The sequence below is a fragment of the Struthio camelus genome, chromosome W, assembly GCF_040807025.1.
Source record: "Struthio camelus isolate bStrCam1 chromosome W, bStrCam1.hap1, whole genome shotgun sequence".
NCBI classification, from domain to species: domain Eukaryota; kingdom Metazoa; phylum Chordata; class Aves; order Struthioniformes; family Struthionidae; genus Struthio; species Struthio camelus.
Genome location: NC_090981.1, coordinates 41,239,103 through 41,383,281, shown reverse-complemented (window position 1 = coordinate 41,383,281; position 144,179 = coordinate 41,239,103). Strand labels below are relative to the sequence as shown.

The 144,179-nt window shown below is 38.6% G+C and overlaps 3 protein-coding genes across 6 annotated transcripts; all 3 read right to left on the bottom strand.

Annotated features, from left to right (window-relative positions):
- Positions 1 to 7,374: 7,374 nt before the first annotated feature.
- On the bottom strand, positions 7,375 to 12,489 carry LOC138064243 (transmembrane protein 174-like). The gene is made up of 2 exons (XM_068925939.1): positions 11,289 to 12,489; positions 7,375 to 10,340 (listed from the first exon to the last, which is right to left on the bottom strand). Exons 1-2 carry the CDS (start codon positions 11,915 to 11,917, stop codon positions 10,238 to 10,240), a joined length of 732 nt encoding a protein of 243 aa, XP_068782040.1. The 5' UTR covers positions 11,918 to 12,489; the 3' UTR covers positions 7,375 to 10,237.
- A 6,750-nt stretch (positions 12,490 to 19,239) lies between these two features.
- LOC104152924 (transmembrane protein 171) lies at positions 19,240 to 31,726 on the bottom strand. Of its 2 annotated transcripts, XM_068924673.1 has the most exons (5): positions 31,559 to 31,726; positions 29,276 to 29,438; positions 25,084 to 25,784; positions 23,733 to 23,874; positions 19,240 to 19,562 (listed from the first exon to the last, which is right to left on the bottom strand). In XM_068924673.1, exons 3-5 carry the CDS (start codon positions 25,757 to 25,759, stop codon positions 19,337 to 19,339), a joined length of 1,044 nt encoding a protein of 347 aa, XP_068780774.1. In that variant the 5' UTR covers positions 25,760 to 25,784; positions 29,276 to 29,438; positions 31,559 to 31,726; the 3' UTR covers positions 19,240 to 19,336. The 2 variants fall into 2 exon arrangements, with proteins under 2 accessions (XP_068780774.1, XP_068780773.1); XM_068924672.1 differs by lacking the exon at positions 29,276 to 29,438 and having other exon boundaries at positions 31,559 to 31,723.
- Positions 31,727 to 48,474: 16,748 nt separating this feature from the next.
- Positions 48,475 to 137,673, bottom strand: LOC104152923 (FCH and mu domain containing endocytic adaptor 2). Of its 3 annotated transcripts, none has more exons than XM_068924669.1 (26): positions 137,518 to 137,673; positions 126,416 to 126,507; positions 121,784 to 121,858; positions 120,376 to 120,517; positions 120,126 to 120,278; positions 116,519 to 116,623; positions 110,489 to 110,587; positions 108,906 to 109,002; positions 91,047 to 91,091; positions 89,133 to 89,205; positions 84,957 to 84,981; positions 77,446 to 77,500; positions 74,648 to 74,826; positions 74,048 to 74,062; positions 73,000 to 73,024; positions 72,197 to 72,239; positions 71,427 to 71,521; positions 65,775 to 65,878; positions 64,478 to 64,607; positions 59,575 to 59,686; positions 58,796 to 58,951; positions 56,372 to 56,504; positions 54,836 to 55,035; positions 53,706 to 53,770; positions 51,038 to 51,202; positions 48,475 to 50,800 (listed from the first exon to the last, which is right to left on the bottom strand). In XM_068924669.1, exons 1-26 carry the CDS (start codon positions 137,548 to 137,550, stop codon positions 50,778 to 50,780), a joined length of 2,439 nt encoding a protein of 812 aa, XP_068780770.1. In that variant the 5' UTR covers positions 137,551 to 137,673; the 3' UTR covers positions 48,475 to 50,777. The 3 variants fall into 3 exon arrangements, with proteins under 3 accessions (XP_068780770.1, XP_068780771.1, XP_068780772.1); XM_068924670.1 differs by having other exon boundaries at positions 74,048 to 74,059; XM_068924671.1 differs by lacking the exon at positions 74,048 to 74,062.
- Positions 137,674 to 144,179: the final 6,506 nt, after the last annotated feature.

The following is a 144,179-nucleotide window of genomic DNA, read 5'->3' as shown; positions in this document are numbered from 1 at the left end:
TATTTAAGACGATAAAGTTAGAATTACCAAAGTAATGTAATACTGAGTTTGAAGCTTTGCCAGACATTAACTACTAAGACTATTTCTATAAACATAGTGCATTTTCTGAAGGAACGTTCACTTCAGCTTTTAACTGTGATTTCCTGGGGAAAACAGTTGTTGCTGAAAATACAGCATACATTACTTCCCAGTTGTTTATAAAAGCAACAAAGATTTCTGTTTTGGACATTTCCTTGCAGTTATGTGATTAAAAACTGGATTTAAAACGTCTTCATATTATTCAGCTCCTCCAGTTAGTTGATGAAGTGCCAGGAAATACCTGATATGAAGATAATTGCTTTTCAGATGCATTGAGCCAATCTGGCATAACTGAGGGCAACTGCCATTACGTTAAATGGTTGAGTCCAGGAAACCATTGCGGAGTAGTTCATGTAATGAACATACTAGAAGTTTTTATGGAAGCCTTAGAAATGTATCCATGTATGAAACATGGAAGGCAATGAGTAATTTTCCACTTTGGAAACAGACTGATTTCTTTCAGTTTACTGTGCCGGGTTAGGCAAAATTATTCATGCTGTTGAGAGATAAGAGAGCCGGGTAACATAAAATTATGTTGTTGAGTGTCATTAAATTAGGATTGGTTGGCTCTTTGATAAATGGAAGATGGGAAATTTTTATGCTAGATACAAATTTTGAGGCATTATTATTATGCAAGGGATATAACTCCTATTATACCTATTCATTGTTTCTCAAAGTCTAAATTCCTTTAAGCATTCAGTTATAATAACATTGATGTCTGAAAAATGCCAATTGGATAAATTTTGTCTAATATGCTTATTCTTGTTTACCACTCTTCAGCTGCTTAATACAGAAGTGAGTTAATGGGTTAAGACAAGATTTGTGTATTTTATGCATGCCCGTGTGTGCCTATCAACTATACACACTCACACACCCCAAGATACTCTAAATGAGCACATCACAAATCACACACTCCATTTTCTGTCTTCATTGCCCATAGCGCAAATGCATCTTCTCTAATATAAGTCTCAGTGCAGCAGAGAAGCATATGCACAGCTTGCACCAAGGATCCTCTTAATGTCACTACGCCTTCGACAGCAAAGTCTTCAGGACTAGACTATTTCTTTTATACTTTCCAAGTTCATTTTCATACACTGTTGAAACGAAAGTAAAAAATAATAGCCAAGCAAGAATGGTTAGAGTCAGGTCTGTTTGCTAGATGTACAAAAGCACATGATAAATCTGGCAACGATAAAAAAATTTGTTAGTTGTTTTATGGGGTCCAAGAAAATTTCTGATTTATATTGCTCTGTGGCAGTTTAATGCTGTTGCCTGTTATGAAAAATTGAAGGACCTAATACTCCTAACACCAATGTAAGCAACTGAGCGCCAGATAAAATGAGCCTGAATTCATTAAGTTACACCTGCACCAACAGTACTCAGGCTGATACTCATTTTGAGCTGATGATACTAGAAGTGAAATATTATCCAATAAGATCACAAGCCTGGCTCTGATTAGGAAGGCATGTTTATTCACATTAAGGTTTCATTATTTGTTTGGAATCAGGGACAGAGTTTTGCAGCTCATTTGGATTTTTTACTTAACAGATGGAGGAGAGCTTGTTTTTTGTGAAAATAAGGGAAAGGTAACATAAAATACTTGAACACGTAATGTAAAACCAAAATATCTTAGTAATGCTACCCTGCGGGTCACCACCTCCTGTTCTGTATGGCTAAGTAAACATTAAACATTAGCACATTTGCTGCTTAATTTGGATTTACTGTCAATATTAAGTGCAACATACAGAGCACGGCCTAAGAAAGTGGAGGCATTTATAACAGGTTAACAGGTAGCACAATGAGAAAAAGGATTTCTTTTCTTTCCCAAGTTTTTACCTGCTTCTCTCTTTTTTCCCACGTTGGGTCTTATTTTCTCTTCTTGGCTTTCTCTTATCTTCCAGTCGAAGTAGGGACATACCCTCACTAATTTTAATGTGGAGCTTGAACAGTCTACGAAAGGGATTGTGCATTTGCCTACCACAGCAGGAGCCCTGCAAATCTTCTCTACTTAGATGGTCTCAGTGCTGCGCTCTCTCATCAGTTGCTGCATTTGGTTTGGTTCCCACTGACACAGACTTATGGTAGGTGACTTTAAGCAAGTCACTTTACTCCGTATGTGTATTGGAGTTTGTTTGTATGTATGCTTGTGTGTTCTCGTGCTCTGCACATCTGTCTGCTGTTTTTCTCTTAGTATAATAGAACTGATTCAGAAATGGAGTTCTCGGGGGAAATCTCAGATGTGTTTATTTGGAAGAGTTAAAGAAATCATTTTTAATCAAAATTTTGTTTAGAAAAACGGTCACTTACATCATTTCATGGGCGATGGAGAGATCTGCACATTTTTTTCCCTTCCTATCACTGATTTATTATGCTTGTTCATTTTTTCCCACCGTTCTTCCTCATTTCAAGATCGTAAGAATACAAGCCATCGTCCACTGGCATTCCCTTTATGCCCTGTTTCTCCATTTACTAATTTTTCTGCACACTTATGCCTTTGCCCTGTGGCTTTCTTGAAGCTGGGTGGAATTTGATGTTGCTGCAGCTAAGGGAAGGATTTGCAAACGGGATTTACACTGCAGCTTCCTCCTTTGGTTCTTTTCTAGCACCAAGCACATCCTAAAATGGATAGGGTTTAAAGGCTGAAAAAATAAAATTACACAGGAAGCTTTAGACATTTCATAGCACTGCCTTTATTCATTCTAGCGAGCACTCCGGTCACGAGCCTTTACAGATTTGCTATATACTGTGTTTGCACAAATAGAGACCACATTCAAGGATTTTAAAATACCAGAGTAAAGTCCATACTTGGTGTGACTGGGCTGTAATGATAGACTATGTGCATGTTTGCACAGCTTTTACAGATAAAACTGTACTCATTCTGTCCGTGAAAAAAGCCATCTGGTCAAGAACAAGCCCCATGCAAAGGTGCTCTGTGCCCCCTGTGGCCTACCCCGAGTCTACTGTCTTCCTGAGGAGAGCGGTCCACATGCAGCCAGCTTGGAGGGCAGGAGGAGCAAGGACCCATGTGTCTGCAACAGAGCACAAAGGCATACAAGTCTCTATAATAGAGCAGAGTGCTGGTACTTCACAAAAGGCTCAAGAAACGTCTGAGCCTCTGATTTGCACAGCAAAATCTGGGGAAGGGGAATATGTAAGCCTTATTTGAGCAAATATGGTAAAAATAATCTTCTTTTTCCCCTAATGCTTTGTCAGGATTAGTAAAACCACACTGTTCATAGATTACACATGTACAAATTTGGAGCTGTGACTTTACTAGCTATATGACTTCTCTATTTATAATAATGTGTTTGTCCTTGTCAGTCCCTTTCCATGGAAGATGTTGCAGGGAACTGCTGTTTTGCGGCAAAAATCCTATTACACCTTTACCATTCTGCAGAGATAAATTTCTGCCAAAGTCTTAATGGCTTGGGTTATATCTCCTCACCCTTAGGATGGCATAAGCAAAGAGAGGACAACTGATTATTTAAATAATATGTTCTGAAGAAGATAACAAGGCAGTTACCATGATGCTTGTGTTGTGGCACCTGCTGTTTTGCTAATATTTTGCTTACTATCTACATAAATATGAAGTGTTAACATGTTCAATGACGAAAAATAAATGCTGATAAATCAAAATGAGGAAGAGGTGCAAACAGTAGCCTTCTCCAGCAGATAGCCATTGCCAGGTCTCAGAGTGGTGCAGTGCAGTGTGAACTGAATAGCCCTGGGCATCCATTTGCCCGCCTGCACTGGCCTAGTGCTGCAACTCAAGGCTGGGGCAGAGGGGAAGAAAGAAGGGAAAGCCAGAAAAACAGGGAGCAGGGGGATCTATGTGTCATTAGGTATGTCTGTGGGAATGAAGACCCCATCCTGTAATGGTTTTCTCTATGTGCACTTCTAAGTCCCAGCATCCTGCCTGTTTTCTGGTCCAAAACCGTGCAGCTGGCCAAAGGGAAGGGAGAGACTGCCCGAAAAGGCTTGGCCACAGCGAGCCTGGGTAGGTGTCCAGGGACACAGGCTGCAGGAGTACATACATATTTGATGTGGGAGGACAAAGTGCACTCAGCCTGGTCAATGTTGCCCTGAAAGCTGGTGTGGCTGGTTGCTGGCTGGGCTTGGATCGCACAGCAATGCTCATCCAGCTCATCAGGATGGGCATCATGTGTCCTCGCTGTCCCTGGCAGTTAGCAGGCAGGAAAGGGAAGGGTGAGGGACCTTCTGGTGTGATGCATTGCCTGGTGGCTCTCTGCGTGGGGGAGTGCCAGCCCTCACCGCCCGGCGGTGCCCGATGCCCAGGGCTGCCCTCGCTCCCCCCCGGCATGCAGTGTGGGACAAGGTACACACCTGAGCTGTATACCCCTGCGGGGTATGTGTTTGTGACCGGGGGAGCTCCTGCCTGGGGTGTCTCATGTGTGGGGGGGTCCTGCGCCACCTCCTGGGGCACGGGCTGCCCAAGGCCCCCCGCGCTGGGCTTCCCTGGGAGATGGAGAGCCCGCACAAGCCAGGCCACCCCCAGCCCCTCAGCTGGGCTGCATAGCCCCACACCAAAGTGAGGGAGAGGGGGCAGAGGAAAGGGAAAAACAAGAAAGACACTCTGCGCAGCAGATACCATTAGCATTGAAGTTACTGTCAGTTTTTAATTTCATTTGAGTTTTACGGTTGAGTTTAAAATGCACAGCTATTTCTTTTTTGGCAGTCACCTGCTCTGACTGCGTTTTTCTTTAATATTTAAAATATTAAAGAACTTTAATATCTAAAATATTAGCTATGTTTTGAGGCTGACAAAGCCCTGTGTTTACCTTAAAGCTCTTGATACTTACTATCCACTAAATTGTAAGAATACACAAAGCTGCAGCTAAGCAAAATATGAAAATACCGGGCAATCCAGCCAAGGCTATTACATTAGCGTGCCATGTTCCCTAAGTAGCATGCACAGATTTTTACATATAGATTGATGATTCACTTGCAAAAACAAACAAAAAAATCCACTATCTTTTAAATGAGTCTGATACAATATAAACGAAACAGAAGCGCAATAATTTCATCCTAGGATTTTTAAAAGATAGGCAGCAGCTACTCTGCTACAGCATGTCCCATGGTATTTGCTAAATGGCATGTGCAGTTGCAATCAATTGCTCATTACACTTGCCACGCACTGCACAGATGCAAGCAAACATGGCATTACTGATTGCCCTTGACCCTGGGCAACGCTAGTATAGGAGGGCATTTGCTGACTGTTCACATGAACTAAAGAGCCATTTTTGTCTGCTCCCTGTGGAAATACTTGCTCATCAATTTGCAGATGTTGTTCAGGAAGCCACAGCTCTGCTGCATCTCAAAGTTAGATTTCAAGTAGTTTGCGAGGTGGTGATGCCCCGTCCTGAGACCTTTCAAAGGCATCAGTTTCTTGAGAGTAACGGCAATGCCCGTCCGTCCTGGGAGAGGCTCTCTCAGGAGCTGGCGCTGAGCAGCTGAGGCAGTCCTCTTCCGCCGGTGCCCGTGGGTCTGCCTCACCGTACGGGACCCCCGCAGCTGCTGCAAGTCACCTCATGCCAGCAGGGCAATGGATGTTTCTAAATCAGCGTTTTAGCGTGGATCCGGCACTGTTGAAGATAACCACCCTACAGTCCCTACTTACCCTGTATTGCACAGGTGGTTTTGAAGCACGTGAGCTGAATAATTTTGACTGGATGAAACTAAACCAGAAGATACACTCCAGGAGCACAACAGGGCACTGCAGTTGGTACTAGGCATTCAGTCCACAGGGCTAAGTCTGACATAGACCTGTTCAACGCACTGGGAACGTGGACACTGGCCCCCCCTCCCTCCAACTGTTATCTCGCGTTGCAGGTCCCCTCGCACTGAAGAGCACTACTGGGCTAAGGCGGACACAGCCAGCGTGGGCCCCCGGGCTTTGCTGTACGCTCCTCCTGGGAGCGCCGGTGCGCACAGAGCGGCAGCAGTGACCCGCAGCACATCCTGCTGCCGCCTATTCGCTCTGACAGCTGCAGTGCAGCCAATAACGATACTTGCGTTTTACGCGGATTATTCTTGTATACAAACAGCAGCCCCCCCCCGCCCCCCCCAAACCGGTCGTTAGCCCTGCGCGCCCCGCCCCGCCAGCGCGGCCGTTACGGCGCGGCGGCCGCCGCCGCCCCTCCCCCACCGCGGGGCGGGGGCGCTTCCCGCCGCAGCGGCGCCCTCTGCTGGCGGCGCCCGGCTGAGGCGGCGGGGCCGCTCGGCAGCCCGGCGCGGAGGTACCGCGGCAGGGCCGGGGCTGGGGCGGCGGCGGAGGCAGCGGGGCGAGGCGGCGGCGGGTCGGGCCCCGCTCCGCCTCAGCGTGGCGCCGCGCGAAGTGGCGGCCCAGCGGCGGGGCGGCCGGGGAAACGGCTCGTCAGCGTGTGGCTGAGGCCGCCGCGCGGCTGCCGCGCCCCGCAGGGACCTGCCGAGCCGTTACAGCGCTGCGCGCCGTGTGCCTGGAGCACCCCCCGCCCCCCGCCGCCGCCCCGGGAGCGGAACCGGCCCTACTCACTGGTTGGTTATTTTTCTCAGACCTCAATTTTCTAACTCCTGATTCAGTTTAAAAATAACGCTTTTAGGAATGCAGCAAGGCGCCAGGCTGTTTCACCTCCTTTTGGGCACCTGTTTGTAGAGGCTTTCCGCCTTTGCGTGCGTGCACATGCACGGGGGCCTCGCTGGAAGAAAGGCGGGTAGCCGGCGAAGCGGGGGCTTGGCGAGGAAGTCCGAAGGAAACCTTGCCCCGGTTGTTCCCGCGGCTCCTCGCAGCCGCAGCAGCACTGCTGCGGGCAGTAACCACCGGTTTTGCCTGTTAAGAAATGAGCACCCTGCAGCTGCGTTCGGCACACGGCATTTCGCGGTTTGAAACAGCTCCCAGAGCGCAGAATTTTTGCCGTAATAAACAGCCACTGCTCAGCTTTGAATCGATAGGCACGTCCCCACCAAACCTCACAGGTTAACCAGCTGATGGTCAAAATCTTATAAATGGGGTCACTTAAGGCATCATCCCAACAGCCCATGCAAAGATACGTGGTTGAAGAATCACATAAAATGGCTGGAATCACACTACGGCTGAAGTGTAAGGGGCATTTCAATGAAATAAAGCATAGTTTTGCAGGTTAGCAATAGCACCGGCAGTCCAGGAGAAGGAAAATTTGTTTAAATAGTTTATAAAAGCTGTAGTTTAAATGGCAAGTAAAGTTGAGCAAAATCTGAAAGATAATTTTCCAGATGCTCTGAGGATTTAAATCAGTATAATCAATGGAGCTGTGCCAGTTTACCTGGGTTGAAGAGCTGCCTAAATATGTTTATTCTTTCATACATCGTAGGACAAATAAGCGGTCAGAGCGCTCAGAGTTGAATTAATGTGACAGTTACATCACTGAGAATACGGTAATAAAAGCAAAAAAAAAAAAAGCTAATGGAAGAAATGTGTTAAAATGGAAAAAAGATGAAAGTGAAAGGAGGAAGGAAGAGGAGAAAGAAAAGCTTTCATAGACTATTGCCATATTCTTAAAAAACAGCAATCAGAATGGCAAAGAAATGTCATCAGACTGGAACTTTTCAAATAATTCAAATACAGCACTAAAGCACTCCTATAGAATGGGGACAGATTTCATCTGATGGGTCAAGACTATTTTAATATGTAATTATTTAAATTTATTTATTCAACTTTCTCTCTAAAAAGAAACTCAAGGCTCTTTCAATGAACTTAATATCTACAAAAGTAAACTTGAAAACCCATATACAATCTCAAGTGCAACTTTCTGGATTTCTCACATTTACCCTGACAACATGACTTGACATCATAAAAATAAAGCCATGATTACTCCATGAAACATACCTTTCCATGTATTTGCAAAAAAAGCAGCAAAAAAAGTCTCTGGTTTGTGACTGAAGGCATTTTCTTGTTGCAGGGGAGGGAGGTTGGATAAAAATTTTGATCCCACATTTGGCTTCATCAAGCCTAACCTCTCTTCCTGCAGCACTCGTCAGCAAGCTGTGTACTAAGTGCAGGGATCTGTCCACGTGGAGCTAACTGAGGATTTGGGACCTTCCAGTTTCCTGCTGCAGAGGATGAGTTCACCTCTGTGTAAAGTCTGGAAGAGGAGCAAGTGATTCGATAAGAGCACCTTGCATTTCTTTTTAGACCTGCTGTTCTCTTACTTAATCCTGTGGAAATTAGGCTGAACACAAGAGTACCTGCCTTTTCCAAGCTACACATGCTTCCCACTAACAGCAGGCCTATTGATGCTGAATTCTTCATGCCCTATATTTCTCTAGTGAGAAAACCTTGCACTTGGTTAATAGTCACTGTCTGGTAGATGCTGCTACAGTTGCTAGTCCCGCTTTGAGTCAGCTTAAATGCTCTGTCCCAAATATGACCTCTATTGGTGTCATTTCTAGCACTGGAGAGCGCAGCACTTACTCTAGCAGCTTGCTGTCTCTTGTGCCCCTCCAAAAAAGCTTAATTTCTTGGCGTCTTCTAAATAAGCAGGACAGGGAGGTCAGTGTGCATCTGGAGCTTCACGCAACTGGTGCACAGCCTGAATGCATCTCTCCCTCCAGAGCTATGTATCCTGATCGCTAGTGAGGCTGCGTGGGCACTTAGTGCGTTCCAGCTGTGCAGCCAGGTGCATCCTGTATTCATCTGCCTGCTCAGCACCTGGCTCCTCCAGCCCAAAGCACCTGAGCATTCACAGGCTGCATCTGGGTGCACTGGGCTCTGTGGCATGTTAGCTCCTGGGGGCCTCTCTGGATGCGGTTTGTTTCTGAGTGCAGGAAGTCCTCACAGACTAATGACAACTGGCTGGAACTGAAACAGTTGTGTTGGCAAATTGACAGTTCACACATTCAGAAATTGATTGCTGCCTTCGACTGTGCTATTCAAAGCCAGGAGACTGGCCTGAGTGCACACCAGCAGCACAGCTCTCTTGCTTGGACTGTGACCATTGCCCTCTAGCAGCATTTGGTGCGTTGCCTGCCCAACCAGGCATGGGCTGAGAGTGGCTCTGGGCTTGAGCCCTTCAAGGGAGATTGGCGGGAAATACCTGTGGGGCTCCTGCACAGAGTAAGTACTGACTTGTGCAGCTGTGTCAGGGCACTTCTAAGCATACTCAGAAGCTGAACTTTAGGCATGCGTGGAAGTAAAAAATAAAAATGAAAAGACTCATGGTATATTTATTGTCTTGGGGTTTAGAACCCCTTGAGCCAGGCTTTTCAGGACCACTGCTCTGGATTGCAAGGTTTTAGAGCTGATCATACTGATCTTGAAAGCAGAACTTGAGCATAGAAGTTCACTGAAGGATGCAGTTACCTGGATGCTCTAGGAGGACCTACAGCCCTGAGTTGTGTGCCTAGGCCCCACGTGCAGAAAAGAAGGGACCTCAGGAGGGCTTGCACCACAGCTCTCCCTCTGCAGTGAGGCTGCAGCAGACAGGAGCTGCGACTGTTAAAGCCCTCAAGACTGGTAGGACCACAGTCCTCTGTCAAGGCTTCAGGAAGGTGCCATTTTCACTTGGGGCTATTAATTATAAGGAATCTTGATGGGAAACAGGGGGATGAGGATGCCTGCTGACTGGGTCCTGCAGGTAAACCAAGCAGAGGAAGTCTAATCTATGGACTGGGTTTACTCGCGAGCGAGTAGGCTAAGGAATTAGACAGGATTAAGATATTATAGGCACTTTGGTATATCAAACCTTTGGGCATTTCTGAAGTTTCCCACGCAATTAAGAGGCAAAATAGCTCAGGAATAAATCAAGTGGTTTCTAATGATGCGGAAACTGCAGAAGCAGTCATGACCTTCTGCAAAGCCCTTGTACATTCACAGCTCACACTGATTTCAATAGGTCTGATATTCAGGCTCCTTGCTTAGGAACCCTAATATGGATTTTGGTCCCTGAGTATAATAGCTTTGCTGCATAGCAAAGGGCTAGTGAATTCTGAGGGAGAAAAAGAAGTGATTGGTTAAATGCAAGAAGGAGTTGGTTAAATTTCTTCAGTGATACTGAACTCCGTATCAGGATGAAGCTCTTGTTCACACTTGCTTAGCATGCAAGTATTTAGAAGAAAGATACTTGGGAATTGAAAAGCTGGCATCTCTTAGAAGTGCAGTCCATTGTCCATGCTTATTTTATACTTTTCATGAAGACAGTGGGTATATTTCCTCATAACGGGGAGGTGATAGGTCATGGCAGGCATAGTCTTCTAGCAATTCTTCTGGCTCATCAGAACTGTCGTCTGACCTGCAAATAGAAAGAGGAGCTGGAGCAAAAAGAGAACAAACACAAAGCATACCAGTAACCTCACTGCTGTGTCCTGTCACCCTTGTCCAGCCAAAGCACTTCTTGACTTCAGTGAGAGTTTTGCTTGAGAAAATGTTACAAGATGAAGTTTTACTGCAATCCAACCATTTGCTGTATTATTCTTTGTATAAAGTATAATCATGTCAAGATGTGACCTGCATTTGCATACTGCCTGTGTGTCACCCATGGTGCTGAGGACAGTGAGTTAGCCAGCAATTTTTCAAATACACTTTGATACAGGAACTAAATGAATTATATTCTAGGAAGGATGTAAATAAAAATAACTATATAAAATTATTTTATATCTGAATAAAGTAGTTTCACACTGCTCTGTAATATCAGTGATCTGTATATACTTCAAAAGTAAGAACAAAATAAAGGCTGGAAGGTTGCTGCAGTGGCAGAGGAGAGTGCATAATTAGCAGGGAGAACATCTGGTACTGAACTGATCTGTTGTTGTCACAAAAACACTGTTTGTACACCGGCTCTTGTACTGTGATTCTGTTTGGGTGGAATCTTCTATCCATACATATAACCTTCTGGTCAACAGTCATCAAAAGGTAGTAAGATAAGATAAGCATAAAAAAAATCCACAGAGAGGAGCTTATGTAGTAATATCTTTGAAAATAACAAGAGATTTAGTACATTGAAAATTGAGTGGGATTTATAAGTGAATTTAATCTGGATGAAAATGCTTGCCAGGAAAAGTGTGCCTCCATAGTTTTTACTCTAGAAATACTACTAACAAAGCAAAAAAAAAAGTCTGAAGAAGGATAACAAAGAAGGATAACACCCTGCAGTAGCATGTTTCCTTTGAAATCATACTTGGCACTTAAAAATATTCAGAATTTTGTGTCCAAGTATACTAAGGCATTGCAGAAGACTTACCTCTGAGTCCTTGTGTCCTCTGGGGGGTAAGTAGCATAGTCCTCGTCCTCAGTAAAAGCTGGGTTATCGAGAGAGTAAGCAGGGCAGAACTGAGGAGAGTCTGGGGTAGGAATTGGTGTGGCACCAGAGGAACCAGCACCACAGCAGCTGAGCACAGGGTGAAAGTAGGCTGGGTTCACAGCAATGCCTTCCTGAGCTGGGTATGGTGGAGGAATATACTGTACCACTGTAGCACCATGGAAAGTTATAGGCTGGTTAATTCCGGTGAAAACAAAGGACTGTCCACTTGCCATCTGGTCGATGTCTGATGCATTTTCGTCTCTTTCTTTACAGGATTTGCATGTAAGCATGTGGAATTTACAAACAGCAATCAGAATAAAAGTCACCCCAACAGAAAGCAGAATAGGCCCTAGTAACTGAGTCCATTCCAGGTGAGTAATGCCGTCGTACTTTATCCATCCCATTACGGTGAATGTGATCCCTACCAGCCCCAAAAACACACCTGAAAAGAGCAAAGTGGCACCAGCTTTATCACCATCTGACACCAGGACATCAGATCTGTTAGGCTGATAAGGAGCGACAGAAAATACATTCAGGGAGAAATCTTCTACACTGTTGTTCTGCTCCATTACTGAATGTAGCGTCTCTTCTGCCTCAACAGAAAGAGTGTTTGTAAGGCACTCTGCTGAGCATATAAAGTCGAAGGTTCAGGTTAATTATACAAGAACTTTGTGCAGTGTGGTTAACAGAGTCCATCATGTGAAAGAATAAACTTTGCTTAGAGGAATAAAGGTCTGGGAAGTGAGGCTTGAAGTGATCACTTAAGACTTCTTGAATTACCACCAATGCTTCCGAAATGGCTTCACCCTTTCATGGTTACTTGTCCCTTTGTTTATCCTCTTCTTTAATTTGGCACCCGCTGATACTTCCTCACTGTGCCCATGCCAGATGGGAAAGAAAGGAAGCTGCAGACACCACAGCTTTTCCTGGGCCCTCTGCCAGCTGACGCATCCAACATATGGACAGCATACATTTAGTCAATAGCACTGCGATGACTCAGTCACTCACTTTCCTTGGGCAACCACTCTGACCGCCCAGATCTGCAGGAAAATACATGACCATCGTGGTGAGCGCTTTGGTGTTCTGAAGTGTGACATTTATAGCCACGTCTGGCCCTGTATTGCAGCTCTTTCTGCAGTCCAGAACTTCTGCGGTTGAAAAATATCAGAGTAAGCTTTCTGATATTTTGCCAGTAAGGGTTAGTGGGTGAATGGGAGAGTAAGCAGAAACAAGGTGGTGAGTGCTGAACAGCCTGACAGGTTACAGGAGAAAAGTTATTTCAGGCAAGCCAAAGCTTTTCAGCTGTATGAAGGTAGCATAATTACTCTGCAATTTCCCCGTAACTGTGGACATTTTTTGCTGTGGGATCTCCACCCTTTCCTTAGAGTTTAGACTAAACAATGGCTGCATTCCCTGAATGGTGTACAGTTGCAGGAATGAGCAAGTGTATCCTGCAGTGTTAAACCTGGTAAGTAAGGGGTCTCATCCTATAAGGTAAGTTCTGTGTTCATAAGTACCCAGAATATTTCTTTTTTATCACAATGAATTGTTCTGTTGAAATTTCCTTCTGACAAAAATGTATGGCTAATAGATTCCCCATATTCCCTTAATTCCCGGGACTTCATGTTTGAAACCTGCACTGCAATAATGGCAGGATTAATACAGTATCCTGGCAACAGCTAGTTTGTAGTCTACACATACCCAAGCTGTTTGCAGAAGAGTATTTATTCCTATAGGTCTCCTTCTTCTCCTACTGAAATAAATACCACAGACTTCAGTGGGATCAAGCCCTAAGCCAGGATACACTAGGATTGCTTATCCATATCTCATAAACAGTTTCAGAATAAAGTAATTGCTGTCAGAGTGTTCTGATAGAATGTCTTTGTGTAAATCCTTAAGGAGCAAGAATCTTCAACTACTCAATCTGTTTTGATTAGCATAGCAGGGGAGTACAAGCAACATACAGATTATTCCTCAGGTGGAAGGATGTATAATGCTATTTCCTGCTACTAATAGCTCTGTGGAAGCAAGTTTATCCTGAGATTTCAAAAGTAAAAATAGCCCCAGATCTAGAAAACACACCTTTTTTTCAGACTGCTTCTTCAAAATTAGTGAAGGTGCCTTTAGTCTACTGTGCATGCTTATCGCGCAGTGTGATAAGAGTTCAGTTCTGAAGTTGCCTGCTTACAGAATTCAATGTATTCAGAATTGATGCTGAATGTCAGTGCAGATGTATCTTTCTGTTCTCATTTGTCAGCAGATGGACCTTGAGGAATATTAGTGCTGGACTACTTAAAAAAAAATCTGGGAAGTTGCTGAAGACAGTATTATGGCTGTTCCTAAAATTCTTCTGTTACTGAGGGTGCCAACATATTTTCCTACAAACATACTCAAGATCAGGCCTTCCCTCAGAACCAGCTCTAGCCAGGGCTCTGTGCACCACTTGCTCTAAGCATTAGGTCCCACAGTGTAGTGGACATATTACTACAACTAAATGAAAAAGTTCTAAACTGTTAGATAAGCTCTCATTATGGGTAATTATAGCCAAAACTAAGTCACCTTTAACCTTATATTTGGTAAACTAAATGGAATGAATGTCTGTTACTGCTCTCTGGAAGTCACATTTTTCCATACCATGAATCATTCTTGTCTTTGTTCACTGAATCTTCCAAATTTTCCAACATCCTTTTTAAAGCGCTATTATATCATTATAGTAGTCTCACTAATGGCATGTACAGATGTAATATCGCCTTCCTACTCTCATTGATTCAAGAACTGCTCAACCACTATTTGCAGGAGCATTGTCCTGGAGCACTTCTTCAGTCCTATACAATGTTCCCTAGATGCTTGCTGGAGTCAGTGTTTTCCAAGTCATGTGTTGCATTACCCCATGGTTTACGTTCTTTGTCTCTGGCCTAGGACATACCGTGCTGAGGATCAAGCAAGTGCACTGTATAACTGGAGAGTACAAGTGATTTCTTCCAACACTACTTGCCACTTAACTTTGAAAATGGGATGAAAAATATTTCTTTTATTGTTTGGTACAGTCATATCTAAATTAAAATTCCACTTTTCCTTGTAAACTGCACCCCTTTGTCTTTAGGATATAACGTACTCTAACCTTCCCCATGTTTCTCCCTTTACATTACAGTGCCAGTGCTGCATTTAGGTAGCGGTCAAGGTCTAAGAGATTACCAGCTCACATTGATTTTTTAAGGCTGATACTTTGCTTTGCTGAGTAAATGGATATTCTGGGAACTCACTTAAAGATGTTGATTTACTAAATGCATCCCTTTTATCTGGAATAACTGCTAAACAAAATAAAGCAGTTTTGTAAAACCTAACAGATTGAACTGAGTTGGTGAAATCTTTCTGATTTAGTTACAGTAGGATCGTTATGTCCTGCAGAAGATTGCTATCAGTTTTGTCATACAGTCAAAGGGGAGACTGCATCCCCACTATCTTCAAGTGGTTCCTTGATTCATTTTGGGATCCTTTTTCGAAGTGGGTGTTGTTTTCAGGTATCGCTGCAGTTTTGTTCTGGTCTGCTTCAGGGTCCTTACGCCTGAACCCAGACCTCTCAGTCTGACAATGCTCTGCTTTCTGTTCCTCAGCATAATTTTCTGTCACTAATGCAGTCTTCCCCTGCAGTGCTTGCTGTTGGAAGCAGATTTTCTGTAGTGCTGTGCACCTCCTCAATTCTCTAACCTGTTTCAAGAGTCATCCTAATATACACTGACAGGCCTTCACTTAATCCTTTTTTCCTCCTCTTCCGCTATTAATTTTTACATAGTTGTTCACATTATAAGCCTAATTTAGTAAGGTTATATTTTCTTATACGCCTGTAATATAGTCAGGGACAGAGTTATAGAGCATTAAAAAGATGCCATTAAAAAAAAAACTAAGTTATATTATGGTATTGCATACTGATCAGCTTTTAAAAGAATAGGTTCAAATTATCCTCCCCCACCCCATAATCGGATATTGAGTCATAAGGAGATAGAGTAGCCAATGATTCTATTAAGAGGGACTTTTTCCTACAGGAAGTATACTGTATTTGGCATCTGTAGTGAAAAAGATGAATTATGTGTATTAAACTAGTACCTAAAGAACAACCATGAGTGGGCCTCACACTCTGGGCCCTCTACCACTGCAATGCCAGCCTCAAAGAGTGAATATGCTGAAATGGGTAGTTCAGCCAGCAGCCCAGAACCATATCCAGCCTATAAGGTGTTTTTATCTGCTCCTATGGTATGCTACCTTGTAAGCAGGGCAACTAAATTGAAGGTATTTCCGTAAGTAGGTATGTAGATACATGCGTATGATAGAGGAAGGAGCACAAATCTGGATGAAGGTTGACACATTAGCTGCCGAAACATGAAGGTATTGGTAGGAGTATCTGCCTGGACGCAGAAATGACCCATGAGCAAATAGACCATGGCCATCCCTGCTCTAAAAGGTATGATGGAAAAGGGATAGTGGGAGAGACAGAACAGAGCAATGAGTGTGAATAGCAACAGCCCCTTTTCCCATGGATGACTTTAAGGAAACAGCAAAGGACATGGGATTTTATTTAGAAGTTTGACTAATGGGAAAGCAAGAATCAGAAATTCTCTTGTGCTTCACGAATCTTTCAGATCTGCCTCCTAAGGACATATCTACAAACCACAAAGGGCCAGGATGAGTGGGTGCGATCTAACAATGTATATGTGCAGCAGCTATCCTGATAATGCAGGATCATTTTAGAGACCTATGCAATTTCAGTTTTTTAGATGAGTTAGTTCTTATGTTTTCTAAGTGGTAGTGATGCAGGAGGAAAGAGTTATCTTAGGGAAGAGGCATCTATTTATATATTTGTGAATCCTTTTCGTATCCAAATGATGGTAGTGTTCCAAATGGAAGAACAATGTCAGTGCATTCAGCAATGAAGATATAACTTCACTTACAGAGGAAAAGCAGCCCTTACCTCCCACTTTGCCTGTTTAGGTAAGTGGGAATCAGTAACCAACTTGATTTGCTCCCTAGCATTTATATGTCAGGTTAAGCACTTTAGCTAACCTTAGGGCAAAAAGGGGGTTGTAGCACCATTAGTGTGTTAGAAAAGTATGTCACTTCCTCAATAAAAATGCTATTCAGTATTATTTTAAGCTACTTTTATGGTTTTACAAGGTGTTGCTTCCTTTCTAATATGGACATTTCACCTCTGCTCCCCCCGTCAAAAATTCCTCCCATTAATGCTGTTCATACAGTGGTAGACATCAGTGGTGGAGGCAGATCTGCCAGCCTCTTAATCACATTCTCTAACCTTGTACAAATAGAGCTTACTGTGTTTGACAACACAGTAAGCAAATACTGTTGCCCTGGCTGTGTTAGTTCCCGTGTTAAGTTGGTTATGGAGATGCACCCAGCACATCCAGTGAGTTTTAAAGGAATGACCCTCCAGGTGAAAAAGAAAAGATGCTTACACAGCTGTAAGTTGTTACTAAGTGTCCTCTCAAAATGATATACAGGGAAATTCTGTGCTCACGCCTCTTTTTCCAGAAGTAAGTAACACCTACCCCTCCCTGTAAATTCAGATGCATTCAGCAGGCTGAAGAGTCAGGCCAACAGCTTTAAAAAGCATGCATTCCATGGAGGTTGTTTTTTGAGAAATGAAGTGATCCATGCTGGACATTCTGCAATAGAAGGTGAAAACAGTAACACTGAAGAAAAATAGGAAGATTACGTTTCATTTCCAGAGGACTCAGCTCAGAGTCAACATGTTTGACTTGACTTATCTGGTCTCTTGGGTACATCTTGTGAACAACTGAATGAGCAAATTGCAGAAAACACAAAAGGTTAATAACATTACAGACAGGAATCAGACGTGACTGTATTTTTTTTTTCGGAAAAAAGATTATGGTATACTTAAAAGAAATCTATTTCTGTTTTCATTAAGCACTCGTTGCTTTTTTAGCTTTTCAACAAATGAGCGTTCACCAGTAATGCAAACAACAGAACAAAGCCCACGTGGGTCTTTGTCTGCATAGGATTTTTAAGGTAAAATATCCCAGCTTCTGCATATCTTATATAGTAGCATGACAGAACCGGAATCAGAGAAAAGCTCCTTTCACCTGTGCAAACCTTTGTATGCATGACGCATGTAGGGGTCCATTGTAAGAAACCAGGTTAGAAACACAAACATTAAATACAAGAAAAAAAAAAAGCAAACAATAGCTTTGATTCAGAAGGCATTTAAGGAACAGCAGCCTTTAAAAAAATAACTACTTACAAAAACCTGAGGGAAGGAAGAAGGGGCAGAAAGCATGCTGGCTCTTGTGGATCCCCTTCTTCAAATGTCATTCCATGGACATTTTCCATGGCTGAGTCATGCTAGTCTAATCAGCTCCCACATACTAAATCCCTCTCCCTGCTGTGCTTGCTCATTACTCCGCGTGCATCAGCCCCTCAGCTCTATTGCTGGCTAAATATCCCCCTTACCAGCTTGTTTGTTTTTGTGTGGCCCCACAAAGAACCACCCCAGCACAACTGAGGGAGCAGTGCAGACATGGAAATAAATGGTCAAAGGCAGGAGCTCCTAAGCATCTCTCTAAAGAACGGTGCTGCTGAGAGGCACGTTCACAGACGATAACATGAGGTACAGAAGGGAACCTGAGTACTTAATTCAAAGCTTATTCTGTTCCAGTCAACTTCCCCAAAATTCAGCAAGGTAAAACACAAGTCCTGCTGTAGTCGAGGTCCTAGAGCATGCAGGTGTTCAGGGACTTGGTCGAACAAGACAGAGATCGCTCTTGTAAGATGTTTTCACCCTGGTAAATTCACCTTGCTGAACCAAGCCCAAATAGTAGCTCTGCCCACCTTCTGCTTCTGGGCACAAAACCGGGTGAGTTGTTCTCAAATCAGGGGGTTGCAATAGGATTCAGACCAAGTTATAAAGTGTCAAAGGTTAGCAGCAACTCAGTTCCTGCTAATTATCCTTATCTACTAGAAGAAAATCCTTCAATGCAGGAATGGGTGTAAACGTTCACAGAGTGGAACTAGGACCTATTCTCACTACTCATCCTGGAGAAAGGGAGCTGCTGCTAAGTTAGGGGGTTGCACAGAGACAGATGCACTAAAAGAGGGTTGTATTTCTCAAAGGTCTGAGAAGTGCTGTGTCACTTAAAAAACGTGCGTTGTCTGCATTTCCATGAAAGAGCCATTTGCTGATAAATAACCTCCACTCCTGGAAAACACTCTTGTTAAATGGAGCTCACTCTCACAAAATAAATCAGTGCTGCTTGCATAAACCATGAGCAATGATATATAATAATAGTAAAATCCCCGTGAAATCAGTCATGACCACAGTTAAACTGTTAGCTTATTAACTATCCTCAGCTTTGCTTTAGAGCTCTTAACTGATGGCTAAAACTGATTTTCATGGGGATTATACTTACGTAATGACCAGAGAGGGTCTAAATTAAGCTGTTTGTTACTAGGCAGACCAAAAAGTAGCCATTTAAGTTCTCCGTATTTGCTCCCCATCTTACACATCCCTGTTCATGATGATTTCAGACTATAGTCAGTAACTTTGCAAACAAGTATTTTCCAGAAAAGTCATAAAAAAAATAGAAATAACAACACTCCCTTATTATTTTTTTGTAGCTTCAACCAGATTTAATTAAAATAAACTTAAAATAAGGAGAAAATTTGGTCTCTACTTAATGCCTCCATTATATAAAGAACAACTAAAAATAGAAACTAAAGCTGTAACAGAACAAGATGAACATTTAACGTTCTTGCAGTGATCTGAATCTCTTCAAACCATTTGCTCAGAAGCCCAGCGTTATCTAATATTTCTTAAAAACCCAAATTCATCATATATGCTTTCTGATGAAAAATAAGACACAGCCAACATTATTGCTTTTATTATAAAATGTAAATAACATTAAAAATCTTAAATCTGAGTGCACAATTTCATTTAAAAATGAAGTCTAGTTGACAGTTCTCTAGGAGCTGGTGTCAGATGTGGCTAAGGAAATGGATGAAGATGAAGAGGATGGAGAATATTCATTATTTGTTATTGATGCCTCTTTTTCTTCATATTTTGGAGGTGATTCAGAGGAGAGATACAGCACTGGTAAAATATCTGAAGGTGAACTGCTGCCAGAAATTGTATATACGGTTTCATAGTCTCTAATAGCAACTGCTCTTTCATCATCTGCAAGTTGTAATCTATAAAACACAAAATTGCTTATTAGTATAATTCACTTCTCTACAGGGAGCAAAATTCTACTTGACTTATATAAGCATCCATGCACGCACACACTCCGTAATACACCCCTAAGCAAAGAACTTGCTTAAGCATTAGGATTGCATACTATGGGCTCCATTATGACTTGTGTAAAAACTCTATTATTCAGAGGGGAAGGGCAAACAAACTCCCTTCTAACCTCTCACATCACCAACCACAGAATGGCTTAGGGTATTAGTTGCTTCTGGCAGGGCTGTCTCACAATCTCATTAATTTTTCTTGGAATTCTTTGCTCCTAACGTAGCCTCCTTTTTGTCTGTCTACCTGTCTACCACATCCACACTTTCCTCTTCCCTTAGGAAATACTGTTACTAGTGCTAGAACTGCATCACTAAAATCACAGTCCTTTGTACTGTGAGATTTTAAACGAAAGGCAACTTGAATTTTTTATTAAGCTTTCCATCAATCCATGAGAGGCATGGAGTAGCAATCCTGCTCAGAGCTGGAAAAACAGAATCAACTGGACAGCAATGGACTGCTTGAGCTCACAGTGACAGTCAAGGACAGAAGCCAGGTATTCACTGCCTTCCTCTAACGATCGTAATTGGATCCTGATCGGCCCCACTAGCCCTTCTCTAGTACCCTGATCATTTCACCTTGGAGCTGGGCAATAGCTGGACCTCAGTGCCTAAGAGACCTCAGCATATCACCTCAGTTGCTTCCCAAAAAAAGGAAGAAGAAATCCTCTTTTCTCATGACTTGCTCCTAGAGCTGATTCATACTGTTCTGTATACATATGTGTCCCCACAAATACTGCCTGAGGAGCAGGAACGCAGCATAGTCATCTCATCTTTAATGCTGTTATTGGTGTGTATATTTAAGGGAGACAGAACAGAGAGTCCAGTCAGGAAATCTCAAGAGAACATGCTACAGGACACAGTTCTGAGGCACTATGTAAGAGACTGCAGGAAAAAGGGAACCACTGGCAGGATTAGGCCATGGCCCAGCCTCCTGCAAGCTTCAACACAGCCTTCCCTACAGCACTTGCTGACAGTACACAGGGCAATAGACTGAAGAGGTAAATCTCAGTTGCCCAGTAACCACCCAGCTGTGAAACCACCACTCCTCTCCGGAGACTGGCATCTTCAGCCACGGCACCAGGTTAGGAGGAATGAGGCCACTGCTTCTCCTCCCAGAGAGGAGTAGACAGGAGGAAGGAACCAGTTTGCCACAGTTATGATACCTTAGCTGCTACCAGGTGCTGAGCCATGGCAGGGCATGGCTGAGAGGTATACTCAGAGGCAGTATCAAATCACAGGGTGTCTATGAGGACCACAGAGAGCAGAAAAGGGAGACAGCTGGAGCACCCCAGCCACAGACCACCAAAGCAGGAGCTCCAGGGTCTCTGCATCCAAGATTGAAGTGTTTTGTCCCAACTAGAAACGTGTAACCCACTAGAAATTGCCCCAACATGCTGGGCTGCAAACTACCTGCTTGGGTACACGTGTTTATGGTCCAGAGAAGTCCAGACAGGTATGATTGAGTTAATGGGGCCACACATGAGGTTTTGAGCACCAACACAGGACATTCCCACATTGAGGCAATTGATCTAGCCACAGGGGATTACTTAGGAAAAGGAGCGGAGGAAGGGCACCTGGTATGAGCACCAGCAGGAAGACGCTCACAGGAAATCTGACGGCCATAAGACTAGCTTTTTTTGCCTCTTGCCTTTTTTCCCCTCCTTCCTTTGCTTTTCCTTTTTTAGGGCAGGATGTGCTGCATGCATCCTTTTACAGCCTTCAATAACACATTTTACCAAGCACAAGTTCAAATTCTAAGCTGCCTTAAGACCTCTGAGTTTTGTTTACTGTTCTACACACAGGTGGTGCAAGAGACATTCTGTCTCATTCTCAGCTGCCTATAAGACCAGAGCAGAACCCAGTTTTTGTGCATAACCCCAAACTTCTCCAGGTGATCCACTCCAGGCCGGTCTTCTAAATGTATTTAATCTGAACTGCTTTTTTGAGGGACTGCAGACAATGCTAGTAAAGACTCCCTCAGACTTTACCCTGTGTGGAGTTTCAGGGACAGCAGCAATGTAGAGTCACACCTGGGGCACGTCATTCCTCCCCCCCAACCCATTTCCTTTGTATGCATGCCTGGGACATATATGCCAGAAGGGAGCACGGGGCACACTGGAGCTGCAGCACAGACACAGTCTGTGTGGTACCAAACTCGATGACCCACAGCAGCTGGTACAAAACACCTTCCAACTGTGGACTCCAAGACCTGGTCCAATAAGGAAGCTTCTTTTTGGTGCCCCCTCCCCCCCAGCTCAGGTGTCCTTATATTGCAATAATATATGAGCTTTTTACAGCTCAGAGATGACATATTTCAATCACAATCTGAAAACAGGCAAAGGCTTTTGCACTTGACAAGTTTTTTGTTTTTTTTTTTTTTAAATAAACACAACAATTCTTGCCTCATCACAGGAATCATTGGCCTCTGGAAAGTTTTTGCTTGATCAACCCCATTACCCTCACATTCCCATAGCTGCCCTTATCACCCTGAATTAGCATGTGTAGGGCACCAAGGAGAACCAACAGATTCCCATCAGCTTTGGGCAAACAAAATAGTCTCAAAAGCAATTTAAGGAGGAAAACGGTGGACGTGAAGCATATGTGTTGTTAGGGTTTAATCAGACAGCACACCTCTCAGCACAAACCATCAACCTCAAGCTGAACCTCAATCAGTGGGAACCAAGCAGCTGGTGTTTCCCTTCCCTAGATGTTAGGTGTGCGATCTTTTTCTTTCCTGTTTGGGAGCCATCCCAAAACACACTAGGAGAACGTGTCCCCTGGTAGCCAAGAAGTGCACATCATTTTTGATAGAGCATTTTAGTGTGAGTGTGTTTCCCTCCTCCCCTCCCAAATCTCTGTTTTATGTATTAAAGGGGTGTGGGGGGGGGGGGTGGAGAGAAGGGGGATGCTGTGAGAAAGCTATTACAGAAACGTCCCAACTACTAAAAATGCAGATATATCCAAGACTGGAGCTCTTACCCGCAGTGTCCTAAGCGCCATCACTGCAGCATAGTCTTGTAGTCTAAAGTCATCCTAATGACCCAGCCCAACACAACTTACTGAACTATAGACCAAAAAGGAGCCCACACAGGAGCTTCTAAAAGGTAAAGTCTACTCAATCTTGGACCACTTAAGGGCCTGAAAACAGACTGGCTCCTGGCACGTGGTACCTCACTTCTAGCCAGATCTAGTTCTGGCTCCCAGTATGTGGCTCTTGCCGTGACCTCTTTCATCCTGAAGTTAGCAGTTCACTGCTGCTATCTCAGAGGGGAAGATGACCCTCCAAGTTCTTGTGATACAGACAATGTTACAGATAATGTTTGAATCAGCACCTCTCACCACCTGGGTTTGGTGGTGGCAGCCCCTAGCTTGTCACCTATAGTCCATGTATAGAAGAGTGGTTGTACTGCAGCTGCACAGGGCAAGGGCATAAGGTGTATCTTGATATGCCATGGCATTACAACCCCCTTTCTCAAGCACCAAAGAGCCCCCTGCTCTTCTCCACAGTGCAATGTTACCATTTATCACAACACAGCCCCAGCAGGAACAGGGCAGGCCAGCAAGGACCTTTCCCTAAGGCAGTGAGGTACAGGCCCCAGCAAGAACAGGACATGCTGGAATGGCTCTCCAAGGGGTGCAGGGCATGGGCACAGGTGTCATACTTGAGCACTCACTGGCTGGGTTGTGCAGAGGCTTCCTAATATCCAACAGTGTGGACATCATGCTACAGCAGCATGGCTTTCAGAGGCACCTTCTCTTGGGCAGTTCATACAATAAAACTAAGAATATGTAGATAAGGCCACTGATTTAAGGCTTTCTTTTCACTAAAAAAGTTCTTTTCTGTTATAATCTAGTAAGAATTTAACTGCTCCGGGGGCACTTTGGTTTTGATTCTCCTTTTGCACAGAATATTTTAATGTCATTTACAGTAAGGTATCTGAGAAGCCCAGTGATGCACAAGAAAACTTCGTAGTTCCTAGTAGAGAGTTAATTCAGTGATTTAATAACATTGTTTTAGATACCTTGAGAAACATCCTGGATTTCCAGAGATGAACAAGAAAACAGTCTTACCCATCACTGAAGATAGTGTGGTATGGTGGAGGGTTTTCACTTGCAGGCAAACCACTTGACATAAGACAGTGAGTCACAGTTGGTGACAGAGGGTCAGCAAAATAAGGAGGTGGTGGAGGTGGGAATACCATTACAGCATCACCTGGGGGGGAAAAACCCAATCACTAATTACTACCCTTGAAAAAATTCACACCACTGTTTATCCTGACTGTATGCTAGGAGAAAGTTCCCTGTGTTCTGCATTACAGTATCTATACTTACCTATCTTTTAGGATGGGAGCGCAATGATCCCACATACAGAACTGTTATATTCTGCGCTGCAGAAGTACACAGGAAGTGCATTCAGAAACAAAGTTATCCCAAGAGAGATGCATCATATTCATAAATGGAGGATTTAATCTAGAAAATACAACTATAATAAAAAAAATGTTCTATCTAGCTACAGGATGCTAGTCTCCTCACTGTTGGCTGTCTTCAGAAGCTGGATGTGCAAACCACATCATTTCTGTTGGTTTACTTTAAGGATATGCAAGGATTTAGTTTTCCTTGCATACCTAAAATAAGACTCTTATAAATGTTGTCCACATCCATTCCAGTGTTATGACAAAAATATTAATTTTTCCTGAAACTGACATCAAACCTTCATCTTTTCTGCAAATTACCAAGTTACAGGTCTGTACATTGGCTTGACAGGCCAAAAAGGCAAGAACTGTGCATAATGGACTTAGTTCTAGTCAGTCAGATGACTGAACAATGCTATGACTGACTCATTACCCTTTGTGAGTGCTAAAAAGCTATTAGAAAAGTCTATACACAGAATGTGTTTATAGGGTATTCAGCGTATTGTGATATGCAGGGGAGCACGTCCTGCTAACGTAATGAGTTCATTCAGTGTTATGCAAGTAACAGCAGCATCCTGCAATTACATCTGATGGAAGATGTGGCCATTATTCAATAAAACATGGTATACTGCATAGGAATCAGATTCTCCTGTTTAAGGGGTCAGCAGCACTCAAGGCTAAAATTAAGATTAAAATATTAGACCTGCAATTTACAATGTCAACTCACTCTCTGGGAAAGGCAGTAGGAATGGACTCATTTGGGCCAGATTACATGGTTTCATCGGCACAGACGTTCAGATGTTTCTTTTGATGCCAAAGGGGCAGTTTTATCCTTGAGAGAAAGATAACTGAAGTAACCTTTTGAAAAACATGCAAGACAAAACTTTGTTTTGTCTGGTTTGACATGCCAGAATTGAGACATGCAGAGCCAATACGAGTTAAAACTCAGAGGTAAATTCTTAGTGGAAAAAAACACATTCAAATTTAAAGTTCACGCATTATTCACCCACCTACTGTAACTTGAAAAGATTCTGGACTCTGAGGATGTTCTTCGTTTTCACAAGACTCTTCGCTGAGATTTAAGTTTTGTTTCTTTTTAACATGAGCTATCACGAAGAAACATAACCCAGTGAGCACAATCAAAGGGCCCATGATCTGCAGAGACAGGAATCCACAGCCCTTCAGGTCCACCTCAGAGCTGCTGGTGTGGTTGTGCTGTGCACCCTGCCAGCCGGGGCTGCAGCCAGGAACCCAAATGCCCAGGATGCTAATTAGCATTCCACTTGTTAAAAACAGGAATCCAAAGATAAGAAACTGGGCAAACTGACAGCTCCCTTGACAAAAAACAAGGCTGTATACCTGCTCATTTTGCAATTGTCTCTGTCTTATATAGAGCCTGGCCCTTGATCGTGCCAATAAAACACAAACTAGTCCAGTTACAGCCAGCAGAGGCCCAGCAGCCTTAAGGACCCCATTGCAGTCACTGAAGGTTCCAGATGGGCATGACTGTAGGATAAAGACTGAAAGCAGGAATCCAGCACAGAGCAGGACAGCTCCAAAAACAAAAAGGAAAAAAATAAGTTTTCCATGATGTCCATTATTTCCTTCACCTCCTGGAACAGCCCCTGGATACATTACAAGAGACTCAAGTAGATTAGGTTTTTTTTTTTCCCCCTCTGATGGCATTCAGCGACAGAAAACTGCAGAAGATCTGTGAACACAAAAAAACATAAGTCAAAAAGGAGAAAGTAGTGGGACTAACTACTTTATAATATTCACTCCTGTAAGTAGATTACTCAGCATATTAGAATTGGATCTTCTTCGTATATTTTCTGTTTTGCATTATCTCCATTATGGAATAAAGGGCCTAATTAAGTTTGCTGTCATTGAATACAGATGAAGAGACAACACTTGCTTTACAATTAGACTGAAAACAACTGTAATATCTCCACTATTACTGTTGGACAGCTACATTGTTTCTTTAGATAGGAAGTCTTACAGTCAAAGGGGCATTATTTGCAAAGGCTGAATCTTTGCAACAAGGAGAGACTAGCTTTCCTCTTGAAAAGAGGAAGCTAGGAGGAGGTTCTATACTGAATTTCCAGCAAGTAACAGCTGTCACCAAAGGAGAATTGGAAGATAATACACAGTTGAGAGAAAGAACCTTAGTTCAAAGGAGTACTTGATGATTACTGGACTCTAAAGACATCTAATGCAAGATTTATATGCTTTGAAAGGTATGTTTCTCCTTCACCAGGTTAGAGACTTTTCAGCTTCTCTCCCTAGATTCCTGTCCTATATATCCGCAAGAGCAAGGACACAGAAGATTTTTGTTCTGTTCCGAAAAGATAAAAAAAGAAAGCAAGCTATGCTAAATAAAGACTTCATACTTCAAGTCTCACTGGTTTTGAGCTCAGAGCTGGTAAGCATATTGCTGCCACACTTCCTTTTGACTTTCTCTGAACTCCAGGAAAACTTTAAAAAGTTAATATAGCAAAGCTGGTTCCCAGAAGGCTTCTAAGCCTAGAAGCCCATGGGAAGCTAGATTCAGAAGCAAGACAAAAAGAAAACAAACTAGTGCTGATGCCAAAGCAGTTTTCTGTGCAAGGTAACAGGCATGAGGAGTCTGCTGGATGTGGATAAACAAGGGCAGGGAAAGCCTTACTGAATTAGAAGGGCGCGCTCTAGCAAAGACAGCTCTAGCAAAGTTATTTCTGCTGCTACCCATGAGGAAGTCTGTACTTTGACACTCTGGCTTACAGAAATTGGATGGTTACCTCTACCCACAGTGGCTAGCAACCCAGGAGGTATCTTCCCAAGAAGCTACCATCTAGAAAAAGCTAACCAGAAACCCAGGGGAATTCCAGGCTCTGAAAAACAGCACATCTGGCTGGACCATGAGAAAGCTGCCTCCAGTCCACAGTAGAAAGGAAAGTAGTTACAATTGCTTTCATTTAAAAGCCAGCCCATGTTGCAGTATTTAAACCTGTCTTCCTTCCCTTCATCAGGATCTTCCAGGACAGACTTCTTTGCCTGTGACTTGGATAAGTACTTGGATATGTACTGGAGAAGTCTGTCAGAGATGGAAGTAGGCATTTGATTTAATTGCTGCTGTTTGTTAGTTAACTGCTAATTCAGACAACTGAAAGCTAGAAGTCAAGCAAGACTCCTCCTCGCACATGCCTCAACAACAGTCATTCCCTAAGGAAAACAAAGTATTCTGTGATTTCTGGAAGTAAACAGCTGAACATGTGTCAGCCACAACAAGTCCCATGTTATTCCCCAGTAACTGCAGTACCCAACAAGGATGAAAACAAAATACAAACCAAAAAAGCCACTATGCTTTAGTTTCTCAAATACATAAATATCTATCTATATGCAATACAAGGCAATCCATCAAGTCATTCATCTTTAAGAGCAGGGCCCCATTCAAAGAAATGCATAGACAGATACACAAATGTTGAAACCATCAGCTGTTTTACTGCTAAGCATCAAATTGGACCTCTAACAGTATGGGAGGAAGCCGAGAGCAGCATACAGGTAAAACACATATTAAGCACAAGATTGGAAGGGCAAGGAAACAGGCTGCTCCACACAAGAAAGCTGTTGAGGCCACTGCTGGAAAGCACAAAGCATCTCAGCCAACCAGTCTCAGAGAGCAAAAGTAAGGAACCCGCCTTAATGCAGCCCATTATTCTGATCAGTTTATTTGTAAACAGACTAGAGTCTGTTAAGTATTTCCTTCACTGTTCTGAGTGCAATCATTAAAACTGGTTTGAGAAACTGCTAGCTGAAGCTTCCTTGGTGAAATAGTCACAGCTTCACTTTGCCAGGGTGGAGGAGAAGCTACAGAGAGCCCTAGAGAGGACTGCCTGTCAAGAAAGAGAAATTAAAAAGAAATTTTGATAGATTCCAAACTGAAGATCTTTAGCTAAAGTTTACTGTCAATACTGCACAAGTTTGAGCTCATTTGAAGGCTCTGTTTCTGAGCACAGAAAATGGATTATGTTGGTCACTCCTCCTTCCCTGGTTCCACTGGTCTTTCCCAAGTGACCAGAAGCAATTTTATCAAGTATACTGCATACACTCCCTGATGTCTAGAAAGCTCTTGCTATTTTCATAATTGATCTAGTGTGGTTCAAAGTCATTGACCTACCAAGACAGGCGCAAAAGTAAGTATAGGGCCTCTGAAATACAAAAAACCCATTTCAGACACTGCTATCTTAAGATGTTTTTCTGTTGGGGCACATTAACCATTATAACAGCAATACACTATAATTAGAAGTCTGAATCCTTTTCTTTGCAATACCCTCTAGAGAGGAAAACAGGGAAATAAGTAAAAGTTAATTAGGACAAAAGGAAACAACGTGAAGTGAAGAGATATTCAACATTTTAGCCCTTCAAAAAAACCCTAGAGATTTGTTTTCATTGCTTCAACACAGTGTCTGCTTCTCTTCCACTAATCATCTTGTTATGAGATTAAGTTAAAACACACATTAGAAATGAAGCATGTGCATATTTTCTTAATTCTTCCATGCCACAAAAGAAGGAACACTGAGAACAGTCTGCTGTGGCTTTGAAGATGAAAGACACAGATTTTACGCTGCAAAGTCCAAAAGAGGACTAATTTCATTTATGCTACCACCAAATTTTAATAGTAAACCCAAGGAAAGATTAAGCTTTATTTCTTGAGTTTCAAGAAAATATACTTTAAGAAAGATGTGGGCCTTACATTGACCATGCGTTCGAACTACTTCCATTAGATCAGATGTCTCCACTTGCACACATCTTAAGAGAATATTCCCTCCATATTTACATATAGCTTGAGAGCAGGCATGGAAATACCAGGTCAGAAACAGCAAGAACAAAGTTGAGCAGTGTGGAGGCAGTTAAGTATAAGGGATAGGGAACAGGAAGCACAGCTGGTCTGGTTATGAGCTTAACTTGCATGATAGCGTTTTATGCTTTTTTAATTCTGGCCCATGCCAGGTAGATAGAACAGGAAATAACACCTCAGGTTTTTTGTTCTTTGTGTGCATAGAACTTAATACAACTCTCATATTATGGAGAACTGAAGAAATTTAAAAATATATTTTTAATTATGAAACTGGGACTTTTTTGTTTTCTAGTTTGAGCCTTCAGAGCTCATATTTTCCAAGATTTCCTCTGCAACTACCTAGGCTATAAAATTTACTCCCTTACCCATATGAAATTTGAGATCCTCCTGCAGTCATATGAGATCAGGAACTGAGGATTAAAAGAAAAAAGTACTGGAAGAATTAAAACACTGCCGTTCCTCTGTTTTGTTTCACAGACCAGGCCCCATTCTTGCCAGATCATCACTAACAGAAGGATCAGGTCTAGTCTGTGTAGTTATTTCAAAAAAGAAAAAAGTCATGTTTAGTCCACAACAGCAACTCCATTAGAAGCCACAACCCATTCCTTCCCATAGTTTTCTATTAAGATATTTCCACCCTCATACTTCCAATTTTTTTAATTGCTATCGGGAAGTTGCTGCTGCCATTCTGTGATTTTTTTCAAGTTCAAAATTAAACAACGAATACTGACAGGACAAGCTACCTAGAAGGAGAAGTCCTCTTAATTTCATCCAGCTTAGCTGCCATGTCAAAACTCTAAGCTCCTAACTTCCTCCTTTTGCTCCCTGCTACATCTAGTTTCCTTCTCTGCTCACACCTCTGTACCCATTCCATTTTCTGTTATCATATCACAGTTTTTCCCCTGGATCTCACTCTTGGATTTTTGATATCTAAAAGCTTTGCAAAAGGATTCCTAAAGAGCCAGCAGATGTCACAAAAAACTGCTTACATGGGCTGACAAAAATGATTATATTCGCTCAGTATAAGAGGGTAAAACTACTAGTAGTTATAAGTGTAGTGATAACTACTAGTTATACCTAACTGTTACAAATAACAGTTGCAGATGGGACAGGAATGAATGTCTGGAAAAGTGCAGGAAAGCAGCTGCAGTAGGAAGTTCCAGAAAGTGGGATGAATCCTACCAGTCTCCAGACAAACATCTATCAGGGATCCTTCTCACCACAAACCATCAGGGACTCTGAACTGTGCCAGGCACACAACTATGCTCCTTGAAGGAGTTGCCAGCTACTATCCCTACAGGCCAGAAGGGAAAAACGGCTAGAATAAAGGCAGGTCCACAGGTGTTCCCCACTCCCTTCTCCAGTGGGAGAAAGCGTCCTGACCCTGATGCCAGGGTTGGGCACAAGGACCCCAGAAGGGTGCTAGGCTACAAAGAGGAGTTTATAAAGCACAGCCTAGTAACTGGCTGGTTGGATGCCATGTGGACAGCCAGGGCAGGACCAGGATTCAATGATGAGCTCCCCAGGGTTGGGGTGGGGGGGGGGAGAAGGAGGAGGGACCTTTTACATGACATGCTGGCTACATGCAAGTGAGCAGGGGCAAAGCATCTCATTTCCTGGAGTACTTGTAAGGAGACAAGGGAGAAGGTAGATGGAGGTAAGGTCCATGCACATGGTTAAAACCAGAGCCAACTTTCCCTTTCAAACAGGTAATAGAGCAGCTTCTAAGAGGGTCTGTCCCATGGGGCTGAAGTGCATGGAAGTAGCAAAAGGTACAGGCAAAAAGACTGAGATTTTTGAGAGGACACAGGACTTCACATTCCTCAGGGCCTTCCTGTCCAAATTTTTTTGGGCTGGTCTGGGGCATTAAACCACAGCCAGCTCCTGGACAAGTAATTAAGCTCTACCTCATCTGGGAAAAGCACTGTGCAATAGAGGATCCCTTTTCATGCTCCAGCACACCACAGGTGCTCTTTCAAGTCATTGCAAGGACTGCAGAAGAGCAGGTCCTGTGCAGCACACCACGAGCAACACAATGGGGCAGCTCATCCACCACCTGCCCTGGGGACACACGAGCCTGCACAGGGACAGCACATCTCCAGACAGCGTCCAGCCATCGCCACCAGCAGCAGCTGGGGAAATCACACACCAGCCGACTAATCCGCACAGGCCCTTCTGACCCGTCCGGGCTCAGCACAAAGGAGGGATGCACAGAGCCCGCTGCGGGGAGGGGGGGGGCTCGCTCAGGCCCTCCCGGCAGCAAGAAGGGGCTTCTCTTACTCCAAGGCATTTGCGTCCTAGATAAGGAACGCACACAGGCACAGCCGCGGTCTCCGCTTTTCAGCCGCTATTTGGGGAGGACCGGAAACACCGCGAGGACAGCAACAGAGCAGAGGACAGCACGGCGCCGCAGGAGAGGCGGAACACCCCCCGCCGGCCTCCGGCGGGCCGGGGTCACCCGAGCACGAATCCCCCCCCCCCCGCACGCAGCTACCTCCTGGCAGCAACGTTGTTCCCCGCACACGCCCCAGTCTCGCCCCGCTCCCGGCACCGCCCGGGGCGGCCCCGCGCCATGGCGGCGAGCGGCGGCGGCACGCACAGGACCGGGGCCGAGCAGAGCCCACAGCACAGGGCCAAGCACCCCTTACCTGCGCGAGGCGCGGAGCACCGCGGCGGTTCGGCGGCGCCGCTATTTAAGCACCTGCGCCCGGCGGCGCGCACCTGCGACGGGGCAGGGCGGAGCCGAGGCTGGGCCGTGCCGGGGGGCTGCGGCAGCGCCGCCCCCGCCCCGCCCGGCTGCCGTCGCCGCTGCCCGCGCACGCGCACGCCGGGGAAGCTCCGTCGCCTCCTGCGCGCAGGCGCCTTCGCGGGCTGCGGCTGGGCCCCGCCGGCTGCCCCGGCGCGTGGCCAGGTGCGAAGCGGCGCCATGTTGGTGGCGTTGCTCGAGGGCCGAGGTGGCCCGGCGCCCCCGAGGGCTGGGGCCGGCCGCGGGGGTCCTTCCTGGCCGCGCTTGCTGAAACTGGCTGTAACCCACCTCTGAGGCTGCACGCATGTGTTCGTGTCCTGCCTGGGGTGATTTCCTAGCTGAGGAGTCCAGTTCCGGAGACGTGCGTGGCCGAGGCCTGGTGTCTCCCAAGGCGTCGCTGCCTGACAGGTGAGGTAGCTGAGCAGCGCTCTGGGGAAGATGGTACTTCACCTGCTGTGCCAGGGTCCCTTTTTGTTTTAGTTGCTTTAACATTACTGAGGGACTCATGTAAGTGAATTGTCTTGAACTGACTTGCTGGATTTTGCGCTGCATTGAGGTATGTCTGAGGGTGGGGCTAGGTGAAACCACCTTCCCCCCCCCCCCTTTGGGTAGGATTGCTGACCTTTTCTCAGCAGCATTGTGTCACTGTGGCCGCAACAGGGGCTCACGTACCCAGTGCCTTTGAGAACATTGGAAGACTAATGTGAACAAGTTACAGTATAACCCTTTTAAAAAAAAATGCTTCAGTACCCTTGGAGAACTGTTAGATGTTACAGCCAGGCCAAATTTATCTGTTTTGTATTTCCCTCAGTGGAAAGTCAATTCAGCCAGTGGAAGTGGATAAGTAAAGCTGGTTTCTGTGTGCCCAGCCTGCTAGGTGCAGGCAGTGACCAAGAGAACAAGAGCACGGGAGAGAGCAGGAAGCTGAGGTTGAAATGCAAAGAAAAGTGAGAGTAGCTCTGTGAGAAGATGCAGCACTAAGGAAGGAAGGTGGGTATGTGCCTGTTTTAAGTAAATGCAGCTGTGACTGGAACTGAATGATAACAAGGCTGAGGCAGCCCTGCTGCTGAGGCCTGGAGTTGTAATTAGTGTGGTGTGAGGAGGACAGGGAAACCTGGTTTTGTGCAAGTCAAAATGAGGGGAGCCAGAATAGGAGTGAAAGGTGAAGTGGTTTACAGGAAGCTGGCGGTAGAAGGAAAAGGGAGTGGGTTAAAGACTTGTTTGTTAGTGAAGCAGTTTGGCTAAAAGTTGAAGGAAAGAGGGGTATGTAGGTTTTCAGAGGGGATTTGGATTTGGGTGAAGAACTGGAGAAAGATTGAAGCTGCATGAGAAACCAAAAAATGGGGGCTTGTTAATTATGAGAACAGATGTGGGGTGTGGTCAGGAGCTGGTGTGGGAGTTGGAGGGCTTCTAGCTCTCTAGGTTAGAGCTGAAGATTCCTGGATGTTACTAGTTCTCTGCTTTCTTTAGGGTCTTACCTCTAACTCAGCTGCTGCTGGTTCAGAGGTGGGGTACAGATGTGAAACATTCAGGTGCTGTAGTGAAGAGCCCCTCTATAAGGAGAGACTAGAATTACTTGCATGTTCAGTGAAAAGTGAAGTATTTCAGTGGAAAAAAGGAGGGGGGGGGAAGAATGCTTGAATAGAACAAAAGAAAGTAAGGACTGTTTGTTATGAACACCAGCTGAGGCTGACGTCTTGCAAGGGGAGAAAGCATCAAAATGTGTAGTCATGCTATTTTATGATGTGTGAAAACAGTGACACAAGCAGCTTTAATTACACTGTGTTGCCATTTTCTAATATCTGACTCTAGTTCTATTTTCTTCCAACATGCAGTTTTAATAATAAAAAACTTCTGTAGTAAGTATCTTGTGAGACTAGACCATCTTCAGTTGTCTGTTATGATCCTTAAGTGAGAGGACAATTGCTGCGTTATGTTACACTGTGTGTTCTCTCTCTTTTCTTTTTATGTAAAATACTTTTGTACCGCATTAACCTAACATTTCTCAAAAAAAAGTGTGTATAAAATTCTTAAATTTAAAAAAAGGGCAAAAGAAAGTTGTTCCTTTTGTCAAAAGGTAGCAAGTTGTTGTATAGCATCTGCTTGCAAATGATTTCTCTCTCTGGAGTTTGTTGTCAGCCTTTCCTTTTCATCCACCGCTTGAGTTTTTTGTGGTGTTGGGCTTCAGGATTTGACCCCAGTGAAGGGAGAAGTGATTTCAAGAATGTCTTACGGCTCATTCTTCAGTTCATGAGATTCAGCCTCAACCTGGTTTGAGTTCTCAATGGCTTAAGTGGATGCTGATTACAGTCATGTGACTACAGTCATAAAACTTGTGATCTTGAGCCATACCTTGTGATTTAAGACAAGAATTTTTTTTAACTGGGCATTGCTGTGAGTTAATCATATCTTAATTCTAAATCCTAAGTGGCAAAAATGGAGCTAAAGTGATTTCCTCCATACAGGAAGGTAGTGAGGGTGTTATCTTTGGAAGGTCTGGACATAGTTTTAAGAAGGTCATATTTGAATGTTGATGCTGTGTGGAGAAAGTAAGGTATTTCAGACTGGTATGGAAAGCACCCCCAGAGGTGTGGAAAGCTACAGTGCACTCTCAGTTGGAGCATGAAAGGGAACCCAGAACTACCAGAAAGTTGTTGTTCTTGAAATAATTTCTGGCATTGCAATCAGTGACACTTGTGAAGACACCGACAAGACAGATTCCCATCTGGGAGGATAAATGGGAATGTAGTTGTTGATATTTTATTGCGTGGGATTTAGTGGAGACTGTTCTGATGGAAGCCTTAGCTTAAAGCAGCAATGCGATTAAATATAAACTAAAATTACTGAACTAAGTTTGAGTTCCTCATTTAATGATTTTTTTTTTTAATAGCAAACATTTGTAAATGGCTCTGCCATTTATATGGTTTGGATTGTTTGCCTAATGGCGATAGTATCTACAAACTAAGGCATTAGGTAAAGGCAGTAGGTAAGTACTGCCTACTAAGGCAGTAGGTAAAATTAAGAATATTTGATCTCCAGTAGATCAAATGCTGGTTACTTCTAGAATAAAATTGCACAATGTAGAAGAGAAGTAAATTAATCTTGTTATGAGCAATATGAGACTAGTCAAAAAATCACAGCTGCTGGAGTAATTTTTTTCTCTTTTTTGAAATTAGACATGCAAAATACTGGATGTGCCAGATTCTGCTTCAGTTCAAAACACTACCTCTAATCTGCAGAGCCTGTTTACATGTTTGAAAACACAGAGAATCCAGTTTGTCTTAATCTGCCTTGACAAGAACGTAACCACTAAAGAAACATTTAGTGTTTATAATTCACAGCACAACTGGAAACTTTTCAGTTCTGTTTTTTTCTGAAACCATACAAGATCCTTGAGTCAAGGCTGGTACTACTTGCTTTCTTTCAGTGAAAGAGTTGCCCTTTTATTGGTATGCTTTGAAGCAAGAGCTGTTGAAGAACATGTGGTGGTAATGCATAATAAATTGTAATTTGTAAAAATTGTAACCTGCCTACTGTGATGGTGTGGACCAAGTGAGGTGATAGCACAAAACTCGAGAGTGATTCAGTTCCCCAGCTCCCACTGAGATCAGTACAACCAGTACACAGTAAGCGCTTTGTGTGCATAGTAACTGGAAAGCTTAGTTAAATAGCAAGGAACTGTGTGTTTTGGTTTATTTAAGTCCTGGTAGATTCTAAAGAGCTATACTTAGAGATATGAGGATATGAAAATGTTTGTTGTATTAGAATTGTCAGTTCAGAGGCTCAGGAATGACAAAAGCATTGGTGCCAACAGTCAGAAAGCTTTTGAAGCAAAGTTAATTAACTCTGAAATAGTTCTTCTTTTACAATTTTTGGCAGATAGTTACAAAACAACCACAGAAAAGAATGCTACACTAACTACAGTGGAAAGGAGAAGGGACATAAAAAAAAAACCCCCACCAAAACCTAAAAACAGAAGCCAACTGAGTTTGTCACGTTGCCATTGCACTCCTGCAGTGTACCCTCGTGGCTCTTGAAAAACCCTCCTCCTGGAGGAACTGAAGAAGACCCAATAAAGCCAAGATGAGGTTTCTTGAGGGCCTGGGCATGCTAAGAGCGTTCATGGCTTAGCTGACTGTCACTTGCACCTCTTCATAAATCTTCTTCCCAACCTTCCCGCCACCCCTCTAGTGTGCGAAAGTGGTATTCTAATTCAGCATTTCTGTTAGTAAATGAAGATGTTCAGAGAGAAGTGGTCATGTGGTTAAAAATTACTAAAAATCTAAGAGGTTAAATATTAGCCCCAATAAAAGTCAAGTGACTGTTTTAGACCAGTAGAGGCAATCCCTTATCTCACGTCTGGATCTTAATAATTTGTTGGGTTTGCTTATCATACTTGCATTTGATTTTAAGAAAATGGTATGACAGATACTCTGCCTGGTGACTCTGGTAACCCTTTAACCCTCAATTGTCATGGTGCTAGGATCAAGAAACGAAGGTCAGCCTCCTACGAGCGCTCCTGCACTCTGCAGCTGCCCGTATAGGTGTCTGCTGCAGGCTCTTATTCCCTAATTGAAGGTTGTGCTGCCTCGCAGTCAGGAATTGAAGCCTGGAGAATGGCAGCTGCAGGGGCCATGCTGAGTGTAGAAAACAGGGAGATGCACAGATGAAGCTGTATTCTTAATCAGTTCTGTTGATTGCTCTGTGGCTGGAGCATTCAGAACAGATGTGAGAGACCTGGATTCTCTAGTTCGTGTGATTCAGAGCCTAAAAAGCGAATGTTTCACATCCTGTGCAAGTCCCCTGCCATTATAGTACAGAGTTGTTTCTGTTCAGCTTTTCAATTGAACGTTCAGAAAAAGTGGACTAGCCTCACAGATGGTGACATGCGTTACAACAGCCAGTAGCTAGGTGGTGAGTGTGCTTGCCAGTGCACATGCTGGATTCGGATGCCTGAGCTTCTAAATCACTGATGAGTGGGAGACTTTCTTTCTGCTCCCTCTGCCTCTTTCATTTATTCTGACCCGCAGTGCACACAGACACCTAGTCTGGACTTTGGGAAACTTAAGGGAACTTACACTTCCTGGTGTAAGTTGCACACTCCTAAAGCAATCTTAAAAGACCTATAATTTTCTGTTTAAAGAGTTCATGAGGAATATTCTTATTTAAAGGGAATACAAGGCTTACAGGTTTGATATGTGCTTACCCAGGAGGGAATGCAAGTTGTGGATGTGTGATTGACTGTGCTCAATTAACTTTTAAATGCAAATGAATAAGTGGCCCCAGTCTAGGAGAAAGGACTCTGAGGATTGTAACTTTGTTTCTAGGCTACGAGGTCAGACTGCTTGCTTTCTGTCACCTAGAATCTTGTATTTTCAGTTTCCAGAGGTCTGTCTCCGTGTGGTTTTTGTCCTCCCATCCTGTTATATTCTCTAGGGCTGCAGGTACAGGTTGTGTTTTGCCACTCAGAATTACAGTACAGTTTATATAGGAGAGAAATCTTGAAAATTCTCAGACTGAGGGCAGGTCCCAGCTGTGAAGTTGTGTGTAGGTGCTTGTAGGTGAAACTGCGTTTGCAAGTATGTGATGAGATAGGCTGTTTTGACACTTGAACTGCCTAAAGTCTGCTCGAGTTCAGTGCTTAGTGTGGTATCCATTATCTGTCTTTAAAAGTTATGTATTTATAGGGGAGATATGGCAAAGTGTGGTATTGGAGCTAGGGCTGTTATACTTTGGTCCTCTTGGTTTGACACATGTTGAATGGGAAATAACCTTAAAAGATTAAGAGATGTTACAGAGCCAAACCTTGCCAGGTTGTGTGCCAAATATTATTGGCTTGATAAATATTCTGAGCGCTCCTTTAATAAATCTTGCTTGCTTACTGTTAACCGAAGTGACCTTCTGAGTACACTTTTAGAAAACACTTTTTTCATTCGAAAGTTCAAGTGGTGTGTGTCATTGGTGCTATTCCACTTTTTCTCTTCTGTCAGTAGAGCTTTGCGGTTATAACTTTGGACTAGATAAATTCACTTCTGTAACATATGCATGTACAATTTTCTGTCTAGAAGACCATTTGCAAAGGTAAGATTTTGTGTTGTGATATGAAAACTACAGGATTTACTGTTTGCAATGTATTGATAGCTTTCTGTGCATCTGATGCATTTCCTCAGCTAAGACTAAATCATTTTCTGGACATAAACATTAGAAGACTTAATTTGGTGTCGTGATATTGCAACTTCAGAAAAGATAAACCTCCTGGACTGTGGAAATTTTCCTGAAGGAATCACAAGTATTATTGTCTTTATGGATTGTGTGATTAGTCCAGCAGTCTTTTTCCTTAGTACTTGCAATGAAATCTCATTTCTTCTTAGACTTAAGTTACCAGGCTATTAGTTCATCAGCTTTTATTACTTCTGTCATAATTGTCTGTACATTTTCCATTTAGATTCTCACTGTTTTAGTGTCTAAGGAATTCTTTTTAAGCAAGTTTTGTGGTCAGAGCATTCTAGAGGATATACAGCTTTGTTTTGGTACTTTTGTTCCTACAGAAAAAAGTTTATTTGAATTTGATTTAACTTATTTTGAAGACTGAGCCTTATATTTATTTGAAAAGATTAAACTGAATTTGGATGAATGAGGCAATCAGGTTATTACTGCTGTTGAATCAGGTTATTACTGCTTCTCCCCTCTTCCCCGCAGTTAGAGTGAAGTTTCTCTTAGGAACCCAGCTAGCACAGCAGTGGGGGTAATTCAAAGAAAAGGTTGAGCTGCTGCCAGAAATGTAGCATGTGAGCTTATTTGAAAGAGACACCATCTTTTGACTTATCTTTTGAATAAGATTTTCTTGAGTTGTTTTCGTGACTACCCCTTTTTTAATCTAATCCTGAGCATTTTGGAGAGACACTTTTAAGTATGATTAAATAGAAAATTGAATCTTTGGATGCAAGTCACTACAGTTAATGATTATAGAGGGTCTTCGTGCTTCCAGCTGTTAGTACTTAGGAAGTTCTTAAGAATCCTCTTTAAATTAGAATATATATCTTAGAAATTCAGGCAGTCTAAAAAGTCAACTAGCTGGAGAATCCACCATAACCCCTGTTAGTCATACCCAGGCTCATTTCACCTTTCTCTTAAAGTAAGATTCCTGTTGCCACATCATACGTTCTTATCAACTATGATGAAGTCGCTCCTTGGACTCTGATAGTCTAAAACAGACTCGCATCATGGGTATCCTGTTCTAGTGATTTTGGAAATCCAGTGGCTTTTGTTAATACTCTGTGTATTGGCTTTAAAGTTAGTTAAATGGGGTAATATTAAAACATCTTTAATGTCTGCTCCTGTGTATTTTGCCTTTTAGTGCGTGTGGTTTAGAAAAAAACAAAACAGGGAGCATCAGTTTAATCATGGCCAGTACTGTCACACATGATCATAAATGTATGGATTATTATTATTAATTTTTTTTTTAGTGATGGTCCTTGAAAAAGACCCTAAGCTGATATTTTGGGGGGAGGTGGGGGGAGGGGCTGCTTGCTTATAGGTAATGAGAATTTGCTTCTGTGCAGTCTAAAAATTTGTTCTTGTGTACTGGGGAATTCATCATTAGGCTGCTTTCGATCATCTTTGAAAGGTCATGGCAATTAGGAGAGAGGCCTGAGGACTGGAAGAAAGCAAACATCACCCCAGTCTTCAAAAAGGGCAAGAAGAAGGACCCAGGGAACTACAGGCCTGTCAGCCTCACCTCCGTCCCTGGAAAGGTGATGGAGCAGCTTGTTCTGGAGGTCATCTCTAAACATGTGGAGGACAAAGTGATCAGGAGTAGTCAGCATGGATTCACCAAAAGGAAATCATGCTTAACCAACCTCATAGCCTTCTGTGATGGGACAACTGGCTGGATAGATGAGGGGAGAGCAGTGGATGTTGTCTGTCTGGACTCCAGCAAGGCTTTTGACCCTGTCTCCCATCACATCCTCATAGGCAACATCAGGAATGGCGGATTGGGTGAGTGTTTGGTGAGGTGGATTGAGAACTGTCTGGATGGCAGAGCTCAGAGGGTTGCGATCAGTGGCACAGAGCCTAGTTGGAGTCCTGGACCTAGCGATGTCCCCCAGGGGTCAATACTGGGTCCCATGTTGTTCAACTTGTTCGTCACTGACCTGGAGGAAGGCACAGAGTGCCTCCTCAGCAAGTTTGCTGATGATACAAAACTGGGAGGAGTGGCTGACACGTCAGAGGGCTGTGCTGCCATTCAGAGGGACCTGGGCAGGCTGGAGAGATGGTCAGAGAGGAACCTCCTGAAGTTCAACAAAGGCAAGTGCAGGGTCCTGCACCTGGGGAGGAATAACCCCATGCACCAGTACAGGCTGGGGGCTGACCTGCTGGAAGGCAGCTCTGCAGGGAAGGACCTGGGAGTCCTAGTGGATAACAAGTTGACCATGAGCCATGCCCTTGTGGCCAAGAAGGCCAATGGTCTCCTGGGGTGCATTAGGCAGAGTGTTGCCAGTGGATCAAGGGAGGTGATCTTCCCCCTCTCCTCAGCCCTGGTGAGGCCTCACCTGGAGTGCTCTGTCCAATTCTGGGCTCCCCAGGACAAGAGAGACATGGAGCTCCTGGAGTGAGTCTAGCAAAGGGCTGCTAAGATGATTAGGGGATTGGAGCATCTCTCCTATGAGGAAAGGCTGAGGGAGCTGGGCCTGTTCAGCTTGGAGAAGAGAAGACTGAGGGGGGATCTCATCAATGTGTACAAGTATCTGAAGGGGGCATGTCAAGAGGATGGGGCCAGACTGTTTTCAGTGGTGCCCAGTGACAGGACGAGAGGCAACGGGCACAAACTGAAACACAGGCAGTTCGATCTGAACATGAGGAAAAACTTCTTTCCTGGGAGGGTGACAGAGCACTGGAACAGGTTACCCAGAAAGGTTGTGGAGACTCCTTCCCTGGAGAAATTCAAAAGCCGTCTGGACACAGTCCTGGGGCAATGTGCTCTAGGTGGCCCTGCTTAAGCAGGGAGGTTGGACGAGATGATCTCCAGCGGCCCCTTTCAACCTCAACCATTCTGTGATTCGGTGATTATCACAGAAAAAAGGCAGATTACTGATTCTTGTGAGTATCGTATGTGCATGCTTGTGCATGTATGTATTCAGGCACTGAAGCTGAAAGGTTTTCTAACTCTAAAGGTACCTGTGGGATGCTGTTGCCACACAGGTAAGCCACTTGTCTTCCCATGTCACATGTGAGTTAAACTGCTATGCTGTACCACAGGCTGCTCTCTCAAACTCAGGCTTCCCTTGTTTATTCAGGAAGCTTCTAGTCAGAGGTAATTTCTGAGAGAGAAGGGAAGAGGGCTGGGGTATTTGTCATGAAGAAAATCTCTGCACCCTCTGCATACAGGTTGCCCAGAGAGGTTGTGGAGTCTCCTTCCCTGGAGATATTCCAAACCTGTCTGGATGCGATCCTGGGAAATATGCTGTAGACGACCCTGCTTGAGCAGGGAGGTTGGACTAGATGATCTCCAGAGGTCCCTTCCAACCTCAACCATTCTGTGTGATTCTGTGTGATATTGGTGATGTTTTTCTTCTGAGATACATCCTATAGGCCTCTTCACACTGAGGGTGACTCCAAGCAGGGCCTTGGATTATCTGGATAAAGATTGCAGAAACATAAGAAAAACGTAACTAGAAGACTGCTCTGCCAAGGGTTGTATCTTGTCTGCACAGTACTTATGTTTACTGTAGTGTATAGTATTTAGGTCTACTTTGTGGGCATAGCTCTAAGGGATAAGAATGTTTGACTTGGGCCCGCATTATGGGTGTTTGAATCATATCAGATGGCTTCTTTTTCTCTAAGGGACAGGCAGTGTCTGACACAGCCACTAAGACAGCAGGGAAAGTTGAGTGGAGATCACAGGAAGATCCTTGGATAAAGCAAAATAGATAAATAGAAATATATTCTGTCCAAATAAAAAAGTCTAAGCAGGTTAATGTATAGGGTAGACAGTGTTGATTCTGCTGTGGATGAACAAGACTTTGGAAAGGATGTAGGAGAGGCAGTTTGGACTAAGTGAAACTTAGAAATTACCTTTTGGAAGAAACTTGTGGTCAATTTGAAGTAAACCTTGCTTCCAAAACTCTTTTGTATGGGCAAGTCAGTCGCAGTCGCCTAAGTTTTCCCCAGTCATTCTAGCTGAAGCAATAAGATGCCAGAAATTCAATTTCATAGAGGTGGAAAGGGGTAAATGAAAACAAAAGGCTTAAATTGCCATTCCATTTAAGTCAAGAGAGTAAAGTTAAGGTTTCTTCAGGGACTTGGCTCTGTCATTAGAGGAAAAAAATCAAAGGAAGATCCTGAGGAATGGAGCTTCAGTCAGGTGGGTGTGAAGAAAGTGGGGGGAAGGAATAAGGTGAAAATTGTAGTTAAGGGTATGTTCAGTGAACTGATGGAAAGTCTGGAATGCCAATGTATTCTTTAGGAGCTCGTGTGAGAGAGCACTTTTTTGGGCTAGCTGTCCATAAGGAAACTACACATGGCACATCCAAACTTCTGGTAGAGTTTTTCCTATTGTAAGTGAACCCTCCATACTAGGGAAGAGGAAGTGTGTTTCAGCCTTGGGAGCCATGAACAGTCTGTGCCATGAGATAATTGCAGTGTTATGCTGAGAGCTTATGCTCAGCAGATGACTGACCACAATTTTAAGTCCTTCCCAGTTGTAAAGTGTTAGGATGGATTTTTTTCATCTTAAAAAAATAAATCTTATTTTGTGTTTGATTATCTGTCCTTCTGGAAGGAAAAAGAGAGCGAGAAGGCAGTGTGCCCTTAAGTAGGTATTTACTATTTCCTAAGTAGTGAGCATATATATATTTTTTATTTAAATTGAAGTAATTGGACATTTTAAAAAAGGAGGGGGAGGAGATCATGGTAAGGGTAGGTAAACAATGGGCCGAGTTGCCCAGGGAGGTTGTGGAATCTCCATCCTTGGGTGTATTTGTCTCGACTAGACAAGGGCCTGAGCAGTGTGACTTCACTTTGAGACAGACCCTGCTTTGAGTGAAATGAAGTAGAAAGTCTTCTGCTAGTAATGATATAGTTATCCCAAGGCAAGAGGTCATTTTGTTTTTACATTTAATCCTGAAGTCTCTTCCAGACCACTTTGGGTGATGAGCAAATGGTCCAAACTGTTTGTACAGGACATCTAGTTTATTTATTTCTTCTCCAGTTTTTTGTCACCTGCAGACCTTTAGGTTTTTAACTTCCAGGTAATTGCTAAAATAATATTAAACAGTATGAAGCCTGCAGGACTCAATCAGAAATGCACCCCATGCAGTGAGGTTGACTCCCTGTTTAGTTACCTCTTAAGACTCAAGTTTTTAATCTGTCATATTCTTCTATTCTTCTAGTTAAAAACCAAAGTGTTGTGTACTACTAAATTAAGTATCTTACAGAGGTCTTCTTTCCTTTGACCCTATTACTCTTATAATTCAGATTTTTAACCTCATCATAAGTTTGAATTAGTATAAGGCCTATATTCAGTACATCCATGACTGATGTTAATTATCTTAACTGTAAATACTTTTCTTGCCAAGTTCTATATCCTAATTATTTGGATTGTCACCATTATTTTTTTTGTTTGTAATAGTGTAGTCTTAGCTTTCTTTCAATCTTCTACTACCTCCCAGCATTTTAAGACTCACTGAAATAAAAATTAATGGTCTGTACTATGGCTTATCCAACTTTAACTCTTGGATGTTGTTTATCTGATCTGCTGGTTTAAAAATATTTAGCTTTAGTAGATGATGTTTTAATATCTCTCTTAGATAGTGTCGGAATGCAAAGCATTTTTACCATGTGACTACATAATCTAAATGTTCTTTAACAAATGCGAGAAAATATTTATTGAACGCTTTTCCTTTCTTCCTTTTTGTTGTATGATTATTGATTCTGGCATTTCCAACTTGTAGGGGTTCGATAACAGAGTGGAAGTTAGTTTTCTGTTTTGTTTTGCTCCTAACAAACTCCTTTTTATCATGTGCAGTTGTAGCTACCATGGACCTCCTTACCCCCATGTTTATTTGCTTCTCTCATCAATCTTTTACAGTTTATGAGTTAGTTATATAATGAAAGATTTTCTTGAAAAAGACTATAATATGAGCTGGCTGTGGGTGGTTTTTTTTTTTTTTTTTTTTAAATGAAGAGCTGAGCCAGGCTTATGATGTGTTGCTGCCAAAAGGGGGACATCTCATTCCCTAGCCCTTCTCTGCTCTTAGGGAGTTTCGGTGTCTGGTGTTTGCCAGACCTTGCTGCAAGCTGGTGCAGTTGGCTAACCCAGCAAAAATCTTTTTTTTTCCTAGGTTGGATTTATGTCAGGTTGGTGAGTTAAGTTGACTCATAGAAAGATATAGTGCATGGTGGTGCTGGTACGAGGTTAAGGCAGGGTGATGGGGTAAAGAGGAAGAGCATGGCTTTCACCTTTTGGCAATATTGGGCTGTTCAACTGGTCCTTCATGAAGCTATAGCCAAATCCAGATTGATTGTTTTTAATTAGTGTTAGTCCTCTCAATCATGAGATTGTTGCTTTAAAAGCATCCAGAAAATCTAAGAGTTGACCTTTTGAAGAATCAGCTGCCCATATTATTTGCTTGAACCTGGTTATGAACAACAGATGCAATCAAGTAATGGTGACTTGGTTATCGCTGATGCTTAGTTCTGCAGTACAGCCAACAGCTGCTATTCAGAAATCATGCTCTGATAAACCTGAACTCAAGAAACTGACAGATGGAAGGGAGCCTCCAAGATTAGGTATGGCTGAGAACAGAGGACTCAAGTGTTAATGGTATCTAAGTAGAGATTTAAGCAAACTGTAAGCAGCTGGATTATGGTCCTTACCAGCAGCCCTGTGCGTTTCTGATACAAACACAAAACCTGATTGTCCGAGTTCTGGAAAGATGGTAGCTTATTCAGTTTAAACACCAGTTTATTCAGCTCAGAAATATTACCACATCTGTGTTTAACATATTCCTTGCCTTGCCCTTATTGCTACAGTTACCACAGTTGGGTTCCAGAGGTGCCAGTGGAGTGCACACAAGATATTGAGAGTATTCTCTGCAGAATCAGTGAAGTTTGGGAAGAACAGTGAAAGATGTACCGGATGCGCTCTAACATTCATCTGAATCATTATTTGACAACTTATGGTTAGATCTGGTTGTATATCTGTTGTAAACATATGATTCATGCTTAGTCTTTAAATATATCTATCTATCTAATGGCAGCAGTAACAACAAAAATCCTACCTTGTGGGGAGAGAAATGAAGAATGCATTGCTGAAGATTCACAGTGGAAATCCAGAGGCAACTACAGAATCCTTTAGCAAGTCTTAGAGAATAGAAGACCTTTATCTAAGGGAAAATGTTTAGAAGAGCCTTACCAAGAATTTTAATGCAATTGGATAATCTGTCTTTGAACTGGACAGACTGGTGATGGGCAGATACTGCTATACACTATGAACACTAACCAAGTTTCCTAAAATATTGTTCTCTCCGTTCCAGAAAAAAGAAATAGAAGCCAGCACTAGGGTTTGAATATTGCAACAGAAAACTACAAATTGTTTCCAGTTAGGTTTTACAAGACTGATGTAGAAATCTGTCTTGTGGTCAAACAAGCTAAACATGTATATTGCATTGGCTCAGCTTCTGTTAAGAGGACATAATTGGCCAGCTATTGGTACTGCTAGACATAGGGACAGGGCCTTAAGATTAGATCCAGACCCTGAAATAATGGCTGGTAGACTACAGCGCATAATAGTGAAGTAGTGAACACGTCTTCTGGAAACTACTGCTATTTTTTGGTACAACTGTGTATTTACCTTTACTGATGACTTGAATAGGAGGTATATCTGAGTTTGTGTTTGCTTGGGTTGGGAATGACTCCTTGAGGGTAAAACTCTGTATGGTTTTTGTTCAAAATTGCAGCCAAGGTTAGAGTCATCACATTAAGAAAGATGTGACATTTTTGGAAAGCTTATTTGTAACTTGTGACAACTAAGAGACTGAATGGTTGCTGACTGAACAGCATGTAAACAAACTGCTTCCTGAGACTTCTTGACAAAAAACATGTCATAGGATAGTTGGGGTTGGAAAGCACCTCTGGGGATCATCTGATCCTACAGTGTCATTGAAAGCCTATTTTAAGTTGGATGCTCCTTTAGGAGGAAAGGCTGGAGGTGCTATTTGCCAAATGCATGATCTGAATTCTAGTACATCTCTGTGTGGCATCTGCTGGGGATCAGCAGATCCCCAGCTGGAGGAGCTGCAACCTTGAGCAATCCAGAAATGTTAAATGTTAACTGATCAGGGAAATGGGGATACAGGTTCCCTGCTTTTCCCTTGAGGAAACTCATTGTTGCTTGGTAGCAAAGAAGGATGCTTAGGTGAACTGTGCACCCCCACACTCAATCAGCACAGCTCATGCAGTAATGCTAAGGCCCAGCTCACAACCGCATGGACAGAGCAGCAATTCCTGCAAGTGAAGATACACTGCTTCTCCCACAGTTTAATAAAGAAAGATGTTGATTTTTAGCTATTGGGAACAAAAGAATAGCTTTAGTGTCTCATCACCTTGTTTGTGTGGTTTTCTTTTTTTTTTTTTTAACTTCTAAGTCATTTATGGGAGAGTTGAGTGTTAAATACTTACAGAAGCACACCTTTCCTGAGTCATGTTTTCTAGAAGGTAGATTCAAAGGGAGATTGGGGGATGCTAAGAGAAAAAAGTTGGATGGTGAGGTTGCCATGACTTATGGCATGACTTATGTGGGAGGGATCTTGCTCTTATTAACCTGGTTTTCAAATGAATGTTTTAGGAATGAAAATAAGTTTGAGTCACAGAACACAATAAACACAACTAGGCCAATGACAAATAAAAATAATGTTTTAGGTTATTATAATTAAAATAGCCATCCCAGATTTAAAAATGGAAAGAAACAAATATGCATGGATTCAAAATGAAGTGACAGTAGAGAGAGCGAAGGCAGACTTTATGTATTAAGTAAGTGTTTAATAAGGAATCCAGAAGAGACACCTTGTGTTTCTAAGATTATTCTTTAAAGACTGTGGTTTCTATTGGTATTGACTAAGGGAGAACTTCATCAGTACGTCAGTAAACATGGAGGTCAGATTGTGTTTGAGAAGAAATCAGTGAAATAACATGTAAAGAGTTGAGGATAAGCTTCGAGTTTTCAATTAAGACACCCACCCCACCCCACCCCCCCCCAGTAATCAGTGCAGTCAAGAGCATCACACAGTTTAATTGCTTATTTGCTGCTTTAGTATCTTGACTTGTTTTTGGCTTAGTCTAGCCTTGGAGGATTCCCGAGTTACCTTTTTCTTGCATGCTCTAAAGTAAAATTGCCCTTTCATGATTGATAGCTGAAATGGAAACCAATTAGCTAAGCAATTCCAAGAAAACAAAAAGTACACACAGATATTGAGATGCCTATCTTAAGCCTCTCAGACATGCAAGACTTGAAATGCAATGCTTTCTGGGATGCTGCACGACCTTTCTTTCTAGTCAGATGACAAAACGCACCACATTTGTTACTCCCACGCTGTTCAAGTTGATAATCAAATATTTTAGCTCCTTCAAATACCCTACATAAGTAAGTATTATTTGGCAGTGGTAGAGGTAGTTGATTATCCCTGAAAAGCTAACTGATAATCTACTCAGATAATGACAGACCTGCTGGAGCAGTATGAATCCAGTTTATAGTAGCTGCAAGTAAGTGGTGCATGGGCACTGGCTTTCAGTAACAAAGGTCAAGTGTTCCTTGGGTGCCTGAGCTGTGATCTCTGGGTTAGTATGACCAAAATATGCACAGCAGGCTCTAAGTTAAGGCCTGAGCAGAGCCCTACCCTCTTACATCCCCAACCAATAACCAAGGATGCTGGGTGAGGGGAGGGAAAATGGACTACGGCCGGTGATGAGGTGAGCTCCTCTTGCGGGGTCTTCTGCCATTGCTGAGATAGTGTCCTGAGCTAGGGGCAGTCTTTGGTCAGACGCAGTTGGGCACTTCTCATGTTCTTCATTCCTGCCATACAGTTGAAGACAATACTCAAAGCCTTGGACTATTACTTTCTAGCATGACAAGAATGGTACTTAGTGAAATGATACTCAGCCAGCTGAGAAAATCAGTTTAATAAGTTATGACTTACTTATTAAACTGTAGAGTCTGTGGGGTTAGTGGGAAGTGAACTGGTTCAATTACGTATTTGTCCAATTTCAACTTTTGTTTCTGTGCCTGCAGCTTGGAAGGCATACTCTAGGCTGACACTTTTAGCATGGACTGTCAAAGTAGTACTTCAATAATTCACTCTTTTTGGACTGATGGAACATAAGGAATAAGAAAGAATTTAATCTTGCTAATAATTTTTTCCTGTTTGTAAAACAGATATGCACTTATAAAGTTAGTTAGGGAATATATAGCATTTCATAGCACTATGAAATTTAGAGAAAGCAGATAGAAGCTAACTTATGTCTACAAAGTCAAGATTTTTCTGATAAACGAATCTGCAGGTTTGTCTAATTTAACTTACTAGTTAGGCATACTAGTTTAGTCAAGATGCAAGTCTTTCTTTGCAGAAATTGTCTTCCCACTGATCTTCTGTGGTACTTTTAAAATATATGAAACAATTCATCTTATCTCTACCACCACTTTTCATTTGCAAATCAATGAGCGCTTAAAAAAATATTCAATACAGGAATAGTTTTGTGCTATTATCTTATTGCTTGGAAGTTCTGTGGCACTGATTTCAAAAGTATAAGCAGTATAAATCAGAATTTAAATTATATATTACATGTTTATTATGGGTGCAAAATTCTTTAAAATTTACATTTTATGAAAAATCAGAAGTATTTACAATTTTTGTAAGATAAACTTGAATGTTCTCATTTACAGTCTGACGTAGTAACAATCCATAAAAATTCAGATCCTTTAGAGTTGTGTTTACAAATTAATGTTCTTAAGAGGAGGCAGCTACAAAGGATTTTGCTGTATACACAAGCAAGAACCAGCTTGCTACATACGTTTTTTTCATCGGATAGCTACATGTACTTTTTACATTTTTTTGAGTTTCTTTACAAAAAGTCTATATAAACTTGTATGGCTTCAAAATTGTAACCTGCACCCAATGCAAATGTATGTTTAATCACCTGAATGAAGGCTAGTTTAAAAGTGCTGAAACATAACTACTTCATTTAACTTAGAAATGAAAGTAATACTTGATTAGAAACAATAATATAGTTTTGAGTTTTCAGTAATAAAATGTTGTCATGTTAAACACAGTTTGATTGCAAAGCAGATTACAATTAAGATTCCACTAAAGACTGTACCATTTTATATGAGTTAGAAACGTTATTTTCACCATTCAAAAAGATTAGCAAATTAAGAGCCGTACGTACTCTTCCAATCAGATCTACAGTACAGCACGTGCTTAGTGCTAACAATGGAAATCTCATCTGCAAAAGTGTATAGTATACATTAGAATGTACATAGCCTCTACAAAGCTTATTTTTTGTAAAGCTTCAACAGCCCGATTCGTTACTGGGTTTGTATGAATTAGTTCAAGCAAGTTTTGTTGTTTTAATAGAGAATTTGAAATAAAAACTGGTGCTCTGAATGGTAATATAAAATTCCCATTTGCAGGTTATTAAATTGTTTTGCCCCAGTACTTTTGATTTCTGCATTGAGAAAACACTTAATAATAGTACAAACACATAGCAGATTTTCTAAATTAGTGATTTGCTTTAAAAAATGTTGCCAATGTGTCACTTCCCTGTGCTTAGGCTATGGAAAGCAGATAGATGACAATACAAATATTAAAATTGATGGTTAGAGATAAAATTAAGTTAATCCAAATGGCAGTACTTGTCATCCTGCTGCCATAAAATACTTTTCTAAAATGCTGTTCCTCCCAAAGCACTACATTCACATTCATATCACACAACCCCCAAAGCACTTAAACTCCAAAGACTGACTTACAGTCAAAGTGAAGGGAAATGCTATTTGCCTTTAAAAGTTTGGTTTTTACTATTCTTCAGTGATTTTTCAGGATTCTCATCTTTGGTGACATTAAAGTTACTATACTGAAGTTTCAAAGTCTTGTATGATGCGTCTCCCTTTACTATGGCTGCATTTATTGCAATTACCCCAAGAGGAAGTAACTCAGTTTTTTAAACCTCTTTTGAAACAATCTCCAGTTATCGTAAAGTTCCCTTCTAAATCCCAGTCAAAGGACTTTCTGTAAAAGTTGTATGTGGTATACAAGCACCATACTTGCTTTATGGAAAAGCTAAACTTTGAAAGAGGAAGTGAGGCACATGAATAACAAATTGGATAGGCATAGTTTTTTTTTTTTTTAAAGGCACAAATGTTATGCAATTCATATAAAAATAAATTAAGTCTACAGCATTAATTCAAACAATCACAACGCCCATAAAGTTTACTAACTGCAGAAGTAAATCTGTCTTTTGCAATTTTGTAACACATTGCACTTAGGAAAAAAAAACCCTACCTAAAACAACTTACATGTTATTAATATATGATACACGGGCATCAAATTACTTTTTTTTTTTTTTAATACATCTCTAACTCAACCAGTTTTATGGCACATTGAGTAGATGGAAGAATTATGTGAGACTGCCTCTGTTTTTTTTTAAACATTGGCAATTAAAGAATCTGAAAGATGACTGAGTATTACTTATGGAAAGCTCAAATATTTCTTGCTTGCTCTTCTGCATTTTTAAGTTTAATGTTTACAGTATAACATACAATTTCATACTTTCCTTAGAACTAATGATTATTATTTTGATTTCATCTATATAAATTTACTAAAATTTTAACAAATTTTCCCAAATATTGCAGTTGATCATTTACAGACAGTGTTGAAGTTCACTTCAGTGCTATTATAAAGTAATAAAAAGTTTGCAAAATGACTTTAAAAAGTGCATTTTCTGTTCTGTAGTCAGCCTCAAAGTAAGTAAAAAATTTAAAAAACTAATGCATGTTAAAATAGTGTTTGAAAAGTAGAGAGGGCAGAGTGAGCTACTTGCACTCCTTTGATCCAATGACTTTCACAGGTTCATCAGCAGTCTGCCATATACCGTCCTGAAAAACAAAGGTAGTATTTTGGCAGTTAGTAGATAAACGAGACTTTTGTCAGTATTTTCCTGGAAACAGTTTCATTAATTATGGAAAAAGAACAAACTGTGAAACGGTTTTCAGCCATAATTGAAGGAAGAGTAGCTATTTGTGTGTCACTTATTTAGCATTTTCCTATTTTATAATCTAGTGCTATAGAATAAATCATAGTCATTTGACTCTATAAGCATGTCAGTGTCTTACCAGTGGCAAATCTCTTCTTGAGTAGGGAAAGCCGATAGCCGGTGCCTACTAGCTCTACGTCTACTCCTGAAAGGGTGCTTCCTTCACTAATGAATTGCACTGCAAGTGTTGCTGGTTTACTGGGTCCTTCTGAAAGTTCAAATTTTGCCCTGAGGGATCCAGAACCTATAAAAATAACAAAACTGAAAGGTTGGTTGTTTTGCAAAACAGTCTCTTAACATTTAAGTAGTGAGAAGTAAAACTAACATGATATCTTTAATATGTAGGCTGCTACAGGCAGGCCTGAATAAATTTCCATACGAGATGAGAGCACAAATATCTTTTTCAACACTCCGCCAAAGACAAGGACTTAACGAAAGATTTAGTGGGAAGTAGTATACACTTCTACAAGATGATACTCCTAGAAGAATCAGCCTGGTAATCTCTTATTTTATTACATGAAATACTTGATTGGTCCCTATAATTATTGTTTATGCTTGCTGCTCTATAAGTATTTAATGCCACTTATCGCTTACGTTGTACTTTTTATTAGTGGATCTGAAAGCACGTTAGAGTATTTAAATGTTGTTATGATCAGTCTGGATGACTCTACATGAACTAAACCAGCTCCATTGGAAGAAATGCATCCAAACAGTAATGCAGCCAGTAGACAGAAATTCTTATTTATTTTTCTGATAAAGACAAGCTTGATTAAATACATTTTCCCAAAACCTTCAGTTGATCTTTTATAAACTGGCAAAGTGCACTTCAGCGCCATCATAAAGTGGCAACAACTGAAAATTACTTTAAATACACTTCTAGAGTTAAAAAAAAAAAGGCAAGTCTAAATTAAAAAAAAAGTTACTGCTCCCTTTTTCTAGATCTAAACAAGTGTCTTGCACTATAAGGTGTGGAAAAAAAAATACAGGATTTAAATAATTAGTAATGGAATAGTGAAAGGCAAGTATTTTTACTTCCTTAAAACAACCTGCTATTACCAGTTGATAGGAACTATTGAATGATTAGGAAACGTGGTAACTGAAATGTTACTGGGGGGAAATGCAGGAATTAGCAGATTAAAATGTTTTATGCGGTAGCTTGTTCTTGATAAATTTGGCTTAAGAGCAATTTCATTTCTCCCAAAACATGTATCAGTTTGGGTAAATTGGAGCTTTTTTGTTTTTGCACTGTAGGTATGGAATCGTGTTGGTTCTGTGTTTTATCCTTGACTGCAATGACAGCTCACATAGTGTATTTGACCGTAAGAAAAATATTTTACCACCCTGTAGACTAGAATAAAGAGGACTTCAAGATATATATCTTTACATTAACAGTCTTTCTATAACTTGCCCTTTGTTTCCACAACTGTTAAGACTGGCATAGCATTACTTTCTCTAAACATCGGGTCTTGAGTACTAAACATTTATGCTCAAAGAAAATGTTGGCAGGAAGAGAAGGGAATACAGCAGAAGCAGTGGGATATATGCAAGTCTGCTGGCACATACCTGCCTGCACACAAGATGTGAGCTGCATCACTGGCAGCCTAGTTTATGCAGCTCTGCAGGTGTGCAGCAGTTCTTCATCTGGCTGCGTTCATGTTTTAGTATGATTTAAAAAAAATAAAAAAGCTCCAGTTTGGAAAAGGAAAAAAGAAAAGGATCTGCTTACACAGTAATAATGGAAGACAGAGGGTAAAGAACTGTGAGTTCAGTGACTGATAAAATACACCAGACTACAGTCATAACCTGCCAAATCAAATTCCCCATGATTTTGTTGGAATGACTAAGTGACTCTCTACCCCTTTTCCTTACTTGCCTGATAGTTTCTCTAGGCTCTGCCGCAGGGGGGCCCTTTGCAGCACTGGAAGAGGTTTTTTTCCATTCCAGGCTTGTGGTTCCTATATGAAACCCATCATATTTACAAGCAAACCTTTGCTTTTATAGTTTCTTTCACTAAAGTCACAACAGGACTAAAGGCCTTTCCTTTACACCGCAAGCCCTTTTCTCTACAGAGGATTTGTGGAGGAGGTGCCGCCTTTTTAGTCTGCTTTTCTACTTTAGAAAAGCATTGCATCTGCTAAGGATAGAAGGGCTATGACATCAGCTGGACCTCAGGGAAGTCAGAAAATGCTAGGAATTACCACTCTGAGCAGATGTACAGAGATCCATTTTTTTGGGAGTAGTGTATGGTCAAAACAAAGACCCTCAAAACGTTGGTCAGGCATCATCTACAGCTGAGCCTATCTCAGCACAGAGTTTCTGGAGTGTTTTGTTTTGTTTTGTTTTTTGCACTTCTTCTGCTCACCTCTCTCTCCTTTATCTATCTCAATTGTCAGAGTGTGTGGAAAAACAGGTATTAAATGTATTTTTCTCTGAATAACTGCACATTTCCAAATGGCATTGATGCAGTAATTTCCTTACCCAGTCTAAGTCCTATTTTACAGCTACTAAACAGCTTTCAAGTAGTTTCACTATTTTTCCTTTTACAATTAATTAATGATTTTTTTTTGATGTCTCACTGTTAATGGACTCTCTTAGGAGGAATTTCATTGAGAAGATGGTGACCTGGCAAACAGGATAGCGCAGGAGAAAAATGTGAACAAGCTTGAGAGAGTGGAAGGCCAAAATGATTACATTTTTAGTGTTACCATTTTTCTGTATAAAAAAACAAAACAAAGAAGGTAACTTGCCCCCATTCTCGGACTTCTCCGAAATGCTAGATATTTTCCAATAAGCTTTCATCTGTTCTGCATTCCTGTAAGAGAAAGATAGGTTAGTTGTAAGTCCCAGTGTTTAGAGTATTATTTCCCTAGATTTACCCCAGTACCTTACAGACCATGTATGTATAAGTTACATCTCTAAATGGAAGTTTATAAAAATACTTTATCGTTTTAATTTTTTAAACAATTTAACTAGTGTGTGGAAAACTAAACAAAGCAAACAGGAGAACGTAAGGGTGTGTCTGCATTGCACCTGAGCTTGGAGCAGAGTTCAGACGTACTCACCACACCTCTTTATAGAGCTAACACCACCGTCCTAAGCCCAAGTTAGTTCTCCACAACTCAAAAACCTCTATGGTCTCACAGGGTAAGGATGCACTAATACCCCAGAAACAGGCTGAAGGCTGTGTCTTCATGAAGGTGGCATGAGGAGGAGCAATGGTGATTGCTCTCATCCATGTGAGTCTCCTGGCTGTATCTCTGAGACCTGTGTCTTACTTTCAAGTGCTGTTTTAAGTGGCCTGCAGGCTTAGAAGGTGGCGGGAGGGAGCTGTGAGTCAGTCAGCACGACTCTTGGTTCACGTGCCAATGCTACCGGGTTTATGAAGAGCTCTTCAGTTACTCAGTTTTCTTATAAAAGCTAGTACATTCTGTTTCTTAGAGGCTAGTATTTAAGTTAGAATGATCAAGAAATGTTCTTAAGAATTGCATTTCTTCTGCTTTTTCTGACACTCCATACACACACACACACACACACACACACACACACGTTTTTAACTGTTAAGAGATTTTGATTTCAAATCACGTTATTAAAAATACCTACCCTGTCTATTGGCACAAAGAAAACAAACCTTGAAAATTTCATAAGGGCTTGTATTGTTATACAGGTTGGAATGGGTGCATATAGACTTATTTTAGTTTATATAAATAGTCTCCATGTGATCTGTTTTGGACCAAAACAATGTCCCAAACATCTGATACTATGTATTTTCTCAGGAGAAAAAAATACTAGCTCTTTCTTCTAGTGAGATTTTTCAGACTATCTAATAAATATACTAACATGAGTTTGAAGTAATAAAAATAAAGAAGGTTGATAATACCATTTTGCAGGTGGAAGCGATTGCATGTTTGTTACTCCTCCATCTACTGGTACCACAACTTGTACGTTAGACAGCATACTAGGCACAGTCATAGACTCTGGGTTGTATTTATAATCCACTCTGACATCAGTAGTGCTAGCATTACATTTCCAGTAAGTTGCAAGATTCAACGGAGTGGACTGGATGCCATTTGAAGATACCTGTAAAAGAGTAAACCATTTAAAGCAGTTTAAAATATCTCTACTTTTGGGCAGAATTATGGAATGATGGTAACGAGCATAATCCTAAATACTGACACAAGATCAAGAGAACAATTGGCTTCTGAGCCTTTAAGCTCAGAATTCTAAACATTGCTGTAGGCTAAAATACTTCCTGATTTGGTTTGTTTTTAATTTTGAATCAAAAAAAGATTAACCTCCCCCTGGCCCATGAGGCTTCTTCCTGTCCTGGAAGTCAAGGTAGCTTTGTCTTTGTCTTATGTTCTGCCTCACACAAGAAACATGCCTGGGGCAAAATGACTTTATCCTTAGCCGTTGTGTGCCGCAACAATTCAGCTGCCCAAACAGCAGAGGGCAATGCCTGTCGTTTGATAGGAAGCTAGCAAAACAATTCTTACCTATTAAAATAGGTAAGGTTTTAATAGGTAACTTTACCTATAGGTAACTTTAACCTACCTAATAGGTAACTTTACCTGCTGAAGGAAGGTTGGGTGCTCCTACTTCTGTAGCTAAGGTCATGTTACTGCCTCCTGCACCTCTGCAGTCCTGCTAATTTACCTGAGGAACCTCCTGCAGCTCAGGGCCCCCTTCCTCGCCAGGCCAGAACTGCTTTCATCTGCCAGGGCTTCTGCATGCCAATACCTCGTTCTCTCCTACCACTGACGTTCCCAAAATTCATCTCATTCACTCACAGTACTCATTTGTGCAATCCAAAGAAACGTCCCCTGTTCCTTCCACCTTCCTCAGGAATTCTCTGTGTACCTAATACTCTTTTATATATTCAGTATGCCAAGATTTTATGCTATATTGGGAGGATGTGGAAAGCTGTGATGGTATTAACAGCTCCATTGTCTAGGTTCTTTTGTTTTTTTGATTTAGAGAGAGTGGATTCAGCAGTTGAACCATCTCAAAGCAGGCCTAGCAGGCCCTGTCTTCCCTGGGGCGAGTCTGTCATTTTCTTCAAAATCTTACACAAGGACAAACTCAAATAAATGCCTTTAAATTAAGTGTAAAGCTTCACTTTGCTAACAGATACCTAAAGAAGCAATGTTAGAAGCTTGCACACATTAATTGGATTGAAGTGTGAGCAAGCTGAAACAAGTCATGACTCCAAGGGAGTGATGAGACGGCATAACAGGAATATACACAAAGCCCGGGCAGAGCCTGCGGGTTGGAAACTGACGTATCCAGAATCACCCAGCTGCAGAATGGCAGTTCATCTTCATGCTAGCAAGTAAAGAACAATTTTTATAATTCGTGTATAGAAATGAAATAGATAAGAGTTCTTAAAAAGTTCCAAAGAGGAAAAAGTATTTACCTGATACTTTAAAACATCCACATTATAATAGGATGCAGATGGATTCTGCTCTGATAATTTCTTGAGGTAGACAGTTATAGCTTGCATGTTCATCCAGAAATCCTTAGTACTGGAGTCACTTTGTGACGGATCACTACATAGAAAAAAGAAAGATAGGACTCAGGTTGCAACAGTGAGTTTTATTATTTTGGATGCTTAAAATTATCTTTTCCAGTTCTTCAGAATTTCAAACAAGAATTTGTTCTAATGCTCTATAACACATAACTAGACCTGCCTAAATATTAAGGCAAATTAACTGCTTATTGTGTGTGGTAGAAATTTCCTTCCAGGTCATGGAACAGTCAGCTTCCTCCAGTGATGATCTGCATCACCAGATACAGTTAATGCTGAATTTGGATTTTACATACAATAAAACAAATTCTTAATACAAACAGGTGTCATGAGGATGTGTGGGAGAAGAGGATGAAACAAGTCTTTGAAAAGGAATATTGTCCAATTTGGAATAAGCTGTAAAATCATGATCAGTTTTGGTTATGGCATAACATTATTAATGCACTGAATTAAGATCTGTGCTGTATGTGTGTTTCCCTACCTTCAGATATTTGTAAAGACTAAGCTTTCTGCATTTTTTTCAACTGAAAGCAATTTTCAAATTACTGTAAACAACTGGGTCTCAAATTAGTGATAGTTACATTCAATGTTAGTTACAGCTTATCGTAACATTTCTGTATGTCTTTAAGAGTGCACATGAAGATTCCTGTTTTGAGCTACTGGAGCATGAAAGGATGTTTTGCAGATGGAGAATGTTTTCAGGACTGGTTGCATCAGGCTTATTGTACGGGTAAAGCTTTTAAGAAAACTGTTTCAGAAACAAAGTTCAAATCACTTAAGAATCAAAAAGCTCCACTGAACATCCGTGGATACAGCGAAGACCTGCATCCCTAAGGAGGCCTGCAGAGCACGCGTGCAGAGGGAAGCTGACAACTAGCACCTGGAATACAATAAATCCAGTGTCAGTGGTGTGAACGCCCTAGAACAGTGACTTGCATGCTAGTAGCCTGTGCAATTTACTTAGAGTTTGGTTCTCAGTACTACCTTGTGATTCACGCTGTTTCTATTTGTAGTAAAATAGATAGGCGAACACTTACTTATCACTAAGGCGGTTTTTCCACAACTTAAATAAATGAAACGAGCAGTAAAATCCTTCTGCTGCTCTGCATTAAAGTTCAATCCAAAACAGAAATTCTGTCATCTCCACACGTATCACTCCCATTAAAACCTCTCATCTCTACGTATGCTAAGCAAATGATAGCCTTTGCAGTATTTGATGAGAAGTCAGATTACCACCATATGGGTTTAACTACTTAAATATCCATTACATGCATCCTTTCTAATTAAAGGTGAAACATTACAAACAGGCAAGAATACTAGATGTTTTCACATGTTTCCAAAATACCCCTTTTCAGTATAATTGACATGGATAAGGCTCTGCTAGCATTTCAGTTATCAACTGTTTTGTCAAAAAGTGATAAATGATTTTGCATGCTGAAACATTAAGTATGAATGATCAAAATGAAATTAAATATAGAAGATCAAATGCATATGCTTCAGTCATTTCAGTATTTTAAAAATGCAGCACCCAGAAGTTTAACTGGTTTTCAAATGATTTCTCCACTAAATGCAGTCGAACCTGCTCAGCTGAAATGGATCTCTGCTAATAATTACTACTTCATTTTATTGCTTTCATTTTTTTGAAAAGATGTCCAAATGTTGCAATTTAAACAGTTACTCTACCAAACCCACATCTTTGTTTCTTATGAATTCTTCAAAGCCTGCTGCTATACACTGGAGATATATAGTTACACCATGGATCTGATCTACTGTAAAAATGATATGGCTTAAAAAAAACCCACTAGTAAGTGACAAATGAGATTAGGCCTAGCTCTTATTACTTGTCTTCCATTTAAGGCTGCTGTTTCATCATTTAATCTTACTATCATTACTCCTATATAAAGAAATCCATATGACAAGGCAAGAGTTTTTGTTTTGACATGTAGTTTTTCTCCCTATTTGTAATTAGTTATGTTGTTGCTATAGTTTGTTTGATTAGAAAAAATGACTGTAACAAGTTGTTTATAAAACCATTTCATTTATGAAACGCATGTAAAAAACACAGCTACATTTGCCAACTATTTTTGTGCCTCCTCTTATATGCAGTACTAGTTTCAAGTCCAGGCATCACTGAGATTTTTAAAAAATTCAGCAATGGAGAAGAATTCAGCTAAAAAAGATAAGTTCATGGAATCAAGTTCATAGTTACATATAAGCAATTCGACAAGACTGTAGAGAATTCTGATTGAAGTATATTACAATTCACATTGTACAACTCATGTGGTTTACAATTATATTAAAAAAATACAAAACCTGTATACAAGTTGTGCATTTGGAAGAATCTGCTCTAGTTTGCTTGTGTTTTTTACCCTGAAGCACAGTACAGCTGGAGATGGGTTGCTGGTGAAGACTTTAATAATTCCACTTGGGAATGATACTGTCATATCACCAGTGATCTTCACAATGCATCTAGAAGAGAACGAGAACATCAGTTTTACTGCAAGGCCTTAACTGCCTATTTTTAATACGAATTTTAAAGCAAGTCACTGTACTTTCAGAGTCTGAGCTGAATTTAAAACACAAAATTAACTTTAAATGAGGGTCATGTGGCACTGTGACAATGTACTATCACTTTCAACTTGGAAGTTAGATGAAATTATATGTAAAGAAAAAAGTTTAGTGGATTAAGCATACAGTAGTTTTGGTGGATATTTTTCAGGCTTTGAGAACATGGCACAGCTATGCTTAGGCAAGGCCTAATTTGCATAGCAAAGGATGTGAGAGAGCATGAATGAGGCGCTTTCAGATGCCTTAACGTACATATAGCACCTACCTGAACAATGATAAAATCCCTTCTCATTTTCATCAGCAGTTTATTTCTACAAATTGACTATATTCTTGTACAGCAGGGCTATATTGGGAGGCCAATAGAGAGCTATGAGCTACAGCTGTCACTGACACGAGGAGGGGCAAAAAACCTGTGAATCCCCCTTCTAATATATGTACATATTCCCCCCAAATATTTGAAGTATAAACAATGTATTTTCTAATTATAACTTGTTACATTCAAAACAATGCACTATTTAACTAACTTTGTGGGATCTGCTCCTTTAAAGTAGGCGTTAACAGATTCAGTAAGGGCTACTGCAACAGGCAAGGTGTCCTGGTTTCCAAGGCTGACAGGGCTGGGACCACGTGAAACACCTAGAATACATACAGTTTATAGGTTTAATTTAAAAAAAGCTTAGCAATAGATTTCAAAATGGTTCACTACATCTGTCATCTTCACAAGAGGTTACTACCGTCAAGTAGAGTCTGAAGCATTACTTGAAAAGTGTGTACAAAAGTATAAACATAGAACAGCACAATCACACCATGGAAATACTGCTCAGCAGCCTAAGAAAACAGGACTATCAGTATGACATTTTGTAAATGGACAGACACAAGAAAATACAGATGAGGGAGAGGAACACGGCATTAAAACGGCCACTGATGAAACTGAAGCCAACAGATCCAAAGGAAATTAGGCAGTAATTGTAATAAATAAAAACAAAGTCCCTACTGTATGCTTGTTGCATGGACAAACATATGATAAAATGGTCAGGGAAACGCCAAGAATTCACTTGGTGTATGGTATGCATGAACTTAAATGCAAATACATTAATATTACTCCGTGTAAGTGAACTGTTGAGCATTCTTTAACAATTGCAGCCAACAACAAAGATAAAAATCTCCAAGCAGAAATTGTTGGAAAAATATTTTACAAAGTTTTCTAATGTTGACCTAGTAAAGACTCTGGGTATCCCTCAGAGGTACCTGGGAAATATGCAGCAGTTTACAAGGAAAACAATTGCCAGGCCTGTGTCAGCCTTCCTAGGTGCCTGCGCGTACGCAACAGAGTTACAACTCAAAGCTTAAAATCAATTCTGACCTCACGTTAAGGCTTTTAAGTTTGTGTGTACAACTGACAAAACTGCTAAGTCATGGGACTTTACCTTTCAGCAGTGTTTTATATGTGCAGCTAACTTCTGAATATAAAACTATACTGGCAGTTTCCTCTTTTTATTAGCAGAGCAGCACAGTGGAGAGCATTACATTAACTTCTTGTACTGCTGCTGAACTGGCCTGTGTCATGTAGTTTATTTATCCCAAAGGAGGCAGTTTTTCTCATTCCATGAGCAAAATGAGAGAAATTATTCTTTCATACCATAAAGCAGAAACACAATGCTTCCATAAAATATTGTCAGTGTCAAACTACTCCTGTTTACTTTAAAATAGTGGCTGAGCTCTTTCAGAAGCACAGAGGAAGCTGAGACCTTGTTCTTCAGTGTCCAATATGAGATTTTATGATTAGATTCAGGGTAGGTGGAAGAAGTAGTAACAAAAGGAGAGTAAAAGGAGGGAGCTGGTCTCATTCTGCTACTATCTATCATACCTTACTCTCCCTCCTCATTTCTTGCCTAAGCTAGTAAAATGTTCTGAACACTTCAGCACCATGAAAAACATCCCTTAGTATAACATTTAGGCCTTCTTAGATCCACAGGACTGCTCTAGGCACAAGTGTTCAAAATGAGAAAATCTTAGATGGAAGAGATGATTAAAAAACTGGCTACAAAACACTGACTTTAAGTATGAACAGTAGGTTATTTTTATGTGTTCTTTCAGAGTGCACAGGGGTCACGTTTCCAAAGTTTTCCCTCTTACCCTGAAAACTAGCACTAAAAGCTGTGAGTCTCAGTTGTCTTAGAAATCCAGAAATCAGGATTTCAAAAAACAAAGATGTGATAAAATCATGAGTTAATAACAATCAGACCTATTCATTAGATTCTGTTTAGTGAAACACTGAACTGCAGAAGTACTCTGCACCGAAGTCAAAGTGTGCATGCAAACAATGTTGGTGGCACCACAGCTGCCCGAGTGTTTTACTGTCTTTTCCCCTCAGCTTACTAAAGGAGCAACAAACAACTGCAGAGCAGATAGGAGGTGATCTTACAGAGTTATAAATTATTTTTAAATCCTTTTTCTTCTTATATTCTTGTAGATAAATTTATATTGATATTTGAAAACCATGCGGAGTAACGCAAATGTATAAATTATATTCCTATCTGTAAGAGACAAATACCGATGTCTTGACTGCCTGAGGAGTGCTGTTGAGCAGGGATAAGGCTACTTGCATGTTCCTCTGAGAACGCCAAAGCAAATAACGTAGGCGTGATATTGTATAAGCATTTCTCTGAGCTGTATCCGAGGGACTACAAATGGAGACCGCTTCTTCTCTTATTTGCCCTGCCCCTACTCTTCCTTGCCCTTTGCGTTTCATAAAAATCTAAGTGTTCTTCTAAAAAGCAACAGCTTGAAACAAACATAATTATGTTTAAACTAACTCTGGAAGTCACCATTTTGTTGTCTTGCTGCTGCAAATACAAGCCTAACAATGCAGTGCAGCGATGTACTGCTTCAGGGCACTCCATTGCTGCTGCGAGTTCTCGGGGGACAGACGTCAGCAGATCACACGGAGACGGATTCGCTCCGTCTCGAGGTACAGCCCAGCTGCAGGTTCCAGACCTAGGATGTGTCGTCAGCGCCAGCAAAGCTGCCTTCGATTCCCTCCCGCCCCAGCCTCGACCACAGGTAGCATCCCGCCAGCTGTGCTGACACAAGAGTTGATGGCACAAGCACATGAAACAGTTGCACTGACACATATGAAGAGGTAGCAAAACTGCGGAATAAAAGACTATCCTTCGTCATATGAAGGGGAAATAACGCAGCAAGATTAACTGAATAAATCTGATCAAATGGTTTGAGTTCAGTTGAGGAGCAAAGATTCACATAGTTTTAATAATAGCAAAATTGTGCTGAAAAAAGCATAAAAAATATTGTCTGCATCTTCAACTCCGCTTTGTATTAGGTGTACATATAAAAAAGGTTTTATCTACTTGTCTTTGTGAGAATAAAGATGGTCACAACCACCTCAATATAGTCCCCTTTTCTTGAATGAAACAAGTGATAGAAAACTGAGGACACAAGACCAAGTTTCATATTGTTTTGAGGGGATAGATGGAAGATTATGTTGCGTAAGAGTGGTTATATCAACTTTTGATGATTACAGCAACATATAAATTGTTAAGTAGTTGAGCTTTAAAGCTACTTATATCTGTCAGACACCAGAAATAGCTGGAATAACTTGTGCCAAAAGAATACAAATTTATTAGGTGTAGTGCATTAGGATGATTAGTTAACATGTAAGTCTGCTTCTAGTACGATACCTGGTGATGTCTCACAAAGCTTTTCAATTGTAGGAAGTGTTCCAATCAAAAGATCATCCTCTATTATATTTAAATGAAACAAAACATTGCAAGAAAACAAAATATTGCAAGCAATAATAGATGTTAAACAATGTAATATATATAGAAATATTATGCAAATGAAAATAAGAGTAAAGCATAAAGAAATAGATGCTCTAAGAAATAAAATCATACATGTCAAGAAGTTCCCTTGGAACAAGATAATTATAGTCAGCTCTCCAGTATTCAGAACTAATGGAGTAAGGGAAACACTGGATTGTGCAAACCCCTCCAAGTAATACAGACAACAGTGCAGAGTATATCCTCACACCCCCAAGTCATTCAGCCATCTGCACTGCCCTTCCCAGCCTGCTAGGATCAACTCATACATTCACTGCAGACAGAACTTGCCCTGCATATTTGTGCTAGGCCACGTTAGCAACCTTTTCACACCGTGCTAGCAGCACACACTTCCCTCTTGCCTCCTTCCTCCCTTCACCATTTCCCCCTATGATTGTTCCCCTCTTAGCCTCTCCTCCCATCCCACCTCCGGACAAGCTGCTACCACAGCTGCCTGGCTCCTCTTATGGTCTTGCGCATGTGCACAGACGCACACACAGAGCTGCCTGTCACACACAGACAGACAGAGCTAGAGCTGCTGCCACTGACTTCTGGTCATCAGTGCTGAGACCTGAGGAAATGAGCCTGGATGGACTGAAGCTGACTGCATCTAAAAATCAGTTATCTGGATTCTCAGCTTTGGGAAACCGGTCGATACAGAACTGTGGCAGCTAAGGCTGGGCAGAGCTTACCTGCTTACCGGCTCAGGCCCAGCAGAGCACGGAAGCAGCTGCACGGCTGTCAATGCTCAACGGCCTCTGGGAGCCGTGCAGCCGCTTTCCTGAGGTGCTGAGCCCAGGCATGGCATTAATAATGTATTTACAGCTAAGTGACTGTTAACTTCATCTGATTTAACTTAGGACTGAAGTACTAGTGTTCAAGAATAAAACACTGCCTTTCTTTCAGTTCTGCTAAAGAAACAAGTTAAAAAGTCTCCTTGAGATTTGATACAGCCAACAGTGGTTATCAAAACCAAAAGACTTTAATTAAAGTTCTGATTCTGTAAATACAGAGCAAACATTCTGAATAAGTGGCAGCACATGAAGACTGACTTGCTTTTCATCTCTTCCATGTTTTTGCTTTTACTAACCTCTGTTTAGCTCATATACATCACTATTGAAGAAAAAGATGTATCAGTTTCATTTTTTGGAAAGAGCAATAACAGAATAACAAACAAAATAACATAAAAATAACTCATTTTTGTAAACAAGTATATTCATTCAAACTTATCAGTATCCAAAAACGTTTCTAAATCTGTACAATAACATCTTCCAGACAAATACAGAATAACAGGTTGTGCTTGATGAACGGGTATATAGCACACTAAATATGAATTCACACGGTACTTTAATTCGGAAAATGTTTCACTAAAGAACATGCTATAATTAGATCAACAGATTAATCTACTCAAATCCGCTGTCCTGTCTCTCAGGGTCATTTAGAAGCAGATATTTCCAGGGATGCTTGAAGTACCTAAATTGGACTCACAAATGGAACAACTTACTCCAAGAGAATGGTTTTCTAACAGGTGGAAACTAGTGGTGGATTCATGCCCTTTCAAAAATAAGTTAAAATGGTTAATATAACTTACCAACTGTAGGTGTGTTTGCTGCACTCAGGGAAGCCGAAGAGGATATTGAGGAAACGCTCTCTGCACGTGCCAAGGGAGCTGCAGGTGGTGGACTTGAGTTAGAGGTCAGTGGAGGGCTGAACGGCCTAGGCTTAACACAAGACATCACAAGAGTATTAGGTAGGCAGGAAGCGATTTTAAAAGGATGAAAACAGACTGTAAGTAAAAAAAAAAAAAGACTTAATTTTGTTCTCCAATAAATATCACAGTATTTCTGTAGCGTATTTCTTCTAGTGCTTTATCTATCCTAGTTTTCAGTGTAAACCAGGGAACGTACATTTTCCCTGGAAATCAATTCCACAGTTACATAGATAATTATTATCTTTTTCCTAGTAAAGTCTACTGTGTTTGAGTCCGTAACAGCCTGTCAGTGGTTGAGCTACATCACAGTGGCAGAATCTAAGCCTACAGCCCTGCGTGTGAGAGCAGCAAATGTGGTTTGTCACAGGTAAAGGAGAGCTGCTAACAAACTGCAAGTGAGGCTGGCAGAGGACAACTGAGATAGCAGGCTGGAAGACATGAGAGCTGGGCAGAGGTGGAGAGACTTGGGTTTGTTCAGCCTGGAGATGAGAAGCCTCAGGGGGGATCTACCAGCAGTCTTCCACTACCTAAAAGGGGGCTGCAGAGAAGATGGACTCAGGCTTTTCTCAGAGGTGCAAGAGCTATAGCAAAGGAAATCTCAATGGAACATAATGAAAAGAATTCTCATCACATGAGTGGTTAAGCACTGCGGCAGGCTGCCCAAAGAGGTCGTGAGATTTCCCTCTCCATATACGATTTTCAAAATTCAGCATGTCTCCGAGCAATCAGATCCAATTTTGAAGTCAGCCCTCCTTTGAGCAGAAAGTTGGACTAGAGACCTGCATAAGTCCCTTCCACCCTAAATCTTTTGATGATTTTATGATTCACTTAACTGTTAGGGTATTAATTTAAACTTTTCAAGATTCAGCTAACTACAAGGTACTGAAATTCCTGAAGCATCTATTTTGGTTAGGTAATTATTTTTTTATTTTGTTTTTATCGTACTTATCACTGAGTATCTGCCTTTTATACAGATTGTGGGAACTGGAGAGTGAGCTGACATAAAACAAAGACAACTCAAAATCTTCTTGAACAACCTCCATGCCCATTCTGCCATGTTGAAAATCTAAGTATGCCATCCCTTGAATACGGCTGGAAAGTGACTCCACTGTAACAGCGTAAGTGAATGGCCATATGTGAAATTGAGTTACAATGGAGAATTAAAATCAATACATACTATTTCATTAATTCCACTAAGTTTCCCTGTAGCCAACTTTGGTCTTGAAGCAGGCCTTGGAGGAGGTACAATTGTGCCTACAGAAAGAGGAGTTGTGGGCCTTGCTGAAAGAAAGCAAATTTAAGGAAATCAACATTAGAAAAGTCACACTGAACATAAACATATACTTACTTGAACAGCATCACTGGAAGTTGCGCTTCTATGAAAGCTCCTATTTTGCAAGCCGCATTTTGTAAGATTCACCACTAATCAAAACTGTTTTTAAAATGGGGCCCTGTGATACCCTGAAAAGTGACTCTAAAAGTGGCACCGTAGGCTTTCTCGTTGCTCTCAAATGATTTTGTACGAACTATCCTCAGAGGTTTGTATGTAAAAAGACGGTTTTACCTCGCTCCCTTTTCTGTATAACCTGTATGGATTCAGAATGTAGGATAGTCTTTCGTGTCTCACCAGAAATGGAAAATTCAGCGGACTATATTTGGTCCTAGCTGACAATGGTTTACATCAAATTATGCTTCCTGAAATCCCATCACCTTCGATAGGTAAGCACTACTGTAACAGAGAGAACTTAATAAATGATTCTGTTGATTGCAAGAACACAGTATCTCCTTATTATCTCTTAGCTAAGCTATCAGAGGTAAAAGTGTTTAAAAACAAAGAAAATACTGCCCCCACGTCCTTCTAAACCTAACAGAAACAACTAATAGATGCTGAGGTGAGCAGCAGTACAAAGATGCCACTTTTACATAGTCACTTTTCTGAATAGAACTGTACTTCAAAATAAATGTTAGATGCCATCCAATGAGTATGCCAGATCTAAAATTAACTTCAAAATAGACTTAAACCCTAATATTGCATATATATAATTACAGCATATCTCCCTCAAATTATTTTGGATTTTTTTTTTAAATGACATCAGTTAAAGTTATTTTAAAGGCAGCTGTCAAGCACAGAATTTTCTCAGCCATTCAGCATAACCCTGCTCTCATTGAAGTAAGGGAGTTTCATCACTGATTGGGGAAGAAAGAAATCTGGTCAGTACCGACCACATCTCACCTTAGAGTTCCAAACACTATTGCTAAAAATAAATTCAGTTCTGAGATATCAGCCATTCCTTTAAAATTCATCTTGTTATGTCCAAGGTAGACAGTGCATGCTAAACACTGGGTGGAGTATGCTGCAGTATCACAGGTATATAGAAAAACCACGGCACACTCGCCCAAATGTACTTTTCCTTTGCTTTATTAGTATGTGGCATTACTACAGTATCATCCACATTTCAAAATACTGGATGTTAAAAGGCACAGTTTTTAATCCAAATTATTTCATTATATTTAATCTGAAAATATCTGTACAAAGCCATTTCAGGATGCAATTATTTTTGCATGTTCAGTCATTTGATCCTTGAGATCGCTCACTGCTCTGACATCCCACAAAAATATATTCTATTTCTAGAAAAATAAAGCTCCATATTGTTAAGAAAAAGCAATGCCTTTAGCCGAATACATTTTCCTTCTTCTTTCAGGCTTAATATTTATTTCAATGTCCTAACTTGCAAGAAAGCCAGTGCTAATAAGCAGTTTAGTACAGTATAAATGAGAAGATGAGTTAATTTTAACATCAGGTGAGCGATAATAAGGAAGAGAAAAATCACCAAAGCTTGCTTTTTAGAGTCAGTTATTAGCAAAGAGCAGTACACAATACATGCTGGCCATACCCTTATTTGTATGAACACAAGAAGACACTAAGCTATAGTCCAGGAGCGCTGAAGATGATGTGGAAGAAATTTCAGCAGCAGTGCCAGTTTCTTCAATGAATAATTTTTCATGGCATATAGTATTATTGAAAAGGTCACTTTGATCCTCAGAAGCACAGCTGTTGGAAGAATTCCCAAGCAAAGCAGAAGAGGCAAGGCAGGCATTTTCAGTTTTTAAATGCAATCTTTGGGGCTCCTTCTTGTCTGCATTTGGGTGTCTAATTTTAAGAAGTTCATCAGCAAAAGAAATCCACTGACTCTGAGACCATGAAACAGAAGACAAAGTATTGGTACTCCCTGATGGTGCTGCTGTAACACCAGATCTGCACAAAGTGCTAGTGGTAAAGTCTGGTGATGACGGGCTTCTAGACCCAGACTCTGTCTGGTGTCCAAGCAAACACTGAGACACTCTACACCCAGGCAAATCAATGGTAGGTGAGGAGGAGCTCCTATCGTGCTCTTTTAGTGTAGCTGAAGGAAAAGGGAGAAATTGAAACTAGGAGCAGCACTGAAATGACAAAAATTCCAATACAAATCCAGACTTCAAAGATGTGTATTCAATATCCACTGCATGATGCCCACTAGCCATCATGAAGAATAACTGCTCTACTAGGCTGAAATCCCACCACTTGCAATTGAAAGAAGAACACCCAGCCACATTTCACATGTGCTTCATTCAAACTGTCAGCTATGAAACTTTCCATTTCTTAAGTCAAAAAATAACTTACTATACTTCTTCCCTTAAAGCCCTACTTTGTCTAACTTTGCTTATTCCTTTAATTTCTTGCCTATCATGGTTTAGCGTTTTCTCTTTTCCTTCTCCTGTCCTATTCCATTTTGTGTGGCCTCTCCATAGATTTCTGCTTTTCATCTCTTTCAAAATTAAGTTATTTAATCAAACCTACTCTTCTCTGTTCCTTCCAAATACTTTTATCCTCTTACCCTTAGTATTTAGTAATGGAAAGATCCAACATAAACAGCTTTCCACTGAATCAAAGAGGACAATACAGTCCTGAGATCCTGTTTGATATATCTGCTGTTTGTATCAACTTGAATCTAGTGAGTGACTATACATTTGAAGTATCATCTGCCTCAGTTTATTTTCTCTCTCATCCCAAAATCTCCTGGCTGCTGTGAAGACAGCAGTTTCCCACAGGTATTCCCTGCACTTGTCTGTTTGCTTGTTGCAGTAGATGACAACAGAAGCAGCAAACGCAAGGTTAGTCAACTTTCAACATCTTGCAGATTGGCAAAGCTAGGAGCAACAGGGCTGTGGAGTGGCACGGAGAATTAAAAAGGGAGCAACACTGATTTAAAAATTCAGATCAGAAGTGTAGGTGCCCTCTCTACAGCTGTTTTTTTGTCATGAACAAGTAGATTCGCTAAGCTTCAAAACCAGAGATTTAACACTGCTTTCCCTTATCAACAGATAATTTGCATATTATTCAAAGGGCTTGCACTGCTACAGATCTGAAACAAAAGCAATGCAGAAATGTGCATTTTAAAATACATAAAGACACACTGATGAAAATGAGGAAGTTAAAAAGAAGTATGCTTACAATATCAATAGCTAGCTAAAAATTTTCTGTTGTGTTTGTTCAAGATAATAAAGTTAGCTTAAAGTTCTAATACGGTAGGATTATTCACAGATGACCAAAGTTTACTCCTATGTTGCAGAAAAACCACTGCTCAAATACCACTGTAGTTTAGGTGTTCAATGATTAAACGCAGAGTTACAAAACAATATCTGAAGAAATGCTTTAGTCAATAGTAAAATGGTAAAGAGTATCTATGGGACATGCTAGACCATGATATGTATATTCTGTACACAAGGGAAGTAATTTATTATTGGCATAAATATTTTTTTTTTTTAAATAAAAGCTTTTTCAAAAGCTTTAAGCAGTTTACCTATATTCACCTTCAAGCTGAAGATAAAATACTGATTTCAAAGAAAATAGCACTGAACTACTTCTGATTTAGTATATATTTTTCCAAAACCTGTGTTATTAATTTGTTACACCTTAGAACGCTCACTTTCTACTCAGCTTCATGGACCATTTTACAAATGTAGATGGCTTAGTTAAGTCCTAGAACAACAATCCTTTAAATTATTATTTAGCAGATACAGCCTACAAAGGCACAGATGTCTCATATCCAAAACCACTATATTCCACTACTTTCAATGAAATATGGGGTTCTATGGGCATAAGCCACTTCCAGCTACGAGGCACAGGCCATGGACAGATGACTCCCCCTAGTTCTGACTACAGAGCATGTTACTGATCCCAATTACCTGTCACTGCTCATCAGCTGGACGCTACTCTCTCCACAGTTCTCCTGACAGGAGGGACTGTATGAGCATTTCCTCATCTGCTTTAGCCTCCTATCCAGGGGTAGCAACAGATAACTGAATATAGCAACAATCACCAAGTGCAAGAAACTTCTAAGTACCCTCTGCCTTCCTCTACAGGCTCCAACACCAGACCAAACCAAGAATACAACTAGCAAAACACAGATTATTTTGGGAATGCACAACTTTTTCTTTTCAGCATATTCCATTAATACATATCTAAATGAGTTACAAATTTAGACCCACCAGCCAATAATCCGACTGGCTACCAAAGGGAGGAAGAGACAATCTGTTGATTTCAGTAAGCTAGATCTGTTGTTATAAAACACAGCTTTTAAGGAATACGAATTTGTAATGGAAGAATAACTTCCACTTTAAACCCTGATGATTGTGTAGCAACACTGTCTGCTGCTAAAAAGATATTACTATGCCTGAGAAGAATTAATATTTCTTGTGCAGAATTCCCCTATTTTTATGTGTACTTTCTTACTGTTCCGCAATCTTTAAGCTTATTGTTCTTCAGTCTTTAAGATCAACTACAGAGGAAAGGAGTTGGAAAGCCATGATCATTAACAAAGAAGTGAGGTTGAATTACTTTTTTGCCACAGGAATATTTAGCTAAAAGAATTTGCAAATACTTCCTTTCTCAGGCCTATGGGAGAAGTAAAAGTCTCCACATTAAGACTGCAGGACTTGGAAAATAGAGTTGCAGCAGGTTGGTTGAAAGGAACTATAGAAGTGGCATACCTGCTACTGTTAGTAAATAGTGTAGTCTACCTTAAATCTCCTGAGATAATCAATGCAAATAATTTCAGTATATACTTCTAGTAAACGAGTGCTAACATAGCAGTAAGATGTGTTTTTGTTTCAGTTCCCCCTTCCTTTTTCCTAACTAATTTCTCAACCTCTCGTACTCTCAGCCTCTTCCAACATACACACCCCCACCCATATGCCTCCCTTTCCCTTGCTGGCTTTGGAGTGTAACAATCAATATTGCTTAGTCCCTCAATTTTTATATTTTTATATATATATATATATATATATATATATATGAAAAAAAAAGAAAAAAAAAAAAGGAAATAGGTTCCAGGAAAGCCTGCCAGTGTCCTGCCCACACTAATATCCTACAAAATCCTGCAGCCAAGCTTCCCATACAGCATATTCCTGGCCCCCGCCCCCCCCAACCCATTCTTGTATACCCCCCCCAAGCCAGAAACTTCCCCTTAATTTCAGGTTTTCTCCCACTTCCCTAGATTCTGCCCACACATTTCCCAACAGAATCATGTTCTCCTACAGGAAACAACAGCTGCTCCAGGGCAGCTTTGTACTAGACAGCTCATAGCTCAATTGGCTTTCCTGGGAAAAGGAAACACATCCATCCCTGTTCACGGTGTATGCTCATCTCATCTCACAGTTGCCAAGAGAAGCTCCATTTTAACTCTCAACCCTCCTAATCAAAGCACATCCCCTTGCAATGGCTAAAAAAGCAACAACAGAGTGTTCCAAAGAATATGCAGAATACATTTTCTGCTATCAAATATTTTACCTGAGGAGGATGAGGACGCCAAGGAGGCTGAAGAAGAAGACTCAAGAGAACTGCTAAAGAGTGGATCCCATGCCAGTAGGTCACTGTTCCCCTTTCTATAGTAAGAGTTGCAATTGGAATATAAATGGAAGACATACATCTTCACAATAAGCAAATTATAACTTTGGTAATTCATCTTCTGTGTTAGTTAGCTTTTGTATCTAAAAATAAAAACTACTCACATTGCAGGTCAAGGAACTGATTTACACATAAATAAACTATCTGAATTTATACCTTCTATTACCTTGGTGTAAGTTCATTTCTAGACATACTTCATAATGTCTCTTTTCATATCAACAAAACATATTATTCAAATGGATTTGTTCTAGCATATATATTTATAAACCTGTACACAGACCTGTCCAAATTTCGGGCTTGTTATCTTAAGAAACACTATACAATTGTTGATAGAAACTATATCTTTTTTATTTAAAAGCTCAGATTTTAAAATTAAACCGATATTTAGTAATCATGTAATTATGAATATCAATTGAGATAGATGACAATGAAGGAATTACATAAGAAGGGGAAAATGAGTACACAGGAAAAAAAAGGTTGAAGAATAGAATTCTCCATTGTTATATAATTACTCATTAACTCTTACAAGGCAATAGATACACAACTACCCAATAAGTACCCAACCCAGTCTTCTGATATTTGAGTTTCTGAGTCTTGGATTAAAATAATTCCCCCCAAACTGCATTTGATATAATTTTAGAAGTTGAACTCACTCATTAGTCGGAGCAGAAAGCTTTGATTTCGTTAGCTCTTCACCTAAGCAAAACGTACAGAATTATGACCAAAGCTGAAACATTTAATTAATAAAAACATTTAGCTTCATTATAAAATGATATTAAAAGTTAACAGTTGCCGATTAAAATTAATCATGAATTACTAAAATGGAAAGGAGAAAATGTGTTATTTGTGATGATACAAATTCAGGTGCTCCTGAAATGCCTTCTAAAAGGTGAGGGCTACACAGAACAACACATTTTGGCACGAAACATTGATCACCTAAAGGTTCTTTCTGAAGTTATATAGCTTACATCCAATCTACTCTTCCTCGGGGGTCGGGGGGGGACGGGACACACTAATGCTCTATCTCCATGGCAATGTTACCAGCAGGGTTTGACAGGGAGGGGGGCAGCGGGAGCTTTGCCGTTTGTGGATCATACTAAGCTTGAGAGGGCTAACACAAGACTCATTTCGACGAGGTCTCCCCTTGGGGCCTGGAACTTGTTCCTCACCACGGCGGCAGAACAGGGAACAGCTGAGTGTACAGAAAATGAAGAGATCTGTGGGTGGCTTCTAACAGCTAATTTGAAATTTTGACCAAATAACTTAATTTTTTCCTTTGAATTTACTGTGGGTAGTTCAAAGGCAGGTATCAATAAGGTATCTAGAACTGACACAAGAGAAATCTTTTTTCTATTTAAAATACTAACGCTTAATAATATTATTCTTTAACAGTAAAAAAATATATATATTTTTAGGCTGAGTTAAAATAGACTAACAGTTAAAGATTCACACTTACTGGATGAATTTCGATTCATTTGTGCCTGAAACAGACCAAAAAAAAAGTAGAAATAAATTTTTACAAGCTGTCAATTAAAACACTTAGCAGTTCCAGGGTTCATGTTTCCACTTTAATTTCCCATCAGCTATTTTGCTTTTCTTGCCAGGGAGACGCTCTGGAGCTGGCAGAAGCACGACCAGAACGTCAGCCAGGGCAGAGCAAGCAGCCCACCCCGCCACACAGGCGGGAAAAGGCAGCATCGAAGACTGCGCACTAGACAACGAAAATTTGAGGGAAGCAAATACAAAAACAGCATATAAAATTGGAAGTGAGTTAGCAGGTAACAGCTGAAAAAAATGAAGAGTTGAAAACTGGCTGAGAAGTAACTTCTAGAAAATTAATCCGTTTTTAAGTATAACATATCTGTTACAAAATGGTAACTGCAGGTTTGTTCAGGTCACTTTTCAGCCATTACCCTTGGGCGTCTGTGCTTTCATACAACATTGAGCTCCGCAGGCCTAGCAGCACGTGCGGCTACGCTCCACTGTCGGAGGCATTTTGGACTTTTTTTTTTCCTGTTGAACCCAAACCGATTGGCCAAATTTACAAGTATCCTGCACTAATTTTTATATGCATCTTAAGTTCTGCAGATAAGTGGGAGCTGACTAACTATACTTGTATATCTGAGATACCGCTACGGATACAAAGCAACTTAGATACAGAAAAGAGAGACAGAAATGCCCTTCTGCACTTAGAATTTGACACAATTCCATGCACATGTGTTTCAAAACATAATGCAACTCTGCAGCTCTCTACGGTGCCGTCTTGCTGGAATTTGCACCTTCTTCAGAAAGATTAACGTAAAATTGTAGAGCCAAGGCTTCAGTAAGTATTGCTAAATCCCTTTACGGGATAGGTCACTAAAACTAAACAGCTTTCATACCACATAGCATGTCTGACAGATAGGAATAGAAATATTCCTAAGTTTTTCCCAGTAACTCCCTCACAAACTGCACTTACTCAATTTTAATTTACAAATAACAATGAAAAATCATTCTGTACTTACAGGACTGTGTCTCTGCTTTCAAAGTATGGGGAAAAATGGAAAAAAAATCATCATTAATGCTTAATATCTTATGTATATTTTCCTTAAAAACACAGTCATCCTTATTCTGATCTGAATATTGATATCCTGATCTGAACCAACATAATTTAAAACTATTTATTTGTAATATTACTGCTTGATATAAAAGATCATTCTATGTTTTGGCAGAAGTACATACAATAAAAATGGGCTGTAAAAATATATGTATCTGCATATGATCTCTTTTACAGGTTTGCATATTACTTAATACTAATTAGTAAACTATGTTAAAAGCCATGCTCAGCTAACTCCACATGTGTTCAAATCTACTGCAGTGGCAACAGCAAAAATACAAGGACTGAGCGCTCCAAAGTCTCAAAAGGAAAGCTAAAATCTGAGAAGGGAGAATTATTTAACCTTACATTGCACAAGTATATTGAGGACAGCCTACTGCACAAGAAAAATAATCATCAAACTTGAGCCTAGAATAAATTCTGAACGGTAAAACGTATGCTTACACTAAAGATTCCTTACCACATTTCTTCTTTACTAATTAAAAATACAAGAAACAAAATTACTTACAGATACTGCTGGAGAAAGAGCGATGTTCCCTATAGATACTTTTAATTCATCCAAGGAAGCCATTGTGCACTGAGAGCTATGATTTGGCTGTACAGGTTTTATTTCTACATGGAACCTCCTGGGTTCATCATCTTCAGAGTCAGAATCACTGGATGAATAGAAATGGTTCTCTTTGGTATGTTTTTCTCAGTTAAGGTGGAAGTATTTCAAATTCATCTCCTTAATCCATTTCTTACATGCTCTCTACAAAATCCACATATGAAGTAACCATCACAGATAAATACTGCTGACCAAGCTCCTTGTGTATTGATATAGACATTTCATATACATCCACTGGTCAATATTTATATCTCAAAGTTAAACTCTGGCCTTTATGTTCCACTCATCTTCATAATGGCATTCTGTTATGGAAGGCACTATGCTATACAACCAAAGGACTGCATATTTGAAGGCAACAGGACAAATGAAAGAATATACAGTAACAATAATTCTATATTTTAAATTTCTGATTTGTGACATTCAGCTAAGGATTCTAATGCACTTACGGAAAAGGCACGCATCGTAGAAGCGTTTCAAATCAAGTGAGGGGAAGTACTGACCCTTTTAAGTAACAGTGCAATACCCATTGCAGTTAACAAGCATACAGTAGAGGAAGCAGCAGCAACAGCCACCATTATTGGCCCAGCACGGCACTGAAAGTTTCACAACAAAAGATGCTAACTACACAGAAGGCAGCAGAGTAAACACTATCAGCAGCTTAGAAAGCACTGTCATCCTTGACTAAAAAAGGAATGACAACGAGAACAACTCAGCGCTCAAAATAAGCAAAATCTACAGATGAAATTAGCCTTCGTTCTTTATATGCACAGGAATTGCACTGAACAAAGCTCTGAAAGGCCCTATGCCAACGGTCTTTGAAGATACATTTGTTTTAACAAAAAACAAGTTGAAAATTTTCCTCTATCCAAAAGCATAGAAGTTTCCTGTTATCCAGGTGAAGCAGATATCTTCTGTACCTCACTTCTGTTATTTTCACTCGGCATTATGATAGCCATCTGAATGAAACCTCTTCAATATATCCCCTGACAAAATTTAACCCTGAACCATAAGATATTTAAAATCCAATTCAACTGAAAGACTCCATGAGATATGGGGAATAAAACTTCAAACACCTTCCTGTTACAGGCTACTTGCAAACAGCTCACATGTGAAAAAGACAGTTTTAAAGATAAGTGATTTTAATTTCACTAAAAGATCTCTTACCTTGGAAGTTGTCACTGAGTTTCAAGATAAATTTCTTACAAATCATGCTGTTATATGCATCCCTTCTAAAGTAGCATGAGCTGATCATTGCCATACGAGGTCTATTAAATTGTTACTGGCAAAGATTAATTTAGATCATGTACTGAAAGGTCAATTAGTAATTTTTAGGATCAGTGTTCTTCAAACACTGACGACTGGCCTTCATAAGACTGACTGCAATTATAGCACTTATAAAATCGTGTTCTCCAACAAATCATCTTAAGAGTTCCCATCAGCAGAATAAAAATCTTGTCTTGGAGGCTACAGGTATGTGGTGGCAGAGGGGCGGGGAGAGGAAGGGAACTGATGACTTCTGAATCCGGTCAAGATTTTCAGAAGCCAACAGGGATTGCAAATCACTGAGCTTCTTCACTAGATGTATTTCTTTCTTCAGCTTTTCTATTGCTTCCTGACAAAAAGGATGATGGAAATAAGGATGCCTGCATGAATCATTCACAGTGCAGGAACGTATTCACTCCTGCCTCCATTTCATAAACACATACAAAACATGAAATAATGCACCTCATGAAGCTGGATAAGAGTCTTTTATATTGATTTTGTAAATAAGAGATAACATGATTTTTCTTTTTTGTTTAAATCAGCACAGGAATCTTTGCTGGGAGGAATAGAAGCACACACTTTAAAGCTGATGAAAACAGAGAAGCTGTGATGATGGACTGACTTCCACTTTTGACTGGTTAAAAAAATTAGCAATTTAAGATTATTGCAAAGTATAGGTTTACCTTTTATTTTACCTGTAGTCCCCCAAAAATAAGGGAGTACATTTCCAACAAGTAGTTATCTTTCTAACATTGTAGGCTTGCTTAGATCTGTAGTAACTATTCCTAACTCTTGAGTAGAGCTCCCCTCTGTTTCTGATGGGAGAAAAGAAGAGGACAAGAATCTTTTCCTTCAAAGGAAGGACAGTAAAAACCACGAGCCTCCATCAAAAAAGACTCATAGCAAAAGCTTATTCTACATATCAAATCTATTATTAAAAAATACAATCAAAGCATCAATTAGAAACAGCACGTGGTGCCATGACTTCATTAAATAACAGAAATCCTGCTTCTGGAGGGTGCAGGCATACAACAGATAAGCCTTCAGCATGCTTAAAAGAGAATTCTATTTTGCAAACTCTGTGAAAGCTTTTCAAGGAGGATGATCTGCATGGTCACCTTAAATTTTTTGTTCAGGCTTTTTTTCTTTCTTTCTTTTTTTTTTTTTAAACCTCAGGTTACAAATTCCTGTTAAAGTTCCTGAGATGTTTAGTCTAATATTCTTCTCAAAATATTCCTCCAGATTTACACACAAAAACTCACAACATATAGGCTAGACAAAACTTTGTACTTTTTCTGGAAGCTACAAACATACAGACAGAAAGTGGCAACATAAGCATGGACATCATCTTCCTCAACACTTCAATGAGTACTTCACCTCTTCAAAGAATTGTAAAAACATCAAATAACTAAACAAAATAAAAATGGAAAGGATATTCTGTGTTGCTTCTGGTTTAATGCTGTATCCTTCATCATCTACATCAGGAATATTCTAAAAACAACAACAAAATCATGGTATTGACAAATAACTTAAAAATATGCTGTTCTTGAATCAAACAATTTTATATCATGGACAAATTATCATTTGATACGACAGTTCATTAAAGCCATTGTTATTCGCTATTAACTTTAACACAGTTTTCTCAAGCAACGCTCTACAGTTCAAAAGTTGTGTGTGTCAGATAAGACCCCTGAGGACAAATGCGACAAAACAACCCCCAAATTTCCACGAAGAACTGACAAGTTCTGACGAGTCTGCATATGACATATAATGTCATATTTTAAATTATACAATATAAAATATAAATATCATTTAATATTTTAAAATGTTACATTTTATATTTTAAATATTTAAGCTTTATTTCTGAGTGTTAATTAAACCTATAATTCTCTTGGCCCCAAATATTTTCCTAATTCTGACTTCTAATTCTTTCAGCTAAACCAGTGGAGGCTTTGATGGTGCAGGAGCATAACCTTTATGAAGTACTAGTCAATACTTTAATATGTGAGCAAAAGCATTCCAAGTTATACAGGATGCAGCTTGCTCTCTGCCCCTTTGAAAAGGCAGCAAAGCTTGCACTGTTGCTTTAGCAAAGAACATTCAAATTAGTTAAAAAAGTACTGATGAAATTTAGAATCTTACAAAAGGAGCGCTCAAAATCAAGTTCCCAAGTTTTAATTCACACATGCCCCGCACTGTCCTTGATTTTTAAAGCTAATAAAGGTCCCGGAATTTCCATCTAGTTCAGCTGTTCCGTTCTTGCAGGCAATTAAAGGTAGATTGAAGATAATTACATTAGAAATCATTTAGAGATGTTAGCTAAGTACTTAGTTTCCTAAAGGTGCTTTGGGAGAAAGAAAAATAGTCTCTAACATAAGCTAATTCTCTAATATGATCATCTAAAAATTAAAAATATGCAAAAAAAAAAAATCACATACACTACACATAGAGGGACAAACACAAATATATAGATAGTTTCCCCCATCCGAAATGGAGGAATAAAAGAATAAAAGCCCCGTAATGACTCTGCATCCATAGTCAGTCTATGCAAACTGCTGAGACGCGATAATAAGGTTATTACAAAAAACACAAACCAGATCTCTTCAAAATGTAGTAATTTTACCAGCTATAAATTTCTCACTAAAAATGACAGGATTTATGTACAAAGTGATTTATTCTAACATATCAATCAGTTTATCCTTACTCTATTAGAAAGTAAGTACTGGGAGGCAGTTTGACTGAAAGAGAAAAATATTTAACAGCCAAAAGACAGTAAGATAACAGAAAATGACTCATACTAGAGACTTCAGCTAGCAAGCAACCCCTTAACCTCACCTAAAATTTGAAACAAAATTTAAAGAAATGTTCAACTTGACTAGCTTTTGAATTACTGACGAAGATAACGTATAGTGTACTTGTCCCTCTCTTTCTTTTATAGGTATCACAAATGGGATGTCTGCCATTTTACTGAGAAAGATTTTCCTTTGTACAGCTCTCTAAAGGTAGCACTTCTGAATTAAATGGAAAGAATTTAAATATGGATCAAACCTTCTGCTAAAAGGAGCACAAAATATAATACTGTATAAGAGATGTAATTAACACGGTACCTAATTAAATTGTGCATCAAACTACGTCATCAAAACAAATCTTTAGATGCAAACCTTAAAATATGGAACATCTAGATTCAATTTATCTTCTGAAAAAAAAAAAAACTGGAAGACCTGGTCTTCATCACTATGTGCTTAAAAAAAAAGGGATCACACAAAAAAGTAATAAGAGTAGGATCACACGGTTCAGTACCTTAGCTCCACTTGCTCAGATCACGGCTCTTATCTACGCTCGACCTCAGGCTGACCTTGTTTATATACCAAAAAATACTAATGAAACTTGACATCAAAGTAAACAGAACAAAAACATATAGCTAGAGGGTAGGTACACATTCCTACAATACTACAGTTTCTGAATTCTGAACCAATTCTAGTTGTCACAATAGGAAATTTTCAATACATCAGGATCATTCATCGTTAAGAGGAACTGAAAAAACAACAAAAATCTTTAAATATACAACATTTACTTTTCCTTCTAGCCAGGCCAAATATGTAAAGGATATTATTACTGAGGACATGCAGGAAAAATGACAGTAGCTGGCAAATCTGCCTATTTTGGGATAAAACTATGAACAAATTTAGGTTGTAGAAATTATTTTCACTGCATTATTTCCAATTTACTGAATGATCTTTAGGATAAATTAAATCTGTAGAAAGTACTAAAATCTTAAAATTCTTAAAAAGTTAGATTTTATTTTTAATTCTTTCTTCTTAACCTACCATCTCGTAAAGGTACTTTCAACGTCTATTCCTTAGCAATCTCACTTTAGCATGTATTCTGTATTTACAGCTTCACACAAAAAGGCACAAGTTAAGACGGAAGCTTTACAGCTCAAGTACTGAACGTATGAACTGAAAAATTGTTCCTATCCTTGTTCCTATCTTAGCAGGCCTACATGACTTCTTTTTCCTAATACTTTCTTTCTTGGTGAACAGTTCTCCTTGCTTCCTGAAGCATTAGAATTGTATTTACTAATTCATTATGTGACAGCAGCAGAAGACAGCCATTTGGGCGAGATATACGTTCACAAATCTGTACGAAGCCATTTATTTTTACTTGTCTAAGTCTTCCTCCCTTCTCCACACAACTGCAAAGATAGAACAACATGTAACGTGGTGGATCATGGTGCATCTTTTAAGTACCAGGCACACAATAGTCAAGACGTGATTTGTCTAGCATGCCAAACTGAGTAAAAAGCATAACCTCCATGTATACAGGTGTCATTTTTGAACTTCAGCACGGAGGAAGAAGGCTGAAGATTTTTATAAACTTTGGCTTTCTATTAGTATAAGTTATTGATATGATTTTGGGATGAAGGTCTAGTCCCCCACCCAAACGCTTTATTTGTACTTTTTGGAGTGAGAGAAAAGCTCAACAGGAATGTGACTTGAACTCTGTGGAAGTCCTTGGAGAGGTGGACTTCCTTGCGTTACTGACAAGGCCTCACGTTCTCAGACATTCTGCTGAACAATCAAACTTACCGCTATAAAAATACAGTTTTCCCCATAGCTTTAAAAATACATTTAAAAAATGGGGCTTTATAATTCAGTCTTTGCACCCATATGTTCTAAAAACCTTCTGGGGTGAATAATTTTTTAAAGAAATATAACATAAAGACAAAATAGGTGACAAAATAAAATTGCGCATACAAAAAGCATAAGGACTAGACATTCTATTCCCAAAACTTATTTTTAGAATTCCAGTCAATACTTTGGGTCAGATTCTTTGCTCTGTCCACTCTGACATCCAAAATCAATGGAAGCCACGCCATTACAACATTACTGATTCCTCTGAAGTACATATAAAGGACAAGAGATGAACATTCGGAGTATATTACAGTCTAGCTACTTCATTTGGTCCTTTATTAGCAATGTTAGCACAGCTCCCAGGTTGGTCACAGGGTCAAGAAGAAAGAAACCTTAACTGGACTTCAGCTTGACTTTTGCCCATTTTCTCTTCTCCTGGGATATCTACAGTGGTTACAAGACGACTTTTATGAAGTTTTCCTGAGGGCACGCTTCAAGACACTGCTGAGCTGAACAGCTCACTATTTCTTTTTTTGCAAGTTTAACTTTCTACCGTTTTACTGAACTGGATTAGACTTCCTGTGCAACCAGAGGAGGACCAAAGGCACCTCAAAGAAAACAGATGAAGCTCGGGAGCTGGAACAGGAGAAGAGGGGCCACTCCACTTTTGACATCTTTGGGATGCAAGTTTAGCTCAGTATATCCTTAGGCTGAGACAGAGATGTCATATATTCTTATGACCTCCTCTCTTTAGGCTGCATAAACCCAAAAGGCACAGAAGAGAGGAGCCAGTCACTTTCTTCCGTTGCCTGGGAGGCAGAAAGAAAGGAAAACAGGTATTCAAAATGCTCCTGTCTTGTACTGTCACTACAAAGCTTTATACCTTGTACCAACAACAGCTATTCAAAATATGCCAGAATTAAACATTATAAAATGCAAATAAAGAAAAACACATGAATTTCACTAAGTTTACACTTGCATCCTGCAAGTTAAGAGTATGATAATTCCAAATTCAATCAATCATTCCCTAGCAATAAAAAGGTGTCTAATTCTGTAATTATGTTATAAATATTAATTATGCTGTACTTAATTATGTTACAAATGTAAATATGTTAATGAAAAGATTTGGATGCCTCAGTGTATTTGTTTGCATTCCAGTTTTCTACGGAAAAAGTATCAGCATCACACGTCATGCGTCAGTGGCTCCCTTAATTACTTTTGAACTTACTGGACAATTTCAAATGAATTTGACAGACAGAAGAGAGGACTCAAAGATAATTACATTACTATAGTCTTCCTGAAAATAGGTAGCCAAGTAGAAGAGAGAGACTCTGCAAGTATCCCAACCAAGGGAAAGTCTGCAGTCCAAACTCGGATCTTACTGGACGATAAGAGAAACGCTGTAAATGCCCTCACCAGAGGAAAAACTAGAGCTCATATCCTCCTACAGACAGAAGGTGGCCAGTCCCTAGAGGATTTTCCCTAGGAAATCAATGAGAAACAAGACAATTAGTTCTGCTTACAGAACTACTCGCGAGGTAATAAATGCACACCAAGCCAAACTTCAATTTCTACCTCTTTCCAGCGTACAGGCAGTTACCTTTGTATTTTTCTTAATTATCAAGGCTTAATTTAATGGAACAGTTGGATGTGTAGATTGATATATAACAGAGCAGAAGCTTTAAATCTCCTGCCCTACTGTAATCTATATTTAAACAGAGATTGCTTATTGAAATAGTCAACCTTTTCAATAGATACCAGTTCTCAGATCACAGCTGCCTTCCTACCCATAATCATATAAAAACCTCCTATAGTAGTTACAAAATGTCCAGAAAGGAATTAATAATTTACTCATTTGCATTAAAATTATCTTTTCCCATACATATAACCTGGCAGCTACAAATAAGGATGAGTACAAGCAGATCTTGTCTGCTTCCCACAGATAAATTCAAGAACTTCCACAGTTACACAAAGCACAGCTTAGGACTACCTCCCTGTTTTGTTTGTGGAAACAGAGAAGTAATGTAAGCTGGCACACACTGCACTGTACATTTTGAACTAGTGAGAAGGGCTCTAATGGAACTGGCTACATACTATATATTCAATGACCCACAATATCACCTAGGACTGGCTGATAAAAGTATTGAATTCAGTTCTTACTGGAGCCTTATTTTTAAAGTTTCAAGGCATTTATCTCAGTCCTCATAACTATAAATAATTGTAGAGTGATTCTCTCTTACACAAGAGAACAATGATTAAGATTCCTGACAAATAAACAAAAGCCAAAACCCCTGACCTTTGGGAAAAGGTCAAGTTAATAATATAAAAGAGACACTGAGATTTTCAGTGAGTGACCAAAGTTAAACAAAACGATAACTGGGACACCTTAAAGAAGCTGAGTTTTCCAAGGGCCAGTCCTTTTTATTTTTCTATCAGTCAAACAAAAAATGAAAACAGCTTTTATGTTATATTGTTTTGCTTTTCCAGGTTCAAACACTTTTCCTAGTTCAAATTCCTGAAATGTATAATTACTACAAAGAGGTATACAAAGCAAATCATCATAGAGATGCCAACACAGATAGCAATAACCATTTAGATCAAGTTCGAAAAATGAAACAGAAAGGAAGTCTTCCAGTAAAAGACAAGGAAAACAAAAAGTATCTGAAACAGGACCTTCCAGAGAAGGCTGCCAGCCTTAGAATATAAGAGCACCCTGGGGACGAGCTGATCATAAGGGGTGAATGAATCTCAGCTACGGTACTCTGCACCATTTTTCTTAGGAGTGACTTTAACGGCTTCTGTTATTAAAGGATTCTGCCATTCAAAACAATACTGTTGCTTGTGGAAAGCAAGAAGAAATGGCAAACTATATTTTGAAGTGCAAATGCACTCATAAAATGTTAGGCACAAAACAAAAGAGAATACAATCCAAGTATTACTTTTGTTGTTAGGCACTGTGCAAGTTAGATTTTTTACCGTGCATAAATTATATCTAGACAAAACAATTCACTTGTATGTTCATACAGTTTGCCTCATGCAGCCGGAAACAGCGCCAGACATGTTTACAGTTGAATCTGCTGAATTAATCATTTTCAAAAAAAGAAAAATAAGGATCAAAACAAGCAAGTAAGAAAATAAATACCAAAAGTCAAAGCCAGTTTTGTTTCACCCCAGTGGTTCAACCTGAACTGTCAAAAGACATTATTTCCATTAAGGGCCTGATAATTCTAGGGATAATTCTAAGGCACTTTTACTTTAAATGCACTAAGAAAAGAAATCTGCTTTGAAATTAAGATGACTCTGTATGGGACCAAAAAGCCTGTCTTGATTTATGTTTGCAAGGCCGTTCATACATATATACTTGTTTATTCAGTAAAATTTACTCCTCCTTATTTAGAAGAGCAGTTCTACTATATTTTTTTAAATCAAGTTTCTAACAAAATTTTTAATATAAGGTACTAACACTCACAGATACTGAATGCCAAGGAGAAAATTCACATAACAGATGAACTTAGAAAATTAAACTGTTTAATATAAGTGACATCTAGATAAGCCAAATGAAAATCAAATCAGTCTACAGAAAATTACTTCGATCATTCTGTAAACGTTTCCCTGCTGTGGCCATATGGAGCTGCACTCTCTGTTACATATAATTCAAGATGACATCTATATTTAAATAAACACAAAAGGCTCAATTAGGAAATAAAAAAGCATTAACATATCAATTTCCTTTGTAACTGCCTCCTCTTTGGCGTTAATAAATAAAATTGTAAAACGTACCACAGATTAAAAATAGCAGTGAAAAACAGACTATCAGTAAAGTGTATTTAGAGATTCTTCATTTACAGCAATATTTAAGGATGTATATTCCTACACTCTATTGGCAGCAATCAAGCAGAGTGCCACTAACATTAGAAGAATATTCCAAAGAGACAGTAATAAGGAGAGGAAAATGAGGAGGCAAAGTTAGATCCACCAGAAAGTAGTGTGAAAGATTAATGCGCTTAGAACCTATTAGTCAACTAATTTAAACTCTATGAACCTTCAAAATAAAGTAGCAAATAATTGCAGTAATAATATGTTCTCTAAAACATAAAACTATTAGGAAATATAAATGCATTCCTAACACACTTATGCATGCTGCCTCAGACTATGTTCTGAGCAAAATTAACACTTCAACTATGTCATCAAAATATTAAAACCTCTATCACAACAATAATAATTCACGGGACCTGGATATAAGCCAAGTTTGGTTAGACTTAATGGTTGACAATGTTAGCTTATGTATTTGTGTTGAAAATAAGCCTACTTACAACTGAGTCTGCATCTGGACATTCTCTATTTAAAAAAGAAAGAAAGAAAGAAAATGTACAATTATAAAATGCACAAATTATTTCATTCAAACAGTTCTGGTACTTTCTTTAATAATTTCAATCAATTGGAAACATCACATTTGACCCATTTGCCTCTCAAACTCTTAAAATTTACAGTATACATCTGCATTCAACAGCATGAAATTTAAATAAAAGAAGCTGAAAACACTGTAGAAGAAAAATGCACAATAAATACTGAAAATCAAAAGCTGCAAGGTGGCCCTAACTCACATCGGGGGGGAGGGGGGAGCAAGGGGAGACAGAATCTAGGGAAGACAGCAATACAAGGCTGTATTTAAAATTACCTTTGTGAATATGCACCATATTTTGCTTTTTAGGCAAATATAATCAACAATTTTGTGTGGATGAACATAATTTAAGAGTCAAGTCCCTGGATGATGTGTATAACAAATCACAGTCACCAATCAAATGAAATTGTCCACATGCAACTGCAAATCGTTTTGTACATCAACCAGTTCTTAAAGCCATTACGACTACTCTTACGGTAAATTCAGAGCTTCTCTCTTTAGAATGTTCTTCATGTTTGTCAAGGATGGTTGCAGTATAGAAATGAACAACAATAACCACCAGAAGATGTTGGAAAAATAATAGAGTGTCCTTTTTAGAATTGTTTTAAAGTGGTTGGCAGAAAGACAATGCTTGCAAATATGTTACTCATGTGTTAAACTGTTTCCAGCATAACTTTGGGATTCAAACAGTAGTATTTCCAAAAATGAACGACATGGATTCTCTCTCACTGATGTACGCTGATAGTAGAGGCAATTACACTTAAAGTATGTGGCAATACTTGTGTAAGATACAGGCCTTTGTAATCTACACCCTAACATAAAACCACAAGCATAACTGAATAACAGTCTTTATACATAGTCTAGCAGAACATGCTAAAGATGTGCTTACCAAAAAGAGAAAGAACATTAGAATTTGTAAGAAACGAAACTATCTTCTCTGAAAGGCTAAGTAGGTTAAATGTACAAACTGCAGTGTCTTTAAAAACAGGTATGAAAACTTGCAAACATGGAAACATTAATATGAAATTCAGTACAGCCTGTTAAGGATCTGGCAGTGAAACGAAGGATCCTGCCTCCTCGGAAAGGCACCACACAGAAGAAAGTGTGCGCTCTATTTATCTGAGGTCTTACCTCCCCCTGCCGGCGAAGAAAAATTCATAGCAAGAGAAACTGCTACTTTAAAAGAGAAAAAGCTACTTTAACAGCTACTTTTACAGCTTAAAGAGACCAAGTGTTAGACTTCTCTCAGGAGATGTAAGAAACACATTTTATGACATCTGGCTTTAAAAAGCATCCGTACAACTCAAACAAGACAGCCTAAAGTCCATAAAAGCTACGAAATGTGAGAACATGATGCAAGACAAACTACAATGAAAGCAATATAGCTCATACTGAATATTTTCAAAACTAACTAGCTGATAGATCTCAAAAAGTAACTGTAAGTACAGTAGCATTCAGAGGAGCACTGACAGCATCTGCCAGGATCCATTCTCAAGATACAAAGGAAAACTAACTGCTGGTGAAGTTTGCAAGTGACGAAGGCTGGAGAAGTGGGAAATGAGGACATCGAGTTTTAGGGGGGTTTGCTTTTGCATAGCTAGCTGCATCATCTTCCTTTCTTTCAAGCTGAAAGAACGAGGTCAGACTTCCAGTATAAGGTAACATATCCAGAAAGTGGGGATTCTCTAAGGGAATTTAAGGATTATAGCTAACAACTAAAACAGAAGTGTGGTCCCCCCGCCCCGTGGAGGTTTCTGATAATACCGAGTTCTGTGATGTAAAGCCTGTAACAAGATCATTGACTGGAAGATGAAATCAGAAAAAAAAGAGACTAGCAATAAAACTTTTTAAAGTGATGATAAATAACTACTAGACTATTTTACTTAGACATATAATGGGTCATCTATTATTTGAAAACCCAATATTAAAATGTGATGTTCTTGTTCAGTTAGAAGGATTAATGTGAGAATCTGTAAAAACTTACAGCATGTGTTATATAGGTCAGTATCATTGCAGTTCTTTCTGACATTAGTAGCTATTCAATTCTGTGTTGAATGTATATATAGATACAAATAATATAACATAAATCAAGTTTTAGTCCAAGTCATAGAAAGTAAGGCAACTTTTTTCCCAATTCAGAGTGGCTGCATTGATTTATATTGCCTGACAACATCACTGTGCCACGCAAAACAATTTCTCCTAGAAAGAGACACCCATATTTCCTTTCTCCATTAGATAAGATGTCTTTGGGAAAAAGTAGCTTTTGGAAAAGTATCCAGATTCAATGGATCAGCACACACAGGTATGAAGTGTTTGACAGTGTAGAGAAGCCAGTCTTCAGCCCCCAGCACCCAAGAAAATTGTTCTGTTACAGCTCAAGGAAACACAATCTCTGAGTCAAGACACGCTAACTGTTTTACCTGAAAAGAGTCAGTTTGGAAACTTCCTGGCCTCTATTGGCTCCAGAAAAATGATATTAACAGCCCTAAATCTTTTCTGGAGCCAGATAAAATTTCATCATCTGACAAAGAACGGATGGAAGGAGATGCTTGGTTTGCAAACAAACTAATAAATGACACGAAATTAGTTTGAGTAATAACTCACATGGAGGCCAAAATAATTTTTTTGTTGGACAAGAAAAGCAGATAGCTTCTTTTTTTAATTATGTATCAGTACTCAATGCTACCAAAATGACTAATTTCCAGGAAAGGATAGCAATTGAACAACACATTTTTTGGCTGCTATTGGATACTGCAACAGTTGTGCAGTATAAAGAAAATTTCTTCACTAAATCAGTTTCCAGGGAGAAGGGATTACTATAAAGAAGTGCACTAAAAGTATTTAAGACATCAAAATCCTCAAATCTTTATACCATTCAAATGTAAATATTTTAACTAAATCATAATCACAAGAAATAAGTCCTTATAACAGAACAGTATTCTCAGATTACTGCTGACTAAAACCACACTATCTACATTTCTGTCTCCATCTACTTGGGCATAGTAAAGTATGGTGCAAGGGAAGATTAAATCACAGAAAGAACAGAAATATAATGGAATGATGTAAAAAAAAAAAAAGAAAGAAAGAAAGAAGAAAAAAGTACCACCTTGGAGTCCTAATGGCATCAAAATAGAGAGGAAAAAAGTATTGTTTAGAAACGTGTCACTGTTATAATCAAATAACAAAAGAAAAATAGCCATAAGGCTTTCGCACTTTGTACGTGTAAACACGCACCATCTGTAGTTCTTAGGTCATGAATTCCTAAACATGTTATTTAAAAACTAAGACTGCTAAAATAAAAAAATTTAAAATAAAGAGAATGTTTTAAAATATTGCCATTTTGAAAATATTTCTAAATTTCTAAGTTTCTTTTAAATAAGCTATTTCCTGTTAAATCAAACTCTTCTGTTGAGAAAATGCTTCTAGAAATTATGAACAAAATACACTGAAATATAGTAACCCTAATTACTAATACACAGAATACTACCAATTCACCTAAAACTTTTATTCAAATTCACTTTCTGGAATATCTTAATTCCTGAGACAGAGAGAGCACAGGCAATGAATATGACAAAGGGTATAGTGGGAATATCAATCATGAGTTAAAATAATGCTCTTTCAGAAATGAATGGGCATATGATTTCTAGTAAAACATTCAAAGATATTTCTGTCCTTCTACTGCACATAAGAGTTTTTCCAACAAATAATTAAAACCTCAATTCTGCAAACACACACTTAGATATACAGCACCTTTTTCACTTCCAAAGGTCTTATTTGGGTAGGAGCACACGTGAGAATAACATTATCTACAGTGTTTAAATGTCTGCACAAGGGAGAACTACTTATCTATGCAGAGGAAACAGTGAAACATATGAGTAAACTAGTAAGAGTGCATTTATATTGTTTACTTAACATCTTTAAATGCAAAAATCTTAAATGTCTATAATGTGTTCATATTGATAGTGTTCCTTTGAACTTTCATTATAAAAATCACTGTTTTTGTTAATCATCAGCTAATGCTTATCTCCACATTTTTAGTAGTTTACATAACACAACTGAAAGCTTGAAAAGCTGGAAATACACTTACACAGATTCAGTATCTTTTTCTTTTTTCATTATTCCTGATAAACCAAAAGGCTTTCTCTTCCGTGGTTTTATCCCTATGGAACAAACATTTTTTTATTTAAAGATCAGAGATGAGCATATATTTACCAAAGTCCAACACTGGTGTATACCAATGTCAGTACTTTCTAAATGCTGCCATAATGAGTGACACAAAAATCTAACATTGGGCATGGAGCCCAACGAAAGCAATACAAGATCTCTGCAACATTATTCCAATACGTTGTAAGTAACATACCAATCAAAGAATTAAATTAAGAAAAAAGGTTAAAGTAACCTTTAACCTAAAGTGTTGATTTGCATTGTACATGCAACTCTCTAAGTAGGGTATGCTGGACTGCCACTTATTTTATGGAAGGTGGGTGCATTGCCAGTTTTGAGGGAAGAGACTCTGCTCTGAGAAACTCAGCAGGAACTATTGCTCCTGCTGAGCTTGAACAGCCAACACACACGGCTCAGGGACTGGACCCTGCCCCGCTCAGTCACTGCAGTTCAACACGCTGTTCTTCTTTCCCTGAATAGTCCTGAAAGTTGTGAGCCCCAGCCTCTCTCAGCAAGTAGGATCTTGGTCCTGTGAAACAGAGAACGTCTCTAAGGCTTTCCAGTTGATGCCGAGCTCATTATATCCCAGCGCTGTAGCTGGCTCTAAGGCTGGCTCCTGTTGAATCTGGAACCATGCCTTCCCTTTTTTTTTTCTTCCTCATTTTTAACACTGGATACATATAGCTATAATACAGAAAAAAAGTTTTCTTTCATATTCATTTAATGTACTCAAACTAAAATACACTTAAAGTCTCCATCAGGCTTACTGTCTTTTCTGCTTCTCTCCCCAAGTTTTGCTGAAGCAAGTACACTGCCAAGCTTTATACAAAAGGACCAAACGCAAGCATCTGATCCAAACAGTCTACAACTTTGACTTGATACAATAAACCTCCTGCAGCAAGTCATGTTTTGAGCAGAACAGTGGAAATCATTTGGATTCCAAAATTTAACAACTCATAACTTGGAGCACATTGTTTAAAAAAATAGTAGTTGTTATATTCCCCATTACAGAATTTAATTACATAGCACATATAAGCGAGGAACCTTTCTACTCTTAGAAATTTTCTGGATGAAATAACTAAGAACTTCATATTTCACGTAGCTGTAAACTCAGTCACATTTTATATTTTAACAGAGACAGAAATCATTGCTCCAAAATTATTTTTAAATGCAGAGTCTGGGATTTATTTCCTTTCTGTGGTTTATCCAGCCAAAACCAGCGACAAACGGAGATAGGAGTAGTTCTGAAGATGGAGCTTCTCTGTTTCAGTCAAATAAGATTTTAAGCCTCTCAGCTGCAATCTGGGCAACTTTAAGAGCTGTCGGCTGCCATAGCTACACTGTCAACTCCTTTGCCCCAAAGTAAATACATAGCTTATACAAATAAAACAGTTCTTAACTGCTTAAAACAATCCCCTAAGCAAAATAAGCTATATCAATAAAGGAAGGTTTTGTGACCATAACTCTGCGTTAGAATTGGTATAACTAACATGGCAACAACGGAAAGAGCTTGAGGCTTATTTTGACGCTTGTAAATTAAATTCACAGTCATAAGTGAACCAGATCCAAACCTCTGCAATGAGAGGGTGTTAGCCAAAGTATATTTATAAAAAAACATTAAAATTTTCTGAAAATCATGCATTAGACTAATAAAGTATTGTAAATCTTATTTTCGTAGAAGTTTGGTAGAAGTACATATTTCAAAGGAACAGTTACTTATTAGCTTATCAGAATACTTCAAATTCATACAGTTTCATGTGCCAAATACCATTCATTCCTCAGCTTCAGATTCTATCCACAGCATTTTGATGTAAATAACTATACCACAATAACTTACCTTCAACTGCACTAGATGTGTTACATTCCTCAAATTCAATAGGACCTTAAAGAAATGAAGATAAACATCAGGTTAAATTTAATCTCAAATGCAGGTCAATTGCTAAGATGTTTTAAACACTATTTCCTGAAAAGACTAGATAATCTAATTAAAAATTTAGATAACTGTGAAACCATAATTGCCCTGTAAGTGGTCAGCTTGCGAAATCACACATGTACAGTAAATTATCAAATGTTTCCATACTTTCATAACAAAAAAATTAAAATACCAGTACACACTGTTCAAATACAATTTAATTGCCTATGTTATTTCAACTTCATAAAGCATACCTAATTTGTTTCCTCTTCTCATTCAAAAATTGCATCTATAATACAGTATTAGTATGAAGTTTTAGATTTATCTTCATTTATGGAAAGAAGAGCTATGTAAAGAAAAATCAAAAAGGAAAAGAGCACAGCTACAGGTCTTATTTTGAAGTTCACACTTTTGCTAACTGTTTTGTTAGTTCCTCTGTTTCTCACCATAGCCAGTTATTTGGACAATTAAAAATTATGTGCAGAATCTTATATACAGTAATAAAGAAGATAAAAAAAAAAAAACTTAAAAAATTGTTAAGACTATAAACATGACAAAACAGCAGCGGACACTGCGTTAAGTGTAGTATCTAAATAAAGCCACCACTGTGGCTTCCCATTACAGCTAACACAAGGTAGGAGTCAGCTGTCATTGCGAAGACCCAACCCCCATTTCTCAATCTTGTTTAACCTCACTGTGAGCCATTTTAGGGAGCTAAAGCTGCAGGGGAAAAAAAAAAAACCCACACACCAGTGATTTTCCATAAGACCTTCTTCAGGGAGCTAAGATAGCAGACTCACAGGAGCGCTTGTGCCGGTGCAAAGCAAGCAGAGGGAAGGGGCAGTGCGGAGCCCTCCTTCCACTCCCTACTAACAACTGGCCACTTGGCCACTGCTTCAAACAGCAGCTTGCAACAGTATCTATCAGCACTGGGGCAAAGGCGTTATTACTTAACCTTAAGTAACCATTTTGAGGGCATAAACACAAGTTTACACACATTGCAGTTAAGACAGAAGGAAAAAAAGGTTATCAATGTTATACTCTAAGGCAGCCAAACCTTCTCTTCATCAGACTTCAGCAACTACTTTGAGTGAAAGATTCGCATCTGGAAATGTCAATTACAACCAACTGAAAGCAAAGCAACTGTGTAAACCTCAAATACAGAAATTACTTTCATTCCTGCCCTCAAACACATTTGCCCATAAGTAATCTCTCTTTTTTTTATTTTGAAATTATGATTATCGTAATACGATAAATACAAGAGCTGAACAATGTGCAGGGTGTTTCCACATAAAACAAAATAAAGTGTACTTGAAAGCATTTTCCAGTGTTTTCACTCATGTTCTTCTCAAAATGAGTGTGCCATTGTCTCAGTCTTAAAATAATTAACATATAGAATCAGATCCTAACTACAAGAAACACAGAGACTGCAAGTTTCCGTTTGTTTTTAATAGTACAACATAACAAATCATTATGCTGTAATTAGCAATGTTACGACGCAGCTAAAAATAATTTAGCTGTGAATTAGCATTGTGAATTATACACCTGGAATTAATTCACATTTAACTCAGAGTTAAGGACCTCAAACAGTTATATTTACAATGTAACCCCTAACATGCATATTTAACTCTTGCAGCCTGAAACTGTGTATGATCAGGTATAAACACCGCATTCTGGTGGATTTTTCCAAACCGCAAATGAAAAATTATGCTGATGTCAAAAAGACAACCACGAAACTGACAATATAACTGCATGCTCACTAATGTTAAACAAATTATTTTCATCATAATGTTATATAAAATCTGCACATACTTTCGGTGAAATTTTGCAGATGTCTAATGAATTAAAAAGAACGTGCTCAAAGTAAAATTTGTATTTATTGCAATTAAGATATTGAGTCTGCAAAATCTTCCCTGCTAGCAAAAAAACCTGAGTGCTTGTAAAACCATCAGCAGGATGAGAATCCAGGACTAGAAACCACTGATATCCTTAGAATAATTTTTCTGCAATTCCTTATGGGAAGTTAATAGTTCTGATTCTCATCAAAATATATCATAAAATAATTGTTTGGCTCTGGAGAGCAGAATATCACAATGACTTCAACATTCAAACACTAGATAATTTCAAATGTCAGTCGAATTATTCAAAATGGCAAGACCAAATACAAATTCCAAACAGTTCTCTCAGTCTACTATATATTGTAAATTCACCGACATTTTAGGCAGCCCTTCCAATTTCTTCTCCTTTGCACTCCATTAAATTCATAGTAAAACAAAAGTCAATGTGCTCCACAAGTGAGCAAATCTGGTCATCTCATAAAACAAAAACACAACAGAAAAAAAAAAACATCAGAAAACTGCAGACATCTGCATTCCTACACTGATTTCATCAATATTTTGTTTCAGGTATCTAAACTCTTATTACTCAAAATGCATTGAGCAAGAAATTCAAAAGAATACCATAACACAGAAGCTGAAGGACAAACTCATTACTTCTTCAGCATTTCACTTCAGACGATATACACTTTTCATCATTTTGCTAACGATTCAACTACTTCTGTTTCTTGCTCCTATACATATTTCCATTTGGCCAGGAAGAAAAACAAAAACCAAATCAGCCACAAATGCTCACCCCAAAACAAAAACAGAAGGAGAAAAAACCTGTAAACAACATACAGATTTAAACATATTTTTAGAGAAATACAACACGCAAGCTTTCTCAGAATATCATCTTTTTCTTCTCCCTTCGCAGCTACTACGAGTGATCCCTAGACTTTTAAGTCTTTTACACTCCTCATTGAAACATACAAATATTCACGATTCAGATCAAACTCATGGTAGTCCTTATTTCAGACCAATATCTAACTTTCACTTCTAACACAAGTGGAAAAAGATTTTTCTTTAACAAGACATCAAGGTTTCTACATTTTTCCCATTACGCTTGCCTAACACTCATCTTTGAAGGTATTTTTTTTACCACTTAATAAGTTGTTTAGTTCAAGAGACAAACATCCACGCTAAGTACTGAATCAATCAAAACGCACAATGCATTCATATGAAATTCATATGAAGATCAGGTTAGCATTTCCGATTAGATTTAAGACAAGCCTGCTTACTCATCCCACCCAAATTTATCTCATTCTTAAAACTGAAAGGCTGAAAAACTTGTAGTTAGTTGTGAATTGTGAGAGATAGTAATGTGATAGAAGTTGTGCCACAGATTTCAGTAGGAAGTCCCGTTTTTCACAGATATCTGTGTCAGTTTACCTTGGAAATTTTAAACATACATTCTTCCTAATGACACCTATTAGCTTATTTTATGCTCCTCCAAGACAGGCAGAGTTAATACAGAAGTCACTTCTCTAAAGCATATTTCTATCCTAACCTGTTTTTTTTCTAGTTAATTCAAATTTTCATACAGGCCTTCAGACTTTGGAATCTCAGAAGTTTAAGACACTAACAGCTGTCACTAATGAGTCCATGAAAATAAATGAATTTTATCATTTTCTTCCAACTCCCAAAGATAAGTTTACTGCTTTTCTAAATTTGTATTTAACACCCTCAGCCCTGCCCCAATACTATGTGTTGCATTATTTGCTTGTACTAGCAAAGCAAAGGTAAATTCCTACATCTTGCCCTTTTGAGCACGATGAAATCTGTAGCAGTTCTACATTTTTGGAGTATTTTTTTCCGCAATTTCAGAACAGATCTCCCAAGAGCTCTGTTTCCTATAATGCTTGCTGTGAAGAGTACCACATTTTGCCTGAGGAGCAGTATTTTTAAATCAAAACAACATTTCAAAAATAGATGTTTTATGTGGCACTTTATGGTGAACCAACTTAGAAAACAGGATTGCTTTGATGAGTTTTTGGTAGCCCACATAATAGCTAGAGTTTCCTAAAGGCAAATGGCTTTGCGCCCAAAGAGGTTACTGTTATGTCCAGCCAGAAGTGTCTTCGGAGACCACATCATCTCCCACCAGAACCAAATGCAGTCCCCATGCCAGCCCAAAGGCCTGAAGCACAGATATTGTTACAGAAGCAGAGCATCCATGAGTAACCCAGCAGCATTCTTAAAAAGTTCCCCTGCACTGTCCTTGTGCATCTGGAAATAAAAGTGTCTGCACTATCACTGCAAAACTGCTTCAAAGTGCTTTCTCCCCTGAACAAGCATAACATCCATCTTTTGGATTGCTGCTTCCTCAATCATTAGATGATCTACTCAAAAACACCTAGCAGGTTGGCAGCATTACTGGAGACTGCCAGATAGAGGTAATATACAGATGTATGTCCATGTGTTAGAACTCATGGGCTGCTATCACAGTATCACAATAACTTTCACAGCAACTGCATGGAGATTTTAATGTGGATGTACTGTCTATTCACTACGAGGCAAACGGGTTTTCTTAACAAGTCACAGACTCACGCAGTGACTAAAGCGTAGGCAAAGGGTTAACCCCAATGAGGATTTCAGTCCAAAATCTGGAAGATTATCATCTCAACTGCACTGATAATTTTGTTTATAGAATCTAATGCTGCACAGGCTGACCTCTGAAATTTCTGAAGCGAGTACTAACCACCACAGATTTACTGTCCATTGCAACATCCAAAGAAGAGCAGTTGTGGCACATTTAAAATGTACTGCTGATGACAGAGACTGAAGTAGACACTCTTGCAAAAGTTGTCAAAGCCTTTGTGACATGGTAGCCCTAAACACTGAAAAGGACCACCTAGATATTGCCACACTGTAATAATAATCATCATCATCATCACCTGCAGTACTACAGGCAAAGTAGTTTTGAGATTTCCTTTGTTCTTCCTCCCATAAAAAGACAAGGAAATGTGAACCAAGAAGGAAATCTATTCACAAGCATTCATATGAACATAAAATACATTTTAAAAATGTACTAAAACTAAAGCAGGATTGTGAAAATCAAAAAATATATTTTTAAAACACCTTTACAAGAGTAAGCAAAAACTAATAACTGAGAGTTAGTCCAATCCTTGCAAAAGTCTCTGAGTTAATATTCTGTCAAATTAAAAATGGACAGTTTCAGGTTCAAGACAATGTTTTTTACAATTTGCTTGCCTGTTTTTATTTTGAACTATAAAATGGCAATACAATGGCTTAAACACCTTAAATATCTGTATGTAAACTTGAAAGTACTATATAACACTCTGCACACACAGAATAGCAAAAATACAATGTAGCACATAAGTGAAAGTTAATCTTTACAACAGAAGGCAGTAAGAAGATCTAGATTTCTGTCACTGAAGGACATGTATCCCACCTATCAGGATGTTAGTGAGAATTTGGTTAAGTATTCTACAGCAGGAGAGGGTCTCAAAATCAGTAAGCTCTTCTAATCGTATATAAACATTTCCACCAAGCAACACCCTAAAACACCTTTCCAAGACAACCTGCTGTAGCTTACAGCATTCCACCAGCAGGGATAGATACGGATTATGGCACAAAAGGCAAAGGGATGAAGCTACAGACACATGGAAACAGGCAGCTGCTATCTGCCTGCAGACTAAAGCAAACAATCCAGGAGCGGGTCAGTTCTGAAGATTTTGAAACTCAGGAAACTTTAACTTGCTAGAATAGCAAAGGGGAAAAATAATTTGAATAAATGGACAACTCTGACTTTAATCTAACCATTTCCAAAAAGTGGCACTGGCATAAGTTAAACAACAGGGTATCTGCAACTCCTGAGCTATCTCCTACAATGGTCAGAAGATATATGTACTGGGTTTTTTTTTGTTACAGGAGGTATGTTAATATGTGGACCTCTATGACGCTAGAAGACAAAGTGGGTGACTAACAATAAGGAGATACTGATCTTACTCAAAGATTAATGAAAAAAGAACGTAATTACACTGATATAATGGTGCCGTTAAATATAATACAATATCCACTAGATTATTCACCGCTATCTACGGTAAGAGTATTTTTAGAGTACACACAGAGAATGAAAAAAGCGGGTTATAAATAACAACCTTACATATGCTACTTAATTCATCTACAAAGTGACAGTAAGTGTCTTGAAGACTGTCAAGTGCTTTGTCAAAAACCTTAAAAACAGTTACAAAACCAACTTCTAGAGTTTACTGTGAGGGAGAGAATCTGAAAACAATTTTAGCTAACATTAGAAGAATAAAATCATTTGCACTTCTCTTAATAGATAGTAAAAAAAGGTTTATTGTTTGGATTTTTAAATAAAGAAGGAAGGCAAATGCAAAAGCCAGTTACTATTACTAGGAAGGAAAACATAATATTATGTCATACCCTGAAAAACAACCCCCATTAAGTCTATCAATGAACTGGAAAATCCTGCCTAGTTAAAAAAGCAAACAAATCAACCAGCCAACAAATTAACTTCATACTAAAAACTGTTTTACATTTGTATTTGCTATATATACAGAAACTGTCTCCTGTCTAGTTTAAGGGGAGTATGCATGACACACAAAGAAATTTTATCCTTCCCAAGCGTAGATTTTTATTAACTATGCTTCACTCTCAGTAACTGGAAATACTCAGGCACTCAAAAAAAAAAAAAAAAAAAAAGAAAGTCTGCTCTTCTCCCCCTATTGCAAGGAATCAGCTTACACACATGCATGCACACATATAAACATTAACATATCTGTTTCAACCAAAAGCTTCAAAACCAAAAAAAGTAAATATGTACTTGCAGTTACAAATAAGATAACAAACAATATTCTTGTTTTTAATAAAACAAAAGTTTTTCTCTTTGATAGTAAGTCATCCATGAAAGGAGGACAATTTTTTAAAACTGTATGTGCTTCACATGCTGCTTCAAATGGCAAAGCCTTGCGTGCCTGGCTCAGTGCCAGTTGACAGCTCAGCTGGATATCAATGCACATTCTGACCCCCCTTGCAGCGTGTCACTTCTGAATTGTTTCCGCAGTAGAAAGTTTATTCAACCTCTCTCTCAAACGCAGTGGACCGACCATCATCTGCCATTTAATCATAGCAGAACAGGTTATTTTTCTGACAGCACTAAAGCCAGAGAGCAATTCCTAATGAACAGCTTGATAGAAGTGGAATTTCGACTGTTTTAGCCTCAATTAATTCTGCTGTCATAACAAATGACTGCTCTTAGTGTTTAGATGTTAAGCTGCATCGCAAAGGTCAATTTTGTGCGTACACAAACATATAAGCAACCTTTTTCTTGCTATCATATGATCCTGCTTCATGTTTATCAAAAAATTTCAAGTTTTCAAATTCAGAAACCAGGAAATCAAAATGAATTTTTTCAACATTATTACCTCAAACAGCAACTTCTCATTTTTATTGCTTTTCCAATAAAGAAGAGTATTTTTTCAAAAGATATCGGAAAAAATTTCTTCTAGAAAAATTCTTACTCTAGAATAAATTAAAAAAAAGCAAATCTCCAAATCCATAGCTTATTTGCAGGAATGCAGTATAAAGATGAACGGCTGTTACCATCTTAGAGGTAAATAACATTTATTTGAAATCTACTTATCATGCTAGTACCAGATTGCCTCAAGCAAATGTTAATTTGTGGATTCATTCAGCTCTACTTCACCACAAAGAGGATGAAGGAGAGGAAATACTACAAAATTAGCCTGATAACAGGCCAATCTGAGGGAACATATTGAAATAATACTGATTAAACAGCATCCTTAAATCTAATTCTATAAAAACAACTTTTACCTGGTTCCACTATAATAATCAGTGAATTCGACCACTCTTTGTTTCATCCTCACGCTTATATATGCGGCCGACTTTTCCAGAGATGCTTAAGGCTTAACTGAATCCTTTTTTTTTCAATTTATATTGAAAAACAGTAACTACAGTATTGTGACAGTGCCCCTCTTCTTTCCAAAAAGAAAAGATAGAGGAGATAATGGTAGCATAAATAATTACAGTTATCAGTAACAACATGTGCAGCACTTCAGAGAGTCTTTTTTAGATGAAGAAATTAACATATAAGGAGATTATACTTTGCCTGCATCCACTAAAGAAGTCATAAAATCTAACTCTGACTTTGTTACTAAGCTCCCAGCCTTGTGCTTAGCTGGCCGGATAACGGAAACATTACTCATCTCAAGCTTCTTCAGGTACTGTAGATCCGAGTGCCATGACCGCAGTAAGCGCGCTACTCTCTAGGGGCAGCACTTCCCTATGGCTTGCAGAGCAACAACAAAGCAGGAAAGAATAATCACGTGAGTAGTTTGAATCTAAATATTGAATTATGATCTATCAGGATGTTTGCCAGCAGCACAGACACAGCAGATTCATTTCTCTAAACTAAAGGGAAAAGGTGACAAGCCTCTTCAGTTACAATGAGGACCATTTTATTGCTCAAATAAGAAAATTTTCAATGGTACCTTAAACATATACTCGAGGCAAAGTTTAAAAGACAGAGATCCAACTATCCTGCAACATATGACTATACAGCAAATAGGGGGAATTTCAGCAGTAATTTATGAAAGTATGAGATCCATGGACAGCAAAATTAATGTAAACTATGGCAGTCTGCAGAAAACCATGCTCCCCAAGTCCCTCTCTCCACAGCACTCCCAGCCACTTTCAGTGCTCCTCATCCCTTTTTCTTCTGCTTTACACTTAAACTTCATCCTATATTCCCTTTGTGGCTGGATACACAACAGGATGTGAGATATAGCTGGTTTTAAACTGTCCACAGGCTGAGCAGCTGGCCAAATACACACATATATACACGCACTCAGCTGTTTGCTGACTACGCATAACTTGCAGCTGCCTTAATCCTAAAGGGCAGGACGAATTTGTGTCCCTCTTCTCTACCTATCTCATTTTTAATAAAAACTTTGCAATCTGTACTTCTCCATCAAATTGGGTTGCAAGCGTGAAAGCTATCTGGGAAGATGGGGAAAGTGAAACACCGAGAAATGGCAGGACTGTATAAACCTCGTCTATAAATAAAAGTATCTGTAACGGTTCTGCCCAGCTCCATGACTCAGCTGTGAAGGCAGAACATGAAAGAATCTAGTGACAAAAGAAATACATAGACACATCCAGACACTTTTCTTCTTAAAGAATACTCAGCAAAGGTTTTGGAAAGCTACATTGTAATTACATTAAACTATGTCCCTGTATGGAAACACATCTTTGCAACAATCACACATTGCTACTGTAAAAGGATACAGTTTACTATTGAAGCCTTGAATAAAAAACCATGAAATCTTAGGAGGTTAAAAGGTTAAAACCTTCAATGGGACCCATTCCCAACAGAGACATCAAAAAAAAAAAAAAAAGGTATTCAGAACTTTTTTTTTTTTTAAGGTAGACATTAAGCCCTCTTTATAAATAATATAATATGATTCCTTTAGGGGAATTTTATATTTTCCTGCTTTGTGTAGCACTTTAAAAGTGCTTTCCTATTTACCTGCACAGAAGAGTTCATTTGTGGAGAAAGGAAGAGAAGAATACATGGTTAGCTAACTCTTCACCCCAACTACAAAACAGTAAGTATTGGTTAGCATATGACAATTTTCAAATATGCATCATCAATAAGCAATAAAAAAGTCAAAGTACAATTCTTCCTAGCATACTACTTCTGCAGCTTCTTGCTGTACTTTTTTTTCTGCAGCACGGAGCACATGGGAAACTTCTTCTGACAAAAAGCTGAACCCACAGGAATAGCAATGAGTAAAATACGTATTCTGGAGTTCTACAAAATCTCCCTCTCCTCCTCCATTCATGACCAAAAAGAGGTACTTAGAGTCCAAGGCAATATAGAGTTGATCTTGAAATAAATCCTACTATTTAAAGACTTATAAGAAATACATATAATGTTAGGTTTTTTGATCCTTGCATTGGACTTTGAAAATGTCTAAACGATACCAGGCAAATGCGTCAGTGGCTGTAAAAAGGATAAGTATATGGAACAAGATCCAGTTTTTCCATTTTGTCTCATCTTCCTGAACCAAGCAAAAGCTATCAAAAATGATACAGAATTTAACTGCGCAGTCCTCTGAAGGACGGTACCAGCTAGGACATGAAAACAGAGAGAGAGGCACTCAAACTAAATTCTCGTGGCCTGGGAAGAAGTTTAATGCTAGTAACAACCATTTCAAGAACACGTAGAGCCACCATCACTGTATTATCATACAAAGGGCATTTCAAGAACTCACAATGTTCAATGCATCGAAATTCAATAAATCTGCAGATTAAACTTGGAAGAATTTTGGTTTAAAATGTACCAAGTTTTCCCAAAGAGTATTTACAGTTTAAAACCAAAGGTATTCTTGAAATGCAGGAGGGGATAAAGTCTTTCAGTACTCAAGAATCTCTTATACTGTTATGCTAAAACCTTCCCCCTCCCAAAAGACGACCAACTAGAAAAAAAATTCTTCAAAACTCATCAAATGCAACATTCAATAAAGAACTAAAATTACAAGTACTATTAATAAAAGGTAGGAACTTGAAATTTCATTGTTATGTTTAAACACGGACTTAAGAGAGACAATAAAGGTAAGTTTAAAAATCATTTAAGCCAAGCTCCAGATGCGAGAGTACGTTTGTTAAACACACAGACCTGTAAGCAAGCATCAAGAAATTTTCATTCTAGGCATTTTTGTAATATGTAACATTTAATTTCTGACAAAAATTAGCTTGATAGCTAAACAAGAGGGAAAACGTCTATGCAGCTAGCTCATTCTGCTACTGCTTAGATAGTTCCTTCTTTTCCTGCCCTCATACTACTGAAGCAATAGGTCAAGGGGTACCCCACTGTACCTTCACTTCCAAAAGGCTGAAAAAAAAAAAAAATCAATATCCATCATTAAAAATGGAATTACTGATGCAGAAGGCCACTGCATGCAGAAGGCCACCCAGCTGATCTATGACAATTAAGATGACAATAAAAAGAGACTGAAGACAAAGCTGATGAGATTCTGCACTTTGAGAACTATCATGGATGCACAAGGTCAAATTAAGTCCAGTGAGAATTCATTTTCAAACGTCAGAGTAGATATTCTTGTTCAAGAGAAAGGGGAGAAAACCAAACAACAACAACAGAGAATGACACACAGAGTTGGTTTTACCCAGTGTTCAATTCACTGCAGAAATTGTCCAATGGTAGTTTGTCCTGGTATAAAGTATTACCATATTGTGCTATCACAGTCAATGAAATTATGAGTTAATTAGAAGTGCAACCCAGTGCAGCACAACTTACTGACACAGTTCAGAATTTATTTCAATTTTACTAGAAAGTTAGAATATACTACAAGATAGAGCGTTTGGAGTATAAGCTCCCTAGTTTAAAGCCACATTTTTCCTTAAAAAGCTTTCATGTTAAAAGAGTCAAGCTGTTGCCCTACTCTACTGACTCCAACACTGCAAGTCTACTAAGAAAGAACAGTACACGTTAAAAAATAGGTTTTCAAATCTTTCCAGATGGACTGCTATAGAAAATATTTCTCTGAATCCCTTGGGCACTGCCAGTGTTGACAAACTAAACACGATTCCTCGGCCAGCCTTCCACACACAACATTCATTAGGCGTGGAAATGGGCCTTGAGAAACTGAGGCAATTCTGGCTATTTAAGTACCTATTCACAAGTGATGGTAGCATTAAGATATTCAAAATATTTATAGAAAATATACAGAAAATTATTTATAAGAACACAAAATAAATACTTGCTTTGTTATACTTCCTTGAGGAAAAGAAGCTCAAGGATGTCATGCAGAGCTGTTCAAAAATTAGTACTAACTGTTTTTAGTGTTTATTTCTAACTGCTTTGTTGCTGTTTAGCTTCCTAGAAAAGCGTTTTCATAAACCCTATAAACTATTATGTTATCAAACTAACTCATGGAAAAAACAAACACCACACCCAGCTCTGTTTCAAGTCTTTCTCTCAAAGCACAGTTTATTATTCAAGCACATAAAAAGCTAGCAGCTTTAATCAAAGCAAGTTTCAGTATTCCATGGCCCTTATTTTGTTTCTCAAGCCCTGGGAAAAGGACAAACCTGCTTCTAAATTTCCTTATGAGTAACAATGGTTCTTAACCCTTTTTTGTTTCTTTTATCTTGTTCAAGTCATCTGGTAAGTTTCTTCATTAGACAGAAGATACAGAGTTTAACACAATACACTAATTTAAATAGGGACATGAACATCGAGTAAGTACATCTGTGAATTTACTGTGTGCCGGATACTTTGCTCTAGCTTCCCAGCAGTGGCACAGCTCACTTCACTGCTCTTGCATTCACTCTGGAAAAATGCATAAGCAGTCCTCCACAGGCATTCAGGACAGACTAAAACGCTCATGTGAACAGCTTGACAATGCCTGGTCACATGCCATAAATTCACACCTGAACTTTGCACTAACATCCCCCATAACAGACAAGCATATAAAACATTATCCTCATGGAATTAATAATAATTCAGTTGAGCTAAATGAATGCAGAAATCAGTTGCATATTAAAGCCTAGATAGAATTTGTTTTTTTAAATGCTTACTAAACTGAAGGTTTGACGCTTTATGACTTTGGCTACAGGCAATGCTGGCAGCATTAACGAACTTGTAAATGAATCTAGATTAGATAGTTTTGATTGTCATCCAAATGGTAAACATAATGGTTTATCAACAGTTTTGAGGCCTGTAAAAAGTGGACATTGCTTTCAGCATGAGTGCCGTGACTAAATAAACCACTATTTTTTAAGACCTGACAATATAAACTGTGCTAGCACTCCAGAAACAGAGCTCCCAGATGTGTTCCCTCAGAACAAAAAAGGATCATCGGCACAGTGACAAAGATGCCACGATATATTTTTCTGATATGACCTCTTTTGTGAGGCACTGAAGAACTTGACATTAGCTGTCCTAAGTCACAGATTAATTTCTCAACCCTAGAACACTAAATAGTCTTCCCTAAGAGAAGAATTTCAAAATGATTTTAAAAAATATTTTTTCTGAGTCAGTATCTCCATTTGACACCCATGACCTTAAACTTTCCCATGACTGGAGTTACAGGAGCCTCGAGCCAATTTTTCTGCATGGGCAAATAAAGCAAATAGGTTTCAGCAGTTGCAAAGAGCCACAGACCAAACATTCATTTACCAGCACTGCTGGTCAATTACTGACCAAATTACCAATTACTGGCTTTGGCAGAGGGTGGAAAAGGAGTAGAGACAATTAAACCGGTCCTATTCTGAGTCCTGCCTGTTATCTGTGGAAGGATACAAGCATCTTGGCACCACTTGATTAAGAGGACTTGTACTGTTACTTCTAGTATCTGAAAGGATAAGGGGGACAAAAGTCAAATGTTTTACTATATGCAAGAGCCAGTGATGGCTGATCAACAGCAGTCATAAACGACACACATTGTCAACTACTTCTATTATCATTTAATCCAAAGAACTGATGGGTCGTAGGCATTAATTTTACAATGCTTCAACAATCCTAAACAACTTCTTTCTCCTCCATAAAGTTCAAGTTTATTCGATGGAGAGCAAAATGAGACAAAGTAGCATTTTCACAGGCTTGCATCTTAATCTCCTATCCTGCATAATGTCTTTGTCTTCTCCTTCAGGACTCTCTGGATTCTACCCACAGTCCAAATTCTAGATGCTTGTAGTAGAGAACTTGCATGCAGCTGATTTCTCTTTGCCAGATTTTCTCTGCCTACTTGTTGATGGAGACAGAGCTGCAGTGCAAAACATGCCCTGGATGATTCTGATTATGGAAGATAGATCCTGCTAGCACAAAATCAATGAAAAAGTATATTTTATATATAGTGAAGAGACGACCCAGGCATCTCTTACGCTGAATAATGGCACAACATATGTAATAATTAGCATCTGCAGATAACTGTTTTATTGGAAAGTTAAGGACCCACCAAGGAATTTGGTTTTCCATTGTTGTCTGTACTACAATAAAGTTTTTGTTTTCCCCTTTCTTTATTAAATTTTTAAGAAAAAAAGCAAAAATAAGAGCAACAATTTAATAAATTACCAACAACCACTAACAATGACATCAGAACAAACTAACGAAAACAAATCCTCTAGATGTGGCTTTTGCTCTTGTTTTTTTTTTTTTTTTTTATATTTTTTTAGACAACAGGAATAATGTAGCACAGCTGAGGTTTCTCATTTGGCCTTCAAAGATAGCTTCTGGGTAAGCTGTAGTGGGCAAAAGCTAATATAGGAACAAACAAGCACAATTGATTCACACATGAGAGAAGAGAGCACAGTAACCCAGCAGCTGAAAATGGAAAATCATTCATGACTACACCACAGCTATATGGGTATTTGAGAATACCATTAAACGCGTGATATAATATATCCTGCCAACTTCAGACAGACAACCTTGGAAGAACATGAGATTACACTTCCTAGCAGTTTCTGTTTTATGCAGTATCACCTTTTCATACTGGAACAAAGGGGAAACCAAATTCTTCATGGATGATTAGAAGGTTAAGTAAATAAAGCTAGAAGACACCAATATGTCACTAATCTGAAATACTCATCATCTCTGCCATTGATCTAACACACCTGTTGTGTGGAAGAAACAGACATTTTGTGCCATACCACAGGTGAACGTTCCAAGGAACATGCACCAGTAACCTGACACACACAGAAAATTGATTCATCTGAAATAGGTCAATATAAATGTGTGGCTAATTGGTTTGCTGGCAACTCTGCAGCACCCTATCAGTGATAACAAGATCTTTCAACTGATGGCATCAAACCTGCTAACAGACTAAAAAGCAGAAATACGTAGACTTTACAAACTGTTCAGAAAACATATTAAATTCTGACCTGATGCCTGACTTGAAGGTCTAACATACTAATAGATTAAAGGTAAAGGCACTACTTTTTCAATAATCATCTTAGGCCTTGCAATCTCTCTTTCATTTTTTCAAATACACTGTTTTACACTTGCAAGTGATTTTTTAAAGTTAAAATTAAAATATTTGCAACTGGATGTATGTTGCTATTCTTTATGCTGAATATAGCTGCGAAAATAAGTGAATACAACTTCTTCAAATACTGTATTAATACTAAAAAAATTAAAGAACATACAAAGTAAAAGTTGGAGGAATTAGCTGATAAAACTAACTAGACAAGTAATTTGGGTAGCAGTTAGAAAAGAAGTCCATGCATGAACTTTAAAAACTTGCAAAGCATTAGTGGTTAAAAGAAACTTTATTTGTGCTAGAAAAAATAGTGCAGTAAACTCTAAAAACCCCCGTTTACTAGGAGTTGTCAGGTAACAAACTAGCCACCAGAGGGAGCCCATATAATCTTGTATAACGGACAAAGAACACAGAGCATAAAGATACACAGAGAGAGAGAGAGAGAGAGAATCCTGTTTCAAATACGCAGATGAGAGCTTAAGAGATGAGAGCTGCCTATATCCAGAAAGCTTTGCTGTTAATTGTTCCTAACCCACACAATGAAACAGCCTTCCTACAGTACTTTCTCTCAGATTCCTTCTTATTTTTACAGATGTAAATAAAAGTAACTGAATTCTGGTTTAAAGTATGATAAATATAGCTAAAATAAACAGAAACCAAAATATACCGTGATGTGCTTTATTCTTTTAGTCTATGAAGTTGTTCTCTGAATTCAGTATTTCAGAATGTCACCCACCAATTGATTTAGTATTTTAACCCACAAATAATATGGTAGGAAAAAAAAAAAAAGAGGTCTAAGAAGCTGAAGGAAGAATGCTTGTATAGTCCTAGGAATTTTTAAAGTATTTCCTTCGAAAAGATTCAGGGCTGGAATTTTAAGTTACTGGGATGGCCACGAGACATGTTTTCTACTTTTTTCCCCCCTACAACAAGTCAGCTACACTTTATCATTTTTACACACTGAATACTTCAAGATTTAACAGAGAAGCCACTTCCTTCTCTGTCCTAATGAGCTAATTCACATCCCGGAAAGTCTTCTAGGCTGTTTGCTTCATGACTTAGCATAACTTGCTATTAAGAACAGTTGTCAACTGCAGAATACTATTTGTTGAATCAAAACAAGACAATCTCTCCCACACCACGTGTTCCTGTTTCGTTCTTAGAGGACCAGTATCTCACTTTGCCTTCCAATTCTTTGTAACTGTCAAAGCTGTAGATCCGATTTTAAGTTAATAAAGTGAATACAAAAGAAGTGGCAACTATAATTAACATCACAGTGTTTCTACCTCCTATCTTTGACCTTCACAACTTCTTGTGAATTCATGTTCTTCTACTGCAGAATTTGCCCATATTTTCCCTCTATACCATGGCTACTTTACAATGTTTATATAATACAATAACGCCACTCTATAGAAAAAATTTCAAAGTGCATACTTTCCACACTAAAAATGCAATTTTTCCGTAAAATTCTTTGCAGTCAAAATAGTTGTAGGATCGAAGAAATTAAATTTACTATGGGAAAAGTTTTAATTTGACCCCAGAGAATACAAACGGGTTTTGATGAACACTGTGAAGTAGCAAATAAGTACACAGTGTGTACAACTTCTCTCACTAGCTTAAAAAGTTACGCATTACTTTTCTTAGGCTTGCTATGCTGTCTAACAAAAAATACACTAAAAATGTGGATGATCTGAAGTGCACAGTGCTCCAGGACACATTAGTACAGCCCCCATGTTACTCTGCAGTCTAGGGACCTAGGATTCTACCTGCAAGATGAAGGTCCATAGCCATGACATCTTGGCAACAGCTAGTCAAATAGGTGTGAATTTTGAATTTTCACATGTTTTTGTCTGGTCTTTGGTCCAATTTAGCCTGAGTCCCTGAAACCCTGAAGGATTTTTCCTTCTTATTCTTCCTTGAAAAATTACAAAATTTACAGGAAATATTAAAAAATAGTTCCACATACAATCTTACCTCAGCCCACTACTGCATCGGCATTATCGGATCACAGAGAGAATAAAAATAATGCTGGATTAAAGAATCTAACAGAGGCATAATAGGATACCCCCTAACCATATTTAACAACTTGGTATTAATGCTCAAAATCTACATTGTTATGTTATTCTTGCTCTGAAAAAACTATGAGCTTCTATATTAGAAGGCAGAGATGCTAGCCAGGACTCCCAACCCAATTCTGTAATCGTATACCTAAGAGACTATATATTCATGTCTAAATATTAAAGTGAATCATACATTTTTCCTGTAATGATACATATATGTACTATTACATTCTCTTCTTACGCTAATCCAGGAAAGTCTTATACACCATTCCAGCAAGTAGTACTTTCAGAAAGTACTATAAATTTGCTTCGTAGTGAAGAGAAAACAAATAATCTGTATATGCGCTACTAAAATGGATGATTTTGTATAGTAACCAAATAAACTGATGCAACTGTTACAACAGTTCTGCAAGCAGCTTTATAGTCATCTGTTCTGAATATATCTATAAACTTCTTACATGAAATTTGGAGATAAGTTTTATGTATAAACACATAGCAGAATAAGTTTGTGGAAGGAACTTAAGTTTATTGACAAATTTCACGGATGAACTAAGCAACGCTACAGTTTTAACAGTTTCCTTGAAAGTCTATATACAGCGACCCAGATCTATACACCACTACTCTTAATGAACATATACGACACACACACAATAAATTACGTGTTGTTACATTTTTATGAATTATTTAATATCAAAACTAACAAATTATGGGAACTCCAGCTTGTAAATACATTGCAAATATAACACACATTAACAAATAGAGTTTGACCTTGTATTAGGAGGGGACATTGATACAGTTTTAAAATTAACATTTCCTACTCTCTTATGTTTAATCTCTTACCAGGTCGTTCCTTGCCAGTTCCTTTTGACTCAGCAAATTTCTGTATTAAACTCTCAACTGTAGTATTTGTCATGTTATTAATAAACTCTTCATGCACCTTCAAAAAAAACCAAACAAACAAAGGAAGGTAAAACCCAGCAATTGAAAGAATGTGATTAACTTTAAAAAGTGGTTTTCTTTAGGGTTAATCTTCAAAATACCACCCTCTAAAATATATTAAAGGGCTTACAGAAATCAACAGGCATTTTATCAAGAAAATCCCTTCATCACTTTAACGTTAATAACTGTATGTACCAGGACACATACAAACGAGGAACGAAACAATACATCTTGATGACTGGTCTAGGACTTACTTCAGTTTCTTCTCTCTAAACCACTTTTGCATATATTGTTTTCTGAATTTCTGACAGTAGCATGTCCCACTACAATGTTAGAAAGACAGGCAGTCTCTTAAGCCAGCACCAGTAAGGGTGTGAACGTTTACCACTGCATTATCACAGTTCCCACCTGCTTGATAAAAGCATTACTGTTGTAATGTTTTTGATCTGGCAAAGAAGAAAACATATGCTACTACTAAAAGGTCTTTCCAACAGTGTGGTATAGATATGCTTTAGAAATAAACAGCATGACCCTTGTGATCATCACACACTAGCAGAAAACCTCAAAATTAAGTGAAGAGTACAATGACTCAAATTTTAAGCATTCACAAATAAAACTACATTTCAACACAACAAAAAATTAAAGGCTATTTATAAGGATTATTACTTAAAAAAAAAAAACTTGCATCTAAAGAAACGATACTCTAAAAGCGTTTTAAATTACTGTTACTGAAGAACTTTTCCTCACAAAAAAACAAAGTTTATTAAAAATTCTGAAACTTTTCAGACTGGTATGATTTTAAGTATTCGTTAAAGAAAAGCACAGGTATCCCAGCTGTGTCTGAAATGAGTGCTAATTTAACATATAGAGAACAGATTTGCAAATAACCTAAAAACTCTTTAAACTATCAAAACATTATTTTCTTTTTAACACAAAGTTTAATGATTACTCAACCTTACTTACTCAGTAACATTTGTGATATGAAACTTATCAACGTAACAGGAAGCAGTAAAAATTTCAGCTCATGTTGAATTTAGATATTGAAAAAAAATTTCCACTACAACAATCAAAATCAGACGATGATTCATTTAATGATAATTTTCAGAAACTGGTTTGAATAGCAAAAGAGAATTAATAGACATACAAGCATCATTATTAATATGCTATTTAATCAAAAGATTAAAATGGAAATTTAGCAGACATTCAAAGCCCCTTCAAATATCTGATAAACAGGTTCAGTACTCATAACATTTTCTATTTGTGGTGAAAAGACCAAAATCTGCTTGAAAATTTTTCTTGAATCCCTGGACCATTTCTGTTTATCTCCTCCTACTTCCTCTGGCTTAAAAAGTTACTATCATTTGAAAGATGTGATCTTGTAATTATCACTAAGATAGTAAGAAATGTCCCATTTCTGAACATGTCCCATGTTCAGAAAAATACATATTATAGTCCAAATAAACAAATATTCATATAAACATTACCTCTCCTATTTGTAAATGAATTTCTTTTACGGTATTTGACAATGATTCTATAATTTCTTTCATATGAAGGAGGTGTGTTTCTTCAATGTCTTGAAATTTCTGCAAACCAGATACAAGTAATTACTCATAATGAAAATAATTCTTGAAATATTAAATCTTAAATTTTAATTATTAAATATACTAAGCAAAAAATTCAATTACTTTTTGAGATCTTGATCATGGTAAGTAGTGTTTAAGAAAGGAAGGTTTGGAATTCACAAAGTCACTAAATAAGGTACTTATAAACATGACATCCATTTAGACTATTGAGGTTTTAAAGAATAATTCAAATTCTGGTGTTCTTAAAAATCATAAATATCAGCAAATAGCTAATTCAATACTATTAAAAAAAGGGATTTCTAATGCCTCACATATACAATGTTGTGCTATAGAACATTTCATTTCCAAGAAAAAGTGTTTCTGTTTGCGTGTAGCAGAGGATACTATAAACAATCATAGCTGTATTTTTACCACTTGACCTGCTCTTTACACTTTCACCTATCTTGTTTTTTCTCCATATACATAATCTCACCTATCTCTTCCAGGAGAAAATAGGGATGGAGGGTGTTTACATATCTCCTTTCCCCATTTATGAAGATTTTCATCTTTTCTCATCTAATCCCCAAAAACCTATTTCTAGATCTCCCTTGCACCTTCTCGTGAAGACTTCCCCCTCCCACTCACAACGCACACATGCTTTCTCTTGTTCTAGTCATCCACATCACTTGCATCTTTAAATATGATTCATCTGTTTGATCTCTAAACTTGCTGTAAACAGTCTTTGCAGTTACTGCCTGGAATTTGTCCTCCTGGTCCATCTTACCCAGGCTTCCATTTGACATCCATTTTAAAATCGCTTCCAGAGTCTCTGATGACCCCATAATCTTCTTGAAATCTTGCTCTATGTTTATTCCTGCCCTCTCCTAGTTTTCTTCCTACTTCAGTAAATGCCCTTCAAACGTGTCCTTCAAAGCACCACTTAATCCTCTCTCCAATTTTTATAAGGTTCTCTGAGGATTTTCTCTCTACATTTTTCACCTCCTGGTACTCTGATCCACAAGCACAAGAACAACTCCATACAAACAAGTCCAATGCCTCTGTCTCATGTCTATCTCCTAAACTTTTTTCTTGCCATACTTGCATGCCTCTCTAGCCATCAATCAAGCAGATCAAAATTCTTCTCTAGCAGCCTTTTCTTCATTACCGAGCTTATGATGGTCCTCAATTTTGTAGCCTCTTATTTGACCTTCCTGCTTTTACTGGTTACCTGATTGTATAAACTACATTATTTTGCTTTCAAAGCTATCTATGGTCCGTCTCCATAAAATCTGCTCTACTTCAATGCGTCAACACCTGTATGCAAGTGACCTTGCAGACTGTTTGCATTACCTAATTTTTAAACCCCAGGTGAATTTCTGAGATCATGACAATGCTGCTTCCCTTACATTTGGTGCATGCTCCCTGTAAAAGCCTGCAAAATTGAGGTACCATCCTCCTTCAAGCTCTTCTCTATAATGCATATTGAAACAGCTAAGCAGCTCTGTCCATTCAGAGATTTTTGTCTAATATGTCAGTGGATCTCACCTCCCCCCATTATTTCCTTATTTCTTGTTTTATGATTTATATTCAAAGTCTTTGAAGTAGAAGTCATCTAGCCTCGTACAGTGCATAACACAAAAGGGTTGTGATCAAAGACTAAGGCTACCTAGAAGATGTACTACAAACAGTATTCATACCACAGATATAATCATTAAATGAATTGTTTATTTGCATATATGAGCAGCATACTTGAGATTAAATTCTTGAAAGATCAGTCCATGCTGAAAAGATTTACTGAAATGAATCTTGATATTAATGACCCAACACAAATGCAAATCACTTCTTAGCATTGTAAGCTACAATCAGAATGAAAAAATTGTCATCAACAGTATCCTTAACTGTCCAACTCAGCACATGCAATTAAAGCAAGCATGCTATTTTTTAAAACATGTTTTCCTGTAAGTTTTAAAATGTATACTGTGAAGAGTTCTTACTTTCTTAAACCTTTATTTATATGCAGACTACTCAACAGCAAAGACTTCCAGTCGACTCTCCTCAGTTCCAGTTAACACAGAAGACTTTCAAAGGATATTTTAATATTTTCAGCTATTTGATCCTTTCCAGTGACTGACTGTACTATGTGATTAAAAAAAGCTTCTAGCCCAGTGGGATAATTGGCATAATGAGGTCTTATATAACCACTGCATAAAAGAACTATAACTTTTCTCAGAAAATCTTTCAGCATGAAGAATGTTACATCCATTTCTGAACAACAGAAAACGAACTACGTTTTTACACTTTACCAAACCAAAACATTCCATGTTTATTGCAGCATAAGCTACAATTCTTGCAACTCAAGATTAGCAAGATCACACTTCACAATTCAACTTCTCAAGTTCACACATCACAAGTCACTTCCCTCTCGATAACTGCAAGCAAGATAGTTAATGAAAAAAAAAGAAAAAATAAGTGAAAGTAATGCAAAGAGCAGCTGAAGAGTTAAACTAAGCAAAGAGGACAGCTAAGAGAGGACATTACTACATGTTTACTCAGAATATAGCCACAGCAGCTCAAGATGTTAGTATCCTCAGAACAATTTTATCTGAACAGCCTAATATAGATTTAAGTTAAGCCAACTAATTTTGCCCTGAAACAGCTAAGAATGCTCATATTCATTTATTTTGTTTTCAGAGCTACTAATTTAAAGTGAAATATATCCTAAATTAAGATAATCTACAGTAGGTTCGATTTAAAAAGGGAGGGAGGGAAGTGGGCTTCCACATTTTCATGGGTTTTGCTATTTTTCCTAGGACATCATACATACAGCAGCAATCCTTCCACCAAACTGTAAATGCAGCTACACCCTTGTAATGCAAAAAAACCCCATAGATAGGGCTTTCACTGGCATAATTCCAACTTTATTTTTCACTATGAGTAGCTGTGGAAGATACTAAAGTCTCCAGTTGTCAGTTAACTTGTTAAGTGAAAATTTAAAATTTAGAGTAAAAAGGTTGTTGCAGCTAAGGAACTAAGCGTATAAGACAAACGTGGTTTGTAATGAGAGGTAATTCTGCACTGTTTTTGTAAATAATAATTAAAAAAAAAAAGCCTAAAAGAATGGTCAGGTTTTCCCAGCCATAACACATTTGGTATAGTAAAAAGATACTGTCTTTCTCTCTACATCTCAAGTCAAGTTTATATAACTAATATCTAATACCTACCTAATAACACAAATGAGAAAACTGAGCAAAAAGCATTTTCATAGTCTGATACACAAAATAAGCTAAATCACTTCTCATTCTTTTGTTGCAGGAGATTGTTCAAATGGACAAAATGAAAAGCCCAGCTAGCCTGCTTGCTGAAAGCTCCTGTATTTTCCTTCAGTAATTCATTGACAATGAAACCTGTTTCAAATACTCTTCATGTTTATCTTGCATCAGTTCTAAACAAGAACTCCTTTTCACATTACTCACAGCTTTCTTACTCACTGGAGACAAGTTTACAGTGCAGTTTAGCAAGGCCAGTTTACTAAAGTTGTATTAGTTATACATTTTCTTATTGTTTCAGAGAGCAATAAATCAACTGCTACAAAGAGTCGCTTTCTTGCAATGCAGGGAACAGACAGCAGACAGCTTTTGTGAGACTAAAAGATTAAAGCAACCTGACTGAGTTGCACTGAAATGGATCAGAAGCCTTTACAGGATCTCTTTCAATGGGGATTTGGTAGCTTCTAGAACAAGCAAAATAACAAACAGGGCAAGAACTTAAATTATTCTAGCTAGATCCACAAGAGCGCAGCTGTATACGATCTAAAAAAATCATCAGAACAGCTCAGTAGTTTTCTGGTTCTACTTTATTTCTTAGTGTTAAAAGGGGGGCCAAGAGCACAAGCCAGGCTGCACTGTAATTTACACCTACTACACAGTGATGCAGTTACTGGAATGGTTATTGAGCAATTACAATAGTTATGCTATCAGGAACACTACAAAAAAGTTACCATTCTGGATAACAGCAGTACGTGTTCACATGTCAGTGTGCTTCTACCTATTCTTATTGAGGAAACTTTCTGGGAGGAACGTTACACTTCAGTGGTAGAGACTCTTTTGTTAACATAATATTATACTTGTTTCCAACAATTAAGATTTTAAAATACATTCAACTATTTTTAGTTGTTTACAAACGCAGTCTAGTCTCAGAATTCTCAAATGATCGTAATCACACTTGCCAACACCAAGCCCTACCAAATTGGCTAGGGATAACTGATCCACAAATATTTCACGTTACACACACAATCCTAAGGCAACAGATGTAAACGAATAATGTTGACACCTATTTAAGTGAGTACAGGACACAATGTCACATACTTTAGCTAGCACTAACGCTTCAAGATGCAAGCCCCCACCCTTGGCTCCACAATGCTACCTCCTTTGTGTCACCAAAAATGCTTGCGTGATCTTTTAATAAACCAGATCCAGGAACTGTTCTGGGTTAAAGCCAACTTTTCTTACTACGTCAGGTTTATCTGGACTAGTTCACCAAGGCAACTCCTCATATTTGACAAAGGCAGAGGCATGGCAGGAGGTCAACTGCTGCTTTTGACAGTAATACTGGCTTAAAATACATATTGAAAAAAAAAGCCTCACACATCAGAGATGAGAGAGAAGTACAAGAAGCCATATAACCTAGCCCACCATAGTACCTACAAACTTTTCTTGGTGCATTTTTCTCTATAAAGCCTTCCTATACCAGTGAAGAACTGCAATCAACATCGTCTTATCCAAAGAAGGCACAGTTACATACTACACACACACATAAATTTTTTAAAACAGGATTTAAAATGACAAATATTTTTAAAACTAGAGAAAAATAATGTACCTAAGTTGAACTCAAACAGAAAATGGAAGCATGGGGGAGGTCCTATGTCTGGACCAAACTGTATGGTGTGGTTGGAAGACTCTTCCTACCAGAACCTAGTCAGAATACTGGAAAAAAGATGCCTATTGACATCCTTTCATTAAAACGTTTACAAGACTCCTAACATAAGTCATTTAAAGGAAGAATTTTGCAGTAGTATGTTTGAGCTCTTTTTCAGCACAAATGCCTAGGGTGGGGGTTTGGTATGTGATACATTTGGTATCCTTTCTGTAACAGCTGTGTTGAAGGTCTATTCAGAGATGAACTAGATCTAATTCTAGTCAGATTTGGAGGTAGAAAAGCAGTTTATAGTTTAGGACAGGGTAGCTTTTTACATGTCAGTATACACAATCCCTGAGCTGTAAAATCTTCATTTCCACAGAGGTATGAAAAACTGAAATGCTTTTCCACTTTTTTTCCACTTTTTTTTTTTGAAAAAAAAAGCTTTAACATACACAAAGCAGCAGCATATACAATCACACAAAGAACGTGACATCCTCTGGAATACAGACTAAAACATCTTTTAAAAAAAAATTGGAAAAAAATACACAGAAATCTGAACAGATATAAGGGCTTTCGACCACCTCAGACAAACCTTGAGAAGGCACTTTAACAAACTGTTACTGAAGTGTTTTGCTGGAATAATAGTGAAAAAGCACGACGGATCCCAATACTAAAACTCTTATCTGAACTCTGCCCACCAGCAAGCCATATGATTTCCCCACGTGATCACAACACACCTGTAACACTTTCAGAAGTTCATTTTGCTTTCTTCCTAAAAATTTCTTCAAAAAGACTTTCTAGAGTGCTAATACCTGTGTATTACATAGCAACACCATCATTACAAAATACATGGTCAGTCAATGTTTGCCTTTCAAGTCCCTACTACTTTTGACGCTATAGTTCACATCGGTTTTCAAGGGACATTCTATCTTGAACTGATTTTCCAAAAGCTTTGCTTTCAGATCAAACCTGAATGAGAGACAATAAAATATGCTGATCTACTTTAAAAGCTAACTCATTTAATATAACACTTACCTGTGCAGTTTCTGTCATTTTCTGTTCAAAATCAGATTTAACTGCAGCATATTTCTCCACATACAGTTTGTAGGTATCTGTAGCTTTTTTCAATTTAACTGCTGCCTATAGAAATTTAAAAAAGCTGTCAAATGTTACATATCCAGTCTGTTCCAATGCTTTCAGTCATTAGTAGTAGTCAGCCTATGACGAATTATAAAAAAATTCAGGTGCATATCAACACAGTGAATTGTCATAACAAAATTTTACAACCAAATAACTGATTCAAGCCTTTAGAGATATCTATTCAAAGTTGTATATAAACCATATAACCATTTTAAAAGAGAACAAAGATACGCATACTAAAGTTGTTACCCCATTTAAATCCCTTCTGCTTTTCAGAAATGACTAATTTTAAAGTACTTCTTTTGATATCAAATTTTTAAAATTGTAGATCTGAAGTTAATGATTAGCTCTTTTGTCAAAGATACAGAAAAAATAGGAAGAAAGCAGGGTGGGAATACAGTGCAAACAGAGCTTTAGTACAATTTGGAAAGAGGTAACAGTAAAAAAGAGGCACTTTTTTTTCTTTAGAAGTGGAAGAAAAATAAGGAAAAAGATATCCAAGGAAAAAGCACAGGCCTTACATCAATGAAAACTAAGAGAAGATATTTGAAACAAAAGATTATGAAGAACACGCTGATGACCACATTTACGCAGCTCAGACTTGTTCACCAACAGTCCTTTTTGGCTTTATAATTTATTAATCTGTTTCATTATTTGTTGCCATTAAACCGAAATTATCTTTTTGTGAGCTTAACATTCTTAAAAGATAAAGAGAAATACAGGAGAATCCCAAAATTAGATCAAAAGCAAAATTGAATTAAGTGATTATTTTTAGTGGAAAAAAAACTATTTTCAAAGTTTACAGTATGACACACAGGATATGAAGTTTTTGGAATCTTTGATAATATTGCTATCTCATCTCCAAGTTAAAAATCAGTTAAAATAGATTTTATTCCTCTTGAACATCAGCTTTTTATAGCTTCTTTGCTCAACATGCCTAGTTTATCTCCTTCAAATCTTCCATCAGTTAAAATTGAAAAACATTGCTGAATTATTAATGACATCAGTAAAGACAGTTGTATAATATATGTTTTCCATTTGTTTTATTTCTAAACAGCTCTCCTCCCTTCTTTCAAATGAAGGCCATCAGTTTCATAGTAAAAATGGCAACTACTTCTTATTTGCAATGAGTAAACTACTACTTGGAAAGCTGACCACTATCTATGACTTTCAAAGAAATTAAAATCAAGACGCCCTCTGGAAAGAGGTCGTTATATTTTGGGCTTTAAAGAAAAATATAACTGAAAATCATGAATAGTAGTATAGTGTTAACACACATTCAGCTACAAAAACAGCAATCAGGACTTCCAAGGAAGAGAAATTGAAGCTGAAGTTCCACAAGCACTTTTCCAGTTACAGAGACAGCCTAAGCAGATCTTGCTCACATAGTCCTTTAAATCCAGCACGACAGAGGCAACTTGAAAATATCACACTATATAAAGAACATGGATACTGATCCTTTAGGCATTTTAGGATGGCATGACAGGATGTATCAAACATCAGTCACTTCCCTTAAACTTTACTTCATTATTCTCACTCTTGTACCTCCACATAGGGGAATTCCCAGGAAGAAAACAGTCCAGTCTTGTTTCCCAAATACAACTTACTATACCAAAAGTACAAAGTGCTTTATGAACACTTAGTTTTAATAAAGTTAAGGTGGGTTTGGAGTAAGATGGTGCCAAATTTAATCACTGAAAAGAAAGGAAATGCAAAGTTGCAAGACTTTTAAAATCAGATTTTTTGTGAAGTGTTAGGTAGCTGAAACCACATATGCATGGGATTTTGACACAAAACTAAAACATTCTCTGCCTCTTGTAACCATGTCTAACTATGAGCAGAACTATCGGTGTATGTGCTGAAGAGCATTTATGGAAAGTGCTTATTCAGTAAGACCGACAAAATGGTCAAACAGGCGAACGCTACATGATTAACCAATAATCTGTTCTGAAAACAGGATGTGTGTATTCTCAGGTGTAGCAATTGCTAGAACTCTATTTAGCAGACTTAGTAACTGAAAGCACGAGGATCAGTCAACACTTTTTTGGCAAGTCATTATAAATAGAGAAGTTGACATGTCAGGGAACAACAGGAAATTATTACGCAAGTTAACACTAACTTTCAGCTTCAGTTAGTTTAATGAAATTACATATCTCACTATAAGATTCCTCCTCAGATTCTTCAGTAGAGTATTTCTCCAAATATTTGGCTCTACAATAAGCTCTTATCAGACATTTGCTACTTTATCGTGTGGGCGCTTATTCCATGCTTTGTGATAAAGTAGCTGTCCTGTGATTTTGATACAAATGTTTTTCATGTTTTGCTAAAAGTAATAAACCTGTTCTTTGCCAAAGGAAAAAATTAATGAATATAATCGTTGCTACCAGGTTTCTGAAATGGCAAGCGTGAATCTGAATAAAGACATAACTGGAGAGAATGCGGGGTCAACAGTCCCCATTGGGAACATTATTTTTGAAGTATTAGCTGGGCATTCAACTACAGCCTAATTGTTCTGAGAAAAGTATTGAGGGAAGATGCACAAAATAATAGAAAAAAGCCTTCATGTGTGTCATCCTATGGAGCTTCCTCTTTCTTCCTTCAGCAGGTAAACAGTCCAGACTGATCATTTTTTGTTTTCTGCTGGACAAGGGATTACAATATTATATCTTAAAAGCAAGCCTTCCATGAATTCAACCTTTCCTACTGAAAAGTTTTAATCTATTTACAAAAATTCTGAAAAATTATATTTTGAATAGTCTACCAGGAAATAACCTGTTATCCTACACATTTCTGATTCATTCCTAGAAGCCAACAGTGACTGTCAGTTGAGACAGAAGGTAGGAGAAAAGCTAGGTTTACATCACAGACAAAACAATTAGAACAAACTCAGAGGGATCACTTTTGATAATGAGTGAAAAGATGATAATCAGCTCTCCTATCTGTTTATCCAACATGACAGTAAAAAAGGCACTAAACCATTCAAACAAGGGCAGAGTCCCAGACCAGATAAATCAAACAGAAATAGGCAGAGGTACCAAGTTTTAAAAAGATACGGCATAGTCAGAGACAGGGACGCATGACTGCTTTCCTCTACTACCTATGTTTCTTCAATGGATCAAACTCACCCAATGAACCAAGGACAATACTAAATACAGCATCAGAATACTCACCCTTTGGGATTTTGGTCCATGTAATTGGAACCTCTTAAATTAGTACAGAAAGTAACATTCACTTGTTTTTCTTTTCAATGGAACAGGCTTCAAACAGTCCTGTAATTAGCTACTTTGTCTCAGCTGAAGGGACAGAACAAAACTTCCTACTCCTTAATTCAAAAACAAGGGCACTGAGTGTTTGTGTATTTACCTACAGAAAATTTATCCAAAAACATAATAGACGCTGAAACAATTATAGACAGTATTTGTAAAAGTCAAACAGAATTATTGCATGATGCAGATAATTACAAAAAAACCTACCTTAAACAAAACAGAACAAACAAAACTACCTTATCAACCTCTCTCTGTGTTGCTCCTTCCTTTTTCAATCGTTCTTGTTCGACACACTTTGTGTTGTAGTTTTCCTTTGACTTCTGTAAGGCCTGAGTGATACTTTGAATATTTTGCACTGCTTCCAATGTTCCTGAAACCTCTTCTTTAGTCTGTCAAATATCACATAGTTGTCAAAACCAAATAATTTTAATGGTAATAATTTTAATGGTAATAAGTGACTGAACATGCATATGAAGAATTAATAACCTTTTTATAAGCTTTGATTTGTTCATCTCCATACTTGTGAACTTCTTTTATTAGCTCTTGTAATCTTCGTACAAGATCCAAGTGACAGCTTGCTAGTTTTTCTGTTGAGGTTTTGAAAACATCCCAAACAGGTGCAAACGTCCTAGAGGAAAAAAATATATATTTAATGCTGATCTGGATTTTCTCCCTTTGATTAGCTACAATATTTTTTATAGTGCTACAGTATTAGTGATACGTTTACAGAAATTCAGCTCTGTTCCTAAAACTGAAACAAACAAAATACCTCAAAACTGCTATAAGTTATATTCTTATTAAATACGTTCCAACTGTTCTAGGAATAGTATCTGCTAAGTTTTCAGTGTGTGCTGTTTTTCACTCATTAGTCATGTAGAGTCAATACAAGTGAAACACAGAAGTTCACTCAATCTCTCCTGTCTTCAATACATATGAATGGCAAGTGATATTCCTAAAGATGATGCAAGATCAGCTCAAAAAAAAAAAAAAAAAGAAAAATCTAAAAAACTTTTAACATGGAAAAATATTTCCATGTAAATACGTGAATAGCACAAAGAAAAAAAATATTTGGCTAGTTGATTTTCCAGTTGTTTTACATCACCACAGCACCAAGATGTAGAAAAAAATGTTGGCCAAGATGGTCTGTGTCTAAAAGTGATTTACTGATTAACAGAGATTAACCATATGGTGAAGGATAGTGGGGTCAGGTCACGCCTCAGATCTGAATTTCTATACTGAATGGACTACTTCAGCTATTCTACAGATATGGCCCTGCCACAGTTTCTTGATCAATGCTGCTGAAAAAGCAATACCATGGATAGCTTTTAAAGCACTGATGTTCAAGCTTACATGCAGATAATGAACTTTTGAAGAGAAGCAACAACTGGTATCAAATTACCCGCTGACGAAAGCTCTTCGTATTTCCAGCTGGGATTATCACAAATAAAAACATCTTTAGCATCATCTAAGAAGTCTGAGCTGTTGGCAGTATCTTTCTAATGAAAAAACATCCATTAATCATTCTAATATTTAAATTCATATCCTGCATATAAAATTTTAATTAAACTATAGAATAAGTCTGTTATTGAAAAGTCTCTTTCTTAAGACCCCTGAGAACAGCACCAACATTTGGAAAAATAGAAATAATGGAAATAAATTTATTGCCACATTTGCAGACCATATGTTCTCTCCTTATAGGCTTGGGCACACAGACTAAAAAGTCATGTCCTTTATCATGTCCGAAATGACCTTTTTTTTTTTTGTTATAGCTGCATGATAAAGTGGCAAAGTTATAGCACCCTCTGATCCTTCAACATCATCAATAAAACAGTCAGAACCAAACTCGACTCCTAACACTTACGTAATTAATTATTTCACTTTTGTACACACTTACCCAAGTTGCGTGTAATTGCTTGCCGATTTGGCTAGTTTTGTCATTGACCTTGAATACGCCTCCTCTATCGTAGCCCTGTCAAAGAAAGCAATCAAAAGCAAAATCAACGCAGTTTTGAAGACAGATGAATATGCATGCTAAAAGCGCAATGCAGAGGACTTTTACTTCAGCTGAAAACAGCTACATATTAATGACCCCTCAAAAGCTATATGCAAAGCACGGAAGTATGCTAAAAATCTGACTGAGAACACTGTGGCAGAATATTGCTTGGAAATATAAACAAGCAGCTCAAGATTTTAATAAATGATTCCTCTCTTCCCTGCTATTTTCCCTCTATCTTTAACAGACCTTAGCAACAATTAGTACAAAGGGATATCACGATCATCTGCCTAACATTGTCTAAATACTACAGATTTAGAGAGCTGCAACATCAAATATATTTGTAACAAAAACATTGAAATAAAAAGCTAAACACTTATGAAGCAAGCACATTTGTTCACATCAAACAAAATGGGATTTTGTCTTGCCTTTTTGTAGATGTAGGTGAGGGGGGTTAGTACTGTATTTTTTAGAGCATTCCGATATTTGAGTTTGGAAAGCACTATAGTACATTGTTCTGTTGTTTGTATTTATTTTTAACGAAGATTCTCTCTGTACACACTGATTTCTCTTAGATGTCCTTTTGCCTAAAAAAAGTTTAATTACACTTTCCTGAATTCAAAACCACATGTTTACTTGTCTTTTGGAGAGTCAAAATCCAAGGGTCACCATAGATTTCCTTATTAGAGCCTGTGCTGGGGCAACTGCCATGAAACAACAGACACCCACAACATATCAGACCAGTGACTCCCTGCAAGTCCTTCCTCTACCATAAGTGAGATGCATCTTCTTCCTCTCCTTTTACGAAGCTAATGATACACGCTACTTTAACTTTCTGCCCTAAATCAATACTTAGTATGTAGCATCAGCTTAGATTTGGAATCATCTTGGATTTCAGCAAATACTGCAATTGCCCCTTCTTGAAATTGCAAAAGCTTGAAGTAATTTTCCTAGTTATAACACCTTTATTTGTGAGGAGTAGAACAAAAAAAAAAAAAAAAAGGAAGACTGAGAATTCACTTCTTTCTCAATTTACCATGCCTGTAACCACTTATTGCTGAGATAGATGTCTTTATTCCTCCTTCACAGCAATATTTCTCAAGCACAAAGAATTTTCTTTTGGAAATATGAAACAAAGTCGTATTTGCCATCTGAAACTTTGACAGAGGAGCACTTATCTAAATCTACCAAACTTCCAACGTAACAAGACAGTCAGTTGGACTGTCAACTTAGAAATAGGTATTAAGTATGTTATTTTTAAATGTTTACCAAAGAAAGTTGTATAATACAGTAACTCAGTTACATTTTAAATCTCACAAACAATTTATAAAGTTCTTCACCATGTGCAAATACCTTTCTCCCCGTCTCCCATGTGCAAGCATTCTTAGTGATCTAAAAAAAGTTTAGAAATTTCCAAGGCTGGGAATTCCTGCCCACTGGGCAGCAACAAACGCAGAGATGGAAGACACCCTGATGCATCTTTAATTTATAAGTTGAATATAGTATTTTGATCAATTATCAATAGTTTACATCAAAGTTTTCTTGATTTAATAGTTCAGTGCCTTTCTTGTAATATGTCTGACTAAAATCCACACCTCTTCTTCAGAGCACGTTAGAAACACTAACACTCAAAAGATGCTGTCAATGAGCACTTGAGCAAGTGTATCTCCTTCATTTGTTATACCAACTGACTTCCTGGAGCAATCTGATGTTCAGGTAACATACTATAAACACTTGACTAAATGAGTGTTGATTTATTTGAAAATCTGTCTTTCCTTAGAATTTGCTATATATTTCAATTGAGATGGGAACACGTGCATTGACAGTTTCTTCTGATCAAGGAGTTTCTTTTTACAGCACTTAAAGACAAATAGTGCAAACAAAAAAAAAAAAAAAAAAAAGGTTTGAAAGACTTCTGGAATCAAGCCAGCACAATACCTATCCAGTTCCAAGACTCAGTTCACTGTTTTCTTACATATAACCATTTTAGTTGCTAAATACATGCAAAACCAAATCCTACAGTTTGCTTATAACATTTTCCCACTATTTAAAATCAGTATTTTTAAAAAGATAAAACAACCTCTGAGGGCAGCTCACTTTTTTTTTTTCACCCCTTTAAAAATAAAATATGTAGAAATTTTGTCAACAGTAGAACTGAGACACACATCTTTTAACAGAAAGGTATCCCACCTCACCAAGATTTACTAACACTGAGCAGACTGTCAGCACTACATTCGCTCTCTCTGGAGACTTATTTCTGAATGTTCGAGAAATCAGTAACGACCAACTGAACAAGGCTTTCCCATTTATTGTAGCAGAACTTCTGGTCAGAAAGCAGTAAAGAACCATAGCTCCGCTTGTCCTTCCGTTCTTTTACTACTCAACCATTAACAACTACTCAAGGACAAAAATAAAAAAGTAAAATAACATTGTTGAAAATTGAATTGGCATTGAATCACTGAACATAGCCCAGAAAAATTATCTGTCACTAACGAGCTTATAAAGTTGTATCTGTAAGGAAGACTGGAGGGCCCACAAGGATAAGCAGCTAAAGGTAATAGTCCAAGGGCCAGACAAGTCTTGGTAACGTTCAAAACATCCCAGATCCAGTCAAGGAGGAAACCTTCTGCTAATTCTAGGAATATTCAGTCGTAAGAGGAGATACAGTAGGAAAACATGGCATGGAGGGAACAATTACACAATTTCAGAAGGTTCATAGTTTAGAAAGAGAGAAAATCTTGACAAAAAATGCTTAAGCGGACAATAATAATAATAATAAACAATTCCAGCACTCTAAACAATCTTCTTTTTTTTTGCTATTTTTATTATTTCTAAGGCTGAAGAAAGGGGAAGAACAGATTCTCCACTGATTAGGCTGCACACAACCAAACACCGTGCTGTGAACAATGCAATAAAGCAAAGAATCCAAGTCAGATATAGCATCAAGTTATTTTTACTTATTTAAATAGGACATTTTACCTTAGGAGCAATATGAGTAGACGGAATATGCTCAAAGAATATGAATGACATAACTGTTAATGACAATGTTGAGCGAAGTGAGTGAGCTTCTCATTTAAGAATGGAGGTAAATCAAAATGCCACAGATTTAAAACTAACAACATTAAATACTATTCCAGATGATGAACAGCATAGATCTATAACTTATTACTATAAAAATTCACTGAAAGCAGGTTTTAAAACAAAAGATCCAAGTACTCGCAAAGGTAACACAAAGCACTCAATTAAAATTCTAAATATTAAAAGCAACTAAGCACTTCTGAAATTAAAAAAAAAAAAAACACTTTTGAGTAGCTTAAATCAAACTGAAAATGTTTTGATTGAACTAAAGGTGTCAGAAATTGCCAACTTGTGAAGTCTTAAACATTTCAAATATCAATAGTAGGATATCCCTGCACTAAATCCAAAGCAGGATTTTACTGGAACTTTGTATGGATTCATAATGTATTTTCCAAAAATCACAGAGTCTCGAAACATAAGATTCATAGGTTTGCGCAGTCCCTCTTGTGGGAGTCTGCTCATCACATAGGGACTCCAGAATTCCCGTCTCTACTCAGTGGAAAGGTTTTGTCATTTTCACCACTTCAATTCACTTTGAAACTGATACAAATGTCAGTGTCACTGAGTACCCACCACACCCAGGGTGGTTACATTTACTGGGAAATTCTTGAAAATTTTTTGTCAAGGTGAATTTCAAGCCAAACTTGAAATTTTGATGAAAGTCTGTTTTTTTGGACTGTTCTTTCTAGAAAAAATCACTGAAGGAAGCTCTTAATAGTCTTTTCTATGCGTCATCTGGTGTCAGCAACTGAGTAAAACTAAATTCTGAAGCAGACATATCATTAATCTGGTCCAGAATGGGAATTCTTATGTTCCAAAGAAACAACACTGTTTCTAACAATCCCTTAAAAGCTAAAAAATAGCACTAGGTAATCTGTTTAGGAAGTTGTCAACGTTTACAGATTCCAGTTCTCTCCCTTCCACTCTATAAAGAGGAACTTGTTTTTCTTCCTATGGATGAATTTCTTTTCCCTATGCATCACTCCTTTTTCCTCAAACAACCTAATTTCTCAGCCTTTTAATCTGAAGGTATCATTTTTTAAGATTTTACTGGCAGTTGTTAATATCCTAACTCTGTATCTCTGGTCAAAAACATTATATCAAAGACTGATACAATTTTTACTACTTAAGAAATTATTCCTTTTTTTCCAAACACGAAGAGAAACTGGGATCAATTTAAAATAAACAGCTCAACACTTAACCTGACATTTCTAGCTTTCTACTCTTATTATTTAAATCAACCTTCAAATTAGAAGCTTGTTATTAATTGATGGTTAACAGTCACTATTCAATTTTAAGCGAATGGAACAACCCTAGATATTCTTGTAGGGTATGGGATATTTTATCCTGCTCTTTTTATTATATGTATTTTGCATGTTACTACAAAACATAAAGTTCTAAATAGAAACCACAAACAATATGTCAGAGCCAGTATTAACAAAGATAAATTCTTACCTTTCTCTAATAAAGTCTGCTAATTCTTTTGTTGACAAATGTCCATGTTTCATGTTGTGATATAGGACATCAAAGCCATTGTTCCTTTCCCCCTAAAGATTAATAAAAAGAAAGGAGAACCATCAAACACAACATGTTAAAGCAATTACAGAACAAAGTATAACCTGTATGCCTTTTAACAACCGATCAAGTTTCATGCTTCATGAGCGGAATGGTTATTTCTAACTCCTCAGCCTTCCCCCCCCCCCCACCGCCCATCCCCAATTGCTCTGTTAGTCCCTGCAATCCCATATACAACAACACCGGAACCAAAATTACCTCAGCAGCCATTACTACCCTGCTTGCGAAACCTAATGCAACTCTTCTGTTATATATTTCGAGGCTATAATCAAAAGCATTTATTTTATGGATTTCTTCAGCTCTTGTATTGTTTTACTCCCTGTCTTATTGAAAACATTTAATATTGCCTTCCCCTTCCATTCTTTCACATCTTTCATTATTTCCCATGAAGTGAAATTCAAATTTTGGGATCATCCGATACCCCACCTCCCCAAGTCTTCAGATACTCTATTTTTTTCTAAAATTGGTAAAACCACAAAGCTCTTCCTTTCCACAGGTAACTTCCCTTTGTTCTTAAATTTGGAATTAAAACTTAAAAATACTTTCCAATCAGTAAGACAAATCTCACCATTAAAAGTGAGACAGTGTCCTACACACCAGTTAATAAGCTCAGCCAGCTTATCACTTTGGCACTGTGTTGAATTCCCCCAGACAGGAGAAAGCAACAATGGGAATTAAAGGAAGGTGAGGCAAGACACGGCATGGCATAATAGCACTGCTACTACAAGTGAGAGTTTTCCTGTTGATCTATCCATTCCTCACCTCCCTTAGAAAATCTTCAGATCCACAATGTCATTGCTACAAACGACACAGTAGTACTGCTCTCAGGAAAACTGCACGTATGTTCAGAGTGAAACGGAAGGAAAGATGGGAAGTAGGATACTGAACTTCTCACAATGGCAGCTCTACATTTCCAGTGAGAGGGGCCTGAGGATATGGTCATAACATCCCGCCAATCCTTTCTGTCCCTTTTGTTCTGCAACAGCTTGTTTGTGCAGCAACAAGGTACACATGATCAGGGAACTTACACAGCTGAAAAATAAAGCTAGTAAATAAAGTTCAGTGATCCAGATCATTATGAGGACGCAAACACCTGTACTGCTACTGCAGAAGAGGTGGGAGCGGAAAGCTTGGGGCAGGTAGGGATCTGCCAACCTAAGTAAGTGGAAGTAGCCACAGATGAATGGAAGAACCTTTCAGCAGCCACAGTAGTAGCTCCACATACATTAAATGTGAATATTAGGTAATACGACAGTCTTTTATCATGAACATAAGAAGCTCCCTTAAAGGATACCACACGAATAGACAAAAAAATTCACAAGTAACAGATGAATGAAGGCAATTGGACTCAGATTGCTAACCAGAATTATTAGATTTACTTGTTCCAAGCATCAACAGAAAAAAAGTAAAATAAATGGTCCTAAGGTTGCAGTAAGTTGTAAGCTGAAAAAGTTCATCAAAATGCAGATCAGTTTAGCATAAGTGCACTTACAGAAAGGTCTGTAAAAACTAGTAGCAGAGCTAAACTGAATATACTAAAATACAGCAAAGAGAACTATCTACAGAATATGGATTTTACAAGTTTGACAAAAAAGGATAAGAACACAAACTAGTACAAAATATATAAATTGTGCTTTTATTGTTATGTAGTCTTACTATTTCAAGAACAAGTCTAACTGTAAAAGTTCAATAAACTGTTTGGAGCAATTAATGATACTAAATATAGTGCTCTACAAACAAGTTTTTAAATACTCTGCACGTGGGGAATACAACTAAGAACTAATAACTAACAAATTAGGTTTGAGGAAGCCAGAACTAATTTTATTATGAGTAAGATCTCTGCAAAAAGTAAATAGTTTCAGCACCCTTTCCCTGATACCTAACTACCTTTCCTTGCAGTATGAGGCACAAAATAATTTTCATTACTGCTGCAGTAATAGGTACCTTATTAACTTTCTGTATTTACTCTACAGAAATGCTGATGAATGCCACCACATTACTGAAATGCCACAATGACTCTATGAGACCTCACTGATATTTTCAATCATGATACAAAATTAAATCATTCTTTAGCCACTCTGAAGTCATTGTTGTGCCTAAATCTGGAGATAAACATTTACCAGTAAGTGTCATGCATTTCTTCCAGAAAAATTACTAAAATGCTCCTTTATGAACTGTTCTCTCTTTCTTTCCCTGTTTTAACGTGTTACTAAGCTGATACATTGCATGCAATGTGCTGAATACAGACTGCTTAAAAACTTCTAAAGTGACTTTTCATAACGGGGTAGCTTTTAATCTTTTCTATACTGGAGCTCCATAAATTTCCTGCCTGTTTAGAATACAGGAAGGGTAGCACAGCCATGACCCAGTGTCTAGCTGCTGTCTTCCTGAGGACTGATAACGTATCACAAACGTAACTTTGCAAAGCCTTACAAAACGGCACGATTCGGAAAAACCAATTCCCAACATCATCTTGTTCCCTAACTGCAGTGAAAATTTCTGCAAAGAAACTAATTTTTCCACTTAACTTTTTTGGTCAGTTCTACCCATTCTTGACCTCATGTCAACAGCAGAAAGCACAGCAGAGAAACAGAACAGATATTTTGCAAATTAAAAAAAATTAATTGAAAATCACATCTTTTATCACATCTTTTATATGTTAACAATAGTTATTAATCCAAGAAATTATGTGAAAGATACATTAAAGTTTAAACAATGCAGCAAGTCCAAAGCAGAATCCCAGAACTGAGAGACTAGGCGCTTTAAATTTGGCATAGCTATAGAACCTGTTTTCACTTACTAATAACAATGCCAAGCGTCAGGCTGTCTTATCCATATCAAGCTCTACCTGTAAACACACACATCTAGACTTCAAAACTGCACATTCAAAACTGTTCAATTATTTACATGCTACATGATCAAGAGTACTGATGATTAACCAGATAACAATTCTATAAATTACGCATTTTCCACTCATCTCTGGAGACATACACCTATGTCAAATACGGTATGATATCTCACTGCAGAGGGCAAACATTTTTCTGCAGAGGAAAAGCTATGCAGCCCATCCACAACTGCTTTATTTAGCAGTCATTTTCATGAAGACTGATTCAAATATTCATACACTGATCAGAGTTAAGGTTTTGTATTCAGGATAAAGACAGACATATATGCTGTGGCTAAACAGAAAAAAGGTGGCTGAACTTAAGAAAAACAAGTATATATACTGTATATCCATATATATGACAAATCTGCTCTTTTTTTGGATGTTTTTTCTCAGCATCCCCCCAATACCTTGTACAAAATTCTGCAGATGGAAGCTGTATATTAAGCCACTTTTCTTCATTCAGTATTTTTATTCCCTAATGCCTGATTCCAACAGCAATATCTGGGGTCACTGAAAGTCCAGCACTAGCAACAGACTTCCAGATCAGTGTGAAAGATCACTCTGTGAATATCATTTTGGAGGTAAAATGCCATCTGTTGAGGATGATGCTGTCTCTGCAAAAAACAACTGTAAGACTGTGTATGAGAAAGTACAATTGAAGTGGTTCCCTCTCCATGTAGTCTCCATTTCATTAGAATTTTATTAAGAGTTTTCTCCTTTTTCCCTAGAGCTAACAAAACTCTTTTCAGAAGCTGGTGTACTTGTTGAGGTTTCCCATTTGGCAACACCATAAAAGAGTAGGTGTAATGTAGATGCCTTCTGACAGCAAGCCATAAGAGGAAAGACTTCTAATATAAGTAAACACCTCATTTAAATAAGCCTACAATGAGATACCACTGACCAGCTTTGCATACAAAGTAAATTGGAATCACAGAAAGTGAGAGGAGAGAATCCTTCCATTACTCTTCATCAAAAAATAACTGCTATGCTTTTCTCATGGAAATGAAAGTAACCCTGTCAGCAATTGTCAAGTCAGAATTCAGTATTTCCATGACTTGTGCATAACAGGAAACAGATTACAGGAACTCCTTGTTTTGCTAAACTATTTTTATTAGACTTTAAAAAAATTTTTAAATAAGTTTGTGTTCCTACATATAAAGATAATTCTGAATTTAAAACCTGCATTTGGTACAGTAAACAAATTTAGGGGAATTTGTAGCAATATTTATTTCCTATGTTTCTGATCAAGTTGTATAAGGACAGGCTCTGTCTACTTTGGACTAAAACCTTAAAATATTAATGTGTATTGGTGCAAAAAGCTAACACTCTCTGTATAACACCCTCTTTTTACCTAATGCAAACAAATGTTCCTTAATTATTAAGGTCACTCTAAAGTTTCCATGATCGGTCAGATATTTACTACTCATTTAGTCAGTGGGAGAAGCAAGAAGAGGACAGCTGCAAATAGTGTTTTGATAGCAAAACTTAGCAGGTGAGACATTAAAAGGCACATGTACTTAAACACTTTGATTTTGTCAAACTTTAGAAGACTGATCAGAGAAGTTCAGATAAAGACAGTTCTTTTCCTAACCAAGTTCAACAAAGTAAGAACCACTGGACAATAGCTGAATGACTATCACTTTAACCTATGCTTTTATAACTTACACTAGTAGCGGCTGAGTGTGCATGATCATCCTTCACCACTGTTCAGCCTTCCAGACATGATCACATTACCACATTACATTGAAGGAACGGAACAGAATGAGAAAACTATACTCGTTATTATAAATCACTTCAGTCATAGCCTTTAGTCCTTTTTCAAAATAGCCTCCAAAGCCCACAACTTATTCTCTAGGAAACAGGCAAGCAAACACTTGAGCTGCAACATTTGGAAATGCTGTTTCAACTTAATTACAAGGATTTCTTTCTAACCATAAAAAGTTTAGGTCTTTATCAAGTTCTCATTTTATGAGCATTTGAAGTAAATTAATCTCTAAAATTTAATTTTCAGATCCTAGTTTTGATGTACCATTATAGACTTACTGAACAGGAGACTAATAAAAAAAATTGAAGTAGTAAGCAAAACAAAACTAATCTTCTAGGAGGCATGCATATTTTAGTGAATTCTTGTTCTTATGATTTTGGTCATTACTGCATTTATTAAAAACAACAATCCCATACAGATCAGGAGAATTCCAGCCAGGCTGCCCTAAAAGAGCTTTCTACACTTGTGTTGAAAGCACAACAATAAAGTATCTTTTTTTATCCATAGAGGAGCCTAGCACTCAAATTATTCATTCGTATTTCCCTATATTCCACCAGAATGAATGAATACACAGCATCCAATGGTTTGTCCAGTGCAAACTAATTCTTAAAACTTCTTGCTAGGTTCTGGGTCACAGATAGCTATTGGTCATACTAAAAACCCACCGGGTAATTCTGAATATCTTTTCAAGCTGGGTAAAATTGCTGAACCCAAAACATTAAATGCTATCACTTGAGTTAAACAAAGCAGATTTAGCCTCTGTCATTCATGTTTTCAACCTTACAACTGCATATGGCAAACATGACATATTAGTGAAATATGACCAAAAAAAGAGCCCCTCTTGTTTGATGAACGCTAAACATTACACGTACACAAAAAGGAAAAGCCTAGAAGAGAAAGAATATGGGCAATAAAGTTACTTGCTTCAAGAACAGAAAAATTTCTATCCTTTGCCTCTTGTTTGGCTCAGCTCCAGAGTGTCCAGCTGTCCTACAGCTAGTTTTATTCTTAAAAGTACAGCCCACACTACAATGACAGTTAGGGATATGAAAAAAACACGCCCCTCATCAACACACTATGCATGTGAGAATCCTAATAAAGATAATCCTTCTAACAAAAAGGTCTTTTCAATAGAAAAATTTTGTCCGTTTCAAGAAAGTTCCAGAGCTGAACCAATATGCCAACTAATAACTGTAGACAATCCACGCATTAATGTGGAAAAAACAAATCACAACCCCTTTCTATTAGCAAGGCACAAGATTAAACACTTCACAACAAAACCAGAAGATTCTGAAAGTTAAAAGAGCCATGCAGTAGTGGGTTGTATTGCAAAGCAACATTTAACAGCAGTGTATTCTACACAACATAAAATATGAAAGGAAAAGAAAATGACTAAATGACCTCCCTGGAGAAAAAAAAAGACTGCAAGAATTGCATTCAAAACTAAAAGTGCTCAAATTAGGTATTTTCTGAAACTATATGCAGCTTTTTAATAACTGTAAGATTTGGTTAACACAGCTTACAAAATAACTTATTTAACTATTAATTTACAAATATTAATGTAAAAGAACAACAGACTGTGTGCTCATACCCTGTTTAACTATTAATTTACAAATACTAGTGTAAGAGAACAATAGACTGGGAGTTCATTCCTATGTTCCTAAAATGAAAATTACAAATATTAACTATAAAAATCTCCTCTTTACTCATACACTTTGGGAAACATATACTATTCATTATGGTTTATTCATTCATACTGTTGACTTGTTTTCATTCACTCCTATAGGAGCAAGACTTTAATGAAATGAAGCAATAGAACTTCACCTAACCCCAAGTACACTTAAAATAAACTCATTTTAGATGCTCTGATAAACACTGTTGTCATGTTGTTTAAACTGTTACTGCTTCCTACTGTTTAAAACGAGTTCATTTAATTTACCATGGACACTGTATACGTGAAAATATTCTTCTGATAAATATCATTGTGTTATGTTTTTCAAAGTTAGCAATCAGTAGATAATTTTTAATTACATTGTCTCTGAAAGACCTACCAAAAAATTGAGAGCATCTAAATAAGTAGTTGCCTGATCACCCAGGAAACAAACATCTTTTTCAGTTCTAAAGTTTTGAGCAAGTGTAAAAACAAAAGGGACCTGACAATTTCAATTTCTTTCTTCCAGTTTCAATAAATTAAAAGTCAGCTCCAGAGAAGCTCTATGCACAGGGAGAGGACATGTATCTATTTTCTGTACAGGCAGATAATTAAAAATATTTTCAGGACAAAGAGGGAAAGTTTCCAGCCACGTGAAATGCACAAACACAGAGGGAGGAGACTCAACAAATATTGCACAACAGCTCTCCTGAAATTGAGCATCCAACTAAATGCCAAACAGACGAGTAGCCCTGCATAAACATATGAATGGAAGTCCAGATGGAAGCATGACAAGTCTCCATGTCCAGCATATTACATAAGCGCATAAGAAAATGTGTCTTATATATATAAGAATAAGTCTTATAAGAATAAGTCTCTTCACAAAGTTGCTGGACTATTAACTCTGGATACAGCCAGTTCTTACATGGTAACAAAGCTCCTAGAAAGAAAGTAATCTTCCTCACAACCATATTCTCAAAAGGTACAGGTAACATCAGGTAATTAAAAAATAATGGGAACAGGTCAAAGCTAATTTAAACACACATTTTTAGATCACAAAATTTCCAGAGTTAACATACACAGCATTAGGAAAAGACCAGTTTTCAGCTATACATAGAACTTCTAACAATTTTATCAAATGAATTTAAAAAAAGAATAGGAACTATATATTGGCTTAGAAGTGACTTATTTTGGTTGACTTAACACAGTTTAATAGATTTACAATAACAAGAGCATCACCTGCACCATTCAGCCAATCAGTTTAAAACCAAACTTACGTCGAAGCTTGCGCAATACTTCCTACGTAGCGCTAAAAAAGCAGTAAGCCGATGATAATAAACGCTTTTTATTCTGCTGCACCAGTATCAGTGTACTCAAAGTGACAAAATCTAATTATGTATAATGGAAATAACTCACGAAAGTCTTCCCTTTAAATTACATCATTGCTTTGATATAGCACATACGTAGGAGCAAGCACCCAGTGTTTTATGACAACATCCTAATTAGGAGTCGGGAATGTTTGGCCATGTGACTTGAATGCCTGAAACTCAGTCATAAGAATCAAAGCCAAAGAACCAAAGCTATTTATAGTCTGTACTACTTGTTCATAAATTTTAATATCAGAAAAACTAACTGTATCCTACCGACTTTGAAAACCGCTGCTCTAGAGTACAATATGTTTATTGTGTAATTTGCAGACCCCTACGTTTTTCAAGTCACAGTACAGGAATGTGTACCTGAACTTCACATGTCCTGAAAATAGCTTTGTTTATCTTTCAATGACCTCTTAGAAGTAGTTGAGAGATGACAGGCCCAAAACCATCTTAGAGAAAGCACATTTTTCTTACATTCAGTACAAAAATAACTGCAACTACTCAAATACTTTTAAATGCAGTACAATGTGAAAATCTGTAATGATAAACTACAAGATTATTACCATAAAAAAGTAAGATTTGTTTTCTCTACATTAGAGTATTTTTTAGGAAGTTCTTAAAAGAGAACAGTACGTAAGAAACAGATATACGTTCATGTATATCACTCCGCTCATCTCAACAAAATCAAATAAGCCCCTCAAGTTTCTGATTGCTTTTCCTACCAATTACAGAAAGTTATCAAATCAGTAAAGGACCTTCTAAAGCAGAAGATCCAGAGTTCAATTTCCAATGCACAATTTCAGGGGAAAATTGATGACAGCATGTACATGTGTAATTAAATACGAATTATACTGCGTAGATTAATTTTCATGTCAATACTTCATAGAGCATAAGAACCCCATTTCACAGATGAGGAAACTGATGTAAGGAAGCAGGCGGCTTTGCCCAGTGCTACCCACATTGTCAAGACAAAAGCAAGAAACAGGACATTATTCTTCTGAAATTCTATGCCATACCACCTCTCCTTCTATTTATCAATTTCTTTTATTATTATTTTATTTTCTAGTCATTACACATTAAGTGTATTTCCACACCAAACTCCTAACTTTCATCTTAATTCTGTCACTGTATTTCAAAGCATATATAAGGCTTGTATCCCATATCTTACAAAGTACTGCAGTAACAGTCCCGAACAATAACCCATTCTTAAAAGCTGACCAAAACGGACAAATCTAATGACTCAAAACGCACAAACCTGTATTTATGTCTGGTTCCAAGGACCTATAGCAACTCGTTACTTTCAGACATAAAAACTATCATATTTAGATGCTACAGTTATTCTTGAAAAATATTTGCCTACGTCAACAAGGAAGCAGCAATCCCCATTTCTTTTTATTTTACTACTTCTAAACAAAAGAAAACCCTGTCCATGGTATTGCAAATGTTTCTTCGCCAATTTTTCAAGTTTCAGACTTTGTCTAGTGTCTTTGTCATAACTGCAAGGCAACCAAGACAAGTATGCTTGTTTTCCTACTTTAAGTCATTTTTGGAGGAAGAAGAACTGGGCTAACAGAAGAAAACCTCCTTCTCTTGGCACTCATTGCTGAACCCACACTAGGAGTTTTGCCAGCCTAGCTATAAGGCAGAGGCTTTGTAGAGCAGAAAGGGAGAATGGCAGGCGGGGCTGAGTACGCGTCTACTGTCTTACATTTGCTGGTAGCAGTTACGAAGACACAGATAGGGTAACAGAATGTATGGGAATGGCCCACTACCTTTACTGATCTAACACTATTATTAACTTACTACCAACCTAAAACACAGCTGACCAGACAAACAGCTAAAAGAACATACCAAAATGTTGTTAAACAACACAGTTAAATTGAAAAATGTTTGATTTCAGTTGAGATAGCTGAATAAAAATTGTTACTTTATTTTATTCCTAGTAGAGGATACATTTAGAATGAAAATGTGAATTTTCACATTTAAATAACTTAATTATCATTTTACAACAGATAAAAATCTTCATGCTAGTTTAATAACTCTCTCCAACAAAAAAGCTTCAAATTAAACAGACTCATACGATAAGATAGCAAATCTAATGCTTTGTTTCACTGAATCTTAATATTCTGTCTAAAAGAAGAGTTAAAATAGAAAGTCAAAGTTAAATGTAAGGCTGCCAACAAAAGATAAAACCAGGCTTGCGCTATGCTTCATCTTTAAGAATAATATATTGTATTTGTGAAGTTTGCTCTCTCTAAACACTGACAATGTTTACTGTTTACGTGAAAAAGTAGTAGACTAAAATATTTTCTCCCCTTCCTATTTCTGTCTTGTCAAACATTCACTTTTACATTTTCCTTGCTAGTTGCTAGATGCATATTAAAAACTAAACATACAGTAAAGCAACAGAGCTGTAAATTGCCTGATGATTACAGAAACACATATTTTAATGTTTCAGTCCAGAGGCATCCGCAATGAATACAAGTTTTAATTCATGTGAGGCTGAACAAGAATTCAAATTTGTATTTTCAGCTTTTCTGCATGGAAGCGTATCTATCCATTTAAAAAACATCTCTCTACAAAGATGACTGACAAATTATGTTTCTCAAGCAGACTGGAAGGTCTGTTGTTTCTCTAGCTGGCTGCTGTTCAGGCCGTACCTTCTGACACGCAGATGGCAATGAGTTTTCGGGACAGAGGGATAAAGTTCCGCAGCGCAGCTTTGCGTGTGCATGTCACAAACGCCAAACAGCGCAGTCGGTGCTATTTCCCCCAAACAACGGCATTGTTTGGGAGGCTTGAGGAAGAGAAGCCAGGCTCCAGTTCAGGCCACGCTGAACGAGACCCCCGAGCAAAGGGGTCGCGGTTCTTACCCGGCACGTCCCCCGACACCGGCGCCCTGCCAGCCCTACCAGCCCTCCTCCTCCTCCTCCTCCTCCCCCGCCTCCCGCCCGCGCGGACCCCCGCACAGCGGCGCCGGGCGAGGCGGCGGCACGGCGCGACGGTCCCCCCGCGCCCCGCCGCAGGCTGCGCCGCTGCCGACCGAGCGGCTCCCCCGCCGCCCCCGGCCCCCAGGAGCGGGCAGCGGCGGCGCGCGCGGGTACCCCGCGCCCGCGCCCCCGCCCGCCGCCGCCGCCAGCCGGGCCGCCCGGGGCCAGAGGGGGCCGCGGCCACCGTCGCTGCGCGCGGTCCCCGCAGCAAGGCCCGAGCCCGGTCCCCGCGGTGGCGCAAGGGCCGAGGCGGCTTCTCTGGAGGGGAGCCCGGCTACCCCGTGCCCTGCCCTGCCCCGTGCCACCCCGTCCCTACCCAGAAGCTCTCCACGAAGTACGCCATCATCATCCCGCCGCCGCCGCCCGGCCCCCGGCCCGGCCCCGACCGCCTCAGCCGCCGGAGGAAACAGGCGCCGCCGCGGCGCGCCGCCCTTCCCGTTACGGTGCGGCCGCCCCCTTCCACACGGCTCCGCCACCCCCGGCCCGCGCGCATGCGCCGCACCACGGACGGGCACCGCGGCCGCCGCTCCTGCGCAGGCGCCTCGCGCTCCTCCCGCCGGCCGGAGCGGCGCGCGCATGCCCACAGCGCGCCACACCTGGCGCGCGGCCGAGGCGCGGCCGTTGGGCCCCCCACCTAGGGCGGGGGAGGGCTGCGCGCCGCAGGGCTTGGTGCCGCTCCGCGGTTCGTTAGGCGCAAGGGGGAAGGCAGGGGGTAAAGGCAGGCACGGATTCAGGCCTGCCGTGGCGAAAGCCCGAGCTCAAGGGTACGCGTGAATAGAAGACTAGAAGGCAGCACAGTATTTGCCCAAGGCCGCAACTCCACAGCGCGAGGACGCGTGTGAGAGAAGGGGAGTGTACGGGTTGCGTACACTCAATACATAAGGCCTTTCTGTAGTTTCTAGGTATTAAAAGAGTAACTGTGGCTCCATCGTACTTAGGGAAACCTTCTTTTCCTAATGGCTTCCCTTTTGCAAGAGAGTTATGAAAGAAGCAGCCAACGTACGGAAGGTGGGGGAAGGGCGGAAAACACTTCTCCAAAAGCACACATACAAGCTGCTCATTGCAGGCCACGATGACTTCACTGCTCAGGAGTGAAGAAACCCGACTCTAAAAACATAGAAATATACTTACAGAAGGCAGCTTCTAGAGAAAACAGCAACCTGTGTACATAAGAGGAATGGCCTTCTGTTGAACTGTTCTCCCAGTTCCCCCGTCCTGCCAGTAAAGCAGGAAATAGTATTTCACTACCTTACACAGTTGTTGCAAAGGGGAAGGGAAAAAAACCCACCACCAGCTTAGAAGTGCTAAAATTCAATACTGTTGGGCTGCTCAAGCCCTCTAGATCTACGTAGACCAAAAGGTCTTCAGGCAATTCACCTTGTCTACATATCTTGCCTACCACTATACACCTCCTAGCACAGAGACTCAAATGTGGCAGAAAGGCCTAAAGCAGTGAGAATGTCCACGTGCTTACCACTAACCGATATTCATTAGGCGTTTCTGCTGAAACTATTCACAGTCCTGCGGCATAGCCTACATCCTTACACTTCTTTGTCACAGATGTAACTATCCAGACTACCTGCAGTCAAACAGTAAGCTTACTCTGGAGCCAACATATCTGCAATAGGCGCCGCCCCCCCCCCCCCCCCAAACATTGGACTATTGCACATTTGCATAAAAATAAAGAACTTCTGTCTATTTAATAAAAATGATTGCCTTAATGTGTTTGGCATCAATAGTTTATTGCTATTTCACTATTAGGACAGGAATGGGCAGACTCAAAAACATTGAGTAAAATCCCCTCTAAAGAATTCAGTAAATCACCAAAGACCGAATGTACTGAACTCTAGGAAACATAGTTTTTCTTTGTCACATGGAACAGATTTATGCTCTTTTGAAGTTGATGCTTGTTACTGTTGCACTTTTCCAGCAAAGGAGCAAAGGATCCTTCAATGCCCTTGATGACTAGGTTTGTTGTAAACTACTAGGCATCTTAGTGTAGATTACCATCCCAAGTACCTACTTTTATAGGATTTGACAGTTTCAGTGACAGGCTCCTAAAAAGTTTTGGTTCAGCCATAATACGTTCTTACCAAGAGTCTAGAGAAACTATTTCAAGCTTTCATTTTTTCAATAATAGGTCAATTTCCAGCCCCTTCTTTTCCTTCATGGAGATTATCAGCCAGTAGAGATACTGTCGATTGTCAGACCAGAGTACAGTAATGATTTACCAACTCTTCAGCTCACAGTCTACACCTGGAGTGCTGCTTCTCAGTAAGAGCATTTTAAGAGTCTGCATGGCAGACTCAGCGCCACGGGTGTCTGGGACCCGGAAGAGTTCCGATTCCATCTTAATGGAAAGATTAATTATCCAAAACAGCAGATAGCTTTTCAGTATTGACTACAAAAAGACCAGACCTAAGCAATGATGTGAGGGACAGCTCCAACAATTCTATGCAAACAAGTGGTAAATGTTTTATCCAAACTTCTACATCTATGATTTTGCCAGCGTAAAGCTTTATCCAAGGTACAAAGAGTAAGCAGCTGATAATTGATGCCTGGTGGTCAAGGTTCTCCCCTCCCCCCTCAAAGAAACCTTACCAATTCTGGTGCGAGAATCTCCCTTCCCCAGCCCCTGCCTGAGACCATGAAGGCCAAAGGACATCAGCATTAAGATACTGTGTAAGGCATAGAGCAAAACATTCAAATCAGATCTCGTAATTTATCTTGTCTTTAAAGGAGTACATGCTAAAAAATCTCAAATTAGGACAGTCCCAATTATACACACTTCTTTGCAGACTGGATTACGTAACAAAATCCTGGTTTACTGATTACCTTACTTTATCTGCTGATGGATACTATGTAACAAATATGACTAAAAAATTAGTCCACATGGCATGTCAGTGCCATGTCAACATCCAGTCAGTTTAGTACAGGTCCTCCTACAATTTTTTAGTCATGCTCCTTACTTAATAGCAGATACTAGCAGGTATCAGAGCTCACTATCTTGCACTTGAAGTTAGAATTCAACATAAAGAAGCGTATAGTGGGGAGGGATTCCACGTGCCATGGCAATATGCAGTAAGTTTATTAACGTTCTTCTGCAAGATAATAGACACAGCTCACGTGAGCTGACACTCACATGAGATCTTGAGTTTATAATAGAGACCAGCTAAATACGATAGTTAAAGGCAGCGATTAATTCTCAGTTATATTCCATATGCAAATTGTTAGAAATATTAGGAAAGGAACAAAGAGCCCAACTAATCCAGTGCGTAAAACTTGTATATACCTGTATTGTGAACACTGTGCCCATTACTAGTATCCCCTTATCTCCTCCTTTAAAAAAAAAAAAAAACACAGATAAAAAGCAAGAAAAATAATCCAAGATACGGGATAGCTTCCATATAAAAAAAACACCAACAGACTGCAATTCTTCAGGCTGTAAAAGAGATGACTGTGAAAAAATACACTATAAAGAGATCTCATGAGTAGGAATAGAGAAAGTAAATTATACATAAATCTTAACTAAAGCACAAGCAGGAAATTCAGTCAAGCTGGAGGGGAAATCTAGAAACTGTGTCTAGTTTTCCACAGACAGAGAAACACATTATAAAACACAAAGGCAACATCACTTATTCTGGAAGATCCTAATCGGCAAATTAGTGAAGCCTGCAAGAATACTTTGCAAATGTTTTATTGATAGTACTTTCATTTGTTCTTGCCCTCTTTCCTTGGCCGTTGCCAAGGACAGGCTACTGGGTTAGGTAGACTTTTGGTTTGTCCCAGCACTATTCTTTTTTTCCTTAAAGTGTAACAGAGGTGGACAGAGAGGAATGTTATTTTAATAGCCATAACTACACAGTGAGTCCTGTATAATCAACAAACATTCCCATTGCATATTAATAGCAGCTTTCACATGAGAACCAAATAATTTTCTGGATTACTAACCTTAATAGTAGAGAATTAAAAGACAATTCATCTCCCACTTTTGCCATCTACGTGAGTATACAGAACTGTAACAATACACATCATAGTAAGTGTATGAAAAGGGAAGATACTTCGAGCCAAGAATAGTTACATTTCATGAACGCAATTCTCATTTTTGAGAAATGCCATTTGGCATTAATGTAGGTCATATGCACGTGAAAGGGGGTGTTTAGCCCAGAGTTCCCCTCTCTGAGAAGTACCCCCAATTCTGCAGTTTGCTCTCCTTATCTCAATTCACTCTTCTCCACCCCCCACCATTTCCAGCTTCTAATTTTGTACAGGTTAATTGACACTAACTTATTTTCAACAGTCAGTCCCTTTAAAGGGTGCAGATTATCTGAGATATGGAGTTATATACCTTGAATTGTTTATTAAGAGACCTTGTCAAACAGGAAACTAAAGGTACAGCCTATATAGACTACAGACATTAATATCATCGAAAAAATAAAGATCATAGGCTGTCCTTTACCTACGGAAACTAAGTTAATTTGCCCTATGCCTAAAGCCATTCCATTTGAAAATGGATTACGGCCTCTAGGTAAAATAATTGCATTCACTTGCAACACATGAATCTACAACTTGACACATGACTCTACAACTGAATGCATTAACATCATAAGATGATGAAAAAGAATAAAGAATCCAATTAATCTGATTTGGTAATTATCATATTTATTTAATATCATAAAAAATGCCAAATAGCCAGTAGACAGTTAAAGCTCTTTATACGTTAAGAATGACTTAAACACTGATTCAGATAAAATGCGTAATATAACACTGCAGTTTATTTTTTAAGGGTGCTATTGTATGCTTCTCAAATATATAGCAGGCTGAGCATATGCCCTTCAAATTGCATTTTTTTTTTTTACTGTCCTTGCTTAAAATAAATAAATAAAATACTACACAAAAATTCTTGATAGGTAAACAGGAACTTGTACTGCTAACTCAAGTAGAGATTCCATTAGATGATGAGCATCAGAGCGAGAGAGAAAAAGGCCAGAGCTTGTGCTTACTGCTGTGGTGGAGGACAAAAGGTGGGGAAGTGGAAAAGGGGGAGTGGATTGCTAAGTACATTTCTTTCAAGAGCTTTTTAACTTTGTAAGTACTATCAGATTATGTTACAGAACGATTGCAAAAACATCCGGATGTTCTAGGCAAACAGTTGTACCTGCAGACATCAGAAATTTAATAATGCACTTGCAGATGGCCAATGTGCTTTCATGACCATAGATTTATTGCAGCCTGTTCTTTCTAGAAAAAGCGTAATGAAATCCCACGGACAGAAGTTACAGCTGGGGGGTGGGAAGCATACAAGCGAAGCAAACAAAACAAAATAGATCAGGTCGAGAGTAAGAGATTAAAAAGTTAGTGGATACAGCTAATTTGAAATAATATATTTAAAGCATATTGGGACCTTTTAAGGTCCTTTTAAAATAGGCTAGGCCTTTTCTGAAAGATATACTCAAGTTGAAATTATAGCCTGATGAGAAATCACTAGTGAGACTATGACCTACATGACACTTCTGGGTAGGATGGACATTTCTAACAGTCTGAGTTTAAGATTAAAAGAAATGCGTTAAGAAAAAAAGAAAAGAAAAGAAAAAGCAACCAAATATTTGTGTGCACACACGGTTATACATAGCTGCATTTATCATAGTAAGGTAACAGTTGTATTTTTTTTTTTTTTTAAGCTTTGTGTAATACCTCACCTAAATCATTTTAAAAGAACTTTTAATAATTCAGTACATTCTGTTGAAGCATTTACTTGCGCATTTTAACTGCATTGTTTTCAATGTCCCTGGACTGCTGTATTCCATTAGGTTGCATCAACTGATTCACTGTATACCTAAATGCACAACTCTATCAGTCTAGTCATCAAACTTAAACACAACCTGCTCGTTACTTGAATTACTTAAATTATGAACCCAACAGCATTATTTTGGAGTGAGTCACTTGGTGCTGATACTCCACCTTCATTACTCTTCTGCTCTGCTGCTACCGAAAACATATTTCATCAAATCAACTTTAATCAAACCATATGGAAGCAATAGAAAGTGTCAGATAACATTTAGTAACTACAAATTACAATAGTTTAAATCAGTGTAAATTTAATTCTGAATCTTTCCAATCACAGTGTAGCCCTGCATGAAGAATTCTGGATGATTTCTAATTTATTTAGGAAATACATTTTATAGATGTGCTCAATTTCTCATGTATATGCTATGTAAGGTAGGGCAATAACATGAGGAACTACTATGCTGTAATGCTGTCAAATACAGAGTCAACGGTTAGCTAAACTTACCTGTCTGACGTATTAAAATGTTTGATATTGAGTACATAACATTTTAGATGTGTATCTGAAAATATATTCATGAGCTTGAACCAGCTTGCTATTTGCACGCAATAAACAAAAAATCTCAAATAAAAAATGATTCAAGTGTTTCAAGGATTTCAACTAAATGAAGAGTAAGAAAAAAGCCTCAAGCATTTAGAAGATCAAGTTCTGATCGTATAATGACGCTTAGTACTCAAGCACTCCATAGTACCTAGCACACAAGCAAGATGTGATGACTAGATCCCAGATATCTTCTAATCCAGCCTGGACATAATATATAACAGAAATGGTAGCTTGTGGTAGAAAGGTCTGGAGCTACACTAGTAAGATTACATGGCGTCTCAGTAAAGTATTCTTAACTCAGTATACTAGAATAAATGGTGCTTGTGTTTTTAATTAAACCAAATACAGCTTATTTTATTACTGTACCAACAGAGCAAGTATGAAGGCTCAGGAATGAGTTTTACAAAAGCTGGTAATGAAGCAACCAAAATGAAAGAGGTTAGTCTGGATAGAGTTTTTAACTGTCTAGGTTAAAAAAAATAAAATGAAAAAAATAAAAACAAAAAAACCTACTGGAAATGCTGTAAGAAATGTAAGAGGATTTGGACACAGCATGGCTGTACAGGTACTGAAATAGGATTACAAATTAA

What these genes read in the sequence shown, in the direction of transcription:
- LOC138064243 (XM_068925939.1), bottom strand. Translation starts at nt 11,917, where the DNA reads ATGGAGCAGAACAACAGTGTAGAAGATTTCTCCCTGAATGTATTTTCT. An exon ending in GAGGACACAAGGACTCAGAG is followed by an intron (nt 10,341 to 11,288) that starts GTAAGTCTTCTG and finishes TTCTATTTGCAG; the next exon opens with GTCAGACGACAGTTCTGATG.
- LOC104152924 (XM_068924673.1), bottom strand. Translation starts at nt 25,759, where the DNA reads ATGCCATCAGAGGGGGAAAAAAAAAAACCTAATCTACTTGAGTCTCTT. An exon ending in ATCTTTTCAAGTTACAGTAG is followed by an intron (nt 23,875 to 25,083) that starts GTGGGTGAATAA and finishes TTTCCCCCCCAG; the next exon opens with GTGATGCTGTAATGGTATTC. An exon ending in CACACTATCTTCAGTGATGG is followed by an intron (nt 19,563 to 23,732) that starts GTAAGACTGTTT and finishes TGTGTTTTATAG; the next exon opens with ATTACAACTTGCAGATGATG.
- LOC104152923 (XM_068924669.1), bottom strand. Translation starts at nt 137,550, where the DNA reads ATGATGATGGCGTACTTCGTGGAGAGCTTCTGG. An exon ending in ACTTCGTGGAGAGCTTCTGG is followed by an intron (nt 126,508 to 137,517) that starts GTAGGGACGGGG and finishes ATTAATCTTTAG; the next exon opens with GGGGAAAGGAACAATGGCTT. An exon ending in TCGCTTCCACCTGCAAAATG is followed by an intron (nt 53,771 to 54,835) that starts GTATTATCAACC and finishes TTTCTCTTACAG; the next exon opens with GAATGCAGAACAGATGAAAG.